This window comes from Synchiropus splendidus, chromosome 7 (assembly GCF_027744825.2).
Source record: "Synchiropus splendidus isolate RoL2022-P1 chromosome 7, RoL_Sspl_1.0, whole genome shotgun sequence".
Taxonomy (NCBI): domain Eukaryota; kingdom Metazoa; phylum Chordata; class Actinopteri; order Syngnathiformes; family Callionymidae; genus Synchiropus; species Synchiropus splendidus.
The window spans coordinates 17,269,197-17,410,377 of NC_071340.1; the positions used below are offsets into that span (position 1 = coordinate 17,269,197).

General features: G+C 47.1%; 8 protein-coding genes across 53 annotated transcripts; 3 read left to right on the forward strand and 5 right to left on the reverse strand.

The window, feature by feature from the left end:
- Nucleotides 1-1,309: 1,309 nt before the first annotated feature.
- Nucleotides 1,310-17,273, reverse strand: susd2 (sushi domain containing 2). Its single transcript, XM_053870184.1, has 14 exons — nt 16,944-17,273; nt 15,034-15,232; nt 14,635-14,783; nt 13,547-13,886; nt 13,243-13,444; nt 12,239-12,324; nt 11,929-12,182; nt 11,396-11,539; nt 10,524-10,676; nt 10,246-10,452; nt 9,429-9,707; nt 9,187-9,363; nt 4,953-5,049; nt 1,310-4,200 (listed from the first exon to the last, which is right to left on the reverse strand). Exons 1-14 carry the CDS (start codon nt 16,999-17,001, stop codon nt 4,155-4,157), a joined length of 2,391 nt encoding a protein of 796 aa, XP_053726159.1. The 5' UTR covers nt 17,002-17,273; the 3' UTR covers nt 1,310-4,154.
- Nucleotides 17,206-19,172, forward strand: si:dkey-174n20.1 (uncharacterized protein LOC796174 homolog). Its single transcript, XM_053870228.1, has 4 exons — nt 17,206-17,573; nt 17,723-17,965; nt 18,026-18,328; nt 18,389-19,172. The coding sequence occupies exons 1-4, from the start codon at nt 17,453-17,455 to the stop codon at nt 18,646-18,648; spliced, it is 927 nt and encodes a 308-aa protein (XP_053726203.1). The 5' UTR covers nt 17,206-17,452; the 3' UTR covers nt 18,649-19,172.
- Nucleotides 18,741-71,007, reverse strand: camk2b1 (calcium/calmodulin-dependent protein kinase (CaM kinase) II beta 1). 39 transcript variants are annotated; one of them, XM_053870186.1, is made up of 24 exons: nt 70,725-71,007; nt 66,347-66,441; nt 59,745-59,804; nt 59,618-59,672; nt 59,017-59,082; nt 53,372-53,444; nt 44,506-44,608; nt 43,524-43,607; nt 43,359-43,453; nt 41,955-42,077; nt 41,795-41,878; nt 41,430-41,472; nt 39,657-39,752; nt 35,959-35,993; nt 33,388-33,420; nt 30,363-30,431; nt 29,216-29,260; nt 27,970-28,018; nt 25,139-25,228; nt 24,717-24,860; nt 24,124-24,199; nt 23,944-24,038; nt 23,642-23,875; nt 18,741-22,755 (listed from the first exon to the last, which is right to left on the reverse strand). In XM_053870186.1, exons 1-23 carry the CDS (start codon nt 70,784-70,786, stop codon nt 23,643-23,645), a joined length of 1,908 nt encoding a protein of 635 aa, XP_053726161.1. In that variant the 5' UTR covers nt 70,787-71,007; the 3' UTR covers nt 18,741-22,755; nt 23,642. The 39 variants fall into 39 exon arrangements, with proteins under 39 accessions (XP_053726161.1, XP_053726193.1, XP_053726164.1 ...); XM_053870218.1 differs by lacking the exons at nt 33,388-33,420; nt 53,372-53,444 and adding exons at nt 24,472-24,633; nt 49,192-49,264 and having other exon boundaries at nt 70,725-71,006; XM_053870185.1 differs by lacking the exon at nt 53,372-53,444 and adding an exon at nt 49,192-49,264 and having other exon boundaries at nt 18,743-22,755; nt 70,725-71,006.
- A 230-nt stretch (nt 71,008-71,237) lies between these two features.
- On the reverse strand, nt 71,238-79,141 carry si:dkey-13n15.2 (protein transport protein Sec24C). Of its 6 annotated transcripts, none has more exons than XM_053870181.1 (21): nt 78,925-79,141; nt 78,195-78,276; nt 78,093-78,133; nt 77,958-78,011; nt 77,663-77,774; nt 77,477-77,604; nt 77,271-77,406; nt 77,101-77,210; nt 76,804-76,916; nt 76,372-76,551; nt 76,218-76,314; nt 76,044-76,145; nt 75,796-75,963; nt 75,635-75,731; nt 75,326-75,474; nt 75,110-75,248; nt 74,843-74,964; nt 74,587-74,766; nt 74,016-74,207; nt 73,764-73,853; nt 71,238-73,309 (listed from the first exon to the last, which is right to left on the reverse strand). In XM_053870181.1, exons 2-21 carry the CDS (start codon nt 78,262-78,264, stop codon nt 73,169-73,171), a joined length of 2,421 nt encoding a protein of 806 aa, XP_053726156.1. In that variant the 5' UTR covers nt 78,265-78,276; nt 78,925-79,141; the 3' UTR covers nt 71,238-73,168. The 6 variants fall into 6 exon arrangements, 5 of the variants coding, with proteins under 5 accessions (XP_053726156.1, XP_053726154.1, XP_053726155.1 ...); XM_053870179.1 differs by having other exon boundaries at nt 78,195-78,637; XM_053870180.1 differs by having other exon boundaries at nt 75,326-75,435; nt 78,195-79,141.
- Nucleotides 79,142-79,301: 160 nt separating this feature from the next.
- On the reverse strand, nt 79,302-86,126 carry LOC128762333 (uncharacterized). The gene is made up of 7 exons (XM_053870525.1): nt 86,068-86,126; nt 84,239-84,861; nt 84,001-84,083; nt 83,617-83,706; nt 81,591-83,451; nt 80,493-80,636; nt 79,302-80,421 (listed from the first exon to the last, which is right to left on the reverse strand). Exons 2-7 carry the CDS (start codon nt 84,831-84,833, stop codon nt 80,132-80,134), a joined length of 3,063 nt encoding a protein of 1,020 aa, XP_053726500.1. The 5' UTR covers nt 84,834-84,861; nt 86,068-86,126; the 3' UTR covers nt 79,302-80,131.
- Nucleotides 86,127-100,318: 14,192 nt separating this feature from the next.
- On the forward strand, nt 100,319-114,806 carry hs3st1l2 (heparan sulfate (glucosamine) 3-O-sulfotransferase 1-like 2). 2 transcript variants are annotated; one of them, XM_053871656.1, is made up of 4 exons: nt 100,338-100,397; nt 111,397-111,452; nt 112,062-112,427; nt 113,721-114,806. In XM_053871656.1, the coding sequence occupies exons 3-4, from the start codon at nt 112,185-112,187 to the stop codon at nt 114,384-114,386; spliced, it is 909 nt and encodes a 302-aa protein (XP_053727631.1). In that variant the 5' UTR covers nt 100,338-100,397; nt 111,397-111,452; nt 112,062-112,184; the 3' UTR covers nt 114,387-114,806. The 2 variants fall into 2 exon arrangements, with proteins under 2 accessions (XP_053727630.1, XP_053727631.1); XM_053871655.1 differs by lacking the exon at nt 111,397-111,452 and having other exon boundaries at nt 100,319-100,397.
- Nucleotides 114,807-118,415: 3,609 nt separating this feature from the next.
- LOC128762724 (histone H2A.V) lies at nt 118,416-122,229 on the reverse strand. Of its 2 annotated transcripts, none has more exons than XM_053871175.1 (5): nt 120,123-122,229; nt 119,347-119,424; nt 119,171-119,284; nt 118,979-119,108; nt 118,416-118,919 (listed from the first exon to the last, which is right to left on the reverse strand). In XM_053871175.1, the coding sequence occupies exons 1-5, from the start codon at nt 120,123-120,125 to the stop codon at nt 118,858-118,860; spliced, it is 387 nt and encodes a 128-aa protein (XP_053727150.1). In that variant the 5' UTR covers nt 120,126-122,229; the 3' UTR covers nt 118,416-118,857. The 2 variants fall into 2 exon arrangements, with proteins under 2 accessions (XP_053727150.1, XP_053727149.1); XM_053871174.1 differs by lacking the exon at nt 120,123-122,229 and adding an exon at nt 119,925-120,109.
- LOC128762723 (transcriptional activator protein Pur-beta) lies at nt 121,686-124,434 on the forward strand. Its single transcript, XM_053871173.1, has one exon. It carries the CDS (start codon nt 121,730-121,732, stop codon nt 122,657-122,659), a length of 930 nt encoding a protein of 309 aa, XP_053727148.1. The 5' UTR covers nt 121,686-121,729; the 3' UTR covers nt 122,660-124,434.
- The last annotated feature ends 16,747 nt before the right edge of the window (nt 124,435-141,181 follow it).

A 141,181-nucleotide genomic window follows, 5' to 3' on the forward strand; every position in this document is an offset into this window, starting at 1 on the left:
AGCTAAGTCACTGCTCAGAGGAAACTACAACAGAGATGCGCTACTGTTTCAGAAACCTGGCCATAGCATTAGGCTTCAATAGCTTCTGTAGCGCAACAGTCAAAACTGTAAGATGCAACAAACAGATTTGGTTACACTACGAGTGCGACAGCATGGTCTAACATTACGATCATGTGAATAGCTTGTGGAGCATCAGGTTGTAAAGACACGTTAAGTAGCAACACGCATGCTAACATTAACACAACATGATAACGTGAACGTTTCGCTAACAATGTAATAACAATACAATGATTGATAAACAACACATATAAAAGCAAGTACACTTCGCAGGCTAATAGCGACTTACCACATTATGTAATGTGAATTGAGCGGGTCATGTGGCGACAGTTTGTAAACCTTCAGCGTTCAGTTTTTTTAGCGCATCAGTGATGCTGACGCGCCTCTGGTCTCCTGCATGTTTTTGCCTCTGATTAGCATGTTAGATATGCTAGCCTGATACAGTTTGCTTTTCAATATCCCAGGCAGTACGTTTTTTAAAACAGCATTATAAAGGTTCACCTATCCTAGCTAGCATGTCAGCATTCAAGCTCACACCACTTCAGGATTCAGCAGTGAGACGCTGGATCTGACTTCAGAGGTGAGTGTGAGTCGTCTTAAGCGGCGCATTAGCACACACCTGCGCCGCCACCATCGACATGAAACACAACTCACACGCCCAAAACAAAATAAAACCTGATCTAAAACCACTTCAGAGGATTGTGGCTCTTCCTAAACCCGGTTGTCGGGCAGATCTGGGCAGAAGGAAAAGTCAGGCGACTTGCAACAGTCACCTTAGCTTCGGGCCGCGTTTGAAGGAGCTCATGCAGGTGGGTTACAAACAAACATTGGCGGTGCTGCGCAGCAAACCAGCTCATCGAGTCAGACTCTGCAGACGGGCAGGTCAGCGAGTTACACGGAGAGAAAGGACCCGGCTTATGCCTTCACTCATCACACATGGGTTGATCTCCTCATGTTCTAAACTAAATCTAGAAATCGTTTCTTCATACTGCCATGAAATTAAAAACAAACTTCAGCAGGTCATAGGGAGCTGCCTGATCTACACTCAGCAGCAACACTTTCCTTCAAGTTTAACCTCTTACGTCCCCCACACACGTAGATTACATTGACGCCTTTCAGTGACATGGAATTTTGTTTTGTTTCAAAGTTGCTGGCCACATGCAGGGCCACTGCCTGCGCCATCTTGTAGTGATGAAACACTCAAACACAGTAGACTCATGAAAGACAACAGGATAGAACATTTTATTCTGGTTTTGAGAAGGAATCCAGTGTACAAACAATACAATCAAGTCCCCAGCTTCATTTGAGCTGGGAATATTGACACATTTTAGTAGCATTGAAATTGAAGACAGCATGTTAACAACAATATTTGTCCCCAAACAAGAACATTCTTGTTTGTAAAAAGTGACTTTGCTCGAAGGTTCAGTTTTTCCTCCTTCTATGTGATTCAGATCCCAAGGATCAGGTCTGAAGAGGTTCAAGGGGAAAAAAGATTCCAGGAGAAGCTTGATCAGAGTAGTGAGAAAACAAAACAAAAAGCAACTGTGAGTTGATGATACATGAAAAATGCATGAAATCTCCTGAATAGGGTTTGGAAATAGTCCTGCAAAAAGTAAAAAAAAAATGTAAAGACACAATGTATATATGTAATGTATGAAAAACAGAAATCATCAGAAAAGAAATAAGTGGAGAAGATAAATCGGCAACATATTAGCATTAAACAAGCACAAAAACAACTCAGTCAATACTTTAAAAATAAAGACACCAGAAAAAAAAATCTAAGTAACAATTGCTTTTGAAAATACTTTGAAAAATAAAAGTAAAAATGTAAAACCTAAAATTAAAAAAGGGGAAGATAATTCCAAAGTTGACACAGACACAGAGACACAGAAAAGTGCAAAAACATGGTGGTTTCTGGAGACAACTTTCTGCAGCAGGTTTAGTCTTGACAAACCAGCGACTAAACAACCATGAAGCTGGTGAGGACTCTTGTTTTTATTATCCTACAGGAAACACTTGATTCAAGCTGATGACACAAACTTAACACAGGCAGATAAACGGTGGGCGCGTGAGCCGCTTCTCAGGTGTGTGAGATATGCTCTTACATCTCCAGAGTTCGGCTGGGAAGCGTAGCTCATGGAGACTTCAAAGTATCATCAGAAGCAGAGATCCACTCCGTGCTGCCAGAACCCCCGAGGGACCGTTTTTAACAAGGAGTGGGGTTCAAAGTGGCGGAGGGGTAACCTGAGATGACAGCGGGTCACATGTGGCCCAACCAGAGGCAGCATTCCTGCGGTTCCGAAGGGGTTCGCCCGCTTTTGGAAGTCCAGATCCAACAGACCTGGCCCCAACACGGGCTTCGAAATGTACCCCAAAATAACATCGCCGTCATTCACAGTAGACAAGCTGAAATAAGAACTCTGATCAGGTGGGAAATAAAAGATTCCGTTTCAACAATCCTTTTCTGTTTTTCAGCCATCTGGACTCGTGTCCTGTCACGGTGGCTCATACAACACTCTCAGGAGTGACAAAGCAAGCCGTCTGCTTCAGTAAACAACACAGAATGTTCCTTCATTTCCTCACGTTCTGCAGACGAGGAGCATTTTGGGCGATATCAGCCCTCAACAAACCCACATTCCTCTCACATGAACTCAAGATAGATAGATAGATAGATAAATACCTCATGTGTCTGAACTGATGCGGATCTTTGAAGTCTCAGCTTGTACTTTTGTTGAATTGAACAAAAAAAAAGATCATCTATTGCAGTGTTTTCAACCATGGCACGCTTGGGTCAGTGGAACCACCAAAGGAAACTTAGCCAAAGCGTGCCAAATTGTGCTTAGTCAAAAAATCCCTGTAGAAAATCTCTTTTAGTTTGTGATCAATAGTAGCTGCTGTCCCTCAGCTATTTTGGCATTTTATTTGCAGAAACAAATAGCAGAAAATCTATTGTTTCCAGATGTCTCCAGAAAGGCGTGGGGAATATGGCAAAAGGACATCAGGATATATATTTTAAATGGTAGTTTAAATTCCATCACCATCTCTTCTGCATGATTCTATTGTACTTTGGGGAATTTTCCTCCATTCTTTGCCTCAGCTCGCTCCATAACAACAACGATTCTTTCTCTCTTCACATTATCGAGCACATTTATTTGGTTCTGCCTTAAGTTTTTAGCCAACTTTTAAATAACGGAGCAAACTTTGATGGTCTATGAGGGTCAAAGTTTTGAAGTGAGACGTCATGTTAGCTCTATTAGCTCCGCAGTGCAGACAGTCTTTGGCGTTGCGGGACCGACAAGGATCACTTCATCGTTCTGTTGTGAAAGTGTGTGGTCACGTTGGAAGTGCGTCGGGTTTAAAAACAGCTGGAAGTTGCACATTTGACCGGCTTCTTCGCTGTGAGTGTGTGTGGGAAGGGGAGCACTACACGGCGCAGCTGACATCAGCATAGACCTATAGTGTATAGAAAGAATGTGAGAGAATCCATGAAATCTCCTCACATTGGCAACAACATTTTCTATCAGACTGAAAATGTTGCAAAGACTTCGCACACTGAACTAGCCTGCTTTATAGAACTGCGACACTGTCTGAGTGAGACACTTCATCATTTGTTCTTGAGCGAAAAAGAGATGGTATGAACGGGCTGCTGTACCAGACGTGCCAGCAGCAGGACGGCAGCCTCGCCAGAGAGGCGCGGGAGAGTCGCCTGGTCCTCTATAGGTGGCGCTACACAAGTGTTTTTTTTTTTTTAAATGACCGTTCACTTTACCCTGGAGTGTAAGAGCACAGGTTCCATGGAAGGCGGGAAAGCGAATCGTCAGCAGAAGTTTGACGGAGAGCGATGCTGAGATGATGAAAGTTCAGCCGGTGGAGCGCGACCGAGCCGCTCCGCTGCACCTCTGATCCAAACACATCTGCTGTGGATCGGCCCGAGAGGCCGGAGTGTTGATTGTTGTGATGTTTCTCTCTCGTGACGATCGCTGGAGCGTGGTGGCGACATAAAGACAACGTTTCCCCCCGAATCCTGTGCTAATGGGCTCCGAGATAAAAACTGAAATCGACTGAAGCAAACGACCGCCGAGCAGCACCAGAGGGGGTTAACAAGTTTGTTGTGCCGCGGATCCGCTTTTGTCTTTCTTCTCTCTGAAACACAAATTCAGACGTTCAGAACACGATTCCAGGAAACGGGATCCCGACTCTTGCAGGAGCTGAGCCAAAGTTGAGACAAACTGAAGTCAGACTTAAATAAACTAAACCTGACTTAAGTAAACTAAATCTCACATTGTTCTTTCTCCTTTGATCTGATCCCCTGCATGTTTAGATTCCACTCTTTTATCTCTTGACAACACACGCGGCCCGTTGAAACATGCAGACTCAGTGCAGACGTGGAAAGCACCGCGCACGCTTCGCCTTCCAGACACGTAACCCAGACATGATCTGAAATCCAGTAAGACCCTGGTGCTCCCTTGGCCCACCCTCTCTTCCCCTATGATGCGGCCCCGGCCTGCCCACACTTGTCTGCTCAGCCTCACACTTATGGAATGTGTACGATCGCGTGGCCGAGCGAGAGTCGGCTCTTCCTCTGAGCTTCACTCATGACATCCATCTTCACCCGGGGAGGAGGGGAAGCCCGAGTCAGGTCGTAAAAGAGGCCCTCTAATTTGCCCGAGCACGCCCTGCAGCGAGGACCGGAGGGTTCATTGGGATGATGAGAGGAAAGTCATGCGTCACATCGAGAAATCAAAGACGCAGGTGGGTTTCAGGACCTCGGAGCAGAGCGGGACCTTTTTATGAGACGCAGGACTCTCTAATCCCTACATCTGCTTTGGTATTGGTGGTGGAGGGGACCGGACTCCACCAGCGGGTGGCTGGAGGCTCTGCACGGAGAAACTCACCGGTCTTGTTTCCTGATGTGGAGTCTGATCATGATTCCCATCGTGACAAGCACCGACACAGATCCGACGCCACCGAGGATGAAGCCCAGGATGCTGTCTGCAGAGAGGAGCACATTAGGACGCTGTGTCGCCGAGCAACAACGCTGGTGTTGATGTGAGACTTCAGGCATCTCCACGATCTTGACTTTATCAGTCCCATCACAAACATCTGCTGCACGTCCACCAAGACTTAAACACTGCGTCATTGACGCCACCAGGGATCAGCCTGAGTTGACCAGACGCCACATGAAACCTCAAAGTTTGTTGGAGATTTGTTGCTCCTCCGGCTTGCGATGATTACATTTGCAATTTGATGGGAAAAAGAAGCCGGTCCGAAGTTTATCTCCCAGAGGAGATGATATCAGCCCTGTGTTTTGATAACCCCAGCGCGCCTGCACGGCCCTCAGCCACGTCCTTATCTTGAGAAGGAGATGACAGCGATTCTGTGGATCTTTCTTCTTCACAGGTCAGTTCCAGGCAGAGCTACTGTTTTCGTCAGACCTGTCATCTCCACCGCCATTGGTACGAGCACCAGCAGAACTACGAAATATTCCATTAACAAACTCTCTGGAATTCAGCTCTGAAGAGGTCACCAAACGGAGAACAGCCATGTGGGCTCACTACTGAGCACTTAGAGTTCAACCCCTGATGGAAATGACGGTCCTCGAATCCTTGTTGCAAGGGGCGCTCCGATCGATCGGTCACCGACCGTGATCAGCTGATCACTACCCGTCATTGCTGATAACAACAACCGATCACGTGTGACAGTCGGCGCTCTGATGAAGCAGCGCTGGTTGTGAGGCATCCGCTTCTCCGTACTTGCTGCTCAGTCAGCAGCAGTGCTGCGACAGTTACTTTGAAAAAGTAATCCGACTACTGATTACGCCCTCAAAAAGTAACTTAGTTACTTTACTGATTACTTGAATTTAAAAGTAACTAAGTTAGATTACAAGTTACTTGTCAAGTTACATTTGGCAGCCGATTACAGCTCTCATTGCCTAAACAATGTCTTTCATGTCAATTTTGAGGTTGGGCTTCTTGGAGGTCCAGCGTTTTTCCATGTATGGGGTCATTTTTTTGAGCACAGTCTCAGTTATACGAACGTACAGTCAATGTTTTGCTTTTGCACACTCTAACCCATTGGACCGAAAACCACACACAAAAAGCAACAAGTATGAAAAACAAAAGAAAGTGATGTATTGTCATTTATATAATAAAATGTAGGCAATGCCCCATTGTTTTTATTATCATTTTACTTTTTTGATTTTTTTTTTAACTACAAGGTGAAAGTTTAACAAGTGTCAGAGTGTATCGTCTCTTGTTGGCCACCTGGACGCAGTAGTTGCACTTAAGTGGCCGCTGTTACTCGCCTCTACGTTCTGTCGCGCTGGATCATTTTATTTCTGACATTAGAGAGGAAATGCAACATCAGTACATCACATCAGTAGCGTTTCCTCCTGCACCAAAGAAAAAATAATCAATAAAAGTTTAAAAATCCATCATTAACTTGGTTCTGGTTGAATTTAACTTGACCCATCAAGAGGATTTTCGACACATGTGCGAGGCTACTTCATTTCCTTCACTTTAACATGACTGTCTCGGAGTCCTGCTACAAGTGGCCAGCATGTCAATATTCACGGACATAGCAAAGTCTCAAGAGATTCACCAAACTGCGACGTCTGGTAAATGTTTTTCAGTTGTCCTTTTGACAGAATAGTTGCTGCGTTCAGCTAGGTTTTTTTTTCTATTTTTGCCATTTTGAAGAGGTATATTAAAACATGTCTGAAATAAAACGATTTAATGGTTAATGTTTTCACATCATTTTGATGATAAATTTATTGTCGATCCATGTGATCGGTATCAGTGATCCGTGGAAGATCGATATTGTTGATCAGCAGCAAAACCCCTGAACGGAGCATCCGTACTTGTTGCAGTACAGTGTGTACAAACAGCAGACTCAGAACAAAAGGTTAGATGGACCAAAGTCTACATGGGTCGACACACCTTGAGGCCGTGTGAGGATCAAAAACACACACAATAAATAAAAACACATGCATGAGAATCACTGGTGGACATGTGGAGAACACAAATATCCAAGTGCGAATCGCACACTGTCAGACTACTGTGGGAAATATGCACAACTTGCTGTCAACATTCCTGCATGCACAAACGTCAATACGCAAATCCAAAAGACGTATGCAGATGATAAAACTAAAGCGTAGCAATTATACATAATCATAAAAATGGATATCTGAACCGCGCCAACACGTGTTCGATTCACAAAGGCACAAATGCAACTCAGAAAAGCACCCAAACGTACAAAAGGTGATTCCAGAAGTTATTGTGCAGCACAAATGCACCACATGAGACTTAAGAATCATGGACAAAGGGCAGGAAGGCAACGGAGCAAGTGTGCGAGTCACAGAAGCGCCACATGACTGCACATATTGTGGTCTGCGGAATCACAATATGATGCTGAAATGAGGACGACATGCAGCAGCCTGCATGCAAACAACACAAACACAAACACATGTGCGTGACAATGCAACAGGTGTCATTGAAAGACAATAGTTTGTGGACTCTGCACTTCCAGCACTGCATCAGAGCATCAGCCAGGTTCACTAGTGGCAGTAGGTGAGAGAGGAAGCCGTGTTTCTGTTGGAACTCCAGCAGCGGCTTCTTCGGAAGAGAGAGACATTAAGAAGTGACTCGGAGCTGAGAGCTTTATCTTGCAGCTGAGTCATTATTCCTGGCGATCGCAGCTGTCGGCTCTGATCGTGCCGGCATTAATATTCACCAGTGGTGAGCCAGGTGGCGCTGTGTGGGTCTGCCGCTGACACCGGCCCCGCCCTCCCCTCCACTCAGCTCATTGACAGCCAGTGTGTTTGCAGGTTCTAATCCGTCTGCGGCTGGGAGCGTAGATTAGAGATCCGCTTCAGACGGTGGGGTTTTGCCGCCGCCTCTGCTGACAGGCGTCACATCAACACAGACTCATTAACTGTGCCGAGGAAGGTTTTTTAATCTTCTCGAGCAGCGAGGCAGAAGTGGAGGAAGGATTCGTTTCCGGCGTTCAGGTATTCCGTGAGGCCGCGGTTCACGGCACGCCAGGCGCGCAGCGCCGCCGGTCATGTTGGCGGATCGTAGCTCTCGCTTGTGTAATTGGGAGTGACAGAAAGATCATCAGCGACGAGGAGTCGGAGAAGAGCTACATGAAAGTGCGACCTGTTTTGGGTCAGGAGGTGAAACCTGGTTTAAGTCAGAGTAACTCATGTTGGCTCCACTTTACTCTGATACTTGAGGCGGAGCGAGAAACCTTGAGTCAGAGAGACTCAGACCCTTGACCAGGTGAAACGTCCACACAAGGGTGACTTGAGGGGGCGCTCAGTCAGCAAGACACTAGATTGTTCTTGATCACAGCTGGCTTCTCTCACTGTGGGGCAGCAGATCTACTCTGAGTCTGGTCTGGATGACGGAGCTCTACATAGACGCAGGAAGCTGGATGCTAGTCACAACAGCTGCTGAGGGAGGACTAAAGACAAATGAAAATAATGTTGATAAAATGTACTGACAGAGGTGACAACTCCTGCGCCCTGATAATGACCAACATTAAAAGATCTAACAGATGAACGAGGGTGTCTGATAGTTTAAAAACTAACGGTAGAAACGGTATAAATTGAGCGGATTGCAGAGGAAACACTGCCACCCTGAGTTTGCACGAGAAACTACAACCCCCCGAGAGCTGCCAGGCCAGCAGACGGTCCAGGTGGTTCTAATAGAGCACACAAAGCCGGGAGAGTCCAGGTTAAGACTTTTATGGCTTGTAGCTAATGGCCTCCGACTGCGGAGGATCTCCACTTTCAAAGAGGCTGAAGTGGAGGAAGATCCCTTGAATCCTCTCGCCCTCGGTCAGTATCAGCAAACACACAGCGGCAGGAGGCCGTGAGGCGCTACTTTGACTAGGAACCGGGATGAAAAACAGCTATTAGAGGAAGACTAGATCAGTGGACTTTTTTTTCAGAGCCTGTTTTCAGACAGTGGAGGAAGAATCAGCATTGTTGCAAGCACACTTAGGTGACCTCACCGCGACTTGGCCATGACCTTTGACCTGACTAGAACCAAAACCTTGGTGTGGAATAAACACAATAGGCGTCTTTCCTGGTGAGATCCTAATTCCAACGCCCGGATCTTCACCTACCTGTGACGCAGTGAGCCGTCTGGCCGGACCAGACACCGTCTGGCAGGCAGGTGCGCTGTGTCGACCCATATAGCTCAAACTGGTCATTGCAGGAGAAGGTCAGGGTGTCTCCCTGCAGGTAACTGGTCCCGTCCTTCTTTCCGTTTTTGGGCGTCGGAATCCAACCACATGACACGACTGCAGGGAGACGAGTCAACTCACTCAAAACTGGACCGAGTCAGAACCTCACATAAACGACAAACCTGTCTCCAGGTCCTTGACCAGTCTTCGGTGAGTTTGGTAAAACCTCAAGGTGGCGTTTCCCGCCTCCAGCCGACGAGTCATCAGGGTGTCGTATTGACAGAAGTCGGCTCCGGCCCCTGAACACATCAGCAGCATGGCGGACACCAGCGGGTTGCTGGGGTCCTGGGCTGGAGCGAAGTCCGGGACAAAAGTGGGGTCATGGCTCGGAGGGTGATGGTAAGAGCTCAGGAGAAACTCGGAGTCATACGTGAAGAGAGATGAGTCTTTGGAGATGCTCCCTGAGGATGAAGACTCAAGGTCAGCCAAAGAAGCTTTAGATTTCCTCAAGCAATGCCTCGATTTATAAGATCGAAACAAAGGTAGGTCAGGTCATGAAATATGAAACAATATATTTGTTTTTAGTTTTTACTTTCAGGAGAGGAAACAACAAAAAAGTGTAAAAATTATTTAAAATATTTTTTTTAACATGAGGCTCTGTAAAACAATGTAAAATAAAATAAGTACGTTGGAATCAAGTATTGTTTACTTTTTCAAAAACTGTACTTTATCTTATGGAATAAAAAGAAAACATGAAAATGAATTTCAAAAAATACATATTTTGAAATTGCATAATAAAAGTAATGGAGTTAAATATCTACCTGAAGAAAACTAATAAATTTGAATAATTAAAAAGCATTGAAATTACAAAAAAAGAAAAGTTGGGATTTGGGGAAGGAAGTATTTTCAGTATAAATTATATACAAAAATCCATAAACATGTAGCAGAAAGAAAAAAAAGCTAGATGAGAGCAGGAGTGGGATTCTGCCTGACACTCACAGCTGGCTGCGAAGGCGAAGACTTGCTCGTCTGTGGCATTCACTCCGGCGCTCAGGGAACCCAGGAGACCCTCGATGGTCTCGGGGAACTCTGGTGGGAGCAGAACGGTGGCGGCCATGTTCCCGTCAGAGACTTGCACGTCCACGGCCGCACCAGAGAAGAGCATCACCGTGACATTGTGTTGAGTCGGCGAGAACAGGAAGGCTCCTGCGGATCAAATCTCAGACCTGCAGCACCGAGTGACCAACCTCCTCCCCCTGCTCCTGAACCCCTCTCACCCTTCAGGTCCATCCAGCTCTGCTCAGTGAACAGCAGAACCTTCTGGTTCCTCAGCACCTGCAGACTGTGGTTCACAAGTCGCACCTCGATGATGTCAGACAGGTTTTGCCTCATCGCTACGGAGGACAGTCGAGTCGCTTTGGCCTCCCCACCTGGTGACGGAAAAACGAACCAGCGGGGGAAACAAAGATGGATTTAGGGACTCCTCCATGAGGACAATGACAAAAGGTCTGGGGTTCAAATCACCTCACCAAGTTCTGCCTCTTCCAGTGGGACTTGCGTATATGTTGTTTAAAACTGTATGTAACTGGACTTCATGGCTTGAAATAGGAGTCAAGAAATGAAAAGTGATGAAGGTGTGTATAGGTCAAATGTCAGTCCACGGGTGATGTCAAAGACTTCTCCACAATCTTTGGAATCACTTCATGACCAAAAACATGTAAACTATTTCAGTGAATAAACTTTTATTACTTCATAACCTGTTGTGACTGTCAGCTTTGTTTTCAACCCCACATGTACTGGGAGACGACTATTGTCTGGTCTCGTTTCCATGGCAACTGAGTGCCAGACTCTCTTCTGTCCAGGCCTCCAGCCAAGAGGACGCCTCTACAGAAGACAAGTCAGCTCAACTGTCTGGTCCTGAAGGAGCAGGGGTTCTCCTCCGGGTCTCTCTTGGATGACTGAGCTTCTCGCTCCATGAGAGTCCAGACAGAACTCTTTCTTCACTCATGACTTCGCTCACTCACAAAGAAGACCACGAGATATGAAGATCTGATGAAGACAATATTAGACGTCCAATACTTCCAGGTCACACGTGCACGTCCTCCCCGGACCACCTGAACCCGACCAGATCCCATCTGAGCGGACTCACCATCTGGCAGTCTGACGGCCTCAGTCCGGATCTGCACACTCAGCGCTCTCTCCGGCACCAGAACCAGCTGGTACTCCCCTCGGCCGTTGAAGGTGAAGTCCAGACCTCCGACTGTGATGAAATGTGGATCTCCCAGAACGACTCCTGACAGACGTGGAGGGAAGACAGAGCCCGAGTGTTTACGTGGGACAAACAAACACGGCGAGCTGGTTGGAGAGATTAGCTGGATTATGAATGATCATCCCTTCACTTTCTCACACACGGCGGGGACTCGCTCAGGCTGTTTGTTGGTGGTGGCAAACAAAGACAGAGATGTTTTCAGACTCATAATTCAGTCCATAATCCAGCCTCCACTGGAGTTTGACTTTCTGGTCTCCATCAAGTCAACACTCGTGACGGGTCTCCACCACATGTCAAACACAGACGCGGGCCTCAGAGGGGCTGGCTGAGCTCTGTGGTCAGCTCAGCTGGACTGAGGCGACTCACTGATTCACTGCAGGAGTTCATGAGGCTCAACACACACCGTCACTCACCGGCAGTGGGGGGTCGGTAGCGCTGGCAGCCGGTGGAGGGTCTGTGTTTGAGGTACAGTGGGCAGTTGTGGGACCACAGGCAGCAGTGGTGGAAGCTCAGCACGTCATCCAGCAAGTGGGAGTACCGGGGCACCCGGGGAGGCGACCCCCAGTCGTGAGCCCGGTCGGGAGTGCTGCCCCCCACCGAGTCACCGGTCAGCACCAGAGCACCGCGGCTGTCGTAGCAACACTGTTGTCCGGCTCCCTGCGAGGGGCTGCCAGAAATGATCATGTGACATGGCGGCGTGAGGACGTCTGGACACGGGAGTACCTGGCCTGAGCGGCTCGGACGCAGTGGACGCTTCCCGGGTGGTAGGTGCACACACTTCCTCTGTCCATGTCACAGCTGTAGTCCGTCTGAGAGAGCAGAGAGTTACTCCTGCTTTACCTGATCAGTACTGGGGTTCCACATGGCTCTGTCCTGGGCCCCACCCTTTGACTGTCATCATTATTTGTTATGAAGCTGCCATACGTTACACAAATAAAAACGATCACTTCAAAGACAGTAAGACCTGCCTCTTAAGATGGGATGAGACAAAAGGCGACTTTTGACTCACAATTTCAGGATGAGTATCAGACTACCAGAGGCGATATTACATATTAAAAATAGTCATTATGAGGGAAAACATTAATTTAAGCAACAATTTAAAGAAAAACAATTACAAGACTGAAAAGTCTAAATGTCCAAACTTGTACAATGAAAGATATGAAGTCAGATTCACTCAAATCATGAGACAAAAGACGTCATGATTCAAACTTAACATACATATGAAAAATAAGGAGGAAAGGAGGAGAAATCTGAGAGGTAGAAAAAAATATATATGCCAATAAAAATACTAAAATTCTCAGATGAAGAGCCATGCTTATGAAATGAAAGTTTATATTGTAGAGATACAAATTCAGAAGTATGAGTGTAGGAGATGAAAGCAAAAAAAAGTCATTATAAGTCAGGTGGAGGTGAAGGTGGAGATAACAAGGTAAAAGTGCAAATCCTCCTTGGATTAATAATCCAGAATCCAGGCATGAAGTGAGGAAAATTGATATTTATGAGATCCAAAGTCATGATTATGAAAAATATTTAGGGAATGTGAAAATAACTGAGTTATCTAATGTCTGAATTCAGATTAAAAAAAACTCCTTCACAAAAAAATAGAACAATTAAAAAATAGTGAAGAAGCAGAAAATCAGAATTATGAGCAAAGAAGTAAGAAGAAGGAAGGTCTACATGAATAAACGTGTTCATGCTGAGCTATAACACGGTTCTGGAGCACTCACGAGGAAGCGGCCTTTGTCAGCGCGGGCCTGTGTCAGCGTGCAGGGACAGTCCTGGAGGTCGCGCAGGAAGTCCGGCAGCGTGCTCTCACCAGCGTCCCACTGCTGACACCTCTTTTGAGCCCATGCTACCGAGTCGTCCCTGAAGTCCTGTGAAAGGTGCCACGCCAGGATGTGACCCGCGCTCCAGAGAGCCCCGACATTCCTGCAGGAACACGGGACACCTGTGACCTGCAGACCGTCAAACCAGCGGCCCCTGGCGCCCCCTGGAGGACAAGACCGGTTCCTAAAAAGCGGTTCTGCTTACTTGCTTCCGTCTGAGGCGGAGGCGGCCGTGACTCGGATGTTGCCCAGTTCCCAGAGGGAGAACTCCTCGGAGGGATTCGGGGTGAAGCTGAAGGACCCAGAGTTGGAGACGTTTCTCGCGAGGGAGTACAAATATCTGAGCTCCGGCCGGCTGCTGTTGCCAGTGCTCCTGGGGGTCTCTCTGTAACCCCACAGCTCCACGTTGACCCGCTCGGCTTGCACCAGCCGGCCGTCCCACCTCACCTCCAGCCGCCCCGACACGTTGGCTGTGCCGTAGTTCATCCACCGGGTGGAGTTGATGAGAGCGACTTGGAAAGCCGGGTCGGCTTTACTGGGGTGCACTGGACACACATCAGAGCTGTGTTAGATGGAAGGGAACCCTCAAAACCAATTCTTTGTTTCATGTCGCGTATCTCTTTTGCTCATACACATCTCATAGCTGCTGCCTCCAAGGTCAAAGGGTCGACCCCGGGGCCTCCTCCCATATAGACATCCCACTGGTATGAAAGATATTGGCGCTACTCTCTTCTGGACGACTTGGCACCATTTCTCTTGTTTTGTTTTACAGCCATCGTTTCAAATTCACACTGATGTGACTCAGCTTCCACAACACCATTTATGTTGGACTACTTTTCCACTTTTGATGCTGTATTTGTCAAAGAATCTGACAAATTTCATTAATGCACCACATATTGTACTCTTCTTTTGCCATATTGTTTATTTTTATACATTTTCTCATTTATTTTTTCTTTAAAACTGAAACATCTTTTGACCTTTTTGGTTGATATTTACATTTTACCAAGTATTTTGAATTATTATTGTGGTCATTGATCATCCGCTCGGTTAAATGACCTTTAAATAATGCCAATATTTCGACACATTTGTGGGCTTTGTTTGCAATACTCTTCAAAACTTTCACCCAGATATGAGCTTGATATGATATTCAATCTGTTCTGTGGTTACTGCCATCATCTGCAGTGAGGCTAGGATTGTAAAGCTGTTGCTTCCGAGAGTTTTACAACAGACATAAAAAGATAATGATGTTACTGGAATGATAAAGTGATGGAAGGAACGAAGGAGACGCCTCACCCGACAGGTACTCTCCAGATCTGTCGAAGGTGGAGCCGTCTGTGGAGACTCCAAACTGGATCCAGCCGGTCTCCAGCACCAGAGGGGTGACACAGTGGCCGCTGCCTTCTTCGTCCACAAACCCTTCGGTCATGACTTCGCCTCCAAACCTGGACACACGACAAGCAGACAGATGACAGGGCGTGACATCTGTTTATTCATGCAGCCGCTTGGATGGAGCCTCCTCTGATGGTCCCTATCAATGACTTACAAAACTCTTCCAATGTGTGAGCAATTACAGGTTAATAAGTCACACAAAAGGAATGAAGACAAAAAAAAACAGCTCAAACCAAACCAAGTTCTGAGGAGGTGGCACAAGCAGGCCAGCTATGAACACGAAGGAGGTCTGGGGACACGGACCTGCAGAGGAGCAGCTGACCAGGGTCAAACACCACCTGCAGGATCTTCAGGGAGCGTCCTCCAAGCATGCAGCTGGAGTGTGGCGCCACCTGGAGGCAGAACTCTCTGTAGTCTGAGCAACAGTCCAGCAAACCTGCGCAGGTGGCCAGGCAGGAGCATCCTGGCAGCTGGACTCCACAGTTGCCTCGGCACGACTGACCTGCGACAAACACCTGATCAGCAGAGCCAAAATGTGAGGAGCTGAGGGTCTATTCTGGAAATCTGCATCGCAAAGAGCGTCAGAAAATAATCCACAAAAACACTGAGAAAGAAATGGAAAAACACTGAAAATAACGAGACTTTAAGGAAACTATCTTTTTCTGAAAACATCTTTTTTAAAATTCATTTTTTCCAAGCAGTAAAGGAACAAGAGTTCATATATATCAACGGGACATATAGAATGTACATGGCAGCAACACAAAGGAATAAAATAAATAAACAGATACGTCATATACACATAATACAAATAACCACAGTCTTAAATAAGCAAAGGAGAGCAATGTATATATTGGTGTTGCATACCGTACATTTGGATAAGTGAAATATCTACATAATATCTCCTTGTAAAGTGTTGAGTTGAGGTGCAGGCTCTATTTAAAATCTCTTCAAGCAGGCGCCCTTAAATCGAGGTGCGCTGTCACCTTAAGAGTTGAGCCTGAGGACCCGAGGGTCATGGCTGGCAGTCAACAGTTCAGTGATGGTTTCAGAAGCCAGAGTAAAATCACAACGTCAATTTTGGAATGGACAACAAACCACTGAAGCCACCACTGGAGTCCAGTTACGTTGTCTAAGGAAAACAACAGCTTCGGAGTTTAGAGAGTCAGATTTACGAGGGTCGTAGAGGAAGGAACTGAGGTTGTCATTGGGAGAGACTGGAAAGGAGAAGAGACGAGCACAGCAGAAACGTGTGGCGGAGTTTGGCGGGAAACCTAGAGGACAGTTGGTTTGGAGAGACACCAAGAATGTTGGAGATGGAGGACAACAGTGAGGTGCATCGTGGAAGACTGTCTACGGACATGATCTAGATAATAGGATTATAGAGTGGTACCTGGGTTTTCGAACATCTCGGAATTCGAACAAATCGGAGTTCGGACAAAAAATTCAAGATTTTTTTGCTTCGGATTTTGAACAAAAATCCAGAACTCAAACTGGTTTATGACTTTGTCACAGCCAAACTGCAGAGAAGCGCACATTCAGAGCTGGACACGCACCGGGCACCTCTTCACTTCTTCACTCACTCGGCAACCCCTCCCTCATGCAGCGGCCACACACATAGAGGAACAGCCACCTGCAGCAGACACTCTACATTCACTCCTACAAAAGATTATTTTCAGGCTTGGAACGCATTATTTCTTTTTCCATTCATTGTAATGGGAAAAATCGGTTCAGATTTCGAACAATTCGCTTCTCGAACGGCCGTCTGGAACGGATTGTGGTCGAGAACCGAGGTACCACTGTATATGTGTGTATATATATATATATATATATATATATATATATATATATATATATATATATATATATATATATATATATATATATATATATGAAAAGATCCCTGCTTCACAGTTGGATACACAGTAAAAATATTCCCATAAAATGCTTTACTTGACTCTTTTTACATCACATTCCAACATTACTGTATATTAAAACCTGGGAAATGACGTTGGAAATGACTTTGACCACATGTTTTTTTTTCAGTATTGCTAATTAACAACAAGTAATGTGACGTTTTAAGATATATATGAAGTTCTGATGCGGGGTTTTCAAACAAGACACACATAAATAATAGTGATCTGTGCAGACCAAACGATGGAAAATCCTGCACATAAACATCTTCAAACTTGAAATATATATTTGAAAACACATACCTGCAGCGATGCGGGGTAAAATAAAAAGAAGTCCCAGGCAAAGAAATGTATTCTTCATTTTACTTAGGGGAAAGTGATTTCTCTATCGTGGACGACAAGAGAAGTCAAAGGTGGAGGAAGCTGCCACAGACACGAGCGAAAACACTAACAGAAAACTCATTTACAGAGGAAGTGGACGTTGGTAGCGGTTTAACGTCGCGTATTCTCTCGCGATATTTGTCGGATGGCATCCCGAGCAACTTTGCGCATGCGCCCAGCACCTGACCCCCTCATCTCTGCAGCCTGACTGAATGAAACCATTTAGGACTAAATGACTTTAAAAACAGTTCTTTATTTCTTCGTTTTTCGATCTCGGATAAATATATGCTGCATCTACTGGATATAGCACCAGCCGTTTGACGAACACCGAGCCAATGGCGTTTGAATGAGGTGAACAAGGAGCTGACGAGCTAACTGCTGTTAGCTTTGTGTTGCAAACAGCTGCTGGAGATTCAGGTCATTTTATCAGAATGTACGTTCTTTACACAATATTGGCCTCTTTAGTTACCTTTTTTGTGATGAAATGGTTAAAGAAGAGGCGATATTGCACTGATCCAAAACGGCTGGATGGGAAAACGGTCGTTATTACAGGTAATTATCTGCTGGCGATTATTTACATCGAATGAACGTTATAATAATAGTTGTGTATTATTTGGTCTTGGGTATGGAAGTTATTTTTAACTCCACAGGGATCAGTTTACTGAACTTCACGATGTTGTCAATGACCGTTTTCATTGAAGGGGGTAATGCTGGCATCGGCAAGGAGACGGCTGTTGCCATGGCGATGCGAGGAGCCCGCGTGATCATCGCCTGCAGGGACCTGGACAAGGCCGAGAAGGCGGTCCGGGAGATCAAGTTGAAGAGCCGCAGCCTGGCTGTGCTGCACATGGAGCTGGACCTGGCAAACCTGCGCTCGGTCCGGGAGTTCTGCAAGAGCTTCCTGCAGAAGGAGAAGCGGCTGGACATCCTGATCAACAACGCAGGTGAGCGCGCACCAGGCGGGTGTTTCCTGAGACGTGTCTGATACCCGAGTCGCTCCGCAGCCATGCCCAGCGTGCTGGACTGGACCGACGACAGCTTCAGCATGTGCTTTGGCGTCAACCACCTGGGCCACTTCCTCCTGACCAACCTGCTGCTCCCCCGCCTGAAAGAGTGCGCCCCCAGCCGGGTGGTGACCCTGACCTGCTCCACCTACAAGTACCAGAAGCTGGACTTCCAGGACCTCAACTACAACCTGCTGCCCTTTTTCACGTACAGCCGCAGCAAGCTGGCCAACATCTACTTCAGCCAGGAGCTGGGGCGCATCGCAGAGGGCCGAGGAGTCACGACCTACGCCGTCCACCCTGGTGAGCCCCCCCAGGGTACCGCCCCCCCTCCAGACTCTAACATGTTGATTCTGCTTGCAGGCTTCGTGCAGAGCTCCTGGACGTGCCACTATTCTTTCCTGTTCCGGATGCTGATGCAGGTCATCATGTGGATGTTCTTCGTGTCGTCCGAGGTCGGCGCTCAGACGGTCATCTACTGCGCCGTGTCGGACGAAGCTGCCAAGCACAGCGGTGGCTACTTTGTGGACTGCAGACCAGCCACGTTGCGACCGTTCGCGAGAGACGCCGGGGTGGCCAAAAAGCTGTGGGAGGCCAGCGAGAGACTGGTGAAACTGGCCTGAGTGTTATTTATTGTACACAGATCTGTGCAGCTACTCTTTATTGCTATCATTTATCAATGAAGTCTTTGTAAGTTATGAATCATGTTTGAAGAAATAAAGGCTTCATAATGTAGTCATAGGGTTGTGTAAATCTGCACACAAGGAGGGAAATATTTGTCTCACATGTTGAATGACACCTCTTCACCCGATTGAAACAACAAAAGAATGTTTCTATTTAAACTGCCATTTTTATTGATAACACCTTAACACATTGTCTTGAAGTTCAACACGTGTAAGAGAACAGAGCAAGAATCAACCAGAGCTTAAAGACTGTATTATATTACAGAAGAAACCCAAACGGACAAAAACAAAAAAACAGGACGGGAAAGAGCAGAAACCAAAGCTAACGGACGGAGGAAAGGAGCCACTGGTGCTGTCAGTGCAGGACGGTGCTACGTTTGATGGCGCTATTTCCAAATGATTAAAACTGTCAGGAGAAACCCACATGTAGCGTTTGCTTGGGTCGTTTATACACCAATTTTGTGAACTTGTTTGGCTAAAAGCGGCTGTAAAACTCGGCAGTGAGGGCTAACCTCCTAGCCGCTGTGTTATAGCCACAAGCTAGCTTCTGTTTTAGCATACTGTTAGCATGCTAGCATGCATTTATTTCTTAGTCCTGGGCTCTGATAGACTCATTTTATGGAACAGCTTTAAAGATCTATAACCACAGTTCGCAGTAGCAGCGTTGATTTGTCTCAGCGAAATGTACTCTCATTTCATTTTTTGCTAGTACGCATTGTTGCTGATACTAGAGTAAAAGCACTATAGACCTAGCTATATATTAATGCTGAATATTACACACAGCTTTAAATTTAAGCAGTAAGTTAGCTCAAACTGAGTTGGCTAGCCTGTGCTAACTACTAGCATATTTCCAAAGCCAACATAAAAGCAAAAATAATTTACTGATGTTTTATTACTTTTTATTTTCTATCTTTCCAGAGCATAATGGAGCTCAGATTTTTGTCAACGTGGTTCGATTTTAAACGCTATTATCTGAAAGTTTGGTTGTAGGACATCAGTCCGACAGTCTTTTAGGTTGATGTCGGGGTTCTCAACGATCAACGGACAACAAGCAAGGAATTTCGTGTCATTCACTTACATCCGACCGGTGCGCCCCGTGGTGGTGCACAAAGTGTTGAGATTTCTCGGAAACAGCAATTCTTGCACTGACAACACAAAGCTCCGAAAGCAAAGCATGCAAAATCATCATCATCATCAACATCATCATCATTATAATCCTCATCATCTATGTTCTATGGCGTCGACTCCCTTGTTAACACATCCCTCCTAAAATCCTCTTTGTTAAATCATCTGGACATAAAAATAGCTATACGCACTTAAAAGGCGGCGAGAAATAGTTCCACAAAGTTCGACAGCATCCAGTAGAAAATGAAATAAAAAGTTTAGGAAAACACAGAGGAAAAAAAAAACCCTCATGCAAAGAAAACACCGGCTACGCTGCTAGTTAGTCGCTAGTTAAGTCATATTTGTGTAATAGTGTGAACGCGTGTGACTTTCGGAGGTTAGAAAACACACAGAGGAACAACACAATCATACGCCACATGCTGCCATCTCTTTACTGAGCGGTGTCGCACTTGAGCGCCTGAAATGGGGCGGGGTCAAGTAAAGCATGCCGACCGGACAAGCTGCTCTTACGCGCGCGGAGAAAAATCCGAAAAAAGGGAACTGTGGTACGATAGTGTCAGAATGATACATTGATTTTTCGTAAATACGTACACTGTAATTTTTCAGCACAGCGCAGCAGCAAACGCTAAGCTAACCGACAACTGAAGGGAATTGTTTGCCAATATTTTCTGACACACCAGGACAGGTTTAAGACAAGATTTTAATTATAAAAAAAAAACAAAACAAAAAAAGAAAACTGTCAGGCTACTTAAGCGCGCGTGAAAGTAGCTAGCGTTTTACACTGCCTTTATTCACATGAAAACGTACAATCATATCAACACGGCAGCACACCGCCCCCTGTCCCCCAAAAAGAAGCTAAATAAATGACAAATGGCACGAAGCGAAACCAGGTTGGTCTTTACAAACACATGCAAACAAAAAAAAAAGTCCTTGCACAAGTACATGAGCTGTACAGCACAAAAATCCAGCGCTAAAATAAATAAATAAATAAGGAAAATAAATAAAAACCTGAGGACGAGTCATGTGAAATGACCGCCGGGTCTCAGCCAAAGCACTTAAAAAAATAACAAAAACTGCACAACAAGTCAAAGAAAACTGATAAGAAAAGGCTCTGCAGGTGGCGAACTGATGCGTCCACTTTCGCACATATTGCACCGGTGGCCCCCGCAGCCACACACCCTCACCCTCAAAGCATATCTGCCCACAAACCCTGCGCTGCTCTGCTAAAAATAGCTTCAGGGAAAGACCAGCGGCTGTCGCCTAGCAACAGAAGCACCTCGAGCTGGAGGTAAGTCTGACGAATATGGAGCTCCATGCACCGTCGCTAACACTCTGAACGACAGTCGTTCCTCACTTGGAAACTACTTCTAGATACGCTGAGCCAGGCTCCAAGCTTCATCAGCTCAGGGGCCTCATTTCGAACTTACATGGTCTGGATGTGCGTTGATGCAACAATGACGGAAATTCTCCTACAACGCTACCTCCGATTCTTCTTTAGTTCAAGAGCTACACGATCAATACTTCTTCCACAGTCTACATATTGGTTTTGGAGTTTGTTGTCGTCATAACCTTTTGACTCTGGGCTGCTCCCCCTGGTGTGAACAGTAGTGAACAGCAACATAAAGAGCTCATTGAAGTATGTGATCAGTGATGGTAACATCGTAAAAGTTACCAGCACTTTCGTCCGTTACGTAAATTCGTACATAAAGGCCTCATAGATGGGCCTTGAAGTTCCTCCGTGCATTGAAAAGCCACTTTGTAATGTTACAATAATGTAATGTGTTTATTTCTGGGTTAAATCCAGGCTGGCGAGCAAGACGTTTGTAGCTTTGAGTCGAATAACGAAAGATGTGCCGAAGATGATGGTGATCATCCTCACCAGCATCAACATACGGATGCCTGAATACATCTGAACTCACTTCAATAGGCTCCTGTCAACCATGCTGTTCTTTCCGTCCCTTTGTTTATAGCTCACTTAGTGATGTTAGTGATGAATAAAGCCATTTTAAGGATCCTAATCTTTGACTCCCCCTGCTGTCAGCAAGGAGTCATTATTGAAGCGTATCTAGCGTCTCAAACAAGGAACGACTGTCAGGACTCAGTGTATTTCACTGACTTTCTTCATTTACTCTACATATCCAGCCTATAAATTATGTCAATTCATTTCCAGTTTTACAACAATGACACACAAAAATATTTCATTTTCCATCATTAATGTAATAAATACTGTAGTAACCTGCATCCCCCCGTAATGTGCTTGGCAGTAACATGAGTTGCATCACAAGCGCTCAGAAACAACTGCCATGAGACGCGTGTGCTGTAAGGTTAGCGTAACAGCGAAAGGAAACAGTGCAGGTGCTCAGGTGTCAGTTGAACGGCGGCGTGGAGGTTCAGCTGACACCTGAGTCACGGGCTCAAACCGACACCGCTGCTGTTGCTGCCACACCAGCACCCAGACACCCGAGGGACGAAGGTAAGCGGGTCGACGGTGAAATGATAGCCAACGGACGATACAAAAACCGCTAATATCATTTAGCACGTCGGAGCCACGATAGAAAACAGCCACTTGGTAATTGCGCGGAAAAACATGCTTCCTTAAAAAGACGGAACCTGTGACGAAGATTTCAGTTATACAAATGACATATACAATTGTCGACGTGAGTCGTGACGCGGGTCGAACTTTACATTATCAGTGCAGTGTTGGTGGACAGAGGGAGGAAGGGGGAGCAGGTCGGGGAGGAGCGTCGCCGTGGCGATGAGGGTCAGTTGAGAGAAGCAGAAGAAGTGATGCATGCTGGGACGGAGGTCCAGTGAGAGTAGAGCTTTGCTTTTTTTTCTTTTTTCTTGTTTTTGGATCTGGTCAGTCGCCCCCCCGCACTACCCTCCCCCTCAGAACTCTGCTGGAGATGAGATGGCGCGTCACTGCAACAGAAAGAAGAGCGTAAATAAATCAAGTCGAGCGGTTGGTGAGGAGGCGTGGTTCCTCAGGGTCTCCTGAAGGAACAGGGAGCGGAGTTTGTTTTCATTCATGGGGAGGAGAAACGTTAAAGGAGTCAGTGACTTGGTCCTCGTCTCCAAGAAAAATGTAATTTTTAACCTGGACTTTGTTCGACATTACTACGAGCTTTTGAGTGAATAACAACTCAAAGTTGACTCTGCGCCCATTTACGCATTTAACTCTTCACAGAAAAGAGAAAAACCCTACATATTTATATGGATTATTAAGATCAATATAATGTCTGAGAAGAATAAAACACTTGAGGATAACAACTGATTTGACCAACATGTTCTGACCACAGCGACCTGTCAGGATCCGGATCCTCATTAACATGACAAAATGTTTACACTGGTTTTCTCTGTTTTTTTTTTAAATGTTGGCGAGGGTCTTTCCCAATCCTCCTTAACAGTCCACCTTAAAAGGGGGAGTCAAACATCACCTCAGGTTGATGCAAAATCCCAGTGTAGGGAGCCTCCATGCTACTATAATGCTGGGGAGAACCCTGATAGGTAAATATGAAAAACGACAATCCACATTCTAAATGAGGGTGACACCAAATTCAGCAAAGAGGTCATTTGAAACGTGCACGTCACGGTCTGTAGTTCGAGACCAGATGGTGAAAAAAAGGTGGCTCCTTTCCATAACTTAAGTTGAAGTCGTGTGATGCTAATTTGTGGAACACATCTGGAGGGGCATCACGACAGAAGTGGGCCACATGTCATTTCCATGACAGGAGGAGTGTGATGAGGAGGAAGTGGGAGGAATAGCGAGTGCATGAGATGGAGAGGTGTTTGGAGCAGGGAGACGCACCTCACTGGAGCGGTGCGGCCGGTGCCCCCGAGCAGTGGAAGTGGATGTTCTGCCACTTGCTGTCCCTGCGATGCCACACGCGAGTCTCCTCCGACTGGCTGGAGCGCGGTCGGCCTTGACCGTCCACGAACTGGGTCAGGCGGATGTAGGCTATGCAGGCGGCGTCCTCGCCGATCAGGTGCACGTGCGGGTTCAGGATGGTGGTGTGAATGGGCTTGCTGTTTTTGGCCAACACTGCGACAAACAAGGGAGGCTGAGTCCAGAGCGAGCGCCCCACCATGTCAGCAAAACCCTCATCTTACAGTTCTCAAAGTAGAATCTGTGGAAATCCATGCCCTCCACCAGGTTCCCCAGGGCCTCGGGCTCGAAGGAGGTCAGGCCAGGGTCGCAGATTTTTCTGCAGTCAGAGAGCAGGAGCTGGAGTAGGCCAACCCAGACGCTAGGCTTTGGTTGAGTCCTACAAAAGCGAGCGAGTCACTCACGCGTAAGCCTCAAAGTCGCCGTTGTTGATGGCCTCGATCAGCTGCTCGGTGATCTTGATGATTTCCTGCTTGCGTGCTGCAGAAGAAGAGAGACACTCAGCGATGACTTGGAGGAGCTCTCAGGGGTGCAGGTCTGATCATCACCCACACCACACAACACAGAGGCCCTCAGGCGCCCTCTTCAGCCCGCCTGATCAGAGTCAAACTCAGTGATCTGATCCCTTCTGTAGCGAAGTACCTGGAGAAAACCCACACCGGCTGCCACACAACATGCACAAGTGTCAAATCCATCTGACCCGACCCGACCACGCGTCGGACCCCATGCGGCGCTGCATGCCCCGTACTTACTCTGGGAGGCGGTGAGGAGGGGGCTGGATGGGGGCTGAGGGGGAGGTGGGGGGTTGGTGTGCGCCGGCCTCGGCGCCGGAGCGGACTCGACCTCGGGAGCCGGCGCTGCAGGGGCCGCTGGCGCCCTGCGAACGCTGCTCACCAGGTCGGTGAGGCGAGACACTGAGGGAGGGGGCGGGTCAGTGAAGGGAGAATGATCACAGAGAACATGAAGCCCGGTTGGGACGTTCTCGTCGGCCACTCACTCTGCATCGGGACGGCGGGGGTGTGTGGAGGGGAGGGGGCGGAGAGGGCGGCAGGAGGCGGCGTGCTGGACCGGAGCTCTCCGTCAGACGTGGGCCCCGAGCCCCGGCGCACTGAACCCAGGAGGTCGGCAAACTTAGCCGCCGCTGGACGATGAGGGGGTGAAAGAGTGAAGACAGATGGAGATGAGATGGTCACATGACATCAAACTGTTGTGATCAGCCCTCCAACTGACACGGAACCTCCAGCGTCACACGTGTATCTAGCTCAGTGCAGTTTCACTCTCTTCCACCAGAGGGCGGCGTGCGTGGGAGAGACTGCAACAGCTTGTTGTATTGATTCGGTGAAAACAAAGGTGTGTTGCTGAATGGCGGGTGTGTGTGTGTGTGCGTTAGAAGCTGTTGGCGGCACCATGCTGACTTACAGTGAGCGGCAGCTGAAGGAGCGTGAGAGCTATCAGGCTGGGAGCCGGTGCTGGACTGGGCCTTAAGCGAGCTGCTGTCTAAGCTTTTCCCTGACAACACACACAGACAGAGCGACAGCAGACGGATGCAGTGAGATGACAGCGGCGATGGCAAAGAAAAAAAAAAAAAACAAGGCAAAGATGAGGGTGAAATGGAGTCGGTTCTAGTCATCGGGTCAAATGGGATTCCCTTGATACAGGCATGTTAAAGGGCTGCTGGCGACGTCGGAAACATGAGGACGCACAAGTGTGATGAAGACACACACGACAGAAACGCTCCATGTGTGAAGCACTTCTTCACTTCCGACTCAAACACTGTCGCAGCTCGGAGCTGAGAGACTCAGAGGAGAACCTCTGTCTGTCAGGATGTCTCCTGGGATACAGCAGAGCTGAACTTGGAGGAGGCCCTGGGACAGACCCAGGACACACTGGCAAGATGAGAGGAGGCTTCTGGAGAGAAGCAAGTCTGCACAGTCTGCCCCTGCGACCCGACCTCGAGCGATGAACGGGAAATGGATGGATGAGGTAACAAACAAATGGAGGAACAACTCGACCAACTGCAGTGAGAGTAGGATGAACGAAAGTGGGCAGTACAAGCGTCTCGACTCGTCCTGTAAATGCACACACCTCTCTGACACCACACAGTTCCCACTGATCTGTCCAGACAGTTCTCCACAAAACATGTTGTTGGTAACAGACATATTCAAGAACTTGCCATCTGCATACTTCAGCTTAGCACCCGCCACAGTAGTCCATCTCTTCTCAGCCCTTATCAGTTTCCCACAGGACCAAGAGGTTGAACTTCAGACAGATCGTCTCTGACTAGCTTCAACACTCCAAGTCTAAAGCAACCGTGGTAACGCGGTTCAAGCACGGATCACAAACTACAGTAGCAGCAGCTGCTAACTCAAAACTCGGGTTCAGATGCTCCGGCAGCCGGAGCTCGGGAGTTGGGTTGCAAACCAGCTGTCGACACCGTCCCACCCTTTTTCTGACCCAACCTGTTGTCGGCACTCACCTGGTTCTTGTTCGGGTCTGTGTGGCTGGACGAGTCGTGGCTGGTGACCCGCAGCTTCGTCGGACCTCTTGTCGAGGGTTTCACACCTCTTTTGCTGCTGCTCTGCACTTCCTGTCAGCGCCGCTAAATTTAGACCGCGGCACCCTTTATAGAGCAGGCCCCCACCCCCAAGGTGCCCTTTCCCCCCTCAGTGGTCCAAATTAGGACCCGGGTGAGATGTGAGATACCTCGGGGCGACGGAGGGCTTCAGGAAGGACCACCAAGCTGGACCTCCTCTACACAAAGAAGCTGGATTAACACCCACAACCTCATCACCGTTGCTACTGAATAGGCACTCTGCCATGCTTCACCTAGGGCAGGGGTCTCGAACTCGACTGACTAAGGAGCCAGAGGGAAGGTCGGCAGAGCGACGGGTCCTGCGGTTTTCCCGCTTGCTATTGGTCGTATTTGCCTTAAAAGATTCCTTGTTGCCAATTCAACTTAACCTCCTGAAGATCTATGAAACAGGTTCCTTTAACAAAGACTGCAAGTCAGACCACAAATGTCTTGAGGTGTCACTGCAGGGCCGTAAGGTCTCACTCTTTTATCCTGCCATATGGATAGCATCTGGTCATAATGTTGAAATCAGAAGTGGTAATAATGGCATGATGACATCATACGGTGGTTTCGCAGTGTAATAAAGGTGCTTCCAATATCTGACTTTGGCCTGTGAGGGCCACACCTAGGGTCAAATTGGGCCCCAAGTGGCAGACTGCAAAACAGTATCCTGCAAATGGCCTGCAGCTTGGACGACGTGTCAGGGACACGGGAGACTGACTGGCCCACATTTCATCACTAATGTGTTCGCACACTTAACAACTGTTCTTCAGACAACAGTTTCAGCAAGAAAGGACAGAGAAAGTGTTTCCAAAAATGGTGCCACAGCAGCCGAGACTCCACCGCAGAGCTTCAAGGAGGAACACACTGTTCCACATGCCCGACACCAAAATGATCCATCCATGACCCGATTTAAACACACTGTGTCAGGAGAGCAGGGGGGTGAGCGAGGCGTACAGCGACACAGTCAGGTGTTACAGCACTGCAGGGTGCCAGAGTCACACCCGCACCCAGAGGCAAGGTCAGCTTGTGATCACCAGTGTGTCACCTGACATCCAGGAACAGCAACACACTCCTGCACATCAGAACACACACACACACAAGTGTGCAGCGACACAGACACTAGTAAGCAGAGAACAACACACTCACAGAGGTAAACAGCAAGTTAGCATTCATACGCACTTACGTAAACAAACAGAAACACACACACACAGGCCACCGCATTGTGACAAACAAACACTGGTTCAACACACACACTAGGTTTAGCTCACACACTAGCAAAGCTGAACACAAAAACACACGCAAGTGAAACACACTGGAAAAGCAACTGTGCAACTGTGTTGTTCTCTGCTTACTAGTGTCTGTGTCGCTGTGTGTGTGTGTGTGTTCTGATGTGCAGGAGTGTGTTGCTGCAACTCAGACACACACACCTACAGCATATCAATATTAATACATGAGTGCCACACAACAACAAATCGACCCACAATCCTCCACACTCTATCTTAGCCTCTGCAGGTGTAGTACCAACAAACGCCAGCAGGAGGCAGTAGAACCCAGTTGGCAGCTAGTCCGCACCCGACCTCAGACCTCGCCACACACTGACCCGCACCTCCATCACTCTCACACCTCAAGTGACGACCCGTCAGTCCGAGTCACACTCCGCAGTTGCTCCACTCACCTTTCACGTCTTCGTCCTCCACGGTGGTGTTGCTGCTGTCCGACGACTCCTGCGGAGACACGAGACCGTCATCAGTGTCCACGAACATGTGGAACCACGTCACAGAGTCTCCAGGTTCGAGTCCTGGTGAGACAACATGCTGACCAAATCCTTCGACCGCTCCTCTGTTGAGCAATTTCACAGCACCAAAACCCGAGTCCATCACTGGAGAATCATCAATCCTTAAGGTCCCATCGACCTCTGGACATGGGTGGAGGGGTCACACTGAGGGGGGTCCTCCAGAGCTTCTGCATGGTGCTAAGCTCCGGCGCGTGTGCGGTTTTAGGTTCTCGTTTTGCCAAAGCCAGCCTCTGAAGAAGAGGTGCAGCTGGGAGGTTCTGCTACTGTCCCACACACCCTCCCTTCTTTGAATACTAGTTCTGTCCATCTGAACCAGAACCAGGAGTAAACGGGTCACAACCCATGACAATAGTTTGAAGATCAGTGTCTGAAACCGCACCACAGGCTCTTGCTCTGACAGGAACTCAGTGGAGATGACACATCAACAGCCGTTGCAGGAAGAATGGATTCCCGTAGAGGAGCTTAGTGGTCATCAGGAAGGGGACCTGTTGCTAGGCAGATCTGTCTGAGGAGAACAGCCTTCGCTGATCAGGGACTTAAATCAGCAACAGAGAGCTGGAGAACCACAAGTGTCCACTGAAGTGTAAGTGCTGGCCGTAAAATGAGAGTCTTACGAGTCAGAACATCATACACCATGGTTCTCTGAGAGCCACGGACTTAGGGAGATGGAGAGATCAGAGCAGCATCTTGAGTTATGAGGACACTATCAGTGGAAAGGAATGAGCTTAGCCAGAGGACCATCTAGGACACAGTGGTGACCTCTGGATTTTCCTGAGTCGAAGGGAGAACCTCAGCTGGAATCAGGAGAGCCAGCAGACCCATGAAAGGTGCTGCAGAAATGTTGGGGGCGAGCAAATTGGACTTCAGACACACAGGTCTCTAGGAGCTGAATTGCTGCAGACAATAACGTTTCAAGCCCATTTTAAAAGCCAAGAGCCTTGCAGTCCTCCCATCAGACCTCGACCTTGAACGGAATTCAGACATTAATTCACACACTCGCCAGATTAATTCGCCGACACACTCACACAGATGCATGTTAAAAGAGAGAAGGATAAAAATGCAGGAGAAGATGAGGAGGAGAAGGTTAGAAGAGGAGACGGGGTCAGGACTCGGGATTAGCATATACCTTTGTCCCGTCCACCGGATTATGGATGACGGTGGTCTGAGGTTCCTGGAGGGAGAGGGAGGAGGGGGAGATAGAGAGAGGCGGAGTAAATGACAGAAGAGCGTGAAACAAAAGCAAGAAGAAAGCGTAATAAACGTGGAGAGAGATGAACAGTTGCCGGGATTGGAAGAATCCTCAGCGGTGGCCGAGTGGGCGGATGAGGCGAGGGCTGTAATTTAGACACTTTGGTTCACAGACACACACAGACGCACACTCACACCGACACGTTCAACACACTCGTCTCTGGGACTTGGGGAACGAGAGCATTTTCTGAACTAGAAAAGATGAAAAAAATGGTGACGAAAACAAGTGGAAACCTCTAAATAACTTCACTCCACTGATGGTAAATCATTAATGGGTTCACTCTGCGGATGAAACGGGAGGGAAAGGTAACATCTGCAGGTGGTGTGACTTGGAGGGGCAGCTGACGTCATGCCTCCAGCCAACAGGAGGCGGTGTGAGTCCATTGTCTGACTGAACAGTTGAACCGTGCCAGGACAGCTGATGTTTTTTTTTTTTTTTTTTTTTGTAAAAAAATGAAGGTGGAGTCAATATATATTTAAAAAATCTGGACGATAAAGGGAGTAAAAGTGCAAAAGATCGTATCACTGTGTGTAAAAACAAAAATAAAAAAGAGATTTCTAAAGGAAAAAAGTATTAAATAGATTCAAAAACTGTGTAATAATAATAATAATAGAAATAGGCATTGCCAAACAAATTTAAAAATAAATAAAGATATAACACCATTTGAATTCCATTTAAAGGAAAATTCTACCATCTGCATTTATGTAATTTCATCTCGACCACAAGGGGGGCAGACAGAACCTGTGACGGGGACGACTGTGGCGCCAGTGGGCGACTTGGCAAAGCATAATATTTGCTAAGGTGAAAATTGACCTTGTGAACGCCCAACAGTCGTGAGAGAAACAGTGAGGGGTGGGTACAGACCGACGGGCACTCCACTGACAGGAAACACTCGGAGAGACACCAACCGAGTCGCGGTGAGATTTGCCACCACCGACACACAAAACGAGCCAAAAAAATTACGTTCATAGACGACACAGACGATCACAGACAAGAAGGTGAGGGAAGGTTGTGAGGTCAATACCAGAGCAGGTGAAGGGATGTTTCCTTTCGGACTGGTGACTATGCTGTTTTTGGTGCTGTTTGTCTGGGGCTGTGCAGGAGAGGGGAGGGAGGGGGGAGAGAGGGGGAGGAAGGAGAGGAGACACAAGAGTGTTAAGAACAGATCTAACTTCACGCAAACCTCAACTGAAATGAACCCGGAAATGAGTGACAAAGACTGGGTAGGTGGCATATTGGTATGATCGTAGGGTCGTATCTTGGGTGGGATCTCATGTGGCACACAAACAAGAACTGAAGGGGCAAGTGTCATCAACAACTTGCCTGTAAGCAGGTCACAAGCGGCCCATCTCTTTCTGCAAGTCAGGATGAGCCGCTAAAGACCAGCACATTCTTTATGGACCAACCCGCTCAGAGTGCTTCCCAAAACCACCAACAAGTGAGACAGAAAGGACGGTGACAGAACTGACAGGAATGGCACTGAGCCCATGCACGGGGGGACGGGAGACGAATGAAGCAGCAGGATTTAAAACCCAGAGTCACAGAACAAAAGCAGAGGTTGGCGCCACCTACAGATGACAGGGGACACGGCCTAGAGAAGGACAAGAGTGCAGTAAAAAGGCTCAGGCTCGGACAGGACCGATGTGAACAACAGCAACATGCAGCAGGCAGACAGGATCAGGGCGGTCCCTCTTGAAAACCTTTGTTTGACGGAGGTTCAGCCTACGCCGCAGAGACTCGAGTCCGTTTATTGACTTGGTAATCATTCGTAACATCACTTCTTAAAGAGTGTGGAAAATGGTAAGTAAGCTCAGTGCGCCGTGCCACCAATATATCATCACATCGGCCGTTGTATTTCGGCACTAACGTTCTGCCACTGCTCCCGTGTTATCGGAGCTCCGCCTCTATAGCAGGGTCTCAGCCGGGTTTCATTGATCGATTGGTAGATTTCACTGGTGTGATGTGATGAGCACTGCACAGCCCTTGAAAAGTGACGTAAATCAAACTGTAAAAGTGATACACCACCTAGGATCAGCTAATTTTCTGGAGAGAGAAACGACTCTGATAGGTGTTTAATTCAAGAAAACGCTCAATAACTTAGGTTTCCATCCGATGACATTAGTAGTTACAGAGCCTGTGACCCTACACGAACCCGGGTTATACTTTGGTGCCGCTACTTCCTTCCACCATGGTGCTTCAGCTATCGCATGTGGTCCTGGAACTCAACCCCCGCGATAAACAAGGGAGTAATGCGTACGTAAACCAGTAGGAAGCACCAGGATCTTAGATATTATATATCAATATATAGGCTAAACTTCAAATGTTAACAGTGAAATCTGAGGCAGTGGTGTCATGTTTGGTCCGGGAACATGTGCTGTATTTATTTTTTTAAAGCATCATTTAAAGTGGTTGCTATGGTAATATGAAGTCCTCGTATCTGTTCTTGGTACCAGCAAATTGTCAATCCTCATACTTTGTCTGCAAAAAAGTGGAAAAGGACGTCCCTACTAATGATCTTAAACCCATATCCTGCTTTTAATATGTTTGATCTTCTCGTTCAGGCCTGGCCAACCCGTGGCTCCCCAGCCACATGCGGCTCTTTTCCCAGTTTCATGCGGCTCTTCACCAAACTTTGTCATTCCCTAAACTAAACGTATGGCATGTGTTTCACATGTTATTCATTGTCCTTACATATTTGTAGGATGTGGCTCTTTTCAGCAACAAAGTAAAACAATGTGGCTCTTAGCCTCTGACTGGTTGACCTCCCCTGTTCTGGTTCTTCTGCTAAAAGAACAGCCTAAAGACAAAAACTCCTCACCCTAAACCCATCAGAACCCCACACCAAACTCCATTAACCCTAAACCCCATCGCCTCACTGTATTCCACAACCCTAACCTTTCCTAATCCCAATCCCAAAGGCGCTCTTAGGTCCTAATCCTGGTCCTACCCAGCCCTTACCTCCTAACCCGGGCTGAACCCGAGAGTGAGACTAAAATGTTTAATTTCCCCTCAGCATTTTCAATCGTCTTCTCCCATCTGGCTGCATTCAGAGATTCAGACGATATTAAAATATGAATCCATCAGGTTGAACGTCGCATCTGGATGTTGAATCGGTGGGATCCTAAATGACAACACAAATATTCTGGGTTTTACCCGGTGCTGTCAGGACCGCTTCGCTGCTGTGCCAGATCCAATTAGGTCCATTAGGGAGCCGTAAATTCAATTACCAGTTCTCTTGAAGCCGGTAATGGGCTGTAATTGAGCCTCAGGGACATTTGAACAGTTCATCGCCAGCAATTCAGCCACTTTAGGGCTTCAGCAGTAAACAAAGCCAAATGCAGTCGAACGGCTCGTCCAATTTCAGAGAGATGTAACTAACTAAAGCAGGCAGTGGGGTGGAATGGCAGCCAAGAAGAGAAGGTATCAGGTCACTAAAAAGTTTGCAACTAAAGTGCGTCACGGCTTGCGGGGCATATCTTGACGCAGCGCGTCACATAAAAGCCGCCAACCGTGTGGAGCCATATGGAGCAATAAAGAACCATGAGGATATGAATTCAACACAACTAACAACAAACTAAATACCACTGAGCTTAGTGAGGTTTAAATGTGTTCATTGGAGGCAGAAGTGGGCAATGTTGAAGTGGGCAAATTCTAAATAAAATTCTTTCGTTATCTTTTTTTTTAGAAGTTTAGATACCGTTTCCTTGCTTTTTTCTTGACACATTTTGTTTTTCAAATATCTTGCAATAAATTGCCTTATTAAATCATATTTACATGTCTGACTCAGAGCTCCGTTGCACAAGAGTTCAAACACACAAAAGATCATCTGTTATTTATGATTTATGTTTGTTGAATCTTTAAATAAAATGACATAATACTGTATATCATCATAATACATGTTTCATGTTTCAACATGTTTCTTCATAACATAAATACAGGATGAAAGTGTAATGGATGAGTCAGTTAATGACAACAGTGATGAAAGGAGAAGAAGAAGAGGGCGCGGTCGATGAACGAGTGAGGAGGGAGATGAACCGGAGCATGCTCACCATGTACTGGACAGTGGAGCTGGACTTGCGTTTCTGTCCTCGACGAAGGATGAGTTATAAACAGGTGGAGGTGAGGCGATGGATGGTGGAAAACAAAAAGGTCACATGAAGCAATGATCCCAGAGAGAACGTCAGAGGTGCTAGCTTCACAGAAGGAAGACGAGACTCGGAAGAGGAAACAAGGAAGCAGAGATAGCGACTGACAGAGAAGAAAAGGATTCACAAGGAGTCACTCTGAAGTGCTTGAATCTGTCAAGTCTGACAAGTCCATTGGTGGGAACCAGTTCCTGTTGAAGGCTTGTGTGCTGAATGCTAGCTCGCGAGATAACCACCGCTGTGAATCCATGATTCATGGTTCATGGTGGTGGAGGTTGTGGCAATATCATCCAATATGGAGGGATATGTCAACGGTTTTTGAAGAAGAAGAGCATGTTCATGTAAACCAAGGACTTGATTTGATTCCAACCACAAGCGACGACTCAGACTATTGTGAGAGGATGAATTGTCTGAATGGATTAGAGACAGACGGCAACACTGAATGCTAATGTAAATGGAATGTGAAACAGAAGGGTCAGCAGGACAAAGCATGTCAACAGTGGGACTGACTGGGTCTTCTACCGGAGAGTATTGACACCTCCTCACCCATGTTTCTGATAACTTCTCTGCTGTTTTGATAGGTTGCTATCATCGCTTGCTGTTTGTTTATGTCGGAAAACCCTGGGCTTTTGCAGTCGGTTCCAAAACCTGTTTGAGACAAACTTTCAAGGCAAAATAATCCTGCAAAGCAGCCAAACGCAGATGGTTGCCACTCGTCCTTCCTTTTTTAAACATGCTTCACCTATTTCTAATGACGCTCTTCATCTTTTGGTGAGAAGAACAGGCTCACTGGCATCATTAGAATATTCAGCTGCAACGCTTCACCATTTCTCCACTGATCCTGAAACTGAAGAGCTTTTGTACCTGCATTCTAATGGTGCAGAGACAGGATCCACCTCCAGTGACATCACAAAGGCTTGGCTCCGATTCTGGATTTGATTCACTTAGAACTAGATTTATTGATCAAAGATTTATCGATTGTTCCTGAGATGTGTCGGTGCACGAGTTCAGGCCGACGTTAACACGGATTAACACGACAAACAGGATCTGCTCGGCCAGAGCGGCGACCATGGACTGCATGAAGGAGGAGATGCTGACAGGGAAAGTAGTTTTTGTGCTTGGCTGAAAACATGCTGAAGCACATGAAGAGATCAGCAGGGCGGGAAGTAAAGGTCAAGGAGAAGCCACGGGCCATGGGAGGGAAAGAAAGATGTGTATGGAGGAACACCGGGGAGGAGGAGAGGCAGCAGAACGGAGACGAGCTGAGTGGAAATGGTTTGAAGTGAAGCAAGCTTGTTGCTAGGCGATGAGTGCGGCGCAGTGGAAGTAAGAGTCTATTTCTGTCATCTGAGTTTCCAGGGTCCAGACTGGCAGCTATTCCTGGAACCGGAGTCACATTCCCTGCTGAACCGACCGAGCACGACGGAATAGGAGGGCGCTCTCACACACGCCACACAAGTGGGCGCCCACGCCATGTGCAGGCCACTCTCACCCAAATCTGTTCCTCCAAACTGAAGTGACGCGTTGGACACACACACACACACACACACACCTTGGTGTGCGAGATGTTGCACACGATGGTGGAAATGTGAAGTAGCAGCGTGGGAGGGTGAGATCTTGGTGAGAGGGTGAGGAGGAGAGGCAGCGGGGTTAAAGACCAGATGGGGTGAGCAGGAAACAGGAAGTAGCGACGAAGCGTGGCCAGATGGGAGCGTTTAAAAAAGGTGGTGATGTAGGTCAAAACAAAAATGTGTCCTAATTCTACATTAACGTGTGAATTATTTCTGGGTTGTACACGCTGGCTAACATGGATACACCACACCATGCTTCTTTGCATTACACTAGCATTTAAATCTGGAAACTGCAACACAGCTTGCTTCATTCCTACTGTCTACAGATGAATCACTGAAGGGCACGGTCCATTGTTTTCGACGGCGCGTCAGAGGAGGGGACCGACACGACCCAACTAGTAGTACCATCTAGCAAGACGGTGACGTCTAAGGAGCAAGTCTCGTAGCAACGTCTGGATAAATATGTGGTCCTTCTATGGCTTAGAACCCCAGCGGAAGAAGTGGAAACCTGAGGGCGCGGAGGCTTTCTACTTCCTGTTTACACTCGGGACGCCGCCTTGCACCTTGTCTATGCTGTGGGTGGCCTGCATGTTAGCGATTCCAATTCAAAAATGCACCCACTGGGAGGGGGTCCAGTCAAAAATGTCTTCTTTCTGCTCCAAGCGCAACAGCTTAGCTAGCGAGTAGCGAGGGCAGCTATCTCACCATCGACAGTAACGAACGATCCTGTTCTGCCAAGAATGATCACATGACCTGAAGGATCCAATCAGCAGCTCCCACATTCACACAAAGACAGCGCATGCTAACTGAACTGAGATCAAACGGAAGTCAGAGAAAGCAACAGCAGGAAGAGTGTGGAAGCAGACGGAGGCGTGTGGACGGGAGCGAGTGTGGAAGCGCTCACCTTAACGTCGGCCTTTTTGTTGAGCAGAGTCTTGGCTGCTGTAATCACAAACACAAGAGACACCAGTCAGCCGGCTACAGACGGCGGAGGCGAGACGTCGTGGGAGAGTCTGGAAACCACACTGTACACAGAACAGCTTCACACGCGTGAGTGGCGGTCAAGCCTGGAGCGGCTCCAAAATCTTTTTTCATTGAATAACTCAACATTGAAAAAACATTATGACCACCACCACCGTCATGTAGCGCACCTGTACATCGGGTGATACTAAGACACGTGACCTAATGAGAGGGAGGCACGGCCGAGCGAAAGGTCTGAGCGCATCGCATCAGCAGCCATCTTGGATGGAACTATTTCTGGCATCTGCTTCCCCCAACACTAAAGTCCAAAGGAGCTCAGGATTCCCCTTCACACAGATGCTCCTACCACACTCAGTCCCACACGAGTTCAATTTCAATACTTTGGTCATTGTCTCCCACTTTTTTGACGGTTGTTGAAACAGTGAATAGAATTTTAATATATAATATGCTAAAATATCTTTTATTCTGTCCCTTCAAAATAATTGGTTATGTCATCAAAAGCCTATTATTTATACTTTATTTTTCTTCATTTTCATTGTCCCCCCTTTGTTCCATTTGTTCATTTTTCCCCAGTTACATTAAATACATTTGTTGAACTTAAATTATATATATTATAAACTTATAAAAATAAGCATTTACTAATTAGCAAGGACAGTATTATAAGTAAGTATTTATATAAACCTTTTATTTTATTTTTTTTAAACCATATCAATCCTGTAATTCTCAATGATTATTTAAATATTATACTTAGTAATTTTACATTCCACTACCATCCAAATTAATTATTTAAAATGTATGTATTTTAATCAAAACAATTCAGGATTTAAAAAACATATTTTGCTGCTCACTTTCTATGTATATTTCTATCACACAAAACATATTTTCTTCATCTCAGGCCCATGTTTCTTGTATTCCTCAACAGCAGTTTCAGTCATTCAGTCATTCCAACAGTCCATTTCTTGTGGTTGAAATGTTTGTGGAGGCACTCGCTTGGCCCCACTGTGACTCAGCTGAAGAAAGAAACAGGTCATATCAGAGTCGCTCGAGTCTCGGGTCAATTACGACTCCAAAATGAAGGAGAGAGAAGAGAGAGATGAAAGTGAGTTCCACACGATCGGAGATGTCCCGCTGAAGTGGGCGGGACCTGTGAGGGAGTCAGAGCATGTTAACCAGAAGCCTGACGCTCCTTACCTTGTCAAAAATGACACATGAAGCAAGAAGAGAGAGGAGGAAGAGGTTAAAAACAAAACAAAAGTACCGTCAGGAGTCAAACACAGCAAGATGCACCGCTGTCAGAGCGCAGGCAGGATGGGCGTGATTCCCGAGAAGGGGTCGAGTCAGGTCTCAGCACGAAACCAGTCAGAGTTCAGAGGAGACATCACGTCATAAATGTTTCAGAGGACGACTAGACAGCGGAATCACAAACAAGAACCACCGAACCTGCGACGCGTTGATGACGTTTGTCTCCATGATCCACGTGAAACAGGAATCTAGCAGGCTAAAGTTTCATATCTGAGTAACGAAACTTAACTTTTGACACATACATCGGTCCAATTTTTGATTTATTATGTTATTTATGATACTATAATTTTTACGTGTCTTGCGTGCCACTGACACAATCTTAAGCTAGTGCAACTTCGCGTTGAAATTTTTGGGCCCATTGTTCACCACAAAATATCACTGGCTTCTTGTTGAACCCCATTTTTTCCACAAGAAAGTTGTGATGATTATCAATTTATGCAGCCTCATCCCCTCGACCGTTCCGACACCAGCAGCCTCGCTCCGGACGGTCCTGACTAGCGGGTTCTGACGGCCGGAACCAGCCCATCCTCGCCCGGTCTGCAGAGTTCACCATGCAGCTCAGTCCTGCGTGTTGCAGCGCATGCACCAGTCCAGTGCTCCATGCAGCATTCACCCACAGCTCCTTCCAGAGACAGGCCTCAGACAGGAATCCAGGGAGAGAGGAGTCAGAGTGAGACATGAGCGTAATGGGAGGGAGGTGGGATGGTGGAGCTGCTGGAGATCCAGAGAGTCGCCAACGTGACAGGGTGACATGGGGAGGGTGAGGGGGGGAGACAGGGCGACGTCACTCCACAGGGGCCAAGCCGTGCTCCAGGGCTGCGCTCGGGAATGAGAGGATGGCTGGATGGAGATGAGGGAGCGGCGGCCGCTGCTTAGGACCGACCGATCCAGGCGCTGAGAGGAAGTGACAGATGTGCTGATGTGGAAAACCAGAGCAGGAGCCGAGCTTCCATCCAACCACAGCCCTGCGTCAGAGATGTGACCCCCGCTGGGTTACCGGGTCCCGCCCCTATAACCCGGGAACTCCCAGAGTTCATTACTCAGAGTTAATTGAAGTGGAACCTTCAATCTTTCCTGACCTGAGAGAGCCGTCAGGATTCAACTGCTTCAACAGGAATTTGGATTTTGGTGAGAAAAAAATGAAGATTTCAGGAATTTCGTAAACGCTGGACAGCTAGCACAAATCTGTTTAATTCTCAGGCCGTCTAAGAAACAAAGCCCTTAGAGCTAAAACATGGAGGACTACTTGCTGGGTACTGAACACAAGCTCCAGCCCAGCTAGCACGAGGTTGAAGCAGGCCAGAGCGCTCTCTCTGTCTTTCAAAAAAGATAAAAAATAATGACTAAATCGGTAATTATGGTAAAAGACTTGGACTTAAAAAATTGAAATTGTAAAGTAGAAATTAAAGTAGTAGAAAAACACAGCACTAAAAGAAACTGGTAAGACAAAAAGAAATCTATCTGTATAAAAAAATCTATATGAGAAATTCTACAAAGTGTGTGATGAAAAAAAAAAACTCCTGAAATATATCTTCATTCTCCTTTGCAAGCCAACAATAAAAAAGAATATGAATAGAAAAAAACACAAATTATGACTTTCACAAATGAAAAAAAGTCAGATTTTTGTAAAGTCACAAAAAATCATGACATAAAACCTAATGAAAATAGACACAAAGAAAAGAGTCTTAGTAAATAAATTTATAAAAAAAATTAACTCATTAATAAATTAAATAAATGATTAAAAACACAAAAAGTGTAGAAAAAACAGAGAAATAAAATAAACTTTAGTAAGACAGAAAACCGGGGGTAAAGAAAAGACAAACTTTACAATATAAACAGAAAGTAGAGAAGATTAAAAAAAATGCAAAAATTGTCTTAACTAACATAAAAAACATAAACATAAAAAAATGATTTAAAAAGAATCAAAAGAACCTCATCTACCCCAGAAATCATCTCTGTTTAATAGCTATTAGAAGTTAAGCTGGGTCTTTCCGCAATAAATCCCTAACCAAGTGGCATTTCTGGGCTCAAAAGAACCGGGCTCAGACAAAAGTCTGGGTTTATGAATGAGCCAGATGAAGCAGCTCTCATAAGCCTGGCGATAACGACATTGATCGTCTTGATAAACGTGATCAGTGCGGCGTGTAAACAGTCTCGTGTTGGAGGGGAACAGCACTGACTGGGACGGAAACAAAGCTCCTGCTGCTGATAACAGTGAGATGTGGCGCCGTGATAAAGCCATTTTGCTCTGAGCTCCCATGCTGAGGAGAGAGGGGGGAAGGAGGGGAGGAGGGGGTCACGGGGTCGCCACCGTGCTACCTTGTTCCACCAGCCCCGCCGTGGTACCGGCGGCCGCAGCCACTGCCGCCGCCGCCGCGGTGACGGAGGCGGGCGCGGTGGTCTGCCTGCTGCCCACTGATCCAGATGGAGAGAGAGTGATGGAGGAGAGAAGAGAGTGACGGTGAAGAGATGACAGCAGGAGCAGCAGGGGTGAAGCGTGGCCGATAGAGGAGGAGCTCTTAGTTACACCGGGAACCATCAGACGGACGTCTGATACAGCCGTAAAACATTATGACCACAGACAGCTGCACACTGGATGAGGAAGCCATGAAATCAGCTGTGAAGTTAAAACGTCGAAACCTTTGAAACGTCATTCATGTCACGTCAACAATCCGAGTCGGATCAGAGACTCCAGCCTCCACGGAGAGAGCCGTGTCTGCGAGAGCCAGCACACGCTATAGGCTACATTTGAGGATCACACCATTTATCTTATGAACTTCAGAGCGGGATCTGGAGCAGCTGATCCTCATCCCAGCTGACTCACACTTGTGTTCGAGTCGCGACCAAGGAGGACTGAAGACAAAAAACTAACCTCTAGAAATGGAAGAAGTAAAGATGCTACAGGACAACGCTAAACCAACGTTAAACACATTCCACATCAGGAGCCCAAAACAAAATTAGATTCATGGAAGGGTCTCCCAGTCTCTCCCCTTTAACAGGGAATAATGGGGGGCTCTGAACACTGCGGACCCCTCTGCCTTCAGAGCTGTGTGCCATTTAGTTCAGTGCTCACTTGGGCAGCTGGGGGCGGCATGTTGAACAGCAGTGGCTAACCCTTAAACAAACATGAAGTGTTTCCATTGTTGGATGAAAACCATCCTCCATCAAATGCTGACACGGCTGAAAACCACAGCATCATGTCATGTAATTTGGCCCCCTGAGCCTTGAGTTTAAACGATGTTAAGTGGCCAACGTTGACAATTTTTTTTTAGGTTTGTTGAGTGACAGTGTTTCAGCTGAGCGACAGTTGGTGAGGAAGCGGGTTCAGAGGCGACAGAAGGAGAGTCTGCATCATGTAGAACATAAACATCTGCCACACTGAGACGAGCCGTGCCGAAAACAGGCCGACTGATGCAGATGGATGTGCACGAGACGAAGAGCAGCAGCTTCATGAAAACAGCCTCTCGTGACGGACAGAAGCTGGGCCTGTGAACTGGGCTGTGGCACTGGGGGCGGCAGGGAAGCCACGCCTCCACCAGAGGCCAACTTTAGAGCCGCAGTTCATTAGATTCAGGCTTCAATCCCAACGGTTATCAAGAGCTAAACATATTCTTTAAAGAGATGGGTAAAAAGTTCATTTCACTGTATACTTTTTAGAAATGTTTAGACATGAATAATGTTTAATAGTTAACAATAATTTTAAATTTAATCTCAAATATTCTCTTGAAACTGCTGAAATACTGGGAATTAAATAGAATGTAAATTAAATTAGTATTTATAATTAAATCAAAATCAAAGCTGCAAATAAAGAAGGAAAAGCTGCACTTTTATCCAAAAAATAAAGGCAGTCTAATCTAATCTAAATAAAAGAGTGACCTCTGTGCGACCTTCATTGTGACGACAAACCCAATTTCCAATTCTAAATACTGCGACAGGTTTAAAACCATTTCAGTTCAGATGACTCATTTTAATCTCAGACCCTTGGAGATCAGCTGTGACTCCACAGGACGCTGACATGCAGACGCCACGACATTTAAAAATGTCGCAGGGAACAGGACAAAGACGGACACACCAGAAAGACATGGGACTCACCAGAGAAGTTTCGCGAGACCAGCATGGTGGTGAGGATCGCCCCCTGGGAGGAAGCAGCACAGTCAACACAGGACTATGTCACATTATAATCCATCCAAAACAGTGATCATATTTCCATCACTGAGGGTCCGCTACTCACGACAACTGTGCTGCTCATTAGCATTAGCATGCTAGTGGTTACGCTCTCATCTGACCTGGAGTAGCTTGGTTAAATAAAGCCCGGGCCTCTCTACACTGCAGCTGCCCCCTCGACAGGATATGCCACTGTCAGGCTTATCAGTTTTCAGAACACTGATGTAGGTTTTCTATCACCAAGCTTGTGCTTTATCTTGTCCTGTTTAGCAGCATGTTGTGAATGCACCAACCTTGAGTTTTCTTCTGGCGTTGAACTTCTTCAGACACTCCACCGTCTCCTGTCTGTGCATCATGGACGCCACCGTGGAGCGTTGCTGTCGACAAACGGTCACGTCGTCAGTCTGAGCCACCAAACCAGGTGTAGAACTTGAGTTCTGTGTCGGGACTTACGCAGACCCACGGGTGCTTCAGGGCCTCCTGGGCCGTGATCCTCTTTGCGGGGTTGATGGTCAGCATCTGGTTGATGAGGTTTTTGGCCTCTGGGGTGACGGTGTCCCACTCTGGAGACGGGAACTGTAGCACAAGACCATGATGAGTAGACTGCTTCATGAACTCTGTTCAAAGTCTGCGCCCCCTCACGGGGAAGACGTTTCGTGTGTGTGTGCAGCAGAGAGGGCCGCTGGCATGCCAGCTCCACCGCTGCATGGTTTTGATGTAGCTATGTTTTAGAGGAACATCTGAGATCTGTGAACGACACCTGAGTTGAACACTCAAACACTTCTGGACTCCAGAACTCGGCTCGTCCCCAGTGTCACGGGGAAGCTGGCTTCCATTATTTAACTGTGGAGGTGAATATTTCAGCAGATCTGCTTTTTTTCATCTGAGCCTGAGTAGAACATAAGAACCAAACTCTGAGTAGCATGTTTCATGTGTCCTGCACTTGTCTTTAAACAAGAATCCTGTTTACATTAAAATTAAAATACAAAAATAATATTTTTTCATTGAATTTTAAAAGGCTTTTAAAAGAAACCAACTTTGTCCCAGGTTTTAGCTTGAAGCAAAAAATGTTCCCACATATTCCAAATGAAAACAACAATATCCACAAAAATATATCACATATAATTTGATTGATTATTTAAAAAAATACAGACGATAAAGGTATTATTTTGTGGGAAGGATCATGCACATTTTAGTGGTAATTCACATTATTAGTATTTCTTTATTATTCTTATGATCAACAGGGAACATAAAAAAATGACAGAATTAAATTAATAATATGCAAAATAAATTTTAAATTCAAATTTAAATTCATTAATCTGTTAATTAACGATCTAATTAATATTACGACTATCTTAATTAATATATGGATGGAATGGTGAATCAAGTATCTGAATTAGATTTTACAAAATTGTATTTAAATTTACATAAATTTTACGACTTTAAAAAACAATAAATAAATCCAGACGTTAAACCTGAACTGAAGAGGAGACCAAATTCTTCAAGGTCAGTTTCATGCTCAGGAGGCCCCCTGGTGGCAGCCAGGAGGCCGCAGGTGGCCCCCAGATCGACCCTTGCCCGGCCCAGCTCTGATTGCAGGCTCAGCTGAGGTGAGAGAAACTTGCAAGTCGCTGAAGAGGAGACCGATGTCCGTCAAGACTTCCCCTCCTCCCCCCCACCACCATCACCCCCTCTCACTCTCCATTTGGCTGGGAGATGTAAACGATCAGAGGGAGCGCTCGCTCACTTGCACCCCTTGAAATATGAATGAGGTGAGTTGCGTTACATAAGAGCCGCAGAAACAGGGACAGTGGGGGGTGGAGGAGGAGCAGAAGGAGAAGGGGGAAGACAACTCACGTCGTAAGCTCCCGCTTTGATTTGCTGGTACAGCTTGTGCTGGTCCTCGTCCCAGAAAGGGGGGTACCCCACCAGCAGGATGTAGAGGATCACGCCTGAGACACACGTCAGACACGCTTCAGATCCCGGACTCCTCTGCCTCAGACTGGCAGCCGGCAGACTCACCGCAGGCCCAGATGTCCACAGGCTTGCCGTACGCCTCCTTCCTCAGGACCTCAGGGGACAGGTACCCCGGTGTGCCCGCAAACCCTGCAGACCAAGAGAGCTTTGACTGACAGTCTCCACTCGTGACGTTAAATATCACTTTTAAAAATGGAGCGCTGCGCAAAAGGGGTGACAGCATAAAGAAAACCCAAGCTGTTGAATATCTGGGGATAAAATCAACAATAACAAAACATAACGGGAAAACTCCATTCACACATGACACCAGTCAGTACAGTACTGTTCATATGAAAAGTTAGAGCAATGGTCATAAAAATGAGAAAAACAAACAGCAACAAACAAAACAAAGAGTTTAAAGAGAAAAATAATACTTTTAGAGGTTATTTTTTTATGTTTTAAATGCAAAAAATGAGCAGTAGCAACTGCTGAAAGAAAATTCTTGAACCCGACAGGAAATAAAAAGGATCATAAATGAAGTTAAAAAGACAGTTGAAGATGAAAATAAATGAGGACAGGAAAGCTCAGGAGCAAAACATAGATGATGAATGAGAAAACTCAACTGAGAAAACAAATTGGTGGGGAAAAAACGAGTTTCCGATTAAGACCAAAAAAACACACTTCAAGGTGTAAAATTTAGGAAATGGTGTCGGGAGTCAACTGTCTTGAATAATAAACTAATAAATAAGTAATTTTTAGTTATTAACTTTTAGTTAAGTCTAAAAATGAAACAGGATTGTAAGGAACACCCAGAAAGTTTAAAAAACTGGCCGGCAGAACAGCAAAATTTCAACAGTAAAGACCATGACACGAAAAAGTGTCAAAAGATAAAAAATAATTAAATAAATGAAAGAAATGAGAAATGAATCCAAATATCTTCAACAGAATGAACAGAAACCAGTGAAAACTGTCCCAGCGTTGCAACTCAACTGAGGCTGAAACAAGGTTGTTTGAGGGACACGGAGACCCAGTTGCAGCAGACACCTACCGAACCAGGCCTGCTGGTCGCCCTGCACCTCGATGGCCAGGCCGAAGTCCGCCAGCTTCACCGCTGCATTCTTACACTTGCTGGCCAGGAGCAGGTTCTCCGGCTGGAGAGCAGAGGAGAGCAGAGGTTACCACACACACACACACACACAGTCTCCCGGTCTCCAGTGTCCAGCTTCCTCTGAGTGGCCCAGAAAAGCAGCAGCTCATTATTCTCCATCAGTAGAGTCCAATAAGGAGCTGCTATCCCCACCAGAGCTGCTCAGTGCGGCTCTTAAAAGAAGCCGGTCGACATGAGTTGAGTGAGCTCCCAACCTGCCGCACTTTCATATAGCTACAAGGAGAGCGACCAACGACAGACCCACCTCATTCATTCACCACATCAGCCTGCCAGCACATCAGTCCAGAAACACACACTGAGTTGCAGTTTCTGGTCCAAGCAGCTACCTGCTGCCTCACAACAAGAAGGGAGTGGCTTCTCTTCAACTGAACCTGGGTCTTGTCTCAGCAGCGTTTGAGCCCTTATGCACTCTGGTTTCCTCCCACCGTGCAGAAACACACTTCACTGATGCCTTAGGGGTCTGGAACCTTTTCAATTGATAGAGCCAAAAACCCAAGTACTTTAAAATGTCATTCTATAACGGCCATATATACTTTAATATATACTTTCATATTGTCTGACAGAAAAGGAGGACCAACAACAATTCATTTTGCAGTGAAGTTACATCAAAGTTAGTGTAACACACTCCTTCTGCACCAGATCGATAGCGCCATCTAACGTTGACGTAAAAAGAGTTCAGAACTTCCCGGATTATGGTACGACTCATCAATCCAAGTAGGCCATCAACCACACAAAGAGTGGCATAGTCCCATCACACCTCAACTTAACAGTTCCCATGATCCCTTGCAGTCAAGTTAACCAATCACTACAACATGGCTCCGCCACCACAGCTGCTGAGCTGAGTTAAGGAAAACAGTGTTTTGAGAATTTTAATATAAATAAAGCACCTGTTGAATCTATTGTTGAGAGTGATAGCACCTCACATGCTAGTCTGATACTAGAGCAGCTAAACTGGAAGATTAAATAAACAAATCAAAATTACATATAGAATTTATGACTTCCTTTGTGAGTCACCAGCATGAAATCTCTCATCTCAAAATACTTAAAAAATGCAAAATCTGGATGGAAAGACTTCATTGGATCATTGGTGTATTGTACTGAAGAATTAGCATGGCAGGACATCCATAAAAAAAAAATAGGCAGCTTCCAGGGTTCACTTTCGCTCTGTTTTGTATCCTCACATTTTCCCGGTGAACTGAAGGTCCGGGGTCTGATACAGGGCCACTTCACTAGTCCAGGAGACGACAGTCACCTCAACTGCTCACCTGGATGACTGAGCTCCTTCCTAAGAGAGAGCCTGGACATTCCTCGTACCATTCCTTGTACCCTCTCTGGAGAGAGGAGGGTGTTTTTGACTGAGATAGCCTCGAACACCGCTCCTTCACCGCTCGGCAGATTTGGGGAACCCTATTTATCTCCACCCAAATAAACCCCTGCAATCCCTGCGGCGCATCTTCAAGAGATTTACATTCCGACGCTTTCATTCGCCGCCTGGCTGCTGCAGCGTCTTCTGATCTTCTCTAATTTGTTTGGCAGGAAAGCGCTGCTATGTATTGAGAGTGTGTTCAGAACACTGGTTGTGTTCGTAAAGACTAGAGTGAGGGGGGCGGGGGAAGCGCGTGGGGTTCATCCCGAGTGATCATTCGTGGTGTCACGATTTTTGGCCTCGTCGATGCTGGGGTTTGTCAGCACGGAGAGATCTCAGGCGAGTGACTCGGCAAGTGACTGTAACCGCTGTTAATGAAACAAATGAGTGGTTTTTGTACAAGCACACAGCTTCACCAATCGATCGAGGACTGGACCCCTGAGTTAAGTGGACCACACTGTACTTTCATTTCCCGGAATTCACCTGGACATAGCCGTGTATTTTTCCAATATTTACTTGAGATGGAATACGTTTCTAAATATGCGTGATTTTAGCAAGATACTTTCAACGAGTCAAAAAAAATAATTTTATTCATCTTCAATGAAACCTTATTTGAATTTTTCTTCTTTTAAATTTTATAAAGAAAAAAGCTGTTCAAAAGCTACAAACAGTCGGTTTTAAAACGTCCGACACCTCCATGAAAGAGTAGATCCAGTATCACAGCTCAGACTCTGATGGTGTGGAAAACAACTCTCATTTCTCCATCTTCATCTGATGAGAGTGGTTGCTGATGTCCAAGTTGTCTTCCGTGAGACGGCGCCCCTCTACAATGCCCTGCCACCACCACCCGTCAGCTGCATCTGAAGCTACTCTCACTCAGACTTTCAAAGGTATTTCAGAACAGAGAGATGTGCTGATGACTCACAACTGGTCGGATCACAGCGCCGTTCGCGAGCAGGTGTGCGGTGGGAGTTTCTCCCATCTGTCGGGAGTCACTGAGGCAACCCTGCCTGAACTCCTCCGGAGAGATACACCGCTTATTTTGGGAGATTGAAATGATGTGCTAACTGTACTTAGTTGATGCTCAGCGACATCCGAGTCATCATGAATGACGTCCCACGTCAAACTCAAGCTTTCCATAACTACACAGATTAAATTTCCAGCATATTTGACCCTCGTACATCGAGTTTGACACTGGTGGTCTACACTCTCACCCAGAGGTCACGCTTCACAGATGATATTTCCCTTTCCCCTTAAATACTTATTTTAGAAGCTCTTGAGCAACAACAACTGTGCTGCCTTGTTTTCTGGCCAAGTTAAACCAGGTTAAAAATCTGAGCAACTCAGGTCTGGATATGTTCTGAACCATGCACATGGACTCAGTTGGTCTCTTACGCTGCCTCTTCTTTTGTAGCAATAAACTTTAAGCACATTTGCATTCATGAAAGTGACTCCTCACCCACGGGTCTGTCGGCATCATCGCACAAGTCGTGCTCCGCTGACCCAAACCTCACAACAAAGAGAATGTTTGATTGGCCAGCGACAGTGGGCCGTCTGACCCCACTCATCAACCTCACTGAAGTCCAGCTGCGACTTTGCCAAAACCCGATCCCAGTTTAGCGGATCTTCTCAGCCGTCTCACCGTGACCTATTGCATGAAATGCTCAGGGATGCTTGGGTGTGAAACCAGAGAGGCGTGGCAGCTAAATAAAGACACGGCCACAACAGTTCAGATCAACACAACAAGTGTTGGCTGCGAGCTGACAAAGAACATGCAAACACGGAGCCGTGCTACATCCACTCGTGCACATGCGGAACACGTCGACAGACGAGCATCAACCAGTCAGGAGGAGAAAAGAACATTATAGACACCAAACCTCTTCAAACAACATTCCCACACCTCAATACTGTGAGATTCCTTGTAGAGTTTTTGTCCTGATTTCGCAGATTCTCTCAAAAAGTTTTCGACTCCTCAAGTTTTCCTCAAACAAACCACTGAAGCCGCTCTCTCGTCGCCTGACAGAAAACAAACCTTACGAGACGAGCAGTCAGACTCAACTCACTGGTCACAGTGGAGGAAGTGTCCTCCGGTCACAGCCACTGGAGAGGTCCGGAAATCAACGCTCAATGACACAGACAAGTCAATGAAGCAGAGGTCAGATGGAAGAGCCCTCCTGGTTAGTGCATCGACCCAAATGGTCCCGGGTGCTGGTGAGTGCGTGTCGATATGAAGCAGCTCTATGTGTTGCGAATGTTAACGTCAATGCAACAACTGGAACCTCAAGAGAAACGGAACCTTGGCTGCGATGCAAGTCAGTTTGCAAGAAGAAATTGCAAATCAGTGAGTCCTCGAGAAGAGAGCTGCAGTGTGAGCTTCACACAGAGGCTTATGCTGCAGCACCCGAGTTAAAATACATTCTGGACAGATACTCAGCATCCATGTTACTCTGTCCTGACGTGATTCAGAGATTTTCCTTTTCTGTTCAATATCTCTGCTTGCAGGAAAACTATCTGCAAATATAGAGCACCATAATCCGACAGTGCACTTTAAATCCAGACCACTCCAGGCCTGGAGTTTGGCACGGGTCTGTCCATCAGGAAGGGATTCTGTATTCGCTAATGAGCATGTCTCTGGATACTATTCCGCGACCCCTTTAACCAGGGGTCACCAAACTGTGATGGAAAGGGCCACTTCCTTTGAGTCACTTTGCAGAGAGTGTTTTGGCTTTGTGGAGTCCCACAGATCTGAGGGGGTCAGTGAAGCCGCTGACTCAGCAGGAAGCAGTTTGGTTTCATGGCTGCTGAAGATCAGAGCCAACCTTTTCACTCTGACCAGCAGGAGCTTTGGATACCAGGGCCAAGTCTGGCTCTGGCTTATTGGGCACGGTCCAGGTTTGGTGACACTCTACTGGACCAGAAACAGGCCCGTGAAGTGTGACAGGAGAGATCTTTGTGACTCGGCAGGAGGCGGATTGGATTTGAGGAATCTTGACGTCTCAAAGATCAAGCTCGGACAGAATCCTCTACTCTTCAATCCCCTTCATAAATACATAATACCATCGGCAGGATCCAGCCGTCAGTGTCAAACATGTGACGACCACACCACATCATGGGACGCACGGCTACACAAACAACAAACACACTGCCTTCGGACACTGACAAACACAGTGACGGAGAGCAAACTGACAGCCATCACTCACCTTCAGGTCCCGGTGCACCACGCCCATTTGATGGCAGTGAAGCACCGCCTCCAGGATCTGCTGGATGCAATGACTGCATGCAAACACCAGGGGGCGCATGTTAGTTTGAGCAGTGCTACAGTCTCATGCAAAAAGAGGCAGCGGGGGGCGCGGAGGGGCGAGTGGAGAGGGTTGGGTAGGGAGATGTCAGGGAGAAGCAGGAGAGAGTGAAACCAAGTTCTGAGGTGTTTACCTTTTCGTCATATTTCAAACTCAAACATGAGACAAACGATCAACTGGAAGGTCGAGGATGAGGTTGGGGGATGTGGCAGCCATGGGGACGAGGGATGGCGGCAATGACAGTGAAAGAGAAAGGAATCCGACCAGGGAAACTCTAGAGCCAGTCTGCAGAGAAATACTAAAGGCCAGGTCGTCCTCTCATGTCGGTAACTTCCTTCCATTTCCTGTTTCTCTCGCCCGAGAATTGTGTCCTTGTAGACACCGGCATTACACTCCTTGTCTGCCTGCACTCATGACCCCTGTCCTCTGGTTCTGAACCCCATAACCTCCAATAACCCACTGGACACCTTTCCTCTGCGTTGGACTGATATTACGGTGCCGTTGATCCTTTAGCTTCTGACCTGAACTTTCTGTTTCTCTGGACCTTTGGCAACAAGTTACAATACTGGGTCATAATGTTTGTGAACAGGAGTTCAGGTTAGGAGACTGAAAGCTTGTTTTACTGAGCGTCTAATCGAAGGAAACAAGGCGGCTGTCGTCCTCTGTGTTTCTCTATTAACTAACGGCCATCTGGTGTGAATCTGTGTTTAACAATAGGAACCCACACAATGAGACACCGCCCCTGCAGCCATTGATTTGGAGTATGAGTCACAACAGCTGTGTGGTTATCGATTGTTGCTGAGATAACACATCGGTCCGACATGCTTATGTCCCCGTGCTCTTTATCTTGCTGTTCGGCGACCAGTTGAGTTACGACAGAACCCAGCGTGGGCGTCGCTTCAGGGTGTTTATCTATATCAGCGAATTCAAGGCCGAGAAATCCTTTGAAAGAAGAAGCGTCAGGAAGTGAGGAGCTACTTTGCTTCTGATTTATAGGTGGTGAAAGGTCGACTGCTGATGAAACGAGGGTTTTTTTTACAATAAACATTTTCTAAAGTAAGACGATAACAGGCCGTTGAATGGTCCCACACAATACCACATCCTTTCTAAGGTCGGTTTGGACCAATAGGAGCCTCTCTCCAGAAACCTCCTCTAGCTGACATCATCCCTCTGGAGTGTCCAGAGGCTTCCTCACAGTGGAACACCTCACTAGTCCATGAGACGTCCTGACAAAAACTGTTGGGGAGCAGAGGTTCTCGTCCGGGTCTAGACAGCGAAGACTCTCATTCTATCACTTGCAACAAAGCAGGTGGCCACAGGTGCGAGGAGAAACACTCAAATTTAGTGGAGTGGATCTGGAATCTGAATTAGTGAAGTAGGTCGTGTATCACCGAGAGACTGAACACTTCCTGTCATAACTCACGGAGAATACTGCTGTGAGATGGCGGCCATGTTTTTTCCAACGTATTTTTATCACGCTAAATAATCAGACTGCAGTTTTAGGGGTTAAAAGCCCACAAATAATTGAATATTCACTGGAAGCAGAATGGACATTGTTTGTCATCACTACGTTTTATGCCGTTCAGAGCAGCGGAACCAAGGAAGGATTTCATTTGGGACTGCTGGGCCTGACCTGGCAACAAACACCAGCACTCTTGCTCACATCGAGGCAAAATCTGTCATGAACCAAGTGGTTTCATGGAGGCGAAGATGACGGGGCTCGCTTCAGCGTCAGGGAAGTGCCATGGTTGACTGACTCACGCAGGTGGAGGAACTTAATTGAGTCTAATACTCCACATCCTGCAGATTTCTAGCACCTTTCAGAAGCCTCGTCACACGTGTCACCATGAAACACCTGCGTGTAATTACTGGAGATTAAGAGCGCAGGGTTGCCAAGCCAGAGAGAGAGGGAGCTGGAGCTCACCCACCTGGGTCTGGCACTGAGGAGGCCTGTGGAAACTTCACCAGCCATTAGTTTTAATGCAACTTAAGAGAGCGGGTGATTCACAACCGAATAATTTCATTCTGATCCCGCTGCACCAGCCACTTTTGTTCTGAGACTCTCTTTCAGCAGCCAACTCTTGCGTTTATCATCCTGCTCTGATTTATATTATGACCACTTTGTGGTGTCAAGGTGCTTCTGAACCACCCTGATTTGGAGGAACTTGAAAACCAGCTAATGGTTCTCAGATATCAACATCATACTGACTAAAATGTTAAATGGACGCAGTTGTTCTGATCTGATCTGCTCAAGAGCTTTTTCCAGAGCTCTTTCCGCTCTCTTTCCATTCTGAAGTCGGTCCTGAACATGCAGTTGGCCTCCACGAGGGCGTGTGCCCGTCCTCCCCGACTTGGGCAGCTGCTGGGCTTGGTAATGACCTCAGGAGTGAGAATTCTCTACATGTGTCTCCGAGTCTTTGTGATGACAGAGGGGCTTCTCGTGCTGTCAGCTGGGAATATTACTTTTCCTGCTTAATGGTCAGGTTTATTGACATCAGAACCATGTGGTTCTGATGTCAGGCTACCTAAATGTAAAAGATGACCTATGGGTCAGGCGGCTACGATGAGTCAGTAACCTGAAGTGTCACAGACTGGCACCAGTTCGGTGGGATTAGAAAGTCACACCTCAGCGTGGAAGGTATCACAACTAGACCTCTTATTCTCTAATCATTTTTGATCCTCCACCTCTCCTCTTCATGTGCTCCTCCATCATGAATCTAATGGGTCACCCTCTACTCTCAGTCCAACACTATCTCTCCTCCCCTCTCCAAACCACCTGCCCCCCTAACTTTGTCTCCAAACTTTTCCACGTGAGCAGTTCCCAATGATAACCTCAGTATCTTCATCTTTGATTCTCTTAACTCTGACTCCTGAATCCATATTCATCATGGCAGTGACCACTAAAGGCTCATTTATGCTCCCTTTCCGTAAATGTTAGCATTACTGATCACAGGCAGTGGAGGGTAAGGCTGTTCAATATATCGCCAATGGAGGATGAAAAATTGTTGTCCATTGTTCTGTCTTCTTCGTGTCTCATTAGAGCTACGTATCGGGTAATAACAGCAACACTGCCCCTCATGGATTCTGGTGGTACTGCTCTGCTTGGTGCGTATCTACTGTATAAGCTTTGTGGCAGCGTGCAGAAATAAGGAGGAAATGAACACGAAGCACTGACAGAAGGCTCCGTCCGTATCCAGATCCATATGTGACGCTGAACATTAATGTGCCTTACAGCTGCTTCCCTGTCATCACAATCATCTCCACTTTACCAGCACTGTCCCGACATCTTCCTTCTTCCTCCATCTCGTTCTGACTTGGACTCCACCTTTCTCCAGCTCAAACTTCCACCTGTCCACCTTGTCCTTCCTACATTATGAGCTATAATAGCTATATATATAATATTTTCAAAAACACAATGAACAGCCAATAAATAAACAAACTTTGCCACCTAGACTCACTTTCACTTTCCACATCCTACTCTGCTCACGTCCAGCGAGTAATGCACCTGAAATCAGAGGCAGAAGCTTCTCACTTCTTGAAGTACGAAATAAGCGACACACGTTTGTGCATCAGTGATGTAGACAGAGATGAACTGAAGACGTCTCAATGAGCATCATGTGGAATGAGCTTGTCTTGTGTGATCGATAAAGGCCGGGAGAGAGCGAGGAGAAGGTGGGAGGGAGAAACCATTACACTCACAATAAATATTACTGTGGGATTTCCAACGGCCCAGTGGGAGATGTGTGCGAAGGTTTAGGCACGAGCAAACACAATATATTTATCGCAGGAGAGTGAAGAATTCATAATGGACCTGGCTGTCTGTCAGCGCAACCGAAGATTTTATGATACCACTGTTGGTAAAAATGACAGGAGAGAGGACAAGTGGGAGGACAGATGGAGAAGGGTTCGCTCTGTGAGGCAAAAACACAAGAAATAAAGAGCACAACAGCATATCAAGAGACGAGGCAGACGGCAGACATCAGACCAGCAAACAGACCGGACGAACAGGAGATCGGGGATGAGGGGGCAGGGGAGGCAGGCGGGACTTTGGGGATGCAGATGCTCCTCTACATATACTGACCTTCAGGTCCCTGTGCACTATGTCATGTTGGTGAATGTGATGGACACTGTCTAGAATCTGATGGATACAGTGACTGTGAAGACAAAACAGAGAGAAGGGGGTGGTGGGGTTGAAAAGAGGAATGGAGATGCATGGTGTTGGGTGGTGGAGGGTTTCAGAGCTGCCAGTCTCAGAATAAGGAAAACTAGTCTTGGATCAACTGTTTACGACGCAGGAACACCATCAAGATGCTGCTCATGAACAATTTGCTGGGCCTCCAGGGTTGTGTGCTGAGTTAACGTATTTGGGTCGCAGAGATAACAGGAATGAGCACTGTTGTTGATGACAGTACACCTCTTGGGTCGGTGCGAGTGAATGAAAAAAATTTGGGGGCTGGTATGGAACTACAGCTTATAAAGTGATGGCATAGGTTCCAAAACTCTGCTGGGGTTTGTGCAGACTTGCGTTGTGACTGACTGCACCCACTGAGTGAGGAGAATGACCTCTGGGCGAGCGGAAACTTTGTTGAGGTCACAGAGGTCCGACAGGCGTCTAAGGGATTCGGTGACATAGGTAGTGACTTGAATCGGACAGGAAGGGCACATGGGTCTGACTTCTGTCGAGCCCTGGACAGCGACGTGTGAGGACAGGTCACTTCTGCACCCGTTCTACCACACTCACTTGAGTTAGAAGTGCTTGGCTACTGCTAAATATGAGACCTAAACTGGAGACTGGCGCTAACGTTGAGCTAACGGTTGACAGCTCTGGACAGAGAAGGTGAACATGCCACAGAAGTCCACAGTGGGAGCAGAGAAGTGACAGTGATGCGAGGAGACAGGAACCGATGCAGTAGGAGGTGCTGATGCTGGGGGAGACAAAAACTTGTCTTTTTTAAACACAACGAGACAAGAACAGTCGCAGCAGAACCAGAGAAAAACACCACTGACAGAGAGAAGAGAGGAGGAGGGGAGAGAGCCGGCTGAAGGAAACACAGGATATAAATGGAGCAGTGAAGATGAACATGGCATCAGTTAAAAGCAGGATTACACCTCTGCATGTTCATGAATATGAATGCATGTCTCTTGTATGTTCATGTTTCGCTGCAGCGAGAGAGCAGTGTGCAGAAATGTGACTAATAGCAGCACAAGGAGCCCGGCCGCCTGCAGGATCCACACCCACACAGTGTCTAGTGAGTGGGCGGACCGAGAGGGAGATGTGTGTGTGTGCACACTCGAATTACACACACGCTTCTGTGGAAGTTGAAAATATGACAGCGACACGTGCAGCTTCATTATTAGATGCATTTTGAGCTGAGAGATCTGTGTGTGTGGCCAGGATGGCAGAGATAAAGATGGCTGAAATAAACCTGCCCACAAACGCACAAGACGCATCAAGAAATTCTGCATGGACCCAAAAAAATATCTCAAATCATGTCACTAACATTTCCCTGGTTCAGGCAAAGCGGCGGGACCAAAAGAGAAACCGCCTAGGTGCTCCAGAGTTATGAAAATCAGCACGGTCTTAGTCATGTTTATTCAAGCACTCTACCAGGCACTCTGATTTCCTTCCACAGCCTAAAAACAACCACAAGTGATGACTCTTGAATTGTTTGAAATGTGTTTTGAATTTCCTTCATCATCTACTACGCTGCCTGAAACCGAGAATTTTTAGGTCATTATTGTCTTTGTTGCACTGTTCATTTTTGTCTTTGTTATTTTTCCTCCCATAGGTATTGCTTGTGATTTGAAATGTTAACATTTTATCACATGGTTAATGATCATTTAACAGAATAAAAACATTGTATCAAAGTGCTTTGATATCATGTGTTTGTCACCCTAAAATATTGTTCATTAATTATGATATATAAGGAGAAAAGTGTTTTAAAAAGTGAATAAAAAGTGTGAGCTACATTTAAGACTTCTTTTCTTGCCCTCACAACAGTCACTGAACATTATATGGCCCCTTATGAAATGTCATTTCATAAAACAGCAGGTTGTCCCTTCTGATTTTCCTGGTTTAAAATATTAATAAGTATTCTCATATTTTCCCAATTCTCTCAACAATTTTTTCCTTGATTTGGAGAAAAGTCAGAATAGAACCCCGCCGCGAGTCAGGTTGTGCCAGTGATTTCAGTTCCTTCCTCTAGGAGGGATCGCATCACACTCAGAAAGGTTTATGAAATATGTATCAGTCTGTGTGGAACAGTCATGTTCAGTTTGTCCTCGTGAAAACACCTCTTTGAAACTCAAGTGAAAATTATTTTCTATTTTTTTTTAAATAAATGATTAGAGTGTTGACACTATTTTTTATAGCATATTACAACATTCTCATCAGAACCACGAGGTTTGAGTGGAACCCAGCGTCCCACTCCTCTCCACAGAGCCATGACACCAGTGGAGGGAGACAGAGCTGGACTCCAGCAAGCCCCATGAAAAACAGGAAAAAAAACCTTTGGATCTCACGTCAGACAGAAGTGAACAGCTACAAGTGTTTCTGCACTAGGTAGCGCTGCAGTAGCTCTCCAAAAATAACATCATGAATACTCAATGTTGTTTTCCTGAAATTTGGGTCAATCTGCTCCCTTGTGACGCAAGTCGCTTAAAGTGTAATTCAATCAAGCGTCGTGACTGTGGCGGGAGGCAGCAAGGTGTGATGTAGCCCAGTTAGGGGGGCTGGATGGGAGCCTCGCTAATTACGGCAGCTAATTACGGTCCCTCTTCTCTCTGGTCTCCAGGGGAGCGACAGTGGGGATGGCTGACCTGGATGACTGACTATCAGCGGGAAGGGAGTGCAGGGTCAATTGTTCTTGAAACGCCAAAGCCAAGAGTTTAACATGACAACATGACTTCAGCAGCTGTCATGTCGTCCAGCTATCAGAGCGCCGCACTCAAAGACTTCCCTCTCCCCAGATATATGGGGGGCGAGGGTGGATTGAGAACTAGACACAAAGAATATGATATGATGATGACTATATACTGCTTTATTTTTCAACATAATCCCCTTCCAGTGTTGACCAAAAGCATGGCTGCCTTTTGGCTCAGCTCTATCACCAACAGGATACAGGGTCCGCATGAGTTAAGCTCTATCCCTCCACGCATCAAGACTAGGAGGCATCCCAATGACTTGAGGAGGATCTTATTCCAAACCTGGGCAGAACACTCCACTCTTTTTCAATCCACGGCGTCTAAATTGAAGGTCACTCCAGTGAAAGCGTTGGTCTCGGGAGGAATGAGAATTTGAGTCTGGCTGCTTCTAGACAATCCCAGTATGATGTTTCTGATTCCACCCTCCTAAAGACGCTAGCAGAAGATGGCTGAAGTCACTGACAGTATCCGTGAGTACGAGACGAGCCTTCCACGAGTCATGTGACTCCAGCACATCAGCATGCTAGCTAAACATAGCAGATGCGACGGATGTGTTCTGACTGGTAAACAAACAAACAACAACAAAAAGGGACTCCGGAACATCCGCATGCAGGACTCCGAGCAACGGCAGCAGAATCAAAGCACATCAAACCCGCGACAGAACACTGTCAGCGGTCGGCGAAATCAGCTGCCAGGCGTCGCCTGCTAAATATTCATGTTATTCATATTTTCACGGCGCAAATGCTTTTTGTAAGCAGACAGGTCGACAAATATTGTAAACCGCGCGGAGGCTCTGAAATCACACCTTGAATCTAATGACTGAATCTTCCTGTGACGGAATGTCTAGATGCCAGCTCACTGACTGAGCTTATTTCATCAACTGACTGCACTCCGACACCCACAACACAACTGTCAGGGCTCTCCTCTCGGCCGGCTAGTGTCCGTCAGTCTCACGCCCACGAGTCCTCTCATACGGCCGACTGAAGCATGGCAGGAGTGAGCTAATGTGCTTAAAAATAACAAGCCTGCTCTTCAGGAAGACAGGTCTTCCGCTGTACGCTGGAGTTTAGACAAGTGGGGAGAGACTCACCTGCAGTGAGGTGCCCACAGCAGCAGCATTAGGGAGTTGCTGCCGGATAATATAATATAATATAAATCATCAGACCTTAGCCAAAGTTACAGTGGGATCCAGTGACTTTAAGACTAACTTTCAATCGAATACAGTCAGACGTTTTTATTTTGTTTCCCATTTTTGTTCTTATTTTCCTCAGTATTTTCTGTCAGTATGAATAATGAGACACACAAAAAACTGTCCATCACTACAGTTGCAGAGCATGATGTGGCCCGTGTGGAACTGTAACCGCCTGCGTCAAGTAGACACTTTGAAGGGGGCAGGCAGAGAGCTTCGTGACTCACGGGTTAATGCAGGCCCACGGATCAATTTAATGAGAGCGAAGCAGACAATGTCATCACAGAACTTCGCCCTGGGGCGCTGTTGGTTCCAAAAAGTAGGCGCTGGGCACCTTCCAAAACTGCCATCGACAACTGCAGCTGCTGTTATGTAAGCAGAGTTCATAAACCTTTCCTAATGACTTTTCCAGAGCTGAAAGATCACCTTGACAGCAGGTCATGTGACCAATGCCACGACTGCCGTATGACAAAAATGCATTTGTCTTTTAACTTTTGAACAAGCTTCCTTCAGGTAAATTTTTGTGTCAGTGGTTTGGAAGAGCAGCACACTTAAAAAAAACACATTCTATCACATCAAATCAAATCATCGTTCGGGATGCACTGCACGGTGTTTGGTCGTGTCACACGCCACTATTTGGCTTCGCCACTACTGCCTTTTTTTTGCTATTCAGCCACAGAATGTTCGGTGCATCCTTCCTATTGAGATTGTTTAAAGTGTTGAAAGGAGAGAATTTGTTTGCAACTTGTACCAAAAGGACCAAAATAATTTTTTATCTAAACATGTATAAAATGTATTCTAAACTGTTTACGCTATATTTAAAAAATAATATTAAACTTAACTACCACGCTTGATATTCAGTATTATACTTAATTCCTGTGCTTCCCTTGTGAGAGGGACTTCATGAGGGTCAACGGTAGCAAGTTGAAGGTTCATGAAGATTCATCACCCACAACCTGGATCTGGACTTTCTACAGCCCCTAAAGGCACCTTTTCAAATTGTGAGGACCACCAGGCAGGTCCGAAATCCAACCCATGACCCATGCTCCTGATCAGCAGTCGAACAGCCCTCTGTTTCTACTATTAAATATTATTGTGGCTCTTCAGAAGTAAAATACACTGAATTTAAAATCCTAAAACTGCAAATGTAAATAGAAACTGCTGAATGTTGCTAATCACTCAAACCTTTTTCCCATCGGTCCGCCACACATGAACCTTCTGACTCGGGAGAAGAAGACCCTCCTTCATGTCTCTTGAAAGTTTAATAACTTGTTCATATCATATCGAGTGAAGTTAACACAACATTCGATAGCTGGTCATGATGTTATGGCTTTTAGTTCCTCTCATTATGCAGAAGTTTGAGCTCCATTTTCAGAATATGTTCCAGTATTTCACAGTACATATGTGACTGACTGACTGTGTTTTTGTGAGACAGCGCTGTGGCGGGGTGTGTCCCGGCCCTTCAAGAATCAGTCAAAACGCCGATGACAGAAGCGGCATGAGGTGTGTCAGGGTGAGGAAGCGAAGAGTGAAGAGGTGAGGAAAGTGAGAAGGAGGGAGAGACAACGACAGGACAACGTGGCGACAATCAAAGACGCAGGAGCGAGTTGTACCTGGCGTCGGCCTCGCTGTAGTACTCTCTGGCAACGATGTCCTCAAACAGCTCACCTCCAGTCACCCTACGCACACACACACACACACATTAGATGTTTGCTGAAGCAAGTTGGTAAACACTTCAGCGGAACCTCCTCCCCCCACAAGTGTTCCCCATTTCTTCAGCGTTACCGTGGAAACTAGCGGGAATTACCGAGAGATGAGAGTGGAGCGTGGGTGGCAATGGGGAAGGCAAAATATATGAGAGTTATGTAATTGCATAAGATCTGCGAGGATGGGGGAGGAGGGGAGCAAGAGGAGACGATAAGAGGAGAAAATAGACATGAGCAGAGGAGAGGAGAAGCAGGGGGGTGGGGTGAGAGGAAAAGGAGGAGAGGAATATATGTGACAATGAACAAAGGAGAGGAGAACTGGAGCAAGGATGAGAGGAGTGAGAGCACAGAAGAGGAGGGGATGAGAGGAGGAGATGAGAAGAGAAAGAAGAAGCTGAAGTGAGGAGTATGAATGTGTGGGTGATGAAAGGGAGGAAGAGAAGATGGGAGGAGTGCAGCTGGAAGGTGAGGAAAGCTGAGGCGAGTGGAGGAAGAGAGAAGGACTTACAGGTCAAAGAGGAGGTAGTGGAATCCCTCCTCTGATATACTGTCGTGCAGGCGAACTGGAAGAGAGGAGGAAAGTCAGCTCTCGCCAAACCACTAGGATCATGTGTGTCAAGCCCATGGCAGCTCACCGATGTTGGGATGCTTCAGCAGGCGACAGATCCGAGCCTCCCGCTCCAGCTTCTGGTGATCTGCAACACAGAGTTGAGTGAACATCTCTCTCTTGTCCGAGGGACACAAAATGCTGGAGTCGCGACATGGGCAGCACCTCCACTGCACTACTGCACATTCATGTCCCCGGGCGGGAAGATTAAACCACCCGTCACAGGCCCGGTCCGTGAGTGAGAGGTGTGAAGCTGGCAGGTGGACAGGCGCCGCCGGGCAGTAACAAGTCTGTTGTCAACATGACGTGGACCTCCTCTGACAGAAACACGAGGCCGAAGTGGTGCTCATTCACATCTTCATCTCTGACCTCTCCAGACATTCTGGATTAAATCTAGAAGTTTTCACGTCCTTGGATTCGGTTTCTAAATAGCCAACAGGCTAACGCTAGCAAAAATCTAGATTTAAACAGCTGTGTTCTCGTGACCATGAAGAAGAAGACGTACAGGAAGATGACATCATTTCTTGGTTTGAGTCTGTGGAAACGCTGACAGGCACTGGCCTCTCTGGGGAGGGGGCTGCGCTGGAGTAATGGGTCAGTGGGTGATGACGCTCGGATGGCTTCAATTACAGTTCAATACAAGGTCAAACTCTATATATACCGATCACAAACTGGTGTATCAATCACCTGACGGACGGGGACGGACCACCACACACTCATGCTGGAGTCGACGACTGACAGTGACAAGGAAGCCCGCCGATTATAGTCTTAGAAGACGAGAGGAGCGAGGCGAGGGAAGAAGAGGAAGTGTTGAGGAGAGCGAGATGTGGGGGATGAACACGCAGCAGCGATTAACACACACAAAGCTTTCTAGCTGCCTCTACGTTTTTATCAGGTCCCCCTCCTCGCTCAGAGTTCGCCCATGTCACACTTAAGTCAGCTAAATCTGCTCCTTTTTCCCGACGGAACTTCCATCAGGAGGAGGGAGGACGCTGACTGACGGCAGGAATGGAAGAAGGAATAAATGGATCAAGCTACTTAACCGTGAATAATGATGTGTGGAAGAGCAGATTAGCAAGTGGTAGTGGATGTGATTGGGTGACGTGTGAGCTACGTATTAGCATCTGTTGCCGGGAAGCGGAAGCAACAGCTTCAGCGACAGCTTCATTATCTACCTCCTTAATGGACTACATTAAATGCCAAAGTCCTGCTTGACGGTGAGGGAGCACTGACGTAGGTTTTATCAACGTCATGTTGATAAAAACGGATGAAAAACGCAGAGATCCCCCCCCATGCTATCCTTGCTAAGGTCCTGTGGAGAACCTTATTATCTTTTACTGATAGCATGCGAGCACAATGTTCGTGTGGTGAGTGTAGTTTGAAGCGTCTTGAGAGATGACAGGAATCACCAATCAAGTCCCACCACATTAGAGTAGTTGCTGGGCTCAATTCCTCACTTAACTCCAGCGTTCAGTATCGAACATACCCACAGAGTGGACGACACAACGACACTGCTCTGCCTGTGTGACAGAAAAGCTTCTCTCACAGTAACCAGGTCAGCTGCTGCTGCGTGGAAGATGATTCGAAACAAACAGTCCTGTCTTTGGGGATTAACTAAGAGAGCTGGCATGAGCCCTGTCAATAACCAGCTGTGTTTGACTGGTCGGCCTACTGTGGCATGAGAGCAACATGGAAGGTGGTGGCATCATGAGAGATCAACATCACAGTTTATGTCAGAACAGAAGTAAGGCTCTCTGTAAGACCCCACCAACAGTGTGCTACGAAGAGGCATCAAGGGAGGACCCTGAGTTTGATGAAGATTTAGTCTATCAGAGAGACGCTTGGAGACGTTCGAGGCGCAGGAGGAGAGTAGAGACCGACCAGAAGAGGAAGAGAACCAGTTCTCCAGTTGAGGGTGGATGATGCAGGTAACAAACCCAAGAACAAAAAAAAACCAATAAAAATGATCCCCCTGTAAAACTGCCACCCGCCCTTATCATCCCCCCTTTTTAACAGCAACTATTATGCGTCAATCTAAAAGCCAAAAAGAGGAATCAACAAGAGCGGTCTTCTCCTTTCGCTCCAACAGCCCCCGCTCCCGCATAGCAAGCCGTCGCAACAATAATTAACTTCAATCGACATGGCAAAACACCAGGCTCAATAACGCAGCACACGCAACCTGCTAAAAACAAACCCTGGCGGCCCGCGAGTGACAGCACAGAACATAGAAAACAAAGCTCCCCTCCCACATGCAGAAATTGGTGGGGGGTGACATGTTTTTTCTCCTGCTAAAGCAAGAAAAAAATACATGTATCGCAAACATATCATTATTGGTGACGTCACTGACATAACCAGCTTTAAATTTGTCTATTTCTTTGTCTCCTGCGCGCGATGTTCAGGACCTGACACATGGATCAGGGCTTCCCGTCAGCATGAGGCCCACCTCACAGCCATAAAGCCCATAAACCACCACGATAACAAGAACTTTGCCCTAAAACATTTGTTTCCCACAGATTCCAACGGACCCTGGAAGACTGAATTATAAATGGACGTCATGAATCCTTAATAAAGGATTGTAAAGCAGTATCCAGCGAAGGCATGGCAGTGTCAGTAGGGATCTTCTGAGTCTGTCTGAGTGTCTGGACAAGCCAGTGTAACAGAGAGCGAGAGTGTGTCATATGAGAGTCCCGTGCTTCAGGCATGTCGGCCGACGGTCGCATGGCCATCAGCTGCCAAGTGCCTGGGGTGCCTTCACTGACATGACCCCGGGCCGCTTTTCAGCTTCTACCTTGGCCAGCACCGCCCAACGGCTACGTCGCGCAGATATGACGAGAGCAGTGTCATTTAACCCCCCTCCTGAAGTCAAGCAGCCGGTCCTCAGAGCAGCAGCCCCTGTCAGATAGGTCATGAGGCTATTAATAGGAGCTGAGGTGGACCAGGAATGTAGCGACTCTCGAACTGCTGCCGGCTCACAGAGCGGAGCTCATCCATTAATAAAGAGCAGCAGCACCACCCACTTGGGTCACGTCGGGCCTCCGATCTGACGCTGCAGCAGGAACATTAACAGAGATGGCTGCCGGCAGTTTCCTGTCACATCAGATGAGGCAGAGCCAGAAAATGTGCCACTCCGATACTGATGGAGACAACCTGTAGGTGAATTATTTATTGGCGGTGCGTTGGCACTCTCATCCAGCCAATCAGTGGGATTATACGGTAACCTCCCGCTAATCCCATCTGGATAATCTCCCATGGATTTAATCTCATTAAAAGTAGCCGGCTTCCATGAGAGATGAGCGTGACACAAGAGTGACACAAGTCAGCTATAATGAAGTGCCACGACAGGAGGATCCGAGCTGATCTCTGACGTTGGTTCGCTCTTCGTACGGCGGACTGCTGCAGGCTATCACCGATTTCCCATCCACAACTGCAAGCCGCTTGTGATGTCGCAACCTGACACCCTGGTATAACCCGTACGAGACGTAGCCTCAAACACTTGACCTAGCACCCCGGAGGAGCGTGCTGGTAACATCAGTGTGAGCGAGCCAGAACTCTTCAGGAGGTGAAGATCGGGTGAGAAATCAGGGGAAGAACAGCAACATGAATGTCGGTCGCTGAAGTCAGCATCCCCATGGGCTCGACGGTGGAGGCAACTTCAGACACTCCCAGGGTGGAAGCAACAAATAACCAACCTATGAGGTAGTTTTGTAGCACAGGGTGCTCGCAGGTAAGCAACAAGTGTTAACTGCCTCAACGCACTACTGACCCCTTCTACTTGGGCTACAACAAAGTCCCTGTCTGATGAGAGTATTGACAGGCACCATGACTGGCAGCCAGTTAACTGAAGGGGCCCAGAATAATGCGGGACACTCGTCCATATGAGTATAAAGAAATATGTGAAGGATCTGCTGTAAAGAGCATCCTTAGCTGTATTGTTCCATATGTGTGACGCAACTAGAAACTCCTGTGGAGTCTACTGTATGTCCCTAGTCGCTGACCTCCCACATGGGGAACCCCAGTATCCACCACGCAGCAGCTATCAAGCACGGACGCCACAGAAACAAAAAGACAAAAGCAGGCGGAGAAAAGTGCGACTGTTCACCTCAGAAAACTGTCAGCAAGTAAGTGCCCACAACAGTGGACACCAAAGTGTTACTAATAGTAATAAGATTGGAGTTTTGTTGATGAAGGGAGTGGTTGGACTGCAAAATTTGTACGGCTAAACTTGTTTTCAAGTGCATACTGTAGCATTGTACTGCATTATCTGCTTTCCACCTTAAAATGGCTGCTTGTTAACAAATATCACAATATATTGCTGAACTTAGAGTATTGCAATGTATCGCATCAGCACTCCTGTATCAGGAATTGTATCGTATCACAAGATACCTGCTAATACACGGCCCGATTTGGCAACAACAAAAACCATCTGTTGCTGATCTGAACCTACAGCGTGGATTGTTCTTGGTGGAACATTGTTGGTGACTGTGGTCACATGACGGCTCAGGAAACCAAATTATTGCATTAATCTGTCAAAGTTCAGATTTTTAATTTTGGGACTGGCTCCGACGCGCTGATTCTGGACCTCTGAAAACTAGTTATCCGTCAGCACCGTCGGTGTTGACACAGTTCAGTGTAACAGTCTGAAACAACTTCTTGGTACCTGTCAACTGCGATTGCTCTTCTTCTACGTCAGAGGAACCGCAAGGACTGAAGAGCTCACAGCGCCACCCCTCGTCACGGAGGTGCAGTATTCAGTAATTGGACTTATATCCACTGCATGTAAACGGGGGGAACATGACACATTCTGACTCGCCAGCTTAACCGAGCTATTGCCTTAGTCGGGCAATGCTCTGCATGGAACCATAGTCATTGACTTTTAACAACAATTACGTTGGTATTTCTTCTCATCTGAAAGTAGTTTGCTGAACATCACAGCCGAAACGCAATTAGGGAAGCATCCCTGTTATTTATTAATAGCCCGCCACTGTTTGTCTGCATTTTTGAGGAAGAGAAGCGCAAATGACTTCTACTTGACTACACAAACAATTCAGACTGGCATTTGTAATCACTCTCTGCTTGCAAACTTCCCAGTTGCACAACATTCTGGTTAAAAATAGAACATAATTATTCCCAACAAGGAGGTGCTGTAGTCGTTGGCATATGTTTGTTTGTTTGTTTGTCAGTAAGATTGAACAAAAACTCCAGTTCCCTCCGACTCAGAGGCAGAGCGAATGCGGGAACGAGACCAAGCAGTTGGAAGCAGGAAGCCATGTTAGAGAAATGCCCTGAAATATTCATTGAATAATTGTCTGTGGCGGGTCGGGGAATGGATGGGGGGGTGAGGGGGGAGGTGACCCTGAAAAGGTCATTCCAGAAAACACATTAATAGTGCTGATGTGGTATACGACGTGTTTGAGTCACAGACGCTGACAAACACGACAAGAAACCTGATGGTGACACACACCACTTGAGTGGATGATCAAGAGGGCGCCACAGGGGGAGTCAACAACAGAGCAGCGAGGACCACAGACAGACGACAACGTGCTGTCGACAAAACACTGAAGGGGATAAAGCGACAAAGTGAGGCCAAGATAGGAACAACGAGCTGTCGACAAAGGAAGGGACGAGTGGCCTACAACACAGGTCACCTGCCACTGACGACACACAGAACAGCTGATGACAACAGGCTAACAGCAGGGGGGGTTCACAAGGGGCAGGCCGAGAGGCGAAATGAAAAGAGGGGCAGAAGGGAAGAGTGGCAGACAACGTGTAGTGGGAGACCACAAGGGGCGAAAATGGTGGTGGACAGTAGCTGGAGAGGATGAGACAGTAGGGGATCAGTCGCAGGACGATGAGGCAAAACACCAACACGGGAATAAAAACATCAGGACTGGAAATAAACGGACACAACAAGGGTGACAAGATGGGTAAATAACATCTGAGGTGGATGGTAGACAACAAGACGGACAACATGAGAGCTCCGTGTGGAGAGAGGAGGGTTGACAACTACTGACTGACGATGATACCTGGGTTATAATGTATCGACAAGAAAGAGCCAGCAACAATGGCTGTCGACGTGTCAAAGCTAGAGGGAGACCATAGTGTGCCAATGCCGCCACGCAGGCGTCAATGGGCCATCAACTTTGGATTGACAACAGTTGAAGATGGATGGAGTTTTGCCTGCAGCTAATGGGTCGACGGCAACGTATCACAGTCCACCCCTGCCGACACAGAAGACTATTAGCCGCAATGCTAACCCAAACTTGGAGGCAAAGGTTAACTCAGTAACACAGACAACGCTCTGATAGCTAACACCTCAGGACTGAACTGTTCTACGGTTTTACACCCGACGACAACTGCAGTGTGTTTCTTGGTGAACCGGGTCTCTGGTGTCAGGACTGCTGGGGCGGCAGGAGATTTACACGTGGTAAGTAGTGGGGTGTTGAGCCGCGGCAGCTACTGGACTTTAAGGTGATGGCAGTTGACCCCGGCTTGGGCCATCACAAACACACACACACACGCTGTGAGCAGCCGACCCAGTCATGACTCCCACAGACACAAGCAGTGAAGACAGAACTGTGACGTATGTAGCTAAAGTGGAACGCCATTTTGAGATTTCGGGCTTCTTCTTACCTCTTGCAGATAACTTTTTGGTGTTGATAATTTTGGCGGCATACTCCTGACCCGTGCACAGCTTCACACACCTGCGCACCACGGAGAAGGCTCCCCTGGAAAACACAGGCACAAAAGATGCATTCACGATGTGTCCATGAAGAAAAATATTCTCCTTTCAATGGCTGGATTAAAATGATGTGACTTTCTATGAAGCAAAATACATTTTCATTTCCAGTTTCCCTTCCATATTGAATGAAACAAATGACATTCAGTGCTGTGAAAATAAAGTCACGATCACTCTTATAGTAATAAGTATCTGGTGTCGCTTTCATTATATAGTTATTGAAATTAAAACTAGCTTAAGGACATTTGGGGAAAAAAAATCCTCCGAACCAATAACTGATACAACATCAGCAACAGATTTAAGGTTAAAAAAAAATGTAACTAATTATTATTAAACAGTAATAATTCTAGAATAAATTCAAATAAAATTACTAATAGTAATAATAATAAGTAGTAAAAAGTCTATATAATATCAAACAGAAAAATCAATTATAGCACCACTAATAATCTGCTGCAACAAACCAAAACATATGGTTGTGGTGAGTTTCAAAGTTGTTACACACACACAAAAAAGTGAATTCAAATTATATAAAAATACTATGGGTTTTTGTGACCCTTGTGATCATGAGGCAATTACAGGACATATAGATAGTTTAGAGATTCATTTGATGATGATGATGATGATGATGATGATGGTTTCTCGTGTTTGAACCCACAGCCACATTAAAAAGCTGCACACCTGCCAGCATCAAACACAGAGTCCTAATGAGGCAGGTTTAGGGAATGGGAGTTCTGCTGAGTCATCGTTCTCCTCAGGCTCAATCCTAATAAATGCTGACCTCACTTGATGCATGTGGAAGTGGCTTCCGGGTCTTTCCAGCATAATAAGCTCCCACAGGGTCTGTGACACCGAGCGGACGTAACGACACTCGACATGAGTCACAGCTCCTCTGCTGACAGTGTTCAAAAATGAAACGCCCCTCCTGATATCTGGGCCCACGCTGGCAGAAAAACCTGGGGATCATTACGGCGCTTCCGTCCAGCTCCAGATCAGAGGACTTTAATGGTGGGTGTACCACAGGACCGCTCCTTAACAAGACAGAATATCTCTCCTCCACTTCCCTGTTTCAGACTTGAGATGATGATGCCTCAGATGAAGAAATGGGAATGTCAAAGCGCTCCTAGTGGGACACACTCGCTCAGTGGGGTTCCAGTCCTACATTATTGATCTGAGAGGTGGTCCAGGCGCGAGGAACCATCACAACCCTGTCCTGTCCATGTCGTGACTCATTAATATGACACAGAGAGTTTTGGACTCGGTATATGAAGGGAAGTAAGGAAGTAGAGGTTCTAGTGTCCGTCCTTCCACTCCCAGAAGCAGGTCATCAAATTGGACCAGGAGTTTTGCCTTCAGAAGACGAGGGACGGGAGAGTGACCGGCTCCGAGTGCAGCTCGAGTCTCACAAGACCGATGCAGCGCAGCAGAGAAATGAGATCCTGCAGGTCAAATACAGCCACACTCCAATACCTCCAGTCCGACCGAGACAAACGGGAGATATAAAAAGCTGCTTCCCAGTCGCAGGCCCTTCATTAGATTGTTCCTTGAAATTAATCTGGGAGAAGACAATAATCTCATTGTGACGACACGGTCCCCTGACGACGCCATACAGTGTCCTCTTGTTCACCAGAGAGCCATCAACCGTCAGAGGCGGGCCCATCTTTCACCACTCCACTTCCTCGCGCCTGACCTTTTGAAGAGCCAGACACTGAAGAGAAATGTTCTGTTGTTCATCATACGTCACACACGGGAAATCGCTGGAGGTCTCTGAAGGTCAGTGGAGATACTCAAGACGAGTGACCACCACGGCTTCACCACAGATGACTGACTGCATGACCCCCTCACTCATGAACAAAACCTCACTACGCCTCAGCTCCTCCACTTGAGGAAGACCTCCAGCTGGGACAGACTATTGCAACCAGACACTTGAGCCAACTCACCGTCTCATCACCGAACGTCCACCACTTCATTATCCGGGTCCATCATGTGCACCACTCCCAGATCCTCCTCATCTTCAAGGCAGTTTGACTCACAGCCAACACAAAACTCCAATTATCTGAGTGGACGATCGGCAGCTCTGCTGCTGCTGCTCGACAGGCCAATTAATTTTCTGGAGACCAAGAGAAGGGAAGAGCAGTCACACCAACGCAGGGATGTCTGACACTAGCTCGCATCCCTCAACCATGAGCCCAGAAGCTCCAAAGCAGCACGGACTCGTATATGACGAGACACTCCATCAGAGCTGAGAGTCTCAGGACGGAAAGTCAAACCTCCACTGTCAAATTATATACAAGTGACTCAGCGCAAAAACTAAAATTTGACTTTGAAACTAGTCTTTTTAATGTATGTCATGATGCTAGTGTCCACCAGAGGGCTTACGCATCCAAAATGATGTGACTTGCGCAGTGACTCGATGTACATGGGTGAGTGTGCAATAACACCCCTGACTTTAATTAGTCACGAGGTAACTCAGTCTGAGCAAGTCGCTGTGACTCAAGCAGATAAATGGGAGACTCATGGAATCCCAGAGTCACACATCTGAGACAGCAGGTGATTTGAGATGATGGAACCAGAAAATGCATCTTCGAAGTGAGTTCCTCTCACAGAAGCAAAGAACAAGGTCCGACTCATGGAATCATCCCAGTAATTTAAGTGACTCCCTCTGATCCGAGTTGCTACCGAGATCATCTACACAAAGTCCTCAGGCCCAGTGAGCCAAGTGGCTGAACAGGAAGCAAGTTGGACTCACAGAATCCCACAGATGAGCGTGACAGACCATGTCGAGTCCCTAGGTCTTGATTGAATGCTTTTTTTCCACAAACCTAAGTGAACCAGAGTGAACCAACTTTCCAGACAGGAAGTTGGTCGAACTTGTGGTTTCACCGAGTCCCACAGAGCCACAAGAATGATTCAGACTGATTGATGTGTGCTGTTGTTAAACAGGAAGTGATTTGTTGACTAGACTTGGACATCTACCAGCGGTACCATGTACATGTGACTCGCGCCGACCAGCCACCAGGTTGCACCCTTCAAAAACTTCCGCAATACCTTTGACCTGATGTCAGCCACACTGACCACTGTGGAGCTGTGATTTGCTGCGACGTCATGCATGAAAGTTTAAAACTGAGGAAGCAGTTCTGTGGTATCACTGCAGCTTCCTCTGGACTCACCAGGGCGGCTGCCAAAGTGTTTCCAAGGAGGAACATGGAGCCAGAGACTGATTAAATGAAGTCATAACTCAGAAAGCAAAACCAGTCCAATATGATAATTGAAAATGGATCAAAGTGGCAGACCAGGCTTCACTCCAAATTGTTTAGTACAAAGTGAGCTGCAGTTTTGCTTCATGAACATTGCACTTATGGCTACGTGCTAACCATGTCAGATATATATGACGTATAATTGCACAATAACAACACTTTATAACTTCATTTATCAATGACTCCGAGCCGAAAAGCTTTAAAATCATGTGTGGATAAGGTGAGCTGCTTTATGATATAAACATACAGTATTCAAAACACAATTCTAGAGTCATTTCATCTGCCAAATATTATAAATCAAATTTGCTATATAATCTGTGGAACATCAGAAATATTTAAATAAGTATTTTAGTGGATGTGTGTGATGAACAGAGATTGACAAATATTATTTTGAAGTCATTTATCAAAACATTCACTTACAATGGCACAGCTAAAAAATAAAAACAACGTGAAAAGCTTGACAATAGTGAGGTGAAGATGTTTTTATTACTATTACATTTATAGACAGTTAATTTAAGGTGAAAGAAAGAAAATGCTATTTTCAATGCATCTGAAATAGCATCAGACAACTCCGTAATGCTGAAGGAAAATTTGATAGTAGAATCAGAAAGATTTAGTTTAAAAATTAAAAAATATATGCACAAAATATCCACATAGTGCAGGACTGTGAAAATACATAAATAAAGGTCCTTTTTCGCGGACATTTTCACCCTCACACTGATCCCCAGAATGACATCCCGAGGTCTTAAATTACTCCTTCACGGATGATGTCGTGTCTGACTCCCAAAATACAACACCACGTGGCTCGCCTGATGCCCGACACCTGATTTGAACATCCGGAACATTTGAGATAAAACATTCAGGAGCGCAGGACACGGTGACGTCACACCAATATGATGGCAGAAGCGCATGGTGTGCGTGGAAGAGCTGTCACACGTGCACGCGCGAGACTTGGCGCGCGCGCACAGGTTCGAACACACTCACACACACGCGCACGAGAGAGACGAGGGCTACTCACTTGCCCAGCTCCTCGTACAGCTGATACTCGTCCGTGAATCGAGTGCAGGTTGTGGTGGCCATGTCTGTCCTCCCAAATTCACCTCTAAAAACGGCTGGCGTCGGAAAATGTCAGTCAAACTCGGTTCCGCCCAGCAGCGACACGGCCGGTGGAGCGGTCTGAATGCGCGTTCGGAGATTCCGAGAGGCGTCCGACACGGAAAGGACCGGAGAAGCTGTCACCCCGACGGTACCTCCGCTATCTGACAGACTCCGCGCTGAGTCAAGATAAGACAGATAAGAAGGAGTCACTTCCGGTGGACCTTCAAAGTAAACCTTAAACGATCCCCCTCAGCAACAATTTCCCATTCATGAACGGCAACGTATATCAGACCAAAAGCACGCCAATTATCAGCAACAAATCTACCGCAACTGAGCGTTTGTTGATAACGTATCTCATCGTTTTAAAGGTTCGGTGAGTACCCTCTGTCCGGTGTTGTGTTGCTAACTTACGCTAGCTTGTCAGCCCCCGCCGGAGAAGTGGCTCAAACTGGCGGCTCTGTGGCGCCCCCGCTCGGCGACAAGGTGAAGCGACACGAGCAGTCGCGGGGCACAACCCCGCCGCGGTGCTTCCTAATAGGGTCAGACGTGGGTGCGCTTGTGTGCCACCGTTCACGGACGACACGCACTTTGAAGTGAATTCAGTGATCGCCTTTATTCTGGTGTTTATCAATGACAACGACACGCTGTTCATCTGCCTCCTCGGATTTCCTCCCACAGAGGCGCCTAAACCACTTGATGGTGAAAGCGTTCAGAACCAGCGGCGGTCGAGGGTCTAGATCGAAACCTGGGTCCCTTTCGGGGTGACGTGAGCTCCCTTCACGCCCACCCACAAATCTAAGTATCAGACTGCAGAAGATGATGTAAGGATATCATATTCTAATCATCATCGTCCTCTTCAGTCGCCCGGAAAAAGTGAAGGTGGTGCTGTGGTCATGAGAGTAAAACCCACGAGGGTCACCGAAGTATCTGACAAAAGCAGTGATATATAAAAACAAATTAAAAATGAACTCAAGAAAATCACTCATTGATATTGAATTGCTGTTCAAAACAAGCATTTTAGACTAGAAAGGCAATATTTATCTATCAATAACGTTATGATGCAATGACCTCAACCGGACTATAGGTGGCAGTAGCCCTACAGAGCTTCTAAAACACACCCAGGAGAAGCAAAGCCGCAGGGAAGGACATTCAGAAATGTACATTCTGCCTCCATAGTCGCATGAAAGGAGATTTATTGCAGTGACTCAACTGTATGTTGTGATTTAAGGCATCAAATGTTAGGATGGTAAGGGAAGGTAGAGAAGGTCCGGCCTCCAATGCTTCTAACTGTTACCACTCTTGAACATATATATTTATATTGCTAACAAATGAACAACTTAGCTGGAAACATTTGCCTCTGCTCAGATACTTACCATAGCTGTTCAGATCTAGCCGGCTATTTTTTAGAAACAAAGAAATACCCCTTGGTTTTTCGGCAAAAAACATCTCACAAGTTTTATTTGGATCTTTCTGGATTATCGATTGGTCATTAAAAACACAGTCAATGAAATTGATATTTATTACTTTCGTTAGATCGTTTGAACTGGGTCGTGGTATAATTTTCATTGAAAATGAATGAATTAAAAAAAAAAATGTCAGAAGCAAACCAGCAACCTTGTGGACTGTTCTCTAACCACTATGTTACAGCCAAGTCGCCATATAAAAACCTCAAAAGCATCTTCCTATTGCTGCTTAAGCATGTGCTGAACATGAGACGACGTTTAGAAATAGCCAATCAGAGGGTGAGGAAGGCGGTACCTTCCCCTGCCATCCTAATGATTCACAAACTTGCTCCCTTGGATGAGCTGTTTGAGGAACATGACGGTGGGGTTGAAGGGACGTCCAGAACCCCGCCCTAAAAATTAAGGCCAACCCCAGGGGGTGAGGAACGTCAGAACGCACCTTCTGTTGATCAACATGGACCTTGTGGGAGGAAACCAGAGATGACAGAATAGGACTCATCAGTCCTGAGGCAAAGGTCCGTCAGACAGAGGAGAAACAAGAGCGTTTTTAAATGACACTAGAGTCAGAAAGAGTCAGTGTGTTTTGGTACTACAGGAGGAAACCGGAGTGCCTGGAGAAAGCTCATGCAAGCACAGGGAGAAGTCAGAAACAACTGAGGTGGCCTCAAGCTGGAAGCGAACCTATGACCTTCTCAGTGTGAAGCTGCAGCACCAACAAGTCTGTCCACGCACGTGTGTGTGCGTGGGCCGTTTCAAGCTAGCTTGAGCTTGAGCGGACGATTCTCCACGTGCTCCTGCACAGATGTTCGCACTAATTAACCTCATTATCTCCCATTAGCATCACACTTCCTGCCTCTGGAGCCCTGCTCTTCTGCAGAGCGGGGAGTGTGAAGGGGGGGTTTCACTGCAGCAGGCGAACCGAGTTAACGTGGAGGTGATAGAGGAAGTCGGCATACGAAGCCCCGCCGTTTGGACTCTTGTCTTCCACCAGGTGGCGCTGCAGGACCTCCTTGCAGGCGTCGCCCTGCTTCACGACCAACAGCTGGAGGAGAGAAAGACAGAGAGCTCCTGAGTGTTTTTATTCTCACACTGGGAAAACACGACAAAATATAGAGGGACTTCTGTTCTGGCAGCTTCTGTTCATGAAGGAGCAGAGGTTCTACTCCGAGCCTCTCCTGCATGACTGAGTTTCTCTAAGAGAGTCCTGATAGCTCTGGGCCAGAGGAGAAACCCAGCAGTCAGTGGAGAGCTCAGCTCTGTCTCCACCTCCAGCCCTCTTCTTCAGTCTGGACTGAGGACCATGGTCTCAGCATTGGTTCTCTACACACACCTTGTTCAGTTAAAATCAAAGCGAAAACTTCAAATATTTTTGGTAATGAAGCTATACTTGCTCTTCCTGATGAAATATTAATAAAATACTGAAAGGTCCAAGCTCATTTTCACTGGATGGAGTTTAGCTTGTGACCCAACGGTTGTGTAGTCTCAGGACAACTTACTGTGCGAGCACAGGACACCTGAGAGTTCAGTGAGTCGACAAGAGATCGGACTCTCGCGGAGACGGAGTTCTCCAGAGGAGGCAGCTTGGTCTGGAGAAAGGTGGGAAGAGAAGAGAGTGCTTTAGCCAAGACACACACAGTGGGAGGAAACCAGAGTGTCTGGAGGGGCTGTGGAGAGCGCGCAGGACAGACTGAGAAGGAGTTGGAGCAAAGATCTGAGTGGCAGCAGCAGAGCGGCTGCAGCGCTCTCACCTCACCAGATGGCAGCGACGAGAAGCAGCTGGTGTTAAAGAGCTGCGCCAGAGTGCATGCTGGGACCTCGGCACCGACCCAGAGCAGCAGGGCAAGGGGGGCGTGAACCAGATACAGAGCGCCGGGGTCCAGGCTGGCAGCACTGCAGCGCAGCGCCGCCTCGCCAGCCAAAGAGCCGCTGAGGGCAGGAAACTGGGGGGGGGGGGATATGAACCAGACAGTTGATATTCACAAAAAAAAAAGTAATGAAAGAGAAGTTAAAGAAAAAATAATATTGGAATAAGATAACATCTCACTACTGCATGAAAAAATATAAAAATGAATTTACAAAAACAGAAAAATAAATAAAGAAACACATTTTAAAGTACATACTACTAGAGTACTGAAAAACCTCCATAAAAAATACAAAAAATTCATTTTTAAATATCTAAAATGCTAATAATAATTGGATTAAATGTCAGTAGCAAGATGGAGCAAAAGGCACAACTACATGTTTCGCTGACATGGACAGTGTGTGAGAGGTCAGAGGTCAGTCTGTAGTGATGTAACCTGCCCTGCAGACCTCACTGACCAGCGGGAGCAGCCGGGGGTAGAAGTGAGTGGCAGTGCTGAGGGGATCCATGGCCACGACCTGGCAGCGCTGCTGCAGCCGCTGGTGGACGGAGCTCCTCACTCCAGGGAGCAGCACCTCGCTCTTCCTCAGACTGTTGACGTAGACGGGCAGCGCTCGCAGATGCTGAGGAAGCACCAGCTGCAGAGTCGTACAAACATTTGAACACTGGTTCTTAGGCGCAACTAGCTGGAGGACGTGGGAGCCAAACTCGTACCTGACCAGCCGAAACTGACGAGGAGCCGCAGTGTTTGCGATAGGACGCCAAAAGCTCCGTCACCTCCGTCTGCAGTTCCTCCCTCAGCTCCTGCAGGGGGCGCTCCAGAGCTCCGCAGTACACTGAGACATTTGAATAACGGAAGTGTAACCTGCTTTTGTGAAGCACCTGCCATGATTTATTAGGCTCATACATTTATTCTGATCATAAATATGAATGTCTCACGTATTATATTTCTAAGTTTGAGATTGAACAAAGATGTTTTACTCTTCTTGCAGTAGAAGGTGAGGAGAGTCTGCGCCTGGCAGTTGCGGTAAGTGTCCTGCAGGTGGCGTGAGCATTTTAAGGTGAGTGTGTGAACCCTGATCCTCCGTTCTCCGCACTGAGTGGAGTACTTCAGGACAGCCTGCCATCGAAGAGGAGACAGAAGACATGGTGGCGTGACGCTGGTCTCAGACGAGCTGGGGTGAAGGTCGCACTCACCTGCAGGACCAGACCTCGGGGCTCCTCCAGAGCCCTGCTGTGAGCCAGTTCCACCGCCAGGCTTGTCCAGGAGTCCACCGTTGCCATGGCGACTTTGCTGGGGCTCGGACCTGGGACAAACATCCCGTAACAGCCGGACACGCGCACATCTGAGGAGACGCGAGGATGAATCACAACAGAGTGGCATTTCAGAAGGAAGGACAAGTGAAGCTACATGTGCATGTCTCACATTTGAGGCAGTTCTTGTTGGAATATCTTACCTGAAAATCCTTATTATTGTTCGAGTTGTTACCTCGGATGATGACTCACCTTTGTTGACGAACATCAGTAGCTCTGCTTTGTAACCCGTGTCCTGCTTCACAGTCCTTCTGAGGTCGCTGCTGAACCGCTCCTGGTCCAGTTCTCCCTGAACCCCAGGCAGAACGTGGTGAGCCTGACGTTCTAAAAAGAACTGGGAGTGTGTGCAGTACCTGAAGGTGGCTGTAGGAGTGCAGCGCTCCGCCCGTCAGATAGGGAACGTGTCCGGGCCAGGCACCGCCCACATCTTGAAAGGCAAGAAAGAAGAGGTGGACGCCACATCCTTGACTGACACACTGCTTGGCCAATGAGATGGCTCCGTCCGAGGGCTGGAAGAGGGTCTGCGCCAAGAAAAGCAAGATTCAAGCATGTGATACGTTTCTGAGAGACAGCGAGTCTTTTACGAGTCGGAATCGTCCACCTTTGGTTTGTTGGAGCCAAAGAAACCTGAGGTGGTGGAGGGTCCAATCTCAGTCAAAGGAGCGGTGTGGAAGAGCAGCAGCTTGCCGGGACACTTGAGAGTCTGAAAGCAAAATTCCGGGTCACAACAGACTTGCTTTAAACCCTAAACCAGAGTGAGCCGCTCTAGTCTGACTTGGAGCACAGCGAGTCCAGCTCTGACAGGAAGCTCCAGAGAGACTCCGGCGGAGTCGTCGCACTCGGGCGTGAAGTGAGGAAGGAGCTGGAACACACTGACACACACACAGGTTCACACACAGGAATGTGAGAGTAACTGTGGCCGGACTCACCTGTGCAGACTCTCCACACAGTCCTCCAGGGGCACCAGCAGCCCCTCGCTCACAGGAAGCAGCAGGTCTTCTGTGTCTGTGAGGACCAGCATGTGTGGACGGGACAGGTGGAGGCTGAGATCGTAGAGGTGGACCCTGCTGTCGTATGTGATCAGGCCGACGCGGGTCCCACCGTGCTCTCTGGGGGGACACGAGAGAGTCGGACACTGGTCGTACCCCGGACCCTTCCACCATCAAGTTAGTTTCCATCGACAGTTTAAAAAGCGTGCTGTTCAAACTTTGACCACTTGGGTGCGACATAAACAAAACATCAGGCAAACGCGCTTCTTTTCTTAAAAACGCAGTGAGGTCGATGGAAGTGGAGATAGTCATTGTGATTTTTCATGATTGAAAATGATAGCTTTGCTACAGGATGAATCAAACTGAAGTTACCTCTTCAGGGAGGAGAGAAGCTCGTGCAGCTGACGCGTCACAAACTCCAAGTTTCCAGTTCTCAGCGCGCACGCAGAAACATCGACGGCCAGGAGAAGAACAGCAGCTTCATCCTGACGGAACACAGAGATGGTTTTAGAAGGAACAAGAACAAAAACAAAACAAAACAGTGCTGCAAACCAATCAACCCAAAGTTGGGATTTTCATTTGTTCTATTTCTAAAGAAAAGCAGTTAAGCTCTTTTGTTGATCTGTGTTGGAGCTCAGAACTCTGCGATTAAACTGAAGTGACGCCAACCTTCTGAGAGCTGAGGATCTCGTACGAGCCCATGTGAAGCTCAGGTCTCTTCTCCCTGTCCACCCGGGCGCCCTGGACTCCAGCAGTGGGCTGGTAGTGCTGCCAGGACACTGAGAGCAACAGTAGGACTCATGGCTCTGCAGCGATGGAGACTTCAGTCTTCAGCTTACCTTCACTCAGCTTCCCACAGAAGGGGCAGTAGAACCTCTGACCACAGTCCTGCCAGCTGACGGCCGAGCACATGTAGGCCCCACAGGAGCGACACCCGGACACGCACTCCTCCTCTCTGCACAGCGGCGGGGGTGTCTGGAGACACACACGCACGGGTGCGACATTCACATCCCTGCAGGAGCTTGAACACGCGACACAAACCCACCTCGCTGTCCGCTGGACCAGCCAGAGGAGTGACCACAGCCCCCATAGGGACACGGCTGCGCAGAGCCATCTGACCGTCGAAGGGGGCGCAGTAGGACGTGGGGCGGATGACACGTGGGCTCACATTGCCTGCACACACACACTCATCAGATCCTGCTCCGACACCTCGGCGAAGGTCGTCGCTCACCTCGATCCTGGAAGACACACAGCGTGGTGGGCAGGGGAGGAAGACCAGAAAAAGGCTCCGACATGAAAACCTTGTCTGCCCACGCCGCTGCATCGTCAGCCATGACTTTCACCTGAACACACACCAAACAGACGGAATCACACTTGCTCACTTGTTCAATTCGCTGACAATGATGACAACCTTGATGGCTGTCTCATTTTCACTATATCATCAGCAAACATCATGGCCCTCAGAGGTGCTTCCCCTCCACCCGTAACCATAGCAAGAAGAGCGGATCCCTCTCTAAAAGTCTCACCGCACTAGGCAGCAGCTCCGGGTTCAGGCCATAGCGAGACTCCGAGGTCGGCGACTGAACAGAGAAAGGCACATCAGCCGTAGAGAATGAAGTTAGACTCATATGTAGTAAAGCGACAAGGTTTGTGAGTCCAACCTGCAGCGTGACACCGTGGTCCGGCTCAGAAGCTTCAGCACCTGATGACCAGAGAACATTTAGAGCATCCAGATGAACGTCACTGAGACCACTGGACATTACCTCTGTTTGGGGGGAGGAGCCACGCAGGCTGGACAGGTGAGGCGGGGTGAAGGGGAACTGTAGGGTTCATTTGTGGCCCATTCTGAAAACCAGGGGACACAAGAGGAGCAGGCGACACTTGCTGGACACAGTGAGGAGTGACATGTGATGCTTGATGAGGCTTGCTTGGAAGAGGAAGAGAAGATGGAGGAGGGACCTGTCCTCCATTGACATAAGCTTGATGATACGGTGGTCCAAAGCTGGAGTTACAACTGGATGAAGAGGAGCTCTGGGTCTGAGGGGAGCCCACACTGAGGTGCTGCAGGGCGGGCAGGGGGCTACAGGGGGAGGACCAGCTGCTGTAATCGGCCCACTGACATGGCGTCTGGCTCTGATTGGCTGGAGGGACGTCCATCATTCTGCATCCACGCCACTGATTGGCTCGGTTCTTTCTGGGGCGGGCTCTAAAAGGCAACACCGGCAGATCTTTCATAATAAAAGCTCATTCAGAACGCCGATGTGATTTAAACAACACATATATTACTATCCAGTCATTTCAGCTGGCTGGATAATGAAAACCCGTCTCTTTTTTTGCAATAAGTTCATTAACAACTATCACGCATGAAGCTGACATGACTGTAGCACAGGACGTAATAATGCGTTTCACATATTTCCACACAGAAACAAACTGACAATCATCACAAACATTTTTGAATGATGATGGTCAGAAATAGAAAAATAGGCACGATACCTCAGCGGAAACTGCATCCCGCTGCACTTGTTAGCGCTCGATTCATTGCGACGAAACTGTGCCACATTTCAGCCAACGTTCGCACGGACGACGCACCAACGCACTCCGACTGCTGCTTAGACGAGGCTCCATGTTGCGACATACATGGACATTATTGCTATAAACAGCTGCGGTCCGTAGTGCTACGATGCGAGGCTAGCATCAAGCTAACGCTGATTTTGACGTTACTTCCGCTATTGATCATAAAATAAAGTCCCGGATGCGACCGTTGCCGCATCGTGATGATCAAAACATGCCGTGAACTGTTGGCGTTGTCCGGATCCAACTTGCTGTAAGACGAGCGTTCGTTCGTTTGAACAAGAGTCTGAGAGGCAGTGTGGGGTTATAGCAAGTTTACTGGACCACATACATTTCACATCTTTCAAAACTGTTCTCAGTACATCATGTCAGCGCGCGTGCTCCGCGGCAGTAATACTAGTAAGATACATGTCGTTAGAAAACTAAAAGGAAGTGCCAGGGATCCTACAGGGGAAGTCATATCATAATAAATGACCAACAATACCTACGTTATACGTCTTTCCTCTCACGACCGAACCGAGCTCCTTTGTTCTGCTGAAACATCTGCAACCCGAAACACAACTTGAGGAAGGAGGCAACAGACGACAAGAGTGTAGTTGGTGTGGTTGTCCCATGTCAGTATGGGCTCAGAGCAGACGGGGGTCATGGCTTGGGGTGTTTCTGAGCAGATGAAAACAAACACTGCAATCAAAGGTTTCACTGTGAGCATGAAGAAACTTCAGACCAGGGGCCAGTGGAGGTCCTGGCCCTCCACAGACCTGTGAAGTGGTGAGGAGAGACCCACTGACCAGGTCTCACCTGGTCAGCTTCAAACAGGAAGGCCAAAAACATACCATGGGTTTGACTCACGAAACCAGTGACAAGAACTGGTGAAAAAAAAATCAATAGGATGTCAAACCTCCATGATGGACAAATTGGCAGCTGAAGCAGGAGCTCACACAGAGGACGAGAACATGACATGACCTCCCTCGGCAGCTCGCAGCTTTAAAAACACAAGATAAAGGAACGGTGCGCCACACGGTTTGCCAACAGGACAGCTCTGGTTATTGCTCCTGAATGTTCGGAATAAACGTACGGGGAGACTAAAGTAGTGCGACTATCTTCAGAAAATAAAAATAAAAAACCTTGTCTAGAAGGGCTGATACTGTGCGGCGCCCGGCTGCTCCGCGTGTCCAGACCAGTTCGCCGTGGGGGGCTGAGGAGTTCCGCCCTGTCTCTTGAGAGCCGTGATTCTGTTCCTAACGTAGTCCTTCACCCCTCTCCAGGACCGGGTCCTCAGGGCTTGTGGCTCCGCCTCCAGACACTGGATGCAGTCATTCTTCTGAGGGACCTTGTGCGTGTGGATGAAGCGCATCATGTGTCTCTCCACGGCACACACCTCCATCTCATCCCACTTCTTCTTCCCCTTGAACTTGGACCCTGCGGAACGAAAACTGGTTCAGGTCAAAGCGTTCAGCTTCAGTAAAAAGCAGCGTGAACAACTTGGGCACCTTTCTTGCTCTTCTCCGCACTTCTGCTGGGCAACACTGGCGCGCCCAGGCCTTCCTGGAGGTAGAAATCCAAGTCGCCGTAGTTTGCCGCAGAGTGCCCGCCCCAGGACGACGACTGGGACGGTCCCGGGTGCTGCAGAGCTCCTGCATCAGACACAGACAACAAGAAGGTTTCCAACAGCAGCAGCCAGATGACCCATATTTCGGGTCATATGGTTTGAAAATGTTGAGTGTGTGCTTTTGCTCCTTTCTACAGAGAAAGATTTTAAGTTGAACTCTTCAACACCATTATGAGCAATATCTTATATGTTTTTCAGTTGAGGGGTGCAATGTGCAGGTGTTAGGACGCAGCAGCCAGATGGTCTTCTGACTTCTTTTAGTTTTGGAGAAAATTAGCCAAAATCATTTCCCAAATCACTTTCTAACGCAGAGTAAACATCCAAATGCAGAAGAGCTGAGGCGCAACTCGGGCCTGGTTCTCTCCTCTCAGTCACTGGATCGTCAGTAAGGTATATTGCCTCGTACTTGCGACGAATAAATGAAGCACAATGAAACACAACTGCTTCCCCGCAGGGTCCTTAAACACAGCATAAATGTTGCTGTAACAACCAAAACCTCAACGTTGAGGGAAGAATAAAGGCAATCTAATCTATCTTAATGGTCTGGCCCTGAACTTGAGCACTTGAGCCGGAAATAAGTGACTCCAGTGGTTATAAAACAAAAAAAAAAAAAATCACTCAGTCACTTCAGTTCAGTTATCTTTCAGTCTTGATATCCAGGTTGATTCCTCTCTATGACAAAGCCCAACACGAGGACAGCAGTATTACCTTGCTTCTCTGTGGGTCCGCAGAAAACGTTATGTTTATTTCTGGAAATGATCGATTGACATCATAGTCTACAAAAGGATTTCTCTAAAGTGAAATGCCTGGAAACACTTGGAATTTGGGGGGCAAAACAGATCTTTGAGAACATTCCAGAGGGAGCGTGTTGCCTGCATGGAGCATCTGAGATGGAGCTCCTGCATCACAGGAGGACCTCGCCAGAAACACACACACATTTCTCCCATCAGAAATGAGACAGATTCGGGGAGGTTCTTACCATTTAAAGCCACTTGGTCGTCCGTCAGCCCGATGCCTTCCTGCCCCACCACTTGAGTGTTGGGGCCCAGTATGCGGCTCGCTTCCGACCCATCCAGGTTCATCATCAACAGCAGTGTTGCAAAATGTTTCCGGATCTTAGTGGACGAAAGCGCCTCCGGATTATCAGCACCACAGTCCTTGACAAACTTCTGGATGCAGGCGGAGCCGTTGTAGGCCGACAACGCCGTGGGCCGGGCGAACAGGAACGGGTTTTCATTCGGGATTCCGCATGTGCTGCGGACCTGCACCAGGAGCTCCAGGGAAGCGAGGTAAGACGGCTTCAGAAGGACAGGGACCATTCGGCCACAACGTCCACGAATCTCCACCCGGTCCAGACACTCGCACATGCGGCGCTCCAGGTCAGAGACGTAAATGTCCAGGTGTTCGTGAGGGTTCGGCTTCTTCCAGGACATGAAGGCCTTCACGGGCATCTGAGAGACCTCGCCAGCTTTTCTTCTGTTGAACAAAATGATTCGGGCGAGGACGACCTTGGCCAGGGCGGCGTAGTTCTCAACGGTGGGGCAGTCTCTCAGCTTCTTGTCAGCGTGAGTGTGAATGTTCTCCATGTGAACGTTCAGACGTTTCACATCTTGAGCAAACGGAACTTTCTTGTCAGTACACAGCTTGGTTTCTCTCAGAGTCGTCAATGCCCCTGAGGAGATCTGCCGGTTCCAGTTCTTCTGGTATTCAGCGAGGAACTTGCGCGCCGACTCGGCAAGGCTCTGCTTTCCCCTCTTCTCTGCATTCACTTCCACAATGTTACAAGCCTTCTGCAGGTGGTAGCCGAGCTTGATGGCGAGTGACGGAATGCTGTACGTCTGCTTGACTGGGTCGTAGCCTGCCAGGACGTTCACCGCTGCCACAACAAATTGGAAGCTCGACGGGAGAAAGAAATCCTCCAGCTTCCTCAGAGGAGTCGCCTTCTTGGCTTGGATCACCAGCCTTGCTAACTGGCGGAGGTTCTGTCGGATGTAATCGTGTCGCTTCACGTCAGTTCCATGCTGGTTGAACAGCTGCTCACCGAACTGTAGGATGATCTTGTCGTTCAACACGGTCCGGGTCACGTCGTCGTAGATCATCTGCGACAGAATACCCTTGAACCCTTCGCTCAGACTGACGTTGTCCAAGACCTCAAGGACGCAGCGGGAAGCGATTCGCTTCCTCCCGACCCTGGAGTCCTTGTCGTTCTTCTCCGGGCACTGCTTCATGTGTCTGCTCAGAGACTTCTTCAGAAAAAGACCCCGACAGTGAAGACAGTGAAGGAAGTCCTCGGCCGGTGCGGGAATCCTTGGCCTTTTCCGGACAGCGAGCTGTCCCTTGCCGGATTTCAAAACCTCCTTATTGTGAGCAAAGTTCCCTTGGTTGATCAGCCTGTACAAAACCTTCTGTCTCTCTTTGGAGTGTTTGGGGTACTGAAAGGCCGCTGCGACCTCAGGCTTGTCAAAGTGGATGGACTGAAGGTGTCGGTACATTTTGGACATGGGCTTGGAGCAGAACAGGCAGTAGTTCCTCCGGTCATAGACGCGCTGCTCTTTGGAGCCGGTCACAGGCATGATGACGTCCGAGGACTGTTCGTTCATGTACGCATCACTTTTGCTCTTCTTGGAGCTGGACTTTACAGCGGGTTTGACCCGTACGACCTCCAGAGCAGACGTTCCTGGGGTCTCCTCCTCTTGGGATGAGAAACCACTGTGATTGGAATAATCAGAGAATTCTGCCTCGGTGTCAGTCAGGAAATCGGACAGGTCTTCGGCACTGCTTGGTGAGAAGTCAGGCTCAGTTTCACTGTCCTCAGACTCGGCTGAGGAATATTCCTGTTTCTGGAAACAACAGGAAAAGTCTTAATCAGGGGCACGATCTGGACTCAGAGTTAACCATGTTCCTGGGATCACAGAAAGAATCCTCCCAGGACATAAGACTATGTTTATGTCTGAGAGGACTCAGGGTCAAGAAGAACAAGAAGGTTACTGTCGGTGGAGACTCACCACCTTCACCGTGTCCCAGTCTTCCAGGTCTTGTACCAGCATCGCACACTGTTGTAAACCAGTCGAGGGATTTGCGTTGTCTTTAGCCGTCTGAAAGCAGAGAACATCTTGTGTTCAACACAGTAATATCTTCCCGCATCTAAACTAAAGCCTCAAAGTGAAAATGAAACTCACAGGGATTGGTTAGAATTGCATTCATAGTTGAAGGGACTGATAAAAACTACCTCCAAAAAACATCATCTGGAATCAAGTCATGCATTCTACATCCATTTAAATGGCAAAAAAACATTTCAGTTTACAACCCTCAGATTCAGAGAGCTTCATCACCAAACTTTAACTTGAAAGTCAGAAGATGCAGAGTTAGAAGGTAATTCACCCACATACCTGCAGTGGGCTGTTGCCGTCCTGTAGTTCTTCTTTGATGGCTGCAGATGCAGCTGCATCAGTCAAGGGGTCTGCAACAGTTCCTGGAAACACATGAACATCTAGTAAAATCATCACTGCAAATGAAATGACACATTCACCAGAGAAGACAAGCCATAAGGATCCTCCAGGTGCTGCCCACCACCTGCTCTGATTCATGTCTAGACCCACTGTCCTCACACTTGAACATGAAACCTACCCTTGTATCCAGCTGGAGGGATCCACTGCTGCTGCTCATGAGCTGGAGTATTACTGTGGGAGTACCCTGAGACACCACTGGCCTCCATGGTGGCACCCTCAAAAACAGGGTGAGACGCACCCTGAGCCGCCTGGTTCAGCTGTGGGTCACATGACTGCATATTCACGGGGAGGCCCTGAAGTCCCTGATCCAGGATGGGGTAAGAACACTTGAAGGGGTCGTGCAAGGACGCAAGCGAATGGTGGGGGGAGGACGAGTGAGAGGCCACATGTTTGTCTGTCGGGTGAAACAGTGGGTTCTGGGGAGGGAAACTCATGAGGTGCGACGCACTCGGCAGAACCGAGCTGGCGAATAAGGAGTTGGAGGAGTCCACATGAGTGCTTTTGTACGTGAATGTCGCAGGAGCGAACAGGCCGCCATGAGAGGGCGGCTGCAGGTGATCATAGGAGGATCTGTGGAAGGTTCCCGAGCCCAGGCTGAGGTGCTGGGAGCCAGACAGAGAGTTGAGGATGGGACCCGGAGGAGAGGCGACAGACCACTCGTTCTGACAGGCCAGTGAGGGGTGGCTCTTATTTACTGTGGAGTTTTCCATCATCCTCCATAACAGTCCAGGCTCTTACTTCCTATGAGACAAATACATCATCGTCAGAGAAGAAGACATATTATGAACAAATACTTGAATTTCTAAGTCTCACAGTTAAGAGAGACAACATGTAATTGAATGTATTCGAAGTACACAGTGGTCACAAACTTGACTGTAACAAGGAAAACGCATTCAAGATCTTAAAAGCAGATTTCTCATTTTGCTGTTGCATCACTGTGGAAAGCACAATTACATGCTATTACATGAAATTAAGAAACATTCCAGGCGACAAAGACATGAAGGCTTCAAAACTGATTTTCTCAAGGAATTTTGTATTTATACGACGGTGAAAGAATGCATAGAAGCCAACTAGAGCAAAACATTTTCGGTATGGCTTCAAACGCAGTCTCATTTGTATGCAACTGCAAAAAATAGAAATGACTATGGAAGGAAGATTTGCTCTTGAAATATGATATTTTATTGTTTTACATATGATATAAATTGTTATGTCAGTACTGACATCGTATTAGAATTGTCGTAACAGCATCTGAAGCTAGTTTGTTATGTTTAGTTTCATTTTGAAATTAAAATATTATTTGGTAGAGATGCAACGCAAATGACAATGCAATGCAATGCAACAAAGCAATTATCCAATGCACTCTGGATAATAGTTCGAGCACTACTGTACCAATAAACACTTACTTTCGATCGTTTTGTATGAATGGAAAAAAAATGTCGGTAATCTGACACATATACGTAAGTAATTCAATGAGCGACAGGCTGAATCAGTGAGAAACACTTTACGCACGATTTGCAACTTCGGATAGTGAAATAGTTTTCGTTTAACCGACACATATGACACAATCAACAACATTTATCTCAACTTTGTAAAACGCGTTATTTGTTTTTTGTTTATCAGAGATGCTTTATACTCCGGTCAAAACAACATTCCGTGCAGTTGAAAACATCATTTTAAAGTCGAAATAAAGCGCCGTTATATTGAAAAATGCTCAACAGTCAGCATTAGTAGCAAAGCAATAACGGATGTGAAGTAGAAACAACATTTACGTGTGTTTATTATTTTCTTTGTATTGATTAGCAGTTAGCTGTTAGCACGACCGGCGACGGGATTCTTTGTTATGTTTGGGAATTAAAACCACGACGCTTTTATGGTGAAATCAACGCGTCGATGTCGCAAATCCGCGTTTTTTATGAATTAAAAAAAGTGAAAAAGCGAAAAGCACACCTGAAAGAGACACCGGAAACAGCAGCCATGTTTACCCCGCGGGTCACAGCACCGGAAGCTATAGCTCAGTGTCGGTTGGCTGGATTTCAGAATAAAAGTTAATTTTGTAAAACGGTACATAAATAAATAAATGAATCCGACGTTTTCAATCTCAACCATCGATAGTTTTTGTGCACATAGTGATGAAAGATTATTTTTAGAATTAGATTAGATTAGAATAGAAACAATGGCAGGAATTCAATTTCATTTGAATTAGTATTATTATGTGAAAAAATAAATAAATAGATGTATTAACTCAGAAAACACAGTATGTCATCATTTCACTTTCATTTTAGGATGGAAACAAGAGATTCCTTGATGGGTCTGTGAAATTCTGAGATTTACTGATCAACAATAGGTGTTAACACACTGTTTGAAGGGTTCAGTCTTTTGTCTCAGGTCTTTTCAATAGATTTCAACAGAAGATCTCATCTCACAACAAACCACTATACAATGCACTTACATATGGCCTGAGCACTTGTCGTTCCTATTTACAATGTGTTGGTCATAAATCCCCATCAAAAACCAGTTCCTGACAAATTCCTGAGGAATATTGATGCAGAGCCGATGAAGACATGAACATGTGTTCCGTTAAACAGGTGGACTTGTGTTCGATATGTTAAGGTCAATGCAGCCGGAATTATCCTTCAGTAGCAACATGAATCTCATTAAACCTCCCTTAACCTTCTGAACATCCAAACAAAACTCCCCACCATCACCAACGTCCTTCCTCTCTCCCTGCTTTCATTCATGCCACCCAGACACAACAGACTCCCATCAAACAGAGCCTTTTTCGACGTTATTCAGGAACCGGTTTGACCTCCAATTGAGCTTCTCAGTGAGCCTGCTCGCACAAATCCTCCCAGAGGAGGAGTGGAGACAAGTGCAAACCCACTTTCACGAGGGGCTAAGTGATGAACAGGAGTTCTGGTGTGATGGAAACAGAATAAAAACATCGAAAGGAGCAGCAGTTCATAAATAGTTCATGGCCTCCTCGACTGGCCTTCAGGTTTGTATTATTGATGCGGTCCAAAAGGCCCACGGGCCGACTCGTGGGATTACTCACTCACTAATACACCCAGTGCTCACTCGAGGAGAGAAAATGGGTCTATGGTTCTCGCTCTCTCTCTGACTGAGTGTGGAGTTATCTGTTTCGCCTCTGGTGGAATTTCGGCAGGAGATCTAGGAAGTCATCTCCAACCTGTGGTTTGAGGAAAAAACTCAGAACCAGGATTATTCTTCTCAAAAATAGGACGCTAGTTTAGGTGATTTTCCTCTTTATGTTTGTTCAGTCAACATCAACATCACCTATTAAAACTGTTTAATAAACTGTACTGCAATGTTCTGTCGTGGCCTGCAGGTGGCGTCTAGCAACAGCGCTGAGGGACAATGACAGGTCACAAGTGTTTGCCCCCCACGTAACTATCATGTGACCACAGGTGATGATTTAAATTTTGATGATGGTGAAAACTGCCGCAGGGCTTCTCAGCGAGGTCACCAGTTCAGAGACAGACGCCGTCACAGCAGCTTGTGTGTGAGGTCTCGGGTGGGTTTCCTGTCAGAGTTTTGTAACATTGTTGAAGTGCAGTGTGCAGAACATTGCCAGTGTTTGTTTCATTGTGCGATAAATCGAACAATATCAGCCCATACTGTATTCAATCAGGCTCACTTTCACTTTCTACAGCTCCTTTCCTGTTGCGTCAAGTGCTTGGTAACAACAATTTTGTTCTGGATCTGAGCCACATGCCATCTGAAAAACGGCCCACATCCATTTTGGATCCAGCAAATGGCTGTGGGCCGTGACCTGGCCCAGAGTCGTAAAGGATCCAGTACTGAGCAGGGCGAAATACGACCGCAGCTGAGTCTGGCGGACCCGACCTGGATGTAGTGCAGTGGCAATTGAGGGACCCTGCTGCTATGAGGACCGGACGGCTTCACAGACATCTACAATTTAAAGCTCCCTCTTTATCTATAATAGATCGTTGATGTCATCGTTGGTTGTGAAACACCATGTTCATACTGAGTATCTTTCACTGACTTGTAAGTCTGTCTGAGCACCTGACTTGGCAACGCAGACATCCAACCCGATCAGACCATGAAGACTCTCAGAGTCGCAAACCTGAGGGCTTCATGACCACTATCTGTCAGTATTTTGTCAACATGCCTAAAGTTGTGGAACCACTTGAAGGGAGTCAACTTGTTTCTCCACTGAAGTCATGTAAAAATAGAGGTCGCTCTGTATGTGCCTCAAGATTATGACCACTGTGATTGAAGTTAACGGTTGCTAGCAAGGTCAACTACTGTTTCAGGGTGAGGAGTGAGGAGCACCGACCCCCTGAAGACCCCGGTCATGTCTACTAGATTGAGCACCAGGTGACACTCGCAGCATTTTCCGTTGTTGACTCGTCAAATACCAAAACATTCAACATGAAGTAGTGCTTGGTTGTGCTTATATACCAGCACCCGGTTCTTTACAACTAAACACATAAAAACTAAAAAGACACCACGATCCTTGTGCTGCAAAGTTTTTAATCACGATGCAACTTATGTGCATAGACAAGCTATTTTCACAACTTGCGGTGTTTATTTGCATTGCCGTTGGTGTGCAAAGACCTTTAACCAACCTTAAACCCAATTGTAACCCAGTCATTTTGAAATTTCAATTGTCAAATTAAGGCTTAACCTTGTGGGGACCATTTTGCCGGTGTGTTCCATGAAAGCTCAACCATATATAGACACACCCACACAAAAATAATCACAAACACGCACCTACAATCTCATGGTGGAAAACGCTCATGAAGGTTCACACACACGCACATAGAGGGGACACCGAAACACACACCGGTACACACACTGTATGGTAATGGCAGTGATTTGCTTAGGTTGTATGGTTTAATAGCATTATAAGATTTGAAACTTCTTTTGCTTCGTTGCAAAGATGGGATTTATTTTAAACATTCACAAACACCTACACACACACTTGTACTGCTGTCTTTGTGAGGATCTCTCATTTCCATAACCCTTTCCCCAGCCTCTCCCTCGAAACCTAACCATCCAAAACACATAAGCTAAGCTTAATCAGGACTCTGAACTCTGGTTAGGTTTTGGGTGAGAGGCTGGGGAAAGGGTTATGGCAATGCAAGGACCTCACAATGTCCCCACAAGCATAGAAACAGTGCGTGTGCGTGTATGTCTGTGATGTATTTCAGCTCTTAAGGGAAGGATTACACAGCCCATGCTGACAGCAAGGCGTCAGCTAATTGACGGTGGCTGTAGTGGATCAAATCCTCTTTGGGCTCAGACTGAATGAAACACTTGTGGTCAGTAAACGCTCCAGCGAGGACTGCAGTTCTTCGACTTGATGTTTTTCTCACGTTGAATCAAGCCTCTCCTGTCATCCACAGGGAGCGCTGCTCCCTCCTCCTGCGCTGGTAAATAACGCTGACGGCTAATTTGAGCAACACGTGGACGCCCTGGACTGGTGGAGACGGGCTGAAGGTCAAGGCCGCAGTTTCATTATGACTCATGTAAAATTCATGATGATGTCATGTCAAACAAATGACCTTGTCTCCATCATGCCAGTCACTCCCCTCCGTCTCAGGGCATCGCCTCCTTCCAGTCATCGATTCCTCCGCTCCGTGTTTTCATCATTCCTCACCACTTTTCCTCTTCCTCTTTTCCTTCTATCATCGTGCTTCATAACCTTCATCGCTTCCTCTGATCCATCCCTGTTTCCTCCATTGCTACCTTCGACTGTCAGATTGCTGTCTCTCCATTTACAAGTGTTTTTGTCTCCTGGCATCAGGTTTCCTGGTTCCCTGGCCCTGTTTTCCAACCTTCCCCATATTTGCTTCCTGGTGGTTCTCTCCTCTCCTGCTTCCATCTCCTTGTGATTCATCTCCGGATGACAGCCTTGACAGCTTTCCTGGAAGTGCCCATCTTGTTTCCTTCCCTTGCTTGTGCCCTTGTCTCCTGAACACACCATCCTTGCTACAACGTCCCCGTGCCCACTTTTATTTCTTTAAGTGTCTGGCATCTTGCTTCCTTCCTTACACCTGAGAGGCATTAACCTTTCTCTTCTCCATGCCATGGTCTTTCCCTCCTCGTCTCCTTGAACTTCTTCTCCCCAAACATCCAACCTTCCTCATGGCACCTAGTATTCTTATTTGTTTCCTTTTCTGTATCCTTCACTTCCTTTTTTCTTGCACCCTATGGATCTCCATCCCATTCATTACTTGTTTCCTCAACCCTCTTCATCGTCTTGTTTACCTCCATCATCTTCCTCCTTCCGATAGTTGCGTATCTCCATAGAACACTTCCTGGAGCGATGCTTCCTCCCACCGTCATCTCTCTCCTCCTTCCGTCCTTGAATGCCACCTTCTTCGTTCCCTCTCCTCTCAGGCTCGGAGGAACGTCATTCTGGCGCGTCTCCAGTCTCGGAGCTCCAGACTCAACAGAGCAGCTTCCCTCCACTGGGACCAGAGATGCGCGTCACACTGGGAAGACAAACAACAGAGGACAAGAACAATAATAAAAGAGTTCAGAACAGAAGAACGATTTCTGTCTGAAGAGTCTAGGCCTAACAACGGACAGCTGGTGAGTCAGGTTTCACTGATGGACACTGATCTGAAGGTTCAATGAGCTTTGCTGGCAGTCCTCGCCTGGACCCCAGATGCCAGCCTTTCCAGTTGGATCGAATTAAACTCTGACTTCCAACCTGAAGAGAAACACAATGTATTTATGGCAAGATGTGGGTCAGAAAGAAACCACTCACAGCACTGCTGAACTGCAAACTTCTGTTCACTGAAACCTGTTGCCTTTCATCCCTTTTTTAATAAACCTGCTTTTCTTCAGTGACACCTGCAGCTAATGCTGCAATGCTAACCCTTACAGAAGTCTACCATCCAGATGACATGAGGTGACTCAGATTTGGACCTGTCGTAGCTAGCTTTCTTAAGCACAGGGTCGAGGCCCATGGTGAGGCCGTGAGCGCCCACTAGAGGGCCGCTTAAAGTTTTTTTGTTTTACACCTCTGGGCTGTGAGACGCTCAGTTTTGATACATGAGACATGTATGGTGGCAGTATTGTGTCAGTGAATTGACTTGACAGTTTTGCGACAGTTTCAAACAATTAAGAAGTTCTTGAAAAGAAAAAATGATAAGGAAAGTGACGGCGCCCCCTAGGGTAAAAACTGTTAAAGCATGAAAGCACCTTGGAGCAGTTTTTGAAATTAAAATTAATAAGAAAAGTTTATGGCGATACTTTCATTTACGTTTTACTGATCTTCTTTAGAGTTTTTTAAATGAAAAATAAAACATTTTATGATATTTAGACATTGCTTTATTATATTAATTTTAGTCAGTATTTTATTGATGATGTACAGTTTTTCCAGTTTTCTCAACACTGCATGCAAGTATTTTTTTCTTCAGCAAACATGACTTGCTTCTGCTGCTGGTTGGAATTTTCAAAGACGGATATCTTGGTGCTGATCGCACGGTTTCATGTCAGCCAGTGAAGAAGCAACATGAGAGACCATACGTTTGCTCTCAGACAAGGGAAGTGTTAAGGTGAGGCTGGAATTAGCTGCTGTTCGGCCCAGTCTGGCCGTCATGTGAGGAAAGCACTGGTGGACTTCTGCTCTCTCATGAGGCCTCCAGCTTTGTGCAGTGACCGAAGAACAAGAAATTAATCTTCTCTCCGAGGACTCTATCAGTCATTACTGCAGCTCGTCCAAGAGAAGCGGTTTTCATCTGGGTGTACCCCGAACTAGAGAGGTCAACTGGGACAGACCTAGATGACTCTGCGGACTGCTTGGGGGATAGATAGATAGATAGATAGACAGACAGAACAGACAGAACAGACAGAACAGACAGAACAGACAGACAGAGAGACAGACAGACAGACAGACAGACAGACAGACAGACAGACAGACAGATAGATAGATAGATAGATAGATAGATAGATAGATGGATATTTGGATGGATGGACAGACAGGCAGAGTGATAGACAAATAAATAGCAATATTTGTGTAGCATTGTACATTGTACCAACTGTAGAACATCAATAAGTGTTTGTGAGAAAAACAAATCACCTCAACAGAACAAATTAGTACAGATGAAGATGTAATTCTCTCTTTTGTCCACATTATCAGAGAATAATTAAATCTACAATGCAAATGTCGTCACGAGGAAGACAACAGCGATTAGTCTAATGGCGAGAATGATTTCCCGCTAATGAACCAGTGTTCTCTTGTGAGAAAACAAGAGCAGAAAGATGCTCAATTATTCCTTCAGAGTTGGAAACTTCAGAGCTTCTGGAAGAGTTTCATCAGAACGACACGGATACAAAACGATGCAGAAAAGGGAATTGCTAATTCCAGAGAGCGACTCGGCGGTGTGATTAAGAAGGAAACACATTTAACTGGGGAAGTGTGTGTGTGTGTGTGTGTCAGTGAACAACAGCTGCTCGGCCTTTAAAGTGTTTCTGCCCCACTGACGGACAAACCACCCGAGGGACGGCGCTTGTTCGAAGCCGGGCTAATACCGGCAGACGCTACTCTGAACGATTTCCAAGATTCCATCAGACAACTTTTGGTAGCTTCACCTCAGGACGACGATTGCATTGTGAAATTCAGGAAAAGAAGGAGGGAAGGGTCTGACGCTGGGCTGCACCTCCACCAGGGCTTCATCCTCAGAGCTGCTCCGTGAGAAACATTCATTTACATAGCACCATGAAGAATGAAACTAAGTAAGAACAGGAGGTGGCAGAAATCCATGTTCTCTGCGATGAAGAGAGAGCAGCAGATGTCGGAGGAGAGTGTCCGGACTCTCTTAGAGAAGAGAGACTGAGTTGGCATCTTGTCAGGATGTCTCCTGGACTAGTGAGGAGTTTAGATGGGTCTCAGAGCAGACTCAGCACACTCCCAAGAGATGGTGGTGTTCCTTCAGGTGAGCCCGAAGTCTGGCTCTCCTCACACATCGATTTTAAACTCTGCGTGAAGGAAACTTTATTAGTTGAGAACAAACAAAAAACATGTATCTAAGCCTTGTCAAATCCTTCCACACTTCCTGCTGCTTTCATTCCTCTCATGTCAGCCTCATGTGGCTCAGGCGTCCTCCCACATGTCCACCCACAACTGTGGTTCTTCTGTGGCTCCAGATGTTTGTCGTTTCCTGCATGGCACTCTGAGCCACAGCTTTATATCATTTAAAAAAGATGTTCAAGAGACAAGGCAGCACAAGTGTTCTCATGTGGTCCACACAGATGGTCGGAAGCAGTTGGGAGAAGGACGTTCTTTGAAGCTCATTTGAGGCTTTGGGGTCTGTTCACTTGACTGACTCCTGGAATCCAGGGGTCTTCAGGAGAGGCGCTCATGTGAATGATGTTATGTCTATATTAGGAGTTTGTCCTCCAAATTCAGCTCGCAAATCAAAAGAGCTCTGTAACTCTCCGAGTTTCATTCTGAGCTCTAAAACTAAAACCAAATCTAGAATCAACCCTCTTGGAACCAACGGATCTTCAGCCCATCCCTGAGGAGTTTTTTTTCTTGACTCAAGTCACAAGCATGGTGAAAACAAACTTGATTTCAATGCAGCCAAGAGGTTTTTCACTACAGAAGGTTGGAAATAGAAGGATGCTAACATCACGCAGATGTAGCGAGTTCAATTCATTTCACTTGTTCTGTTGCTGTTGGCTGGTAGTCAAGGCAGTGGTGAGCAACTCAGATCAGAATCTCTTCTTAAATGCCTCAAAAACCTGTCAGAATAAAAGGGTTCCACCAGGTTCAGACCAGTGAACGATCCTGGCATTGAACCCAACCTGAAAAACAGACAGGATTCCTTTTCAAAATACATGTGACAGAGTCACATGGCCATACTCAAGAGAGTCACAGCAAGTCAGAGAAATTACTGGAGTCTAAAGCTGAGGATTTCTCAAATCTGAGCCTTCAGACTGAAGAACCAGGGCGGCGGATGGACTCGTGAACTTTCCATTTACGACCCAAAATCCAGACATTGAGCAGCACAGACATTCCTCTCTTCTTTCCTTATTTTACTGCCTCTGAATTCCGCGCCTCCAACCAAACAAGGGTTTGTGTGTTTCCCACCGCTGGCCTTTGAGCTCCGTTCTTCCTCTCTTCACATGGAAGTTTTGTATTTCTCCAACATCAACACACACTGACAGCGGCGTCGGGCTTCTGTGTGTTTGCATGCGTGAGATGGAGCAAAAGATGGCAGCTGCCCCGGTTGGATTTATGTTTTAAGAGGACAATAATATTTACCTTCCAGCTGAGTCACACAGCATCACGGCAACAAAAAGTAGCGTTGCTTTCCAGCTGTTTAATTAGTCAACACTTTCACTGTTAAATGGCACGAAGGTAGCAAGTTAGTGTGGCTGGTAACAAACTTCAGTTCAAGTGACTGGACTTGGTTTTGAGGACAGAATTTGTAGGCCGACCTGAGCGAAGAGGGCCGTCAGGTTGGTGCCTATGGATCTCATTTTTGTTAATCAGAAGACTTTACCTCTGAGTCAGGTGCCAGGGTTCAGAAGATGCTGGGATGCTCAAGTATCTGGGGATGAGTTGAGCTTGGAGATGGAGAGGCAGACTGAGTCACGAAGAACTGAGCCAGAACTCTCCAGAAAGCTCTCCGCGGGTGACTTGTCCACTCGCTGCTGCTGAGTTCGCTGGAGATCAGAGACGCTGAGTCGTCAACCCTGCAGCGGAGGAGACTTCTTCCTGCCTGCATTATTAATACCTGATGTTCACAGCTGACCTGGTGCTCACACACTCCCAGACATGAATGGCGGGGTCCACGTACCCAGGTGACTATTCCAAGATCCAATGCAAAGAACATGCCGATGGAGGGGCAACAAACGTTCTCTGGCCAGCATGTTTCCTCTGGGATCCACTCAGTTCTGAGGGAGACCAACACATTCACCCAAGGGAGAACCACCGTGAACGAGACCTTACATTGGACACTGAAAGTGAGATGACATCCACCTAACTTCCCCTGGAGTCTGCACGTTAAGGCCCATAGATGCTCAAAGTTACGTAGGGATCTGCATCCAGATGGAGCATTCTATCCGTGCTCTACGTTCATTTCTTCATTTCCTTAATGTTTCTTCCACAAAGCTTACAGACACGGACCAAACGGAGCAGACACAAAGAAGACATAACAATGGTGGAAATTCTCCATCCTTCAGGTGTGATATATTTAACGGCCTCACCAACCACCACGTTTTCCTCTTTTGTGCAAGAGCTACATGATCAATATTTCTTCTAGAGTCGCCCGCCTTCTTGTGGAGTTTGTTTTATAAAAACTCTTGACTCTGGGCTGCCCCGATCCCCCTAGTGGATATATTGTGAACAGCAACATAAAGAAACACAAGGTGACGGTAATATGGTTTGAAACAGACAAGTCCATTTTCGTGCATGATGGGAGCAAAAATGGGTCATTACAATGCAATGGCGCCAACATGTTTAACTAAGAAGAGTCACAAAATTTTGTTTTCTTAAGTCACTGTTTGCCGTGCGCTCCGTGTGCACGATGAAGTCCATCCTCTGCAGACCTCCCTTTCTGCAGCTGCAGCTTCGCCCAAACAATCCCGGGACATCTCTAACCTGTCGAGGATAAGCCAGGCATGTCACAGGACACCCGTGTTAGCCGCTCGCCTCCTGGATCTCCGGGCCTGGAGGTGATAACCGCTGACTTGGCTCACTCCCCGTCACTCATTTTTAAAAGCGTTATTTTTCCCTCCGCGGCGCCTCCCAGATAATTCGCCATGAGAAGAAACAGAAGCGGCACAGAGCGGCTGAGCTATCTGTCACCAATCCCTGTGAGAAAACTTCTCTGACAAGCATATAATGAGGCTGCGCGAGGATCTCCCGCCACTTTATTGTGTCTTTATCTCCTCGCAGTGAACCAGGAGGGAAGCAAAGCGAGAGGGGCTGCAGGTTCGGAGCAAATTACCCATGCTTATTTATTCAGAGTCGTCGCCTCATGAAGCAGCAGCCCCCTGGGTTTTCTCACCCGCTCCAGCGGCCGCCAACTTACTTTGCATCTTGAATGGAGGCAGAGAACCAAACAAAGGCATCAAAACAATGAGGCTAATTTCCAGCTTCAACTCCAACTTTGCTAATCGAACTTGGCGGTGTTCAACAACCCTTAGTCGTAGTTCCAAGTGCGGCATCAGCACTTTAAACCAGTCCGTTGTTGTGTTTGCCTTCACTTTGTGTCTTTGCTTCAAGATATTTATATGGCATGGTACCACGGTTTCCCAGTGGAACTGGTTGGTGACATACTTCACCAAACACTGAGCCCAGACACCAGTGACTCTAGCTGCTACCAGGTAGTGGTTTCCTTGTTCGAGCTGAGGTCATTTAGGTGAGGACATGTTCATCTCAATATGGTCTCATCTACCTCCTGGTGGACAATCTGGAGATATTAAACCTGGAGAATAGCTTCAGCTCAGTAACTCAGTCAGACGAGAAAAGACAAAATGTGTTTTTGACAGCACCAATATTATAACAACACTGACCAAAATAGAGTGAATGTGCCTTATAGTTGATGAATAAAAATGAGACTAAAATGTATTGCAAGATGCAAAAAAATAACAAAAATGCACAGTAAATGTGGCGCACGGCCACAGCTAAAATAAGAGCTGCTGAGCCTCCAGAATAATTATCTTTTTTTAAAGATGAACTCTCACGCTTTAAACCAAAGTGTTGAACTAAAATATGACTAACAAAAATGAATGACTAAATGTGACTGAGACTAAGAATTAACTCGACTAAGATTAAATTGAAAAACGTGTGACAAATTGAACACTAGTCCTCAGCATTAAAGATGAATGAGAATAGGACCCTGGTGAAGTTCTTCACCTGTAGAGTACGACAAGGAAGCTGGACAGCAGCCGGGGATGGTCAGGATGGAGTGATCTGTTGCATGCTGACGGTTCTCTAGCTCCGACAGTGTTGTCGTCGAGACCAGAGCATACAGAGACTAAGCCAAGATCAAGACCGATGATGGGGCGAGACCAAGACCTAACTGAATAAGTCAATGAGTCATATAGACACAGACATTTATTTCTGGTGGTAGAGAACCGAAATGCTTTCATTGGAACAAGCCATCAGTTAGTTATGTATTGTTTGGACTCAGTCTTGGTCTCTTGAACTTGGATCTCAAAGTCTTGGGGTTGGACTCTGTGTGCTCTGACCTCAACTGCAACACCAGGTCCTGGGTTGTAAAACCTTGTAGCACGTGGTATTAGCAGGTAGCATGCCTTGCGTGGCATCTTCAACCCGCTTTGTTACACTCATGTAAATGATGGAAGCGACACCAGCACCTTCAGTCCAAAAGAAGAGAGGTTAAATGTTCTGCGACGCCAAAGACTTTGATGATGATGGCAGAAAAAAAACGTCACAGGAGTGAACCGGTGTGATGTTTCGCTTCGGGGAGGTGAACTGGAAAAGAGAGGGATGCTAAGAGACGAGTGGAGAGCTGGCTGAGTATCTCCCAGGGGTCTCGGAGCAGCAGAGAAGCCGGCTCGGCGAGTGCGCGCCCCGCAGAGACACCCAGCGGGGGGTCTGCTTTTTGTTTTGCAAAGAAAAAAAAAAACCCTTCCCACCACCCTCCAAGTACCCAGCGAGGCACAACTACACGCCATATTTCAGCAGCTTTGTTCATGAAGCTGGAGGAGGAGGGGGCTCTGGCTAATTCTGGCATCCCACCCCCACACTGTCACACACAACAGGAGAGAGACTCAGCAGAATTGGTAAGAATTAGGGCGCTGGTGAGGCTCCGGAGCGAGTGCCAGCCTTTGAACCAGCAGCTTTAAATGAGGGGAAGTTTTTCTCTCACGATCTGTGACTTCCTTTCAGTGCAAAAAACAAGAACCACGGGAAGATAGATAGATAGATAGATAGATAGATGATAGATAGATAGATGATAGATAGATAGATAGATAGATAGATCATAGATAGATAGATAGAGTCACAGAATTCTGAGCTAAACATGCAGTTGGCTGTCAGACATTTTTGATGAGTGTCAACGTACAAAAGACAAACTATTCAAGAAGTTTCAGCGGTTACCATGACAACAAAACCACTAAAGTATTTGTTGAATCCTCTCGCTCTGCAGGAACAAACATTCTCGACGGCTTTAAATTTTAACGGCGCTGCTATTTGCTCATCATTAATTCATCCGATATGAAATGAAATGTTAATAGATGTGTTTTAACTTCGCAGCAAGGAGGAATCTTTTCTTTGTTGGCGTTAAAATTTCAGCGACAAAACAAAACACTCTGAGTCTCCGCCGTCGCACGCCCACCACCCCCCGCCGAGCTCCTTCCCGAGGAGCACTTTAATGTGGATCTGGAGCAGATTAGTCGGCTAAAGCTAAAATCTGTAATCGCGGTGATGGGCTTACACAAAACGGAGTCGGGGTCTGCCTCAAGGTTAAACTGATTGCTGTCTTTGTCGATTAGCTCTCGACGCTCGTTCAGGCGTGCTCCCCCTCTGCTGTAATTTGCCTCGATTCACATGTTCCAATGCTAAATGTTCTCGCCAGGAAGTGGAGGTGGAACAAAGGCAGCTGTAGACCAGGAGGAGCAGGTAGAGCTACATTTCATATCACCAGGGCAAGTCTCCAGCTGTCTGGAGAGTCCCCCAGTCACACCTTCATGTCCTCCTCACCGTCTCACTTCCTCCATCCTCCAAAGGCCCATTTGCTCCCTTTAGAAATGAAAATGAACCCGTCACTGATCACTTCTTTATGGTGCTGCTCACCAATATATCCACCAGGGGGAGCAGCCCAGAGTGGAAAGTTTACTCCAAAACCAACATGGGGACTGTGGAAGAAGTATTGATCATGTAGCTCTTGCACAAGAGAGGAAACAGAGGCAGCGCTGTAGGAGCCGGTGGTCGGTGAGGCAGTTAAATATATTGCGACTGGAGGATGGAGGATTTCATGCCATTGTTTCATCTTCTTCGTCGCATCGTAACAGCAACATTCCCCCCATGGATTACAGGGGTATTGCTCTGTTTGACCCGTATCTGTAAACTTTGTGGAAATCTGTAGAAATATGGAGGAAATATACACAGAACATGGACAGAAGGCTCCATTGAGCACAGGCCTTTGACTCTCCTGAGACTCCTGAGGATGAACCACTTGAGTCAAACTCAATCACACCAGTTGCAGTTCACAGCTACCTCTTCACACACTACACAATTCAATGCTCATATGTGATCCTCCGTAGAAGAAGAAGAAGAAGCCGGAAGAACTGGAAACCGATCCGAATTGGAAAGAATCCGTCAGAGAAACAAGGAAGCAGAGGGTGGAGTTTTGACAAAGGTGGTCAATAAAAACACTAGTTTCTTATCATGAGAAGCAAATCTCAAGTCCCCACCTGCTCCGCCTCTTCATGTGTCCAGGCGGGATGTGCACCTTTAGTTTCGCGAGGATGTGTTCCTGATACTTAATTGTTTCTCATGAGATGTTTTTCATCACCATGCTTGTTGTGTTTTCCCCTTGTTTTGATGTCGCCTCTTCGTTTTATCATGTGAGACTTCTTTTAAAAAGAGATCATTATTCTGAAGGCATGGCGGCTCACATTGTTTTCGTGGTAGAAACCCTGTACAAAGTCTGCTTTGTACATCAAAATTGGCCAGAAAATCGGTCAGTGTATGTCCATCTTTGATCAGACTGTGATATCAGTCTCCCGTTTTATTCTTGGTTTTATTTTTGGGATTATTATTGACATGCAACTGTCCGTTCCACCCCGCCTGCACGCTCCTCTTCACTAGCTGCTCCTGAACTCCAGTGGATCCTTGCGTTGGACCTCTGACTACAGGAGAAGACAGACGTCCACTCTCCTCTCACTCGTCTGTCACTTTGTTTTCACCTTAAACGGCCAATGAAGGAGTGACTTCTGCTGAATTTGTCTATGACTTATTGATGTTTGTGGGGCGCTGCAGACAGAAGGGGGGGAGTGGCGGGGGAGAGACGATGAAAGAATGTGAGGATGAGGCACCTGGAGTGGAGCAAGTGAGGAAGAAGAGAGGGAAGACGAGGAGCGCGCGAGAGAGGGGTGTTTCCCTGAGGCGTGGATGCGTTTGTGTGAATTAATCTCTGACACACACACACACACCCTCTCGCTCTCTCTCTCTCTCTCGCTCGCTCGCTCTCGCGCATCCAGTCAGCTCGCGCAGCACAAAGCTCACACACACTCCGCCGCACACGCCTCCTCTGCTGCGTCGGGAAGATTCAGACTGGAACTGAAGGACACACACTCAGGTAAGACCTCTACGTTGCTACTTCATGAGCGGTAAACAAACAGCAGTGCTTCCAGTCTGAGGATGCAGAGTTCAGCTGTGAACGGAGTCAACAAAACTTTCAGATGACCCCAAGTCATCATTCAGTTTTGACGGCAACACTGTGTGACAGACGAAAACTTTCCGTGCCTCACAGGGTCCTAGTCTTTAAACCTGAGAGGACAGGCGCGACACGCTCATCAGAGGGAGGAACACAAGGTGTTTCACGTGGTTCAAACTCACGGCTCGAGGGCCAAATCCGGCCCGCCAGGCCATTTGAGTGAGGAATGGATCAGCATGAAATGGAATTTGTAGTGCGACCAAAACCAGGGTGGCCCGACTTGTGTGGCGTCCTGACTCACAAATACAAGCCTCACCGTTCGACCGGCTGTTTTCAAGCTAGCGGAGGTTATTAATGTCCCAACTGGTCAGAATTGATGCAGGTGGGTGGTATAGTGAGCCTTCAATAATTACAAAAGAGAATGTTTTGTGTGACGACAACAAACAGTCTTAACAGGAGTGAAAGACTCAGGCAGAGGTGAGCCAAGTCAGAGCACGGCTGTGTTTTTGACCTTCACCGTGTTTGGACACGGCGTGAGGACACGATGTGAGAGACAGGCATGAATGGAGGCTTTGTGAGTGTCAGTTTGTTGGAAGGCTGGTGGTGCGCGTCTCCAAGCGAGGTCTAGTGAGAGGCGAAAGGTACACTCGGACGCCAGAAAGTCGCTGAGTTGTCGATACCTGCAGGAATCAACACGCACAAAGATTCTGCCCACAAATGTTGCTCCAGTAACTTCTGTGATGTTTCCGAACAAGGTGCGACTTGTGTACATATTCATAACACATAGTTTGTCATGTTCTGAAGAACGTTTTTTTCACACTGGCCGATTTTTCTGTCACCCCACCATGACGTCCATGAGAGACGTCTCGCAAGCGGCACAACAAAGAAACACAAGTATCATAGAAATAGAAGTCACATCATCATCATATCAAAATATTCAGAGAGACAAGACAGGAACCTGTGCTTGCAGAACTGAAGTGTCAGTGCAGCCTGGACACCTTGACACCACTGGAGGATGGATCAGGAGCAGATGAGTGATATTTCCCACTATGAAAGCTCCTATTTTTACTGTTATCAGTGCGATAGAGTCCTCCTTTGCTTCCTTGTTTCTCGGTCAGCTCGCTCCTACACTGGTTTGATGTCATGTCAGGAGCAATCGATACAAATGAATTGGCAATTTTTCCTTCTACATGATGCGTTTTCTGTTGTTGTAACTCATAATCCAAAAACACGAAGTGTGTTTGGTGCGAGCATAGCTTGCACTAACTTGCTTAGCGAGTTGCTTTCCAATTTGGTGGAAATATAACTTGGCTATTTGTGTTTTATTCATGAACCTTATTTTTTTACAAGGAAAATATTTGAATAATTTATCATTATTTCAAATGATAATTATTCGATCTGTTTTCTTTATGGCAATTTTTCAACTGAATCATTTATGCTGCTTTTTCTCCCCTCAGCTGCAGGGTTTTAACGTTTATAAAAGGTTTTGTAAACCTATTTTTTGTTTGCCAATTTTTGAATCATGATACATTGTGTTTTATTTTAATCGCTCTTATTTACATCATCTATAGTTTTAATCTGAGGTTTTTGTTTTTGAGTCGTATTTGGTGTCCCATTGCTCTGAACCTTCAGTGGAGGTTTGACGTGTTTGAAAACGTGTTGAAAAGTTCTTTATGACATGATATGATTTTCTAAGTGGATTTTACCAACGGGGCCTTTATTTCTGTTTCCTTTATGGTCAGACAGTAAAGTTGATGAAAAACACCAGCGACTCTACGAGCAGTTCTACTTTCTATCTTTAATCCCGCGTCCCAGATCAGATTGGATTTGGTGATTACATTTCCCAGATTTCAATCCCAAAAACATTAATGTACCTCTGTCCAATTATGGTCCCCAACAACCCTTCTAACTTGGGATTATACTGGTGGATTAAAGATGATCTTTTCATTTCAGTAAAGTATTTGTGTTGTACCTGCAGAGATTTTGCCCAGACCTCATGCACCCACGCTAACACACGCTAGCACACGCGAGCACACGCGCGCCACAGTTCCAATTCACTTAAACTGGTATAAGCCGAAACAACCAAAGTGCACTTCATAAATTAACTTCCTGCTAATGCTGAGTAGTTGCACTCAAATTGAAATGTTTTTTCAAAGCAGCATGGAAGAGAAATGCCCTCTTGAGCGCCCCCTGCAGGCGCAGCATCTAATTACACTGTGGAAAAAGGACACGTTGTTCACTTAACTTAAGAGTGTGGGTTTCTCTACCTCCACTCTGGCTTAGGAACACAGAAGTGGTGAAGTAGTAGGCGATCTGTACCTCCTGCAGCAGAATACAGATCCATAGAGACCAAAACCCACGTGGTGATGCAGAACCAGGGATCGATTCCAGCCATCACATGATGAAACACACAAAAGCCTACGTCCTGATCATGCTCCAAACCTGTCCCTGCATGTCACGACTTTTTTTTTTTTTTTTAAGCCGCACCGCGTCACCAGGAAGGGGGCGCCAGCGCGGACGCTTGACATGAGCCATTTACGCCCAAGTTGAAATAGATATTTGGGATAATTTGAGAGCATGATGAGAGTGTGAAAGCGCAATTACACTGTCAAGTCCAAGGTTTGACATGTGTGAGTGTGTGTGAGGAGGTGTGTGTGTGTGTGTGTGTCGGGGTCTCTGCCACCCCAGTCGAAGCGCAGAGTACATTATGGCTGTTTGGGCACATTAAGGGGCATTAGCTGGAGGAGCGAGGCTGAATAATGCATGGACGTTATTTATGAGTGGAGCGCATATGTCCTCGCTCACACACACACGCTCACAATGTCCTTTTCAATCAAACCGTTGCACTCTTAAATTCTGTCATACAGCAACGTTCGCAAAATATATTTATCTACAAGGTGTGTGTGTGTGACACATCTTCAAACACCAAGGAGCTGACTCATCCTCCAGTTGAGAATCCATTAACATTTCTGACAACTCAAGTGAAACTTCCAGCGAAACTCTACGTACTTTGGCGCTATTACGCAATGACAAATCTCTCCGTTGCTAATCATCGGTTGAGTGTGTTTTGTGTGTTCATGTCGGCAAATTTCAGCCCTTAGCTACGTTAGCTTGTGACCATTGTCCCGTTGTGTTCGCCTAGCTTCAGTTTGCTAACAAGACAAATAATGAATGGCTTATTTAAACCTATATTAGCACTTTTATCCAGCTGTTCATCCAAAAATAACTTAAGCTCTGTTAGCATTTAGCTTCATTGCCTTACAAAATTGTCTATTTGGAATCGATCTTCTCAATAGATGTTAAGTTATTTTGGCATTTGACAGTGTCAGTCACCAAAGACGTCAGCAATGTTAGCATTATATAGCAAAGAGTGACTTCATCGTTGGCCGCTCAGTGTTAGCTACAATCAAAGTTCAACTCCACTACTGTGTTTTTGCAGTTCAAATGGATTAGAGCTTGTCAGTATGCTAATTGGTAACGCTTGTAGCTTTGTTGCTATGGTTGCACGCCACCACTTGAGCAAGAATACTCTACTGCACTTCAGCTACATTAGCCTTCTGCTACCGACCATTTACTTTCTGAACTTCAGTCAGATAACGGAGCCTGAATTCATGGCGGCTGCATTAACATGTTAGCAACAAAGTTATTGCTGACTACATCAGAAACATTCATGCTCATGCTTAGAGGAAGAAGAGGCTGTGACTTAAGCACCTTTAAACGGCCTGTATTATTGTTGCTATGACCTTCGCAGTAACTGAATTCGTATTTAAGCTGCTTATGCATGAACCCACTTCATATTCTCCCCAAAATCTCAAAGTCCAGCAGGCAGCGTTCTGCTTCAAAGCCTTGGTCTGTGGAAACGTGCGTCAACACTGGCAGATAAACCAGCCTTACTTCCGTTGCGCTGTTTGCCGGAGTGATTCATGAGCGTGTTCTGTGGAGGTCAGTGTCAACTCTGTTTGTGAAACCCGCTGATCACAGTTCATCAACCTGCGGACCGCTCAACCTGCCGGGGTGAAGGTTCACACAGAGTCCAGATTATCAAGGGACGCACACACAAGGTCGCAGGGAAGCGCAAGCCCAGTCGAGCTACAGGCTCCCGTGCTATCAGCTCATTTAGCCGCTCCTGGTCTCCCAATATATAACTGACAGAACAAAGCCGATCTTTCCTTTCCGTTGTCTGCAAGCACATACAGAACTGGCACGTGTACTGCGTCGTCCCCCCAAAGAGATTTTTCGTCGCTTTAAATGAGCTCATCATTGAACGACAGGGATGCAACACCGCAGGTGCTTTGAAAAACTTAATTCAGAGAAACTCTATGATCAATTCTTGAAAACATTAAAGCAGTGGAACTGCTTCAGTCCCCCCTCGAGTGCCACCCTGCCAGCTAGCGCACATCAGCTCACTCGCCCTCTGGTCGCCTGCCAATTAAAATCAATCAACCCAATCTCCGGAATATCGACTCGCCCGACACGACAGCAAAGTCATGACTCTGGCGCGCTCCCAAAATTTAAGATTACAATATCAAAGCCTGTGGAGGTCACACCATAGTGGATGCAGCTACAGATTCATCAGGGTGACCGAGGAGGGCTCCAGATGAGATGGGTGGGATGTAGGGCGGGAGGTGAGGTACAGAGGTGGAGCGAGAGAGGGAGCACCGTGCGCACGCTCAGGGCTACGTCACCTCAACTTGTGGAAGGTGAACATCGAAAAGAGGGGTGTCAAACTGGCCCTCAAAGGGCCTCAGTGGGTGCATGGCACATTCTCCTTCCTCACCTATCTACTCATGCCTTCATGTCTTCATCCATCATGGACCTCACTGTTGTCCTCCCCATCTTCATCTGCATCATTCTCTGTCCAGCAGTGTCTCTCTCCTCCTCCTGCCTGACCTCTAGTCACTTCCAATGACAACTTTAGCATCTTCATCTTTGACTCTCTGACACATCTCTTTAACATCATTGCAGTGACAGCTACTGTCACTTTTTCACTTGCTTCATCTTTGTCTATCTGAGAGATCGTAAACGACACCTCTTTGGTGATGTTCCTCAGGGCGTCATGAGGATCTCAGCGCCTCTTCCCCTGATGACCCACAGTCCCCTCACAATCCAGGGTCCGCAGCTGTCAAGCTAAGACATCAGACTAACCATCCATCCTGGTCTCCAACTGTCACTGCTGAAACACCACACCAACTGTGACATCATCGACTCCCTCTCAACACCCACTTTCATAATCATCTCCCCCCGGAGTTGACTGCTGGTGGTTGCCAAGGTAACTAGCCATCAGGGGTCCAAACACACCTGATGATGTAGGAGTTCCAAACAAAAACACTGCCCGGCCCTCAACTGTTGTTTTCCAGTTTGTAACCCAGAAACAGCTCAGAACCCGACTAATATTTGGGCTCAGTGGTCCGTGACGATATTGACCAGACACGACTCGCCCACCCCCATCTGTCTACTGCCCTCGATCCAGACCCCTGTTAGCCACTCTCGCTCTCTGCATATGACCTAGCGTTCACCCAAAAAAACAAGTCACAGCCGATGACCTTGAACGAGCCAAACCCAAACCCGCCTCATCTCCTCTCCCCTCTGACGCCACTTATACACAATCTGCATCTGAGTGTTCCAGTTCTCCGGGGTCAGCTGGTGTCAGGTCCAACGCTCTCACTGTCAGGACAAGCTGTCACTGTGGGAGAGTCCACATATGTGCAGCCAGTATGGCATGTGGAGGGGGTGAACACACCAGGCAGATTAGTGGCGTGTGCTACAGTACTCAGTTACAACTACAAGTGAATTAAACCTTCCCTGAAGTGGCAGGAAACTACTGCTGGGTCTGAGAATTTGCCTTGAATTTAGCTGGACTCAGAACTGCCAAGTGCCAAGAGAGAGTTGTTTCTATGTGCAGGCAAACTCTTGACACTTGTCAAGCTAGCACTAGAGAAGCAGTGATTCGGATTAACCAAGTAATTTGAGGAACCCGGAGTGTTTTCTGTTGGGCCCAAATGTCCTCGTGCTCCCTGCTGTGCTCCACCAGCCAGTGTGCATCAGTGGAGTCGTCTGAACTTGCTTCTAAGTGTGTGGATACCAACTTTCCTTGGTGAGGATCCGGCTGCTCTAGTATCAGTCAGACGACTCAGAAAAGAAGCCGCTCCAGGATATGGTAACTTCACATATGGGCGTGGCGTGACACTAGCAGCCACTGGCTTATACCCCTCACTAGTGCTTCGCCAAATCATTGTGGGACAAAGATGACTGTGAGTTCAAGCTGGTCGATGTTTCTTATTGGGAAAAAAGGTCCTGCTGTTCAGGTTGGAAAGTAGACCCTTCCAAAGGTGAGGTTGAGGAGTGGAGGATGTATGAGGTTGGACTGTGAAGACAGAGCTGAGCCCAACCACCTGCGATCAGTTTGGTGGGGACCGAAGGTTCCGAGTTTCCTGCACAGGGTGTCTGGACTCCTCATAGGCATTGGGGAGCCAACTGGGTGAGGCTCAAACCAGAGAGAAGCCTTGGTGTGGCTCCTGCATGAAGAAGCTTACGAGGTGAGGTGGTCCAGGCCTGAGATCATCCCAGAGTTGAGGTTTCTGGAGAGAGGAGAGTCCGGGCCTCTCCTCGGGTAACTGGAGGGATAGAAACTGAGGTAGAGGTGAGAGCGATTGGCGACGGGGGTGCTGGTCCACCCTTGTTTGAGTGAATGTCATCAGAACATCCTCCTGAATAAGGAAGACCATGGTTTCCTCTGAACTTGTTTATCTAAACCGTCTTGGAGAGATTTCGGACGATTGTCGTCGGAGAATGTGCAGACGAATCCCCGTCTCTCTTTCACCTCTTCATGTCCAAATGGCGTGATCTGGGCCTTGTGCCAGGTCTGTCACACACACACACACACTTGTGCCAGCAGCGATGCCGGAGCACCAAATGCTCTTTTTAATTAGAGCAACATTTACTCTCACAGTAAACAGTCTGTTATGTTTTCGTCTCTGACACTTCCAACTTTTTCAATGAACACACGTGCATGAATCCGCCCCCCAAAACACACACACATCTTTGATACGGTTGACCCAGATCTGGGAGCCTGCGCCGCACAAAGATGCTGGAGGGTGTGTGGGGGGGAGGGGGTTAATATGAGTGCATCGGATGAGGGGGGAAAGAGAGAGAGTGACTGTGTCGACAGTTTTTTTTTCTTTGCAAACCCAGTGGGGGGCCGATGTGTGAAGGATGGACTGAAGAAGGTCAGTGAGATGTGAACACATGACAATCGCGCTGGATCAGGTGTGGGCAGATTGAAGGTATTAAGGAACCTGAAAGGTCATGATATTTGCAGGAATGAAATCTGCTGTATCCTGAAAAGTCCAGACAACGTTTCTATCCAATTGGAAAGTGTTTTTGCCAACAAATCCACTGAAACTGCAGCTTTAGCTTGACGCTCGGTTCACTGCCAGAATTCCACCGTCAGAACTTTTCTTGCCCCCTCAGTCTTTAGCGTTGGTACCTGGTGCAGACTGGCCGAAACCTCACAGATGGTGGGAGAAGCTCCTCGACTTCTTTCATCTTATCTTTGTTTGACATTCGCGCCTGCTGCCAAGTTGAGCTTTAAAGGCTCTCGTGAACGGGAGAGAGGTCGACGCGTGGAAATGTTTTTCAGACTGGTTTTGTGAAATGGAAAACAGCCGAGGTCAGCACGAACTGGGAGCGTAACCGTCTGCAGATCATCAGTTTGATTACACAACAGCGCAACAGGACCTCATCTCAAGTGGGAGCAGAAGGGAACAGCATGGGTTTCACTCGCATGGAGGCGACACCAGGCAGTTAGGAACGCAACTCTAGCAGTGAGAAAGAGAACGTCACAATCACATCACATCAGTCCCTCCAGGAGGTTCATGACGGGTAATAAGGACCTTTGCAAAAAGGTTGTCAAAACTAGTGTCACTTTAATAATTAAATGTCGATGCTACATAAAAACTAAGGCTACAATAAGTCTATCCATAGTAGTTTCCAGGCTGACAGCGTGTAGTGAGCACTTCTTTTGTTACGGAGCTCCTCACAAGGACGTTTGGCTGAGTGGAGTCTGAGTGGTGAAGGTGGGGAATGTTTGTGTGTGTGTGACCGGAGTTGTTCAGCAACTCATTAAAACAGTAACTGTTGATTCTGTTGAACTGTTCCATATCAAATAGCATGGAGAGAGATGGATCTCACAGTCAGCCATGTTTGTTTACGTCTGCACCTTAGAGTGTTCGGGTGACGCTGCACTAGTGAGTTCCGCTTTTTCGTTCCGTCTATTCTATACTTCAGACATGGAAATTTGGACATTTATGAATGGATTCAGAATCGTTCATGTCCGAATCGCGACCCTTGGTGGCAATATTTGTGGGCAAATGTGAGCGTTTAGTGTTGCACATGACTGCGTTTGTGAGCGCCATCCAGAGGATAGATGCCACCATCCATTCACTGTTGCCATCTGTCATTATTTCTTTGGTTACCTTAGTTCTCCTCTAGAGGTGGCTCATACTTCAGATGGAACTTTGATGGTTGGTAGGTTGAATTTGTGTAAACACCAGCCAGTGGTTTGGCTGCTCATTTCCCAGATGGATGGTCCCCAGGACAGGGTCTTCAGTCAAATCTCACATTAATGTCAGACCTCAGCGCATCTGATGAGTGTTCCTACAGTCGAGAAGAATCTTCTTATGACTCATCCTCTCACTTTAATGGAGGATCCAATGCAGCTGTCCACAGCTGCTCTGGTTCTCCAGAGACCGCACCCCTGAACACAAACAGAAGTGATGCAATAAAGTCGATTAGCTGCAGTTCACCTGAACGTGAATGGAGTTGAATCCAGCACCTCCAGTCGGGTCAGAGGAGGCACGAATACAGCCAAGTAAAATTAGGAACGGAGCGGCGGGAGCTAGTGGAGGAATGTTTTTATCAGACGCCTGCAGACCCTCTGATGTGACAAGCTTGGTGTTCCACCATGCCGCCCCCAACCAGCGACAATCTTTCTCGGTGCTGAACACACACCCCCTCCTGCAGCGCGCACACACTCCCTGCGTCCGGATAATCCCCCCCACCCCTGAAATACCATCGCTGTGCTCACAGATATTTCCTCACAAAAGCTGCTCCCATACAGACCAGCGAGCAAAGTCGCCACGGATGCAGATGAGAGTTTAAGAAGATCCCCCAACCGTCCTCCCCCCAGCGTCCCCCGCCGCTTGTGATTGTCAATACGGGGAATTCACACATCATTGACGATGTTGTTGTTTTTGCCTCCTCGTCTAATGAGCATCACAAGCGGGCCCTCCATGACTCATGTGAGCCTCATTGAGCAAGGGGTGGAGGCTAACTCGGGTGATCTCAGGTTGGCCCTCGCAGATGACTGATGACAGACAAGACCAGAAAATCATGGTGCTGTGTCGTTTACCTCCGTTGGATCGGGGTAGTTTCTCAGCCACACACAGCTCATCTTGATTCTGTTTCTGGACTGTATGTATTATTTTGGGATGAAGCTTGCAACTGTTTCCACGGGTCCCAGTTTCATAATTCATCAATCATTATGGAGTCTACGTTTAAAATCCAGACACCAGTCAAACCACGAATCGAGTTTCTTTGGAGACTTTTATATCCCTGCTGTGCTCTCGAACATGGAGGCGTGTCACCTTCTCCTCCATCTTTCCCGGAGGCTCAGGTTCAGCTCCAGGTCTCTCAGAAGACGCGCAGCCCTTGAAAGAAAGATCCAATACACCAATACTGTAGTTTGGTGAAACTCCTCCATGCAGTGCAAAATCTGTGATGTCTTTTTACATGTAGAAGGGAGAGAAATCTGCAAGGTGCCGAGTCGGCAAAAAGTGACTGCGATATTGAGGGGGATTACTGTAAATAGCTTCTAAGTCCCAGACATCTACTCGGGTTTTCCACCCATGAAAATGCCACAAATGTTCAGGACACTTCAAACTTCAAAGAGTCCTGGTAATCCAGACGGTTTATGACTGAAACATGACAATAATCCGAGGTTTTTGTGTCCAATCGTTGGCAAAAATTGTGATTTGTTTGTTGTCGAGTAGCACATCAAGTCTGCACGAGAATCAAGTGAAACTGTGATGATAACACCCAACTGTAAATGTTCCTCAACCTCCAACTCACACTTCTCCAAGTTTGCAGAATCAGGTTTCATGGTTGGAGGTGAAGGTCTGATGGTGTTTTATTTATGAGCAGCGGAGAGGGCGCTGCAGGGCGCCTTCGAAGGCTGACTCCTGAAATGACTGAGAGAGAGAGAGAGAGCAGAGGTGAGGAAGGGTGAGGAAGTGTTGCAGCTAATGAGAAAGTCTCCAGGGATGTGAGGATCCAGGTCTGTTATGGTTGGGACTTGACCTCACCTTGACCTTGGACCCACTCTGAAAATGGGGTGGAGATAGTAGAGCAAGAGTCTGGGGGCCATTTGTGGCCCGCCGGTTGCAGTTCGGCGGTCTGCCACTAGTTGTCCAATTAGAGTATGGGTCCAAAACAAGATAGTTAGATTAAAGGGTATCAGTAAATTCCAATGGAAATCATGAGCTTAATCCCTGAAGCCAAAGCTGTTAGAAGCTGAATTTGTGCCAGGGTTTGCGTGTCAACCCAAACAAACCTGATAGTCTTCTTCACTTGCCTCCATTTAACACTGAAGTTGACTCAAAAACAACTGCATTTCTAACACAAGTACCTCACTGTTATTCCATGGTAGAGGTGGAGGAGTATGAGCTATGAAGACCCCTCACGTCCTCTGGTGTGCAGTCCAGGGTCACCAAGACTTTGCCTCTCGTGGCCCCCCAGTCGAGTTTGAGACCCCTGTACTGGACTGTAGAGGCAGCACTCCTGCACTCAATCGATTCATATGTGGTGTCAAGTTTGGGTCACTGGTGACACCACCCTGATCGTCTTCCTGTCTGCTGTCTCACAGTCCAAGCCTCCAGTCAGGTTCCGCTCCATCATCAACAGAGCAGGGGCCGTGGCCAGGTATGTCACACCTGGGTGGATGGAGGAGAGAAGCTGAAGGAAGCTGAGCCAAACAGGAAAGTGGTGCCCTCTATGGAGGGTTTCCAACCTGCTCTCTATGGACGGGGCGGGTTTAGCCGTGAGTGTTTAAAGGGTTAACACATGACATGAGGTTGCAACATCAGTGACGACAGTGTCACCAGGCGAGGGGAAGCCACAGTCAGTCGGGGGAGAAGGGAGGATAGGGCGGGGTCGGGGGGGTCGCCGTCGAGCTCCCTGTAGGGGCAATTATCTGTCTGAAGCGGTGCACCAGAGAACGAGTCCTCTGAACGGCCTGACACTAATTAATAAGCATCATCAGAGCCACCATCATCGTCTACTTCAGTCGCAAAAACACCAGACACCATGTTTGAACAACGTATCCAGACCAGATCTTGGGATGACGATGCAACTCACCGCTGAGTTTGTTTGCTCCATGAGGTTCTGTGAGTGTTTCCTCCGCTTCTCACCCCAAGTATTAAGGATGGACCCCATGACCTTGACACGGGTCATTTAGAACACTTGTTTTACTCTCAGTGTCTCTAAATCAGAGGCAAGGAAGTAACATTTTGCTCATTTTTTGTTTAACAGGAAGTGGAGTGCAGCCCCCCGCACCAGCAGAACCCCAGCCTACCACTAACAAGCCCCCGCCCCGCCCGTCTGAACCTTCATGAGTGTGCGTACGTAACCTCCTGCACCTGTGTGAGCGGCGCCATGCTGTGGACGGTTCTGCTCGCGCTGCTGGTGCTGCTGGTGCTGCAGACTCAACTGTCTGAGTGCTTTAGAGACTTACGCAGCGGGGGGTCCGCCGCCCCTCCTCACTCCCCCCTCTCCTCCTTCAATGGCACCCAGCAGCGCCTTCCTGGAGCAATCATCATCGGCGTGAGGAAGGGCGGGACCCGAGCTCTGCTGGAGATGCTCAATCTGCACCCGGACGTGGAGGTGGCCAAGGCCGAGGTGAGGAGGAAGAAAGAACTCGTCGTCTGACCGCAGGGACGCACACACTGACCCTACATCGCTGTGGGACTGGGGTCGTTTTATATTTATATTACTCAGTATCTGACTTTCACTGAATGATTTTCGTTGTTGATGGAAACATCATTTTACTTTTTCTTTCAACTTTTTGCTTATGTAGATATTGTTCACAGAGCTCACAACCCATCTAACTACTTCACTCTATAATAAGTTTAGTTTTCTGTAAATTCTCCCTGGAAATAACTGAATAAATTCAGAAAATATAAATGAGTTATGTCATGGATGAGAAACTAACTATGATGCTACGTTATCTGTTATATATCGGAGTGATTTCTTTCGTTTATTGACTTCACCAACACGGCGGTGTTATCTGTGTTAACTCGCGCTCCCCAACTGTTGTTGCTGCTTTAATCTCCATGAGGGAGGGTTATGCTGCGAGGCAGTCGGCAGGAATGACGAGTATCTCTGGAATGACAGCGTCCTGGCGGCGACCCCACTTTTGTCGAAGTTGTTTCTTCAAGCTGTCGCCGAAATCTCGCCTCCAGTTCAGCGGAATAACAACCCCGATCTGAACAATATGCGAACTGGCGACGCTCTGCCTTCAGACCTTTGTATCCTCCCTTTATATCTGAAAATAATGTCCCATCCATGGGTTCTTTATGTTGCTGTTCACCACTGTATCCACCGGGGGGCAGCCCCAGTCAAACGTTTATGATAACAATAAACTCCAATACAAACATGGGAACTATGGAACAAGTATTGATCGTATACCTCTTGCACAAAAGACGAAACAGAGGCACACTAGAGCTACGTAGTAGTAACAGCAACATGGTTTCCAGTGGTACTGCTCCAAGCTTTGTGGAAACGTGCAGAAACACAGGGTAAAGCGACACAGAGAACGAACAGAAGACTCTGTTTGGATCCGAATTTGTATGGAACTTCAAGCATAAATGGACTTTTAGACTTTACGTACCGCAATAGCTGTGAGTATGTAAACTGCTTATTTGGGTAACCCAGCTGTGTAACCTGTCACAGAAAGACTAGAGAAATTCAGTCAGTTGTTGCGAGCCTGCCTAGCCTATTTTTGCGAACTTGACAGTCTAACAGCCACATGATGGTCCGAAGACATGTTTGCCTTTTTTTACTGGGTGCTGTGACCAGTCTCTACAAGAATGTGTGTTTGTGATAATCGAACCTGTTTACCAGTTTAGTGCCCGACCCTAAAAGACCCATCATCAAGCAACTCCCTTCAACATTGTGGTTCTCCACTTTCAGGTTCACTTCTTCAACGTGGAGGAACACTACCGTCGTGGTCTACCATGGTACCGGTCTCAGATGCCCTACAGCCTTCCTTCCCAGCTGACCATCGAGAAAACCCCTGGTTACTTCGCGTCACCTCTCGCCCCTGCTCGGATCTGGGAGATGAACCCCTCTGTTCGCCTGTTGCTCATCGTCCGTGACCCGGCTGAGAGGCTGGTGTCTGACTACACGCAAGTCCTTCACAACCGCCTGACACGCCACAAGCCCTATCAGCCTCTGGAGGAGCTGCTGCTCCACAAAGGTCAGATCGATCCAGGGTATAAAGCCCTGCAGAGGAGCTTGTACCATCTGCACCTGGCTCGCTGGCTGGACGTCTTCCCGCTGGAGCAGATTCACGTGGTGGACGGCGATGCCCTTATCCGGGACCCTTTTCCGGAGCTGAGAAAAGCAGAGAAGTTCCTGAACCTGGCACCCCGGATTAACCCAAGCAACTTCTACTACAACACAACAAAGGGATTCTACTGCCTGATGTCAGCTGGACACGACAAGTGCCTGGACGAATCGAAGGGCCGCCCACATGCGCCCCTGAGCATCCAGGCCTTCAGGAAGCTTTGCCTCTACTTCAGAAAGGCTAATCAGTTGTTCTTTGAGATGGTGGGGAGGTCGTTCTCCTGGTGCTGATGGCTTCAGGCAGGTAGGATACATGGATACAGCTCAGGTACACAAGGTCGTAAAGGCTCCTCGCGCTGTGGCCGACACAAACTTTACCATGACGATGCCTCCATGGGTGAACTCTCCTCAACACCAGTGCCATAAATCCTGTGGCGGGACTGACTGCGGTCTGGTGAGGCCGCGAAGCTGACACGAAACCTTGCACTAGAATTCTCTGAACCTTTGCATTTTTAGACTGGCAGACTTCTAGTTAGAATTCTGGAACATGAGTAGTACTTTGTTTTTACACCCAACACTTGTGTACAGCTCTTATGTTTCTTTTTAATAAACTGATTTTAATAAACGTGATAAAATCTCCCAAAAAGGTCTCAGCGTGTGAGGCTCTTCGGGGCCGATGTCGGTCCCACACTGAATTACTCCCTTGGGGGGAGGAAATCTGTTGGCGTTGGGATGGTGGTTAGTGTTGCTACACAGTGACCCCGTCTGTGTACATTCCTGCATGTTCGCTTCTATACACCGGCACTCCAGTTTCTTCCCACAGTCCCAAAACACAAAGACTCTCAAGTCCATGTGTGTGCCTTGTGATTGGCTGTCAGAAGTAGCTCAGCGACCCCATAGGGCAGATGTCTCAAACTGATCCACGAAAGGGCTGCAGTGGTTGCAGGTTTTTAGAAGAAACCTGCAAACCTTCTAAAAGTGTCAGAGTCAGTTGATTGTCAGCCTGGTGCTGCTTGTTTCGGCTGACACCTGGTTGGTTAACCAATGTGTGCTAGCTGGGTTGGGACAAAAACCTGCACCCTCTGAGCCTTACATCCTTTGAGGACCGGATTGAGACCGCTGCTATAATGGAATACGATGGATGAATGAAGGTCATCTGGCCAACCATGCGGCTCTTTCCCCATTTTCATGCGACTCTTCACCAAATGAGCCGCCGAACTGGCTGCGGTTTTGGTGAAGTTCCTGTTGAGTTTATTGTTTATACAGGAAAAAAGTAAGAGTTGTTCTGGCAAAATTTCTAAATTTTGGTCAAAGACTTGGACATTAACTTTGAAACATAAACAATAAATCTCGCCGCACATTCTATACTGCCGCAAAGTCACGTGACCAGCTGTTTAGGTGAGCCTTACATATTTGTAGGATGAGGCTCTTTTTTTAGCAACATAGTAAAGCACTATGACTCTTTGCCTCTGACTGGTTGGCCTCCCCTGGTCTAAAGTGTGTGCAACGCTTCACCCCAGGACGGAGGTGAAGCGTTCACTTGACTACCTTCAATATGTAAGGCCTTCAGAGTGAGAATGGGATGTCCATACGAAGTACTGTATCACAAACCCATCCTCACTCACATGTTGTCATAATATGATGTCGGGAATGAGGACTTTTGCGTCCTATGCTGACGCTAAAGGATGGAATAAAAAATGTTTTCCGTAAAGTGCCAGGCAGAGGGTATGGACCATGGAGTGTGTGAGGACATCATAGGTAGGCGGAAGGGTGAGGTGCGGGGAAGACATTCATTCAAAATCCAATGGATTTGCTAAATCCATTGAGACTACAAGGCAACACTGAAGGTTGCCTTTGGTGTCAGTAGAGGACGCTAAAGTCCACTTTCCCAACATCATTATATCACACCATGGGAGCGAAGGGTTGGGAGTGTAAGGCCGGCAGCTTACAGCACATGCATTGATACAAGTGCATTAATCTCAGGTTGCCCCAAAAAATGCCACCTTGAGAGTTGGTCTGGTTCGCAAACTTCTGCGCCACCTGGAATGACACCAAGGTTTTCTTCATCCATGGTCTATGGTCACTTATTTGGGACTCAAAACAAGAGTTGGAGATTCACTCACTCATGCTGACGTCATATCAAGATGAAATATTGGCATCTACTTTGAGTTTCCATTCCATCAGTAAAGCCGTTGGCGGATCATATAGGGGACCGTAACTCAGGAATTTCCTCGACACATCATCAAGCATTGACATTTCTTATCATGGTAAAGAACATCAAACGCTGACGTACAGCCACGCTAACAAGCCGCTCTGGAAGCTTCTCTCTCTTCAAACAGATGAAGACATCTGCGTTATCTAACATGTTCTGTACATCTGCGATCAAAGGACGTCGAGATTGCTTTTCATCTTGGAGTTATTTATGTGAGGAAATCACCTTGCTGTTCGCTCCCCGGCAGTCGCACCTGCACGCCCACCAGGGTCGCCCCACTTTGGATCACAGGGAAGAAAGGCAGATGCGGCGTGTTGCGACGCGAGCGCAGGAAGTGCAAGAGTCGGAGTCAGAGATATAGAGTCTGCACGTGATTCCAGGCGTCAATCATTTGTTCATCCACTCACTCATTCATGCTCCTGCAGTCTCTTCCAACTGCCACCACCGATCAGAGGAGCTGACACCCACGGAGCCTAAACAGCTCTGTAATGTTGACGACTTTGAACCACATCTAAATGGAGCTTTTGCTTCTTTCGTGGAGCAGATTTCTGAACCTGACTTCAGCCTGAGTGATACCGCATCTAACCAATGGCTGCTCACCTGCTGGAGGCTGACCTCCTGGTGTCACCCTCCCGGTGCAGATCAGAAGAGAGCAGCAGCAGTTGCTTCTCTGAAGCCTCGCTGGTGTGTTCTCACCATGCTCGGTGTCATGTTTGATCTCAGGACTCTGGGCCTCTGAGCGATGATTCATAACCTGAGAGGAAGTTCCAACCGTGTGTTTGATGGAGAGACGAACCTGCAAACCGCTAGACCTCCACACGACTTGAAGAACTGAAGTCGACAGGAAGACGTTTCTTTTCTGTCCGTCTGTGAACCTTCATCTTTGGAAGTGAGTTACCAGCACCCACATGATCAAGCATCCACAGTAACGGAGAAGATGGGAGAACGAGAGAGTGCAGGACAGTAGAGTCACCGCCATGATGTGTGGAGATGGAGGTGAAGATGCTGAGGCTTTCATTGAGGCACAGGAGGAGATCAGAAATGAGTCTATCAGAGGGACATGTGGAGACGTTGAGGACAAGATTCGGTAGGACAGATGTTTGAGAAGAGGAGATACAGAGTTGGACCAGGAACGTTGGAGATGAGGTCCACAGTGAGGTTCATATTGAACCCTGATGACTGACCTCCAAAGCGTCAGTGATTCTCACCCGTCACTCACCTCTTCCGCAACTCCAGCATCGCAACAGAAGGTTGAGCAGTCCAGCGCCGATCAGTCAATAGTGGACAAGACTGCCCTCACTCGCCACAGCGAGGTACTACATACCACTACACACCACTTCCCCGACCGCGTTCTCTGTTTGTGAGTCTCGTAAAGCAGCCGAAACATGACGGCCACCCTAGGTATTGTATTATTATTATTTTTATTTATTATTATTATTATTATTATCTGCCCTTGTGTGCATACGTGTGACGTGCAGATATCAATTTTTAACTTTAAAGTGGTGTCGTGAGGGAGCAATAAACAGTTCTGTAGCGCCGACTGGTGGTGGAGTGTGATATAAAGCTTTGTTTTGGAAATAAGTCAAATGACAAAAAGAATACTAAAAAAATATTCTGATGAATCATATCGCAGAATAGACAGAGGAAAAAAAGTATTTTGGACTTGACTCCCGCAGAACCATCACGTGAAACCTGCACACATGCTTTAAGAAACATGCTATCACTTTGTTTTGAATTTGCTCAAACATCAGTTTGTCTACTTTGATTCCGATTCCATGTTATTTAAAAAACAAAAGGTAAGACATAGTGGGTTTCCAGCTGCAGACACTCCGGTTTCCTCCCACTCTGGGTAACATTGTGACAGAACTCCTTCCTGTGCTGCATGTATCAGGCCCAAATACATCTTAAATGTTGACATAATAATTTGACATGTCGGAAGGCTAACAGGTTAAACAAGTATGTTAAAAATATTCCTTCTAATGAACATGAACTAGCGGGAAGCATGTGACTGTGCGCAGCATCAGAAACCAACAGAGCAGCGCTGCTCCACAGGGGATCGCCCACAACGCAGCAAACACAATCAGGACTTTGATGTAAAAAACGTTCAATTTTAATACACTGTCATTGTGCAGTTCAAAATATTACAGTAAGTCAAAGGGGAAAAGCACCATCTTACATGTAGCTGTAATATGTCATCCAAAAAATAGCTCCTTAAAAACTTCCATTATAGCAAATATTGTAACCTCAAGGAAATAAGCACAAACAAGTATTTTTTGTTTCATATAAAAACAGTTTTAACAATTTTCTTTTCAGTACAAAACAAGAGTCCCGGGCCAATCAAACAAATTCACTGTTCCCCAGTCAAACGTCCTACAGTAAACGTACAAAAAGATTAAAGAGGGTTGCTGCTTCTACCAACGGGGAGGGAGGAACAACACAAATGCTAACAATCACTCCGGCTATCATATTAATAATAATAAAAAAAAGAACAAATGTGAACTCATGGTCCAATCAAAGCCCAAGCCCAGAAGTTTATGGTCAACACGGCATCTATGCAGTCTTCTGTTGGCCCTTCTTCCCAATGAGGGATTTGTGGATGTGGGGAATGACACCTGCGGAGAGGAGCCATGAATGACGCTGCTCGGACGTGAGTGTTCTGCCGCGAACTCACCTCCTCCAGCAATGGTCGCCTTGATGAGAGAGTCCAACTCTTCATCGCCTCGGATGGCCAGCTGCAAGTGACGGGGAGTGATGCGCTTCACCTTCAAGTCTTTGGATGCGTTTCCCGCCAACTCTAGTACCTGGGCGGAGCAGCGCGTGTTGAGTGCGCCCGACACTCCCGGCGGGAGAACATGATACTCACCTCAGCCGTGAGGTACTCCAGGATGGCGGCGCTGTACACCGCTGCCGTGGCTCCGACGCGGCCGTGGCTGGTTGTGCGGGTCTTCAAGTGCCTGTGGATACGACCCACCGGGAACTGATGGGGACTTGAGTTTAGAAAGACAACTCAGATCAGTCATACCAATGAGAATGACTCACCTGTAGCCCTGCTCTTTGGGAGCGTGACACCGCCTTCGCCTTGGCTTTGCCGCTGTCTTTTCCTGCCTTGCCTCCAGCCTGCCGAGATCAAGGAGCGAAAAAAGCTCAAAAAGAGCTTTGCTTTATCAGAAAGACGCACTTCATAACACATGTATAGCGCGACTACTTTCCCGCCGCTCACAAATAAACATGAAGGCGGCAGAAATAACGGTCACCGGAAACCAAAACCTTGGCATAACCTGTCAAATAATCCTGACGGTTGGTGAATGAAGAGAAGCAACACGACTGACGGCGGTCTCATACGTTACAGCCGCTGTAAACAAGCAAGCGGAAGGAAGCAGGAACATGCTTTCAGCGGAATAAACAATGACAGCCGCGATGAAAACAAACATTCAGCAATACTTAGGCCACATGACGTAAACAAACAGCAAAAGGCGTGATCCGGTTTAACAGTGTTCGCTTGCTAACGGCTGCTAATCCGTCCAAACGTTCAAGTCCCGCTATCATTTAAAGGGGCGCGTTCACATGAAAACGCGCGCACTGACCTCCGTGCAGGGTGTGTGCCATCAGTTACATACATATCGCGCGTGCACAACTCCACATTTGCGGAGCAACACATTTCCAGTGACAGTTAGTGGCGCCGCGGAGCTTCTTCGGCTACACTCGAATTCCCTGCTTAAATTCCACAACAGCACTTTCCGCAGAGCGCACGCGAGCCGGGAGAGTTTTTCTCCGGGTCCGGATCCACCCATCAAAGTCAACATAAAAGCACAAACCATGTTTTCCGCCTCGCCTTTGATTGCAGAACCGAACAGACAGCCGACAGCAAAGAAACAATAAACCCGTTCGCCCGTCGTGGGAGGCCACTCGTCCAATCAGAAGCCATGTTGTTCCTTCGAAACTCCGCGTCGACCAATCAGCGACGGAGTTACACACTCGCTCGCCCATCCCCCACCCCGGAGATCGTCGCGCTCAAGCTTTGCGCACGGAACCAACAAGTAGGCGGGACCGCGAGGACGGCGTGTCTTTGAAGACTTTCCTCCCAGAATGGCTCGTAATGACACGTTCTAGTCGGGAACCCGTGTTGGACTGTTGATTCATGCGGTCAGGAGCGGGTTGATGGGCGGTTAACGCCTCTAAAGCAGGCTCGGATGTGTCATAGGGTCAAGGCCGATGTCAAAGTGAATGCTGCACTCTGCTGGACGAAAGTGGACATGCACAATAATTAGATTAGAAATAACTTTACATCGGCTAAACCGAGGGTTTAATGGAGTGATGGTGTCGCTTCGCTGGCTTTGGTGTTCCCACTTGAGATCGAGGAGGTTTCTGCTCCCTCAGACCAGCAGAGGAAAATACACCATTTATTTAGTCTTCACTGAAATATTTCCTCAAACCATGTCTTCTAGAATAAAGCTCCTTTGTTGTGTTGAAACTGAATTACTGTCACCGACGGTTGGATCCCAAGTCTTCCACCCATCTTGGTGGTCCTCTCTTTCACCCAGGAAGCGCTTCATAGCATGGTGGGCAGCTTGACCTGGGGTCACTTTCATTGGACTCACTGGTTGTGCTCTGCAAGAGCTTCAGCTACCGTTTGACAAAGATGCTTTGTATAGTTTCACTGCTGGTGAACTACAAATGAAATACTCTGACAGCGATCAAGGGCCGCGATCGGCCCCCGGCCAGACTTTTAACATCATTTCAGCCGAGGATACCAGGTTCCTGTCCAGAGAGTCCTCCACCCTGTGGATGAACATGGGACCCTGTTTTAAAACCGTCACCATCATCAGTGGTGCTTGATGATCCAATAAGAATAAGAACAATTGCTTTGATGTCTCATCTCATCTGAATGATTCTGACACAACTTGAGGTTTTAACGACAACACAGGCGTTTGAACTTGAACGAAAGCTCGGTCACCTGAGTCGGAGTGACCACCACCAGCAAGGTTTCTCGGTCTTGCTCAAGGACACGCGACAGCCTGGGATTGAACCAGTGACCTTCCAAGCACCGATTGGTGATTTCATCTCCCGAACGACCTCAGAATCGGTCCAAAACTGATAATCAGGGTGGCGAAGTGTCAAGTCGCGCGGAGCCGCTGGTGAAAACGACTTTAGACTTTGACAGTGGAAGGTTTTAATAGCGACTGCTCTGCTGAGGCCTGTAAATATAACACGCAAGCCAACGTCATAGTTATAGGCGGGTCGTCGCGATGACGGGCAGGGGTGTCCGCCAACGGAAGCGCGGAAGCTCCTGTGACGCCGCGAAGGGCAGCTGTGCGGACCAATCAGAACTCGGGTTCCTGTGTCCGGTTTCCTCTGCGAGCGAGGCCGAGCAGAAGGGGTGGGCGTCAAAGACACGCAGAGAAACGGGCTGCTGGTGGCGAAGATGGCGGATGGGGACAGCGGTAGTGAGCGCGGTGGCAGCAGCGGCGGTGGAGGGGGAGGCGGCGGTGGCGGCGGCGGCTTCCAGCACTACCAGCGGGAGCCGGAGACCCAGGAGCTGGCGTCGAAGCGGCTGGACATTCAGAACAAGCGCTTCTACCTTGACGTGAAGCAGAACGCGAAAGGCCGGTTCATCAAAATCGCCGAGGTCGGCGCCGGGGGCTCCAAAAGTCGGCTGACTCTGTCCATGTCAGTGGCGGCGGAGTTCCGCGACTACCTGGGCGACTTCATCGAGCACTACGCCCAGCTGGGGCCCAGCACCCCGGAGCAGATCGCGCAGTCGTCCGGCGGAGATGACAGCGGGCCGCGGCGGGCCTTGAAGAGCGAGTTCCTGGTGCGCGAGAACCGCAAGTACTACCTCGACCTGAAGGAGAACCAGCGGGGCCGCTTCCTCCGGATCCGCCAGACCGTCAACCGAGGCCCCGGCTTCGGAGTCGGAGTGGGCGGGATCCCCGGCGCTGGCATGCAGGCCGGACAGACCATCGCGCTCCCGGCCCAGGGCTTGATAGAGTTCCGCGACGCTCTGGCCAAGTTGATAGACGACTACGGCGGAGACGAGGAGGAGCTGGCCGGCGGCGGCGGCGGGGCCGGCGGATACAGCGAGCTTCCGGAGGGAACCACGATCATGGTGGACTCCAAGCGCTTCTTCTTCGACGTCGGGTCCAACAAGTACGGAGTTTTCCTGCGGGTGAGCGAAGTGAAGCCCAGTTACAGAAACTCGATCACGATACCCTTCAAGGCTTGGAGCAAGTTCGGCGGAGCGTTCAGCCGCTACGCGGAGGAAATGAAAGAGATCCAGGAGCGGCACCGGGATAAGATGTACGAGCGGCGGGCCGGAGACGAGTCCGAGGGCGAGGACGTGGACGACGACTGACTTGTGTTCAGGTTGACAACATGATGCAAAGCTGGAGACGAACGGAGAAAGAAAGAGAGAGAGAGGAGCGATTATAACGTGCATGACGAATCGAACTTTTAACAATGATAAAACGGAGTATAAAAAAAGTATATTTGACTGAGAAATTACTGTCTATATAAGAGAATCGTGTTCTAAAGTTTAGGTGGATGTGATAGATAAGTGAGTGCGGACGGCAGTAGTCAGCTCCCGTATGAGATTTCCCATTGATTATAAATATATATATATATATAGATATATTATTGATTGTCTATTTGATAGCCTCACACATGTAGCCCAGCAAATGTTTGACAGAAGCTGAAGACACAGCAGTAGTTCCACTTCCTGGTGGCGACGGTTCACCTGGCGCTGACCCTGTAGTCTGGACCAGGTGAGGAGCCTGCACCGCTCCGCGTGTGTCCCGAACACGCGCCCAGAGCCGCAGCTATTGTGGAGCGTCTTTGGCGTGGCAGGACTTCCATTCAGCTCCAAAGAGTCCCGTGAGGTGATCTGTTACAAGCACATGACTCATTTGGATTCCTCGGATCATCCAAATGAGTCCATCTGACCTCCCCTGCCTCCCCCCTCCCACCTCTCGCCCCCCGGGCATCCCCCCTACCTCCTCCCCTCCTCCCGGTGCTCTGATAGCTGAAGTGCGCTGATGCCTGCTCACACGTGGCTTGTTGTGTCTCAGGGCCGGCATCGATATTTCGGGTATATCAGCATCACCTGTGCCTGCGCGTCACACTCTAGAGGTTCTGGGTGCAGCGGTGAGACGTCTGTGGCAACTGATGATGTCTCGCACGGCGAGCCTCTTCAGCACTACTGGTCATGATTTCGGGTTTGAGCTACCATCTCAAGGAAATTTGTGGACTTGTTTTGCGTGCGCCATTTGGATCCTTTACTCTTGAACTCACTGGCTGAACCCCAGTTCAGTCTGATTGTAAAGAAAATTAGGTGCTTTGGGGGAAACAAAAACCCACAGCAGGGTGCTTTATCTAAAGAAATATATATATAAATATGTATACTGGAAGAGTTTTACTTACTAAAAAATAAGTATAGATGAAATTATTTTTCAAAAGAGATTTATGAAGTCTCAGAAGCGAGGCGTTTATTAGATAACGCTGCCTAAAGTGGCTTATTTAAACACTAAACTTGGATGCAAACGTCCAGGACGATATTTCATACCTGCTTCTTTTCCTGACATTTCTGTTTTCCCAATGGAAATCTTTTTTTTTTCTTCTTTTTTTAAGAACAACACTCGGCACTCCAGTTCACTTTACCAGAGCATCAAAGTTGTCCCCTCATTTCAGTCCCTGTCTGTCACAGATCGGCGTTCCATCAGTTGCCATACGACTCGACGAAAGCGTCTCCAGTGCTCCTCTCGATGTTTCGTTTGCATGCCTGCTCTCGCTGCCTTGTGTTCTTTTCTTTGCTGGTTGCTGTATGTTGCTATTTATCCATATGCAGAGAGCAGAGTTCCAGTTTTATTTTGTATTTGCAAGTTTACTATAATTTAAAAGAAAAAAAAAGAAGCTCACAATGTTCCCGCTTTTCTTTCTTTCTTCGGGGGAATGTCACCTTCATGGTCCCGCCTCTTTCTTGGTGTGTAAACCTCTCGTTGAACTTCTCCACTCCTGACACAGCAGACTAATGCCATATGGAAACAAACACCTGGGAGCAATAGTTTTCTTTTCATTTGATATGAATATATATATATATAGATATGAAACTATTACACATGAGATTGAACTACATCCTTCTTCCTGTACTGTGTTACGTGAAATGGCAGCTGTTTTCAGTCGTGTGTGTTCTGCTGTAATATTCTACCAAGTTCCTTTCAACGAGAAATAAAAAAAAGGTTTTGCGCAGGACACGTCTCTCATTGGTTGCCTGCTCAAGGTCATCTGGAGGTCATCGCCGTCTGTTGGATGAAAACCTGAGGAGCGATGAGCAGCCTTTTTTAGAACTCTTGGTGGTTCAGGACACATTTCAAAACAATTCTTTAGCTTGTTATTGGTATTTGACCTATTTCAGAAAGTCATAATGTAGTCACTATGTGGGTTGAATTTAAGTTATTTAAGTTTATTTTGTTATAAATGTCTGACATTAGCTTATAGGCGACAGTTCATTTGGTTTCCATTTGATTCATATTTCTAATCTAATATTAAAACATTTTTAAAGTGCCTTTATTATTATTGGGTGTGATGTTAAAATGTATACTTAATATATTTTTTGGCTGACAAAACACGCACTACTTTATGGCTTAAATTTTTAGAGTACAGTTTTCATGATTTAAAAAGCACGTTACATTTTTTATGTGAAAATGAGAAATTATTTATTTTAAAAAAACAATTTATTTTAAATAAAATAGGTAAAATTGAATTAAAAAAGATTTCTCCCAATGAATGGCTATTTAAAAATTCAATGAAGGCATTTAGAAAAGACACTTTGGATTTTCAAAAAATAAACTCTTCTATCATTAAGTTATTATTGATCTAATTTTGTGGCCATTATGTACTAGAGACAAAATAAAACCTGAGTTGAATATTCTGTAGTACTTCAATGGCCTTTTTTTTTTTTTTTTTTTTTTTTTTTTTTTGGAAGATTCTCCTCTGAGACTCTCCTGGAGGATTGAGATCCCCCCTTACTGAGACAGTCCAGAAAGAGAAAACAGTTTTTTGGGTCACTGGTGACCACGGGTGAGAGGAGAAACCCGGTAGAGCCTTGTCTTCTGGCTCAGCTCTTTTTGTAATAATATGTGATAAAAAATGTGATAATTCCCTGAGACACTCAACATTTATTATGGCAATTCCTAATAAAGGGAGAGCTTTTTAAGCCTCCCGAGGTGAAAGATTAAAGCGACTTGGCAGAACGCTCAAGTGAACCAGCCTCCTGCTGAGACCTGAGCTGCGACGGCGAGACCAACACCTGTGGCTGACCAAACGTCCAGGAGGGATCCTTCGAGGTTTGTCTAAAAATACTGGCTGCAGTTCTGCAGGGCGACATGTGTAAGGCCTGACGCGGCGAGTTTTATTTTGGAGGTTCGAGGGTGGAGCAGCTGTTCGCCGTCTGTCAGGAGGACTCGGAGGGGAGCGTCTGCTTCTTCTCCTCAACAAATGTGTGACAGGAACCTTTGAAGCAGCTCTCTGATCTAACTTTACGCTGAAATCGTCAGGATCACACCATTCAAATTCATCTGATGAAACACGCAGCGCAATACAACCAGCTTCCTGGAGGAAAAGAAGTGTGCTGTCCACATCTGCGGTCCAGAGAAGATTGAAAATCCGCTCCTCCGTACTCCACTTCCTGTCTGTAATCACATGATCCATTCACTCTCACACACACACACGCTTCCATTCACATCAGTGAGGGTCGACCTCTTCTCACACACAACCTCAATAACCTCGGCGATGGCGAGCGAGTGTGTGTGGGCGAGCGGGAGAGAGGGATGAGCTGAAGGGCACGTAATACCCCTCTGGGCCCAGCGCCAGTGAGAGACGGATTATTGGGCCGCACACTGGCTGGCCGTCCATCATCACAGGGAGAGTGGACGCGGCGGTCACCGCCTGCTCCTCCACCGTCCAACCGGATGATGCAATGCTTCAACAAGGTCAACCCTAATTCAGATGAATGGGATTAGAAACATCTGGCACTTTAATCTGGAGAGCAGTGCCTGCTTCACTTGGATTTCCTGTCCTGGGCTCATTCTCAGAGTGGTCCAAGTACCAGGAGTGACGCGAGGTAGGGGATGGACAGATGGATCTTCGCTCTGTGTCTGAGGGAGAGAAAGAGCTGAGCCAGAAGACAGAGCTCTCCGCTCACCGGTGGGTTTCTCCTCTCACCTGAGGTCACCATCTCAGGAGCGACCTGAAGAACAATGCTCAGTCATCCAGCTGAGACTCAGAGTAGAGCACACAACTCTCTCTCAAACAAATATCATCAGTGTGAGGGGTGAAGACAAAGCAGGGCCCACACACAATAACAAATGAACACAAACTTTGTCTTACACAACACAAACTTTGACTCTTTCAACGCCTCCGTCTCCGATTTATTTCAGTTCCAGAACACTCATTTAAACACCATCGAAACACCATGAGTGTTTTTTTTTTTCAAAGGTGAAGCGGTTGTGTTTCAAGGTGTGAAAACAACGCTTGAATTATTGAATGAAGCTGCATTTCCACGCTCAAAGAGAGAAATTCTCATCAAGTCAGACCTCTTCATTTCAAAATATTATATTCTCGTATAGAACAAGAAACAATATAGCTTGAAAAAAAAATGGATTAGAAACATAAATGCACAAAAGTGTTTGAAAAATAATGGAGGTTTACAAAGAAAGCATTTGCATTTGCTGCTTTGAAACTTAATTTTTGAATTTCAATCACTGAAAATATGGTTTGTGAATTTTGATATGTGAAACGCTCCCAAACTCTCCAGGTTTCCGTGGTGGTCCATGGCCTCAAGCATTTCTCTTCTTACCTCAGATTGTACTATCTAGTCCCTAAGCAAAAACTAGTATGCTTGAGTATAAGTATAAAAGTGCAGTCCAGATCAGATACTAGTAGTTTACTGGAAAGTATACTAATTCTATATTTCTTCGGACTAAATTGGAACATTGTTAGCTTAGTGAAGTATACTTTCAAGTTTCAAGTATTCAGTAAATATAGAAGATGTATACTACTGGTTTGCTAGGTATATAATTCTCATTCACCATTACTCCAGTCAGCACTACACCAAACATAAAGTCTCACCTATGTCTCGCTCTCAGTGGCAAACAATTATTTAGTAATGCAATGAAGGCACTATTCAACAACTGTCAAATTAAAACAAAAGAATATCAGAGCAAATGTATCTCACAGTAATAAGAAAGGTTGTTTTTTTTAGCAGAACGTTTATTCACGTGTACTATGAATAAACGTTCTGCTAAGGGATCCACAAATCAAACAGTCGATTATAGTTGACTATGTTGACTAGTTAATGCAGCACCAAAACACAAGGCATGATGAGCTTTTTGAGGCGTTATTTCGCTTCTTGGGGGAGTGGACTTACATTGTTGACCGAATATGAAAATAGAAAGTTCGAGAAAAGATGGAGTTGCAGTAGCCTGTCTGGACAGAGGGGGGAGCCAAAGTACACGGAAAGTTGTCGCCGAGCGCCTTCAGTCTCATAAGCAACATGAGCCAGGTCATCCCTTTTGGAGCCAATCGAAAGGCGATGGACAACGATCGTTCGCCGACTGGTAGAGAATAGTCTTGCAGATCAAGAAGCAGATCAGGGATGACGGTTTGAGCCCAAACAGTAGAAGAAACCTGCAACAACGTGGGGGCAGATGGTTGTGTGTCTGTGAGTAAAACAAGGTTTTATTCAGCCTAAGTGATTTCATTTGTTATTATTCTACTTATAAATCCTAGTTTATATCAACATAATTCATTTGACATAAATGTCATCCCGCAGCGCCTCCTAGTGGTCAGACGAGCCTACGACAGCTACTCGTTCAATCGCGGAGGATGTTCGTGACCATTGGTGACTGATTCATAGAGAGCCGCTGCTTCTTGATTTGATCGTTCTGCTTCGTCTCAAACCAGTCCAACGTATTATATTTAAATCAACCTTAAATGTTGTGACGTGTGGAGTTGTGTTCCACGAGGCGCCTGACGATGGCAGTAGAGAGTCTTTGATGAAGACATCAGTGCGCGACAGAAAGCAGAACGTTCTTGATCTGGACTCACGTGGCTTGAATTTCAAAGAAGCTGGAAGAATGAATGCTTTTTCGTTTTAACGTGTCAAATATGACGCTCAACAGGGAGCTGATAATAGATGGATTCATACAAGTGAGACTCCTCAGACTCTCTTGTGGACTCTATATACATAAGACTAAAGTTGCTCGACAGGAAGTAGAACAGACTCAATACACAGCAGGATCTGGCACTTGCAGGTGAGTCATGACTGAAGTTTTCAGCTGTATTCTACTGATGAGATCGCTAGACTCGATCTGTGACGGACAGGAAGTAGATCAGACACCAGCAGAGGCCTACTTTCTTAAAACAGTTTTTAGCAGTTTCCTGTGTCTCTTACAAGACAGGAAGTGACATCAGTGAGGTGGGTGACTCAGACTTCTGTGACACCTGGGTTGAATCAAGAGTCAGGTGACTCAGCCATACCAGAGCACACCAGACACAAGTCGCTCAGGCTGTTGACAGTGTTTAACTCCCTAGCAGGACCAGCTCTTATTCTGAAACAGGAAGTTCCACCTCCCTTCATGACGCTCAAGTCAGAATCATTAAGACTTGTCTTCCACGTGGCTGGTGCTCGGTGAAGAGAGTGAAGCAGTGCATTCTGGGAGACGGCAGCCGGAGCCAGCGAGAGTCCACCTGCGTTTGGGTTTCTCATTCCTGACTCAGCAGGCGGCCAAGAGCCGACTCCTTCATCCTGGATTGAACATTTTCTTTGAGGCTATAAAGTGTCTGTTTCGCCGCCTGCAGAGATGAAATATCAATTTAAGGCCAGTGTGATGTTTAATTCATGTCGCCATGACAACACAGGCGAGCGACTCTTCACCTCTGTGAGCGAATGTTTTCATGAAAAGAGACGGCTCTATTGAACGGATGCTAATATAAGTTAGAGAATGCTTTACGATAACCACTCTGTGAGTGTCATCCTGCTAAACGTCACAACTTTGATCACCTTTACTGAACCATGAAGTCAGCAAACACAAACTCCAATCGCAGCCCCCGAAAGGTAAAGCAACAGTTCTCAACCCGGAAGCACAGCAGAGAATGAACAAAAACAAAAGGTTCTGGGCATAAATCGTGAAACAGAGAACAGTGCAAAGGAAGGAAGGAATTCAAAACCTCTTCACTGAAGCTCTCCGAAGAAGGTATAAACACAGATGGTACAGAAAACACAAGCACCAACCCTTGAAGACAGAAAACAAGAAACATAAGTGCATGAAAAAACAACAAAACCACTCTAACATATTGAAGAGCACTGAACAGAACAAAGCATCAAACTGTCAGAAAACAAGCAGACAACACAAATGACTCGGCAACAACGTGTTGCAAAAACACAAACACCAAAAACAATGTAACCAACTTCAGTGCCTCAACCCAAAGGTCCAAAGGAGATAACACAAATGGCAGTCGTGAACAACAAACGCTTGAAACACAAAGAGCAAAGCAGGGAAAGACAACAATTCTGCACTAAACACAACCCAAAGACAAAAACCACACTCGACCACGCAGCACTCTCACACACCGCTCGTGTGAGTGAACACGGGAGCTTCATCAGGAGACACTTCCTACACATGCAAACACACTGACGTCGCCTCACTAATGAGCGCAGCACAAGCACACACATGACCTCTGACCTGTGTTGTCTGTTCCCGGCTCACAAGTTTTGTGTGAGTGGCGTCTGATAATGAGACGGAAGGAAGCACAAACCGTTTAGCTGCAGCCTTGAAATGTCCTCTACTGCCACACGGTTATCACTGAGGTGTGTGTGTGAGCGCTTACATGGACAGCTATCCTTGTGGGGACGAATTCTTGGAAACACAACTACTTCTGGGGACATTTTACAAGTTTAATCCTCAATCTGAGGATGAAGACGTGAAAATAAGTGGGTGTATTGGATGGTTAGGTTTAGGGGGTGAGTCAATATGGCTATGTGAGGTCCTCACAGAGATATACAAACATGTGCATGTGTGTGGCTCTGTGGAGGACTTCTATTTTCTGCACTGGTGTCCCGCTGAAGTCAGGGTGAGTGTAGAAGTCAAATGAACACACAACAGAACACATAAAAAAAGTCTACACACATAACAAACCTCTGCTCCATCAAACAGAGGAGACTGGTGGCGTGTTAGTGTGAGCTAACACTGATATTAACGCGTGTGATTCAGACCAAATGACCCACAACATCACAACAAACTCGACCCCAGTTTGTCTCCATGGGTCTGGGTTGAACCAGCTCGGCGCCGCTTCCTGTGAAAACAGAACTAATAGTCGTGGTAGTGTTCCATCCATCACCGCCGTGACCTTCAGTGACCCACCACAAGGCTGAACTGTCCTCAGTGTTGCGGCGGCTATTACCGGAATTCATCACGCCATAAAGTCTCGCTGTGTTTCGGATGGATGCCAAGCAGGAGAGCGAGGACCTGCTGGAGAGCCCGGCAGTGTCGCAATCTGGCGACCATGTTCCATTTTCGTTCTTCACACCTCAGCTGGACGGGTCGGACCATAAAACGGCAGACTTTGGAGGAAATTGGATTTGAAGGGAGGTGAGGCACCTGGAGGCGAGGAGATGCCTGAAGAAGTTTAGAAAACTTCCACTAACTTTCCATCAGAACGTCCTCGACTCAATAACACTGTCGATTAAAGCAGTGCTTCTTACGGGAGAAGAAGTAAAGCTACATTTATTTGGACTAGTTCAGACCTGAACTGAAGCTGTCGTGTAACACTTGCAGGTAGAAATGTTCTCCTCATTGCCTGATTACAAAGAGGGAAGAATACCTCAAAAATATTTGGGTTAGTTTCTTCCTAAATCAGTGTGAATACTGTTGTGTGTGTCAGTTTCCTGGTTCAGCACTTTTGGCTGGTTTGGGGAAAAAATGTTTTCAAGAGAAAATAAATAAATAATAATAATCCACTTTATTCACTTGTACATTTGTGTTCGATACATTGAAGAAAATAAGAAACTGAGTTATTAATCTTGCAAAATAGACCTTGAAATATGCATGTCACTGTAACAATAGCACAACTATTATATTAATTTATGACTATACCTTATTATATGTTATATCATCATAAATAAAAACACATTAATAAAGTAACTACTTGCTTATTTACAGTCAATAATCAGTAGTAGTAGTGAAATGTAGTTGGGATGAACAAGAGACTGATAAGTACTTGATAATGAGGAATTACAGGCTAATATACTGCAAATACACATACAAATAAGTACTTTATTTATGGTAATATAGGCTCCCTAATCTAAAATCTGACCATAAAAAAATATATACGAAAGAAATAAATTGAAACTCTGAGACTGGCAACAAACAGAATATTTGATAACACTGCTGTTCATAAAAACCTACAAACTTTCTAGGAGGTTTTGTAGGGCTTTGTTTCCCAGCTCAAAGAACTTGAACAGCAATAGAAACGGGCTAATGTGCTAACCTCCAGCTGGTTTTGTTCTCCATTCCTTCTCCGGTTCCTACTCTTCTTCTGTGAGTTAAGCTCTGAAGTGCTACTGCCACCTGCTGTCCGATTGAACTCATTCGCGTCCAGCGATGTTTCAAACGGTTCTCTAGTTTTTCTAGTTTGCATCATGATGACAAAAACTAACCCACTTCTTCTCAACCGGACCACTATATCTGGAACAGAATGGATCCCACATGGCGGACATCTACACTGATTTCCTCGATTCTTTTCTCGGTGTGAATGAAAGAGAAGAACGAATGTCTCGGCACCGTCAGCTTCACGTCTCTGCAGGTGGAGATCTGACTGAAGTTCTCCAGGAGACATCTACTGAGAGCCGATCAGCGATGGATCTGCTGCCTCTCCTCACCCCCATCCCCACACTTCTGCCTGGACCAGCATCACTCTGAAGCAGCAGATGACAGTTCATGTTTAATGACTGCTGGATATAAAAGCGCCATTATCATGTCAAACCTGAGCCGTCCGTAATTCAGAGACGCTCGGCTCCGCGGCTGCTCTTCAGACTGAGTATTCGTAAACACCTCGACACTCGCCCGCGGGCCGTCCTAATACTCCTGATGGAGGGGGTCAGAATCCATCCTTCTTTTCACCTGCTGTATTGAGTTGGAATCGTTTTTATCGAATCATGACTTAAACCTCCAGTAGGAGAGGGAACGCACCGACAGTTGCTCTCGATAAACGTTTCCTCGACATCTGAAGAGAAAACAAGCCTCCCTCCCCGCCCTCGTCCTGTGTCACCTGCACTCAGGCGCCGTCGTCCGTCACCTCTGTGCTTTCACGCCTCAGCGTTTTATGCTCGCATCCATCCCAACACATCAAACCCAATATGAATCCTGCCTCCCCGTCTGTCGCCGCCGCCCGCAGCGTGCACACGCTCAGAGCTCTTTCCATTATGGAGGAGGCTGTTCGTCTGCTGGCCGTGTTGTCGACTAGATCAGGATCTGTCACATGTCAGGTAGGAGCTTCAGGACGGGGGATGGTGGGGTGGAGAGGGAGGTGATGGCAGCAGTAACGTGGTGTCAGAGGAGTGTGCCGGAGAGGCTTTATAAATCCAAGGACGAGTTTCCCCCGCGGAGCAGCAAGTGCTTCCTGGTTACAACAAAAACACGAGGCGGGTCCAGAAGTGAGAAGAAAAAAACCTTCAGTCCTCATGAGTGCATCGACCTCAACCAAGCCATAAAAAAGAAGAAGAGGTCACGGTCCGGGAAGACATTTAAAATGAAGGCACAGCAATAGCCAGGGCCGGAGGAAAACAGCCAAACTAGATCAGCAAGAATGGGGCACAGTCTGGGAAGACTTTGGAAACTAGCTGGCACCTATGGTGCTCGGAAAACCAGGATTCGAGGACAAGGTCACAGACTGGGGACAATGTTTGAAACAAAGAAACAAGAGATCTGAAAACACAGAAAGAGTCACAGTTTGAGGAAGACATACTGCAAGATCACAATCGGGCAAAGACTTTTAAAACCAGCTAGCAAAAATAGCCACAGTATGGTGCAGACTACTCAGATGAACTTGCTGATGATGGAACTGGTTGCTATCCCTAAGGCGTCAGTGGGGGGACCAAACACCAGTGCGCTGTGCACTGACGTGGGGGAAGTTGTGACAATATCAGCCAATAATGAGGCATTTGTCAATGTTTTTTTTAGGAAGAAGAGCAGGTTCATGTAACCAAGGACTTGCTGTGATTCCAACCATGTTGTTGTGGAAGCCTATTGTGAGGGGATGAAGTGTCTGAACGGATCAGAGATGGATGGCAACACTGAATTTGAATGTAAATGCAATGTAAAACAGCTGGGTCAGCAGTACAAAACAGGTCATGCTTTTGGGGCAACAGTGGAACTGAGTGGGTGTTCTACCGGCGAGTATTGACACCTCCTCACCCATGTTTTTGATAGCTTCTCTGCTGTTTTGATAGGTTGCTATCAACGCTTTCAACATTTTTTTAATGTTGGAAAACCCTGGGGTTTTGCAGTCGGTTTCAAAACCTGTTTGTGCCAAACTTTCAGGGCAAAATAATCCTGCAAAGCAGCCAACCATCGAAGGTTGTCACTTGTCCCTCATTCTTATACAAAATTTTTTTTTTAAAATCTTATGACGCTCTTCACCTATTGGTGAGAAGAACAGGCTTCCATGCTCAGTGGCATCATTGGGACATCCAGCTGTCATACAACGCTTCACCATTTCTCCTCTGATCCTGAAGCTGAAGAGCTTTTTTGGCCACCTCCAGTGACATCACAAAGGCTTGGTTCTGTATTCTGGCTTTGATTCACTTCACTTTAACGTTGTGTTTCTGCTGACCCACCTTTGTACACCACGCATGATCATTTCATGCTGCATATCTATGGAGTGTTCCAGAGGTGTGTCTGTGTGAGAAAGAGCTGGGATGATTCTCATTGTATATTGGTACCTCTGAGGGTCTGCTGAAAAATATTTTAGAATCAGCACATTCGATAGAAATATGCAAGGCACAGGTGATGCATTTGAGCAGACAATGTTTTGATGGTTGAGTCACGTTGAATATTGAAGACTGCTGTTCAAGGATGAAAATGTTAAGGATCTGAATCACACCTTTGAGGTGACTAATGTGTCTGAGAACACCAGATCAAGGTGGACAACTCAAGACTGCACTGAAGAATTAAAACACGTTTGAGTATGAAGTCGTCTGTGGGGAACTTTAGGGTGGTGACACATGAATGAAGCTCACTGAAAGACCAACTTGTTCCTGTCAGAATCAAGAGTTAGATCCAGAGACATGTGTTTGACTCATCATCTGGCTCTGACTTCAGTATATAAGTGCACCTGTGGATGAGACTCATTATTGAGTCAGTTCATTGTTTACAATCACTGAGGACAAAGCGATAAAGACGTATTCTCAAACTGTTTTCAGTCTGCCGACCTCCAACTGAGCGATTACTGAGCATCAGAGCGGTGGTTTCCGTCACACTGATCTGACGGCGGATGGATGCTGAAGTCTGGTTCCGCTCCGAGCCTCTGCCAGTTCAAATGAGGTTTGTTCCTGCGCCAGGTGCATGCTCTCAGGGAGCGATAACTTCTGCACATGGTGCCTGCCATAATGACCCGAGGCAAGTCGCACATAAAGCCATATTAAAGACACAAATCAGCGCGATCACAGGTTTCCATGAGAGAGCTCCTCCATCACACGTGAGTCAGGTTTCCAGCCATGACGGAGATCCTGGATAGGACTGGTGGATGCTGCTGAGGTACCGTCCTCTAAAGAGCCTGGGTGCAGAGCATGTTGCATGAGTTCATTTGCCTCCGTGACAATGTGAGCTCATTTAAGCCGACGCTGCGAGTCGCTTCCTCTGCCTGACTCAGTGTGAGTCAGGGGAGTCATGGGAAGGTCGTGGCCAACTCGTGCCCCCGTCGTCCTGATTTCTGTCCTTCCCCTGTGGAACTGAGCGTGTGCTGGACTGGTCTCTCTCCCTGATCTTGCCTCTCTGGGTCTTGTTCTTGAGTGTAGGAGGATGGACATGGATTCTGCAGCTGTGAAGAAAAGAGCTCAGCCAAAAAACCCGCACACACACATCACTATCCTTGTGGTGACCCTTTCCCCAGCCTCTCCCCCTAAACCTTACCACCCAAAACACATAATATAACCTTAACCAGGACTCTGAACCAAAGTGAAACCTAGCACCTTTGTAAGAGGTGTGTTTCTAAGCATTATACACACACACCTCTCACTCATCACGCCGCAGCAACTGGAGCGACGCATCAGAAGCCAAACATCTGGAGAGATTAACAACTTAATCGCGGCACTTTAACTCCCGACTGTAACCTTTTCCGCCAACGCTTGTTTGTTTTTCTCCGCCTGCACCTGTGATTACCTTGAATTATTGCTGGCACACTGCAAACACGAGGTGAGACAGTGTAACTCCTCATTTTGATTCAAGAAGAGAGCGTTTGGCCTCCAGAGGGAGAGCGGTGATGGAGAGTCAAATGAGGAGTCTTGAGTGTTGACACCTGAATGGTGTTTAAGAAGGTGATTCCATAAAAAAAATGACTTATTTGATTCAGGAAAATGTAGAAGTGAAGTGGAGTTTTCTCTGTCTGGACTCTTTTGAAGACAGACAGTCATCGAGGAGAGACTCTGAGTAGAACCTCTGCTCCTCCAGCAGAGGTCATCCTGGACCAGCAAGGTGTTTGACTGGGAAGGACATGCACCTCTGTGTTCCTCTGCAAGAGCTGGAGAGAGGGAAGCCTGGGCTTCTCTACTCCAGGTGCTGCCCCTGTGACCTCTGGTGATGGGAAGCTCGGTCAGAACCGAGACACGCTCCCTAGTGAAAGTCACATCGACAGATTGTCCCTTCAATTTATCAACAATGAAGACAGTCTGAGGTTCTTATTACGACTAAACTGACGCAATAGATCTGTTCTGCTCTGATAAACGCTGCCAACTCATCCTCTCGCCGCTGTTCCCCTCCCCCACCAGAATCAAAACAGCATTCTGCTCGCACGCTGAGCAACAAACCCTGTTGTGGGAAGGCTGTGTTTTCCGCCCGATTCTTGTCATTTACCGGCAGATGTGTGACCGTTTCACACCCTCCCTGACAGACGGAGGTGATAACGTGCCCTGGAAACACGTCAGGAAAACACCGGCTGAACAAACACAGGGGGGCAGAAACAGATGTGAGGATGGGTTTGAGTTCTCAGAGCGAATATTTGATCAGGAGGGTGACCTTTTCCAAAGACTGGTCTGGACAGCGGCTGTGATGGACTTGAGGTGTTTCACCTTCTTCTTCTCTCATTTGAAGTCAGGTCAACAGAATTCACCAGGGCCACAGGAAGCTGTGCGACAGGCAGGATTTAGTCACAAGAAGCTCCCCCTCTGGTGGTCACATCATGGTTCTTCAGTTTGAAATCAACATATCCTACGCCGAGCAGATGGACAGATCTCTGACCTTGTGTTGCCTTCTTGAGTTCATCATCATCTGCTCATGGTATTCCACTGCAACCCAATCGGACCAGAACCGCCTACAGTAGATAATCTGTTCTGCAGGAAGCAACATCAACACAAACATGGCTGTTGCTCATGAACTGCCTCAGATGTAAATGAGTTACCTGTTTAATGACCAGAGAATGACGGATCACCGGTCCAACCCACGCCAACCCAACCTCAGGCTCCTACAGTGCCGGGTTCAGACGAGCGGCGTCTGAAACGCCTGCCAGTGATCAGACCTTCTGCTCTCATTCGTGATCCAGCCGGTCGCTAATTTCTTGCCCACAAGTGGAGGCAGCCACTTCATCCTGGGTGGGTGGCAGCGAGCGGCTCCTCCTGAGTGGGTGGAAGGGGCGACAAGCTTCTTCTCCGGGGCGACGAGCGCCAGCGTCCCAGCTAATTTGGCTCAGATCAGAGATACACAGAGCGGCGCTGTAGCTGGGAGGCACGTCTGCTCTGTTTGCATACCAGAACCCCCCTGATATTAATCTTTATTAAGCTGTGGAAAACACAGACGCTGCTCAGACCTCAGACTGGAGATAAAGCCGGCGTCGCCAAGTGGAGCAACACACACAAACCATGACTTTGCGGCTTCCGTCACGTGATATCGGTTCAGAATGAAATTCAAAATATACATTCGCACAGGCACAGCTGGTTTGTGGGTTAAGATTTGTGTTAGGGGGAGGACTTAGACGTTTACCCTGGAAAATCTGGGGAACCACATTGTGAAGATCTGGAACTACAATCACATTTGAGGAGGATATGCAGCTGCAGAACATCCAGGTGAAGATCATGACTCAAACCCAAGAAGTCATCCAGAAGATGATTCACATTTGAGCATCCTTTCACTCATCTGAGGATCAATATCCAGCCTCTACGATCCGGTGGTCCATGTCAAGACTCTCTTTTGAGGGTCAGGTTCTACATGTGACGGAGAGGAGCAAGTCATCCGGGAGAACAGGAAGACAAGCATTTGAGGGATCAAGTTTTATTGAGTCAGTCAGTTGAATTCCACGTATAAAATCGACTAACTTGTTTGACGATTAAGCTCAGTATTTTAGGACCTAATAGTCTATGTCCGGATAAAGACTCACTCTGAAGGTTCAAGCTGTCCAAGAGAGAATCAAGAACTGTGGTCCAGTTTCAGAGGTCAGGATTCACATTTGTGGCTCATGGACGGATGAAGTGAGGATTGTAATTCACATTCGAGGACCAAGTTATCCATGTGGGGATTGAAGCTCCTGGTTCAGGTTAGTGATTTGGAGGTCCAGATTCACATCTGAGGATGAAGCTATAGCTCGACTAGTCAGGTTTGAATTTAAAGATCCAGATTCACATTTGTCAGGAGATCAGGTCTGTGGGAGGGTCAAGTCTCAGGCTGAAGGTTCAAGGCACGTTTGAGTTTGATGGACATAAAGACACGTGGGATACTCATTTACAGTGCAGTCAAGTGAGTGTTGCATTTAAGGACTTACAATGCTCAGGTGATGCGTGTGAGATCCACATGTGCAGATCAATAAAACACATTTCACTTGCGTTTAATGTACGTTTACATGAGAGAACAGTTTCTCATCTCAGAATTTCTGTTTCTGGAAGGTGGCAGGTGACGGACGGTGCATCTGTGGAGGTCGGCTCACTGATGTGTGGCGACCTTTGAAGGCGCCGAGATGATGACATGGATCTTGTGATTCCCGCAGACACAAAGCTGTGAGCAGCCGCCTCGCCGGGACTGTGATGAACAACAAACACAAATGTTTGTGACAACAACATGAAAGCTGAACGACCAGGAAGAGGAAGAAGAGAGGGAACCGGGCGAGCGGATGACAGGCGGCGACATTTGTGGTGACAAGATAATAACAGTGACAACGCTGTTTCTCATCAATACTTGAGACGTCGGACGAAGATTTGAGCGTTTAACAAGCTGTGAAGTGAAACTCCGCTGCTCTGCGGTCGTCTCGACCCAGCCACCAAAGTTCCGAACTTCCGAATGAGTCGGTGAGTTCAGGGGCCGTTTCTGAGGAGAGGGATTTGATGTTGAGGAGGGGGGCATCTTGACAGATCACGGCAGCCTTTGGGTGGCAGCTTGTTGCTAGGCAACATTGGAGATAATGTCAGTGGTGGATTTGAAGTCTTTTGCAGCGGTGATCATCAAAGATGTTCCGTCGTCATGATTCAGCTGCTTCACAGCAGTTTATCAAGTCACATGAGTTCAGTCACACAAGTCAAGCTCCCAATGCAGGAGGAGATGGGACGTTTCACCCTCATGGTGCCAAGTAGTACTGTCCATACGGGCCTGTTTTGAAAAACAGAAAGGGAAATATCTTCTTTTATAACTTTTTCTGTTCATCCCCGGTGGGTCAGCTGGGGAGGTTCCCTGAGGGACACCCTGGAAAGGCCCTCGCACCTGTGCTTGGACAATCATCCGAGAGCACACTGTTGAGAGTTATCTAGTCACCTTGGAATGTTTTGTGGGAGGAAATCGGAGTGCCTGGAGGAAGGCCACGGACAACACAAGCGAGAATCGAACTGACAACCCTGGTGTGAGACCAGTAATGTTTGTAATGCCACCTCCATCTGTGAGTCCAACAGAACACAGCGACTCTCAGCTGAAATAGTTGGGAAGTGCGACGCACCACAACTTCACACACAGAGGCAGAATTGTGGTCCAATGAAATCACACGGATGAATCTGACAGATTGAGGAATGTGACAAGGACGTGGTGACTGGAACTCACTGACAAGAGGAGCGTGGGACGTGTCAAGTCAACATCAGCCGAGCGACGACAACACAAGCTGTTGCAGATCACACACAAACACACATACACACACTGATACACCGGAAAGACGATCCAGCGTTGAATCATTCATAATCCTGCCCTAATTTCCCTAAATAGGAGTCTGTGAAATTTCCAGGATTACCTTAATTATGAGACAAATCCCACCAAAGAGGATTTAAAATTCCTTTTCTCACATTATGTGGCAAACATGACTTTGTTTGCAGCTTCTTCTTCTTGCGTAATAATAATTTCAGAGTCAACAATGGAACAAGTTGAAAAGGATGACTAGGTGCTGCTCACCTGGAAGATCAGGGAGCCTGTGGAGGAGAGCTAAGATGTTGGCCTCATGGATGGCCCACACCTCATGGATGCCATCTACAGGAAGACACCCCTGAACTGCTCCTTCAACCTGAGGAACGATCTTCACACCACCGAGTCTGAGGAGAAGGCTTCTTCACTGGAGACAGATCTGGAGATGAGTCGCCAAGTTGGCACCACTCTCCAGCACTGTGCGACCTGGGCTGTTAGGACAAAAGGATTCCTGAAAAAATACAACAATATTAGAGCTAATGGTGAAGAATGGTGAAGAAGAATCAGTGCTAAAATATGAAACAACCTCAGCATTCATGTCATATTCTGAGAGAGAGTGTTTCCCTTCATTCTATTTCACGGTATTGTTGAAGATGTGATGTACTTGTGTCAACATTTCAATACAGTGGTGACTCTGATGCTACTAGCCAAGATGTCAGCGCCGTCACTGTACTGTTGCAAGACTTCCTCCCCTTCCGTGTTGCAAGGTGACTTGTTAGACGGTCACAAGCTTCCTTTGGTACCAGATTTACGATCATTGAACGGTTAGCTCGACTCATGGTGCTAGGTAGTATCGTGTTGGTGAAGCCAGGTCATAAGGCATCCTGTGAAGTACAGTCAGCTGTGAGAGTGCTGCCTGGTCTTTGGTTGAGGAAAGCTCCTCCCCTTCAGGAAGTCTTTCAAGGAGGATGTCCAATGCACTGTTCTCAACCCCAGTAGGAGTGTTGAGAACAGTGAATGAAGTAGACCTACATAGTATGGGAGTAGTGGGTAAGGTCAGACTTAACCCGAGTCTGACGCATAAAGTAGATCACTGGCGTCAAACTTACAGAACTTTCTCACTCGGCTGGACAGTAATGGTACCTGCCATGATGGATTCAGACTTAGATGAGTCAGAGATCATGGTACTGAGTTGGTCACTCTGAGAGACTGAGACGGACACCAGTGACCCGTGAAGATGTTTGTGAAGACAGAGTTGGACCAGCAATGTTGGAGATGAGGGAGCGATCGGGTGAAGCTGGAGGACCAACCGAAGGTAGCACTGGCCCAGAGTTGACCAAAGATTCTCTGGGCTACAGCCTGCTTCCTTCAGGAGAAGAAACTCTGAGCTCCAATCTCTCCGGCTGATGAGCTGCTTATTGTCGACGGCTGTCGACCTGAAGACGGAAGACATTCACAGCGAACCTCCAGATTCAACAGGAGCAGGCTGATAATCACTCCACTCCTCTCACACTCTCTTATCTAAT

Bases quoted from the DNA above. Each gene is read 5' to 3' on its own strand.
- susd2 (XM_053870184.1), bottom strand. From the start codon at position 17,001: ATGAAGAATACATTTCTTTGCCTGGGACTTCTTTTTATTTTACCCCGC. The intron at 13,445-13,546 runs GTAAGCAGAACC...GTGTTCCTGCAG, and splicing joins TCCGCCTCAGACGGAAGCAA to GAATGTCGGGGCTCTCTGGA. The intron at 12,183-12,238 runs GTACTCCCGTGT...CATTTCTGGCAG, and splicing joins GTCCGAGCCGCTCAGGCCAG to CCCCTCGCAGGGAGCCGGAC.
- si:dkey-174n20.1 (XM_053870228.1), top strand. From the start codon at position 17,453: ATGTACGTTCTTTACACAATATTGGCCTCTTTAGTTACCTTTTTTGTG. The intron at 17,574-17,722 runs GTAATTATCTGC...TTTTCATTGAAG, and splicing joins GAAAACGGTCGTTATTACAG to GGGGTAATGCTGGCATCGGC. The intron at 17,966-18,025 runs GTGAGCGCGCAC...GTCGCTCCGCAG, and splicing joins CATCCTGATCAACAACGCAG to CCATGCCCAGCGTGCTGGAC.
- camk2b1 (XM_053870218.1), bottom strand. From the start codon at position 70,786: ATGGCCACCACAACCTGCACTCGATTCACGGACGAGTATCAGCTGTAC. The intron at 41,473-41,794 runs GTTGGTGCATTC...GCTTCCTCCCAG, and splicing joins ACGCCAGAAGAAAACTCAAG to GGGGCGATCCTCACCACCAT. The intron at 24,039-24,123 runs GTGAGTGACTCG...CTCTGACTGCAG, and splicing joins GGCGACTTTGAGGCTTACGC to AAAAATCTGCGACCCTGGCC.
- si:dkey-13n15.2 (XM_053870178.1), bottom strand. From the start codon at position 78,666: ATGAAAGATCTGCCGGTGTTGCCTTTTAGAGCCCGCCCCAGAAAGAAC. The intron at 76,146-76,217 runs GTCAGACTAGAG...TTTTGCTTTCAG, and splicing joins CTGGACTCGCTGTGCTCCAA to ACTCTCAAGTGTCCCGGCAA. The intron at 75,475-75,634 runs GTGAGTCATCAT...GCGTCTCCTCAG, and splicing joins ACTGATGTTCGTCAACAAAG to ATGTGCGCGTGTCCGGCTGT.
- LOC128762333 (XM_053870525.1), bottom strand. From the start codon at position 84,833: ATGATGGAAAACTCCACAGTAAATAAGAGCCACCCCTCACTGGCCTGT. The intron at 83,707-84,000 runs GTATGTGGGTGA...CTCTGCTTTCAG, and splicing joins ACGGCAACAGCCCACTGCAG to ACGGCTAAAGACAACGCAAA. The intron at 80,422-80,492 runs GTGCCCAAGTTG...TTCGTTCCGCAG, and splicing joins TGCGGAGAAGAGCAAGAAAG to GGTCCAAGTTCAAGGGGAAG.
- hs3st1l2 (XM_053871655.1), top strand. From the start codon at position 112,185: ATGCTGTGGACGGTTCTGCTCGCGCTGCTGGTGCTGCTGGTGCTGCAG. The intron at 112,428-113,720 runs GTGAGGAGGAAG...CTCCACTTTCAG, and splicing joins TGGAGGTGGCCAAGGCCGAG to GTTCACTTCTTCAACGTGGA.
- LOC128762724 (XM_053871174.1), bottom strand. From the start codon at position 120,098: ATGGGTGGATCCGGACCCGGAGAAAAACTCTCCCGGCTCGCGTGCGCT. The intron at 119,109-119,170 runs GTGAGTATCATG...TGCTCCGCCCAG, and splicing joins TGGAGTACCTCACGGCTGAG to GTACTAGAGTTGGCGGGAAA. The intron at 118,920-118,978 runs GTGAGTTCGCGG...TCCTCTCCGCAG, and splicing joins GGCGACCATTGCTGGAGGAG to GTGTCATTCCCCACATCCAC.
- LOC128762723 (XM_053871173.1), top strand. From the start codon at position 121,730: ATGGCGGATGGGGACAGCGGTAGTGAGCGCGGTGGCAGCAGCGGCGGT.